This window comes from Pinus tabuliformis, chromosome 8, assembly GCF_031772625.1.
Source record: "Pinus tabuliformis cultivar Carrire ecotype Pingquan chromosome 8, CPIR1, whole genome shotgun sequence".
Classification (NCBI taxonomy): domain Eukaryota; kingdom Viridiplantae; phylum Streptophyta; class Pinopsida; order Pinales; family Pinaceae; genus Pinus; species Pinus tabuliformis.
The window spans coordinates 410,541,069-410,685,247 of record NC_142294.1 but is presented as its reverse complement, the minus strand read 5'-3'; positions in this window follow the sequence as shown (position 1 = coordinate 410,685,247).

Genomic DNA, 144,179 nt, shown 5'->3' with positions numbered 1-144,179 from the left:
GACCCTTGCCTAGTGTTTCAAAGATGTTGATAATATGACCTATGCTTAAACCCTCTCAAGTGTGTCTTCAACATTACCATGGGATGACTACTGGGATTCATTGGTATTAGATTCGACCCTCTAAAATTCCAAGCCATCAAGGAAATATCACCTACAAAATCTTTAAAGTAGCTCAAAAGCTTGCAGGGTAATGCCAACTTCTTATGCCACTTTATTCCCGACTACGCCACCTATGCACATGACTTCTTGTGCCTGCTTCATCAGGATATCGGGCCTTTCCATTGGGATCATGAGGTGAAAAACTCATTTGAAACCCTAAAAGACACATTATCTTAGGCACCTTTGATTAGCCTTCCTAGCCACAACAAGGACTATATCCTATAACTCTCAGCATCAGAACTAGCCATCATTACGGTATTAGTCCAAGAAGGACACTTATAGTAGGGAGCACGTAATTTATTACATCAGCGAGAACCTCTCTGGACTTTGTTGAAGTATGAGCCAGCCGGAAAGACAGCCTTGGCCCTCGTACACTCTGTATAGAAGCTTCAACATTACATAATCTTACGGACCACCAATATGGTAGCAAATATCAACCCTATGCGATAATTTCTCACTCGCCATATGATGAACAATAAATACGCTCGATGTGTCATTATTTTGCAAGAATTCAATATTTATTTTTCTTCCCCCAAGAGTAAGAAGGCCCTTATCCTCACCCAGTTCATCAACTATATTCCAATAGAGACCCAGGGATCCCCCTGTTAATGATGCATTCCCCGACGAACATATGTTCTTAGTATCAATGGATGACCCCTGGTACGGTAACATCCTCCTCTTTTTGTGAAATTAAAAGTTCAAACATTAGCTTACTCGTGACAACCGAAGGTGTATTCACCACCAACTCCCCCGTTACCTCCTTTTATGGGATTTCCTCGATCGACGAGGCATCGACACCATCCTCCATCAATGCCTCACTCACGAACAAACTGAGCAGTTCTTGAATGATTTTTACAGTAGGGCTTGTGGCAGTAAACTCTCGGGGATGGCCACCACTCAGAAATTCATTCATTCCAGTTATTTCTAGCCCACCCTTTTCCATTAATGTATTCAAGCAATCAAGAGATGTGAGTGGTGCCAAAGATACGCTCATAAGGTGCGAGCCACACTAGCTCCCCTACACCTAGTCATTGTCGTCATCCCCTTATGCAAATGGGACATAGACTTCAGGACCTACAACCTCCCGTCATCAGGCAACCATAAGTACGTTATGGTTTTCATTGAATACTTCACCAAATGGGAAAAGGCCATGCCCACATATAATAAGACCGTAGAAATCGTTGCACAATTTTTCTTTAACCATGTCACAACACAGTTCAATGTTCCCAAGGAGTTGGTATCCGATCACGACAAACATTTCGAGAACGAAATATTTCAGTAGTTATCCCAACACCTTATTTTCTCTCACAAGTTCACTTCCCCATACTACCCTCATTCCAATGGCTAGGTAGAATTTGTCAACAAATTCCTCAAAACAATGTTGCAGCATACAATGAACAACCACAAAACTAATTGGCACCACATGGCGTTTTCATCCCTATGGGCATACCACACAATGGTCAAAGATTCTATAGTATTCATACCCTTCCAATTATTCTATGGGATCGAATTTTTCCTCCCCATTGAGTGTGATGTCTCTATTCCTCACTCAGCCATCGAACTTCTCACTGACACTACACCTTTAAAACAAAGGTTCGTCCAGTTTGAACACATCGAAGAAAATTGGCAAGAATCTCTCCAACATAATGAAGTACACAAAAAGTGGATTAAAGCCTCTTTTGACCAAAGGTCACCCCCCATTCCTTTACCGAGGGGGAGGTAGTCCTTCGTTATGATGTTTCCAAAGAAGCATTAGGACCAAGGAAGTTTGAGACATTATGGAAGCACCCATACATTGTCAAACATTGCCTTCTCAAGGGGATATACATATTAGCAAAGCCCGATGGGAAATGCCTCAAATATCTCATCAATTGGCTCTATCTTAAAAAAATTCATCCATAGCATTGCAAGTATCCCTAGGATTTAAATGTATGCACCATGACTTATTTTTATGATGACCACTTCACCTTGGATACACTCTAAAACATTCCTATCATCATGTGTCACAGATGGATCATTCGCCTGCCTATCATCATGGGTTCGTTGATGGTGTTTCTTGATGTTCGTGAAACCTCATTGCAGAAGCCTAGGCCATATACTCTCCTAACCTCTCAGCATGTCTCACCAATGGAATATATATCGGTTCAACCACCAACAATCAAGTTGAATACGACGTCGTCATAGGCCTCTTGGTCGATGCCTCCCATCTCGGTATTAGTCACCCGCAAGTATTCCTTGATTCCCAAATTTTTGTATCGTAGTTAAAAAAGACCTTCAAAGTTCATGATCCATGTCTTTTTTGGAAATATTTGCATGCATAAAAGTTATCTTGTGGTTTTGATCATTTCACATTTACACATATACCAAGAAATCAAAATCATATAGCTGACCGCATAGCTAATAAAATCCTAGACTGGCATGTGTCACATATATATCACCATAAAGAAACATAAATCATGAACATAATATTCATCACATAAATGCAGAAATACATCACATGTATATAATCATACACATAAGGAAACACCATAAGCGCTGCAAAAAATCATCTCTCTCATATATATATATATATATATATATATATATATATATATATATATATATATATATATTATATATATATATATATATATATATATATATATATATATATATATATTATATATATATATATATTATATATATATATATATATATATATATATATATATATATATATATATATATATATATATATATATATATATATATATATATATATATATATATATAGATATAGATATATATCAAAAAAAAATATGAGTGCAAAAATATATATATATTGGCCCAAGGGCAGGAAAAAATAAGTCATAGAATAGGAAACCATCCTCATAATGGGTGCTTTCCCTACTACATACACAAGCAATATCTAGGATTATGGCCCTCCACCCCCAGCCCCCCTTGCTTGAGGTCCAACCACCTCATCTAGTACTATAATAGGATGCATGGTCGTTACTGCCATCACGAAGCGACGAAGGGTCAAAATTCACACTCTGTCACATGCCAGCATCGTCTCCACTATCTCCTCACCCAAATCCAACCCACCCCTCCATGGGCATCCCCTGCGCTAGGAGGAATACTCGACCCCATGCATCCTCTGAATCCCTCAATTGTGCCTCCACAGCCTCTGCTCAAGCCTTTGTCGCCTTGGCATGTTCCCACAACCTAGTCATCTTCGTTGAGGCTGAACAGATGCCTCCCTACCTGGAGGGACCAATGATCTCTAGCTAACGGTGCTACTTCCGTATCTCAAGCTCTTGTTGAGCTCTAGTGTCTCTCCGATGTTGCGACACCGCTACCGCACCCACAACGCCCTTCCACCAAGGATCGTTTCCTACTATATAGGCCAACGTTTGTCCACATAGACCAACATATGCAAGAAAACATACATTTTATGAGTATCATCATAAACATACAACATATATCACTACAAGAAAAAAGGTCATTGGTGAGGGTCATGCCTGTGACGGACCTTTAAGGTCCATCACCAATGATCCTTTTGGTTACTTTTGGTGACGGTCAATAAATGTTTATCATCATTGATCATTCCAATGAGTTTTTGATGATGCTTCATGCCTGTGATGGACCTTAATGGTTTGTCACCAATGTTGCATATGGTGATGGTCTTTAAAAAATTGTTGTTGTAAGTGTATATAGTGATGGTCCTTTAAGGTTTGTCACCAAAGCCATTTTCAATGACACTTTTTGTGAGGGTCATTAAAGGCCAGTCAGTATTTCTTGCTTTCGTGACACTTTTGGTGAAGGTTGTTAAAGACCCATCACTAATTCTCTCTTTGGTGACACTTCTAGTGATGATCTTTTATTGACCCTCACCAATGCTCTTTTTGGTCACTTTTGGTGACAGTCAAAAAATGTTCACCATCATTGATCATTCCAATGAGTTTTTGATGACGCTATGTACCTGTTACTATATTTTTTGTCAAAAGATAATGATTTAATACCATTGTTGTGGAGCCTTTTTCATGATGTGTCCAAGGTCATAGTGGTTATAATAGCTAGTCAATTTGTTAAGAAGTAATTAGTATGTATCATTTCCCTCAAGTCATAATAATGTAGTTTTCCTATGATTCAACACATGATTCATCTCTAATAGTTTTATTATCTAGCAAATTTCCTTTAAATGAAGTTCCACTAGTGTGTGTACGAACTATATTATTTAATACATAATCAAGCTTTGTCAATTCTATTAATGAGAGAGAACTCGCACTCCTTAACAATCATGGCACAATTTAACATGCTTTAGAACAATACACTAACATTCATTGGCACCTCGCATGTCTTGGAACATCTTTGTACCTAGAACATCTTTCCATGAGTAGGACGCCCAAGCACATGTTGGCATGCACTAACATAGCATAACACTCCTTTATCATGTGTTGGCATTCCCTGTAGTCCCTAGCATTCCCTGGAACACCTTGGCATAATATTGCATTGACAAACATTAGCACATGGCACACATTGGCACTTGGCATGTATTGGAACGTATTATTAGTGTGCCTAGCATGCCTCTTTTGAAAAAGATAAAGTCCTGACTTATTAACCCTTTTGTGTGTTAATTTCCTTCCATTTTAACTTGGTTATTCCTTTTGTTGCCTTGAAATTCCTTGACGCATATTGGCATACTCTGGCACCATGCACATCCTAGCATGTCTTAGCATCTAGCATGCCTTGGCACTATTTGGCACATGTTAGCACACCCTGGAACTACCTAGCACACTCTAGCACTTCTTGACATTCCCTGATATTCCTTGGTATGCCTTACCTATGCTTATCATACCTTGTCACTCCCTCCTTGGCATGACAGCTAACACTCATTGACACTCCCCAAAACACCCTCATATTCATTCACTTCCATGCATTTTTACCTAGTGCTCCATTGTATTGTCCTAGTACTCGCTAACACTCAGCATGCATTGGCACTCTTTAGCACACTTTAGCACTCTTCGATATGATATACCACTTCATAGCATGCATCACACTCCCCAAGGGACATTGGCACTTGGCACGTGTTGCCACTTGGCAAGTATTCGCATGTTTGGCATGCATTCAGATGACTTGGTATGCTTTGGCATGGTTTAATATTAAATTTATTTGAGATCAATTATTGGAAACTAGATGAGAAGAAACGGAAGAAGATTTTGCACTTAGAATGCATTGACACTTGGCACTTAGTGTTGGTGTGCCTAGCATGCCCCTAATGGAAAGGGTAAATTGATGACTTATTAACCCTATTATGTGCTCATTCCTTGTAGTTTAACTTGTTCCTCCATTTTTTTGCCTTGACATTCCCTAACATGTATTTTCACACCCTATACTTCTTGGCATGCCTTAGCACTTGGCACATCTTACCTTATTTGACATGTCTTCATACTATCTGGAACGTGTTAGCATTCCCTAACACACCTTGGCAGTCATGACCTCACAACTAGCATTACATTTTTCCATGACTTGGGAACCTTACATTCACTAGAACACCTTGCCACTCCCTAGTTGTCATGCCCTCTATTATCCTCCACAATGTCCCAGGCTGATGAGGAGCTCGACGGAGGTAACTACAGACCAAGCTTTTAGATTGGTAGCTAGCCCTACCAAACTAGAGAGGGCCCTCTCTATGAAATCACAGCCAAGATATGACTAGAATGTAAATGATTTTAGGCTAGATATCTAGGCTCAGATGGGTTTTGGAAAATTTAGGGTTTTGTTGTTGGATAAGGAAGAAAAACCAGGTAGCTAGGTGAGATGATCAAAGGGTTATAGTAGCAAATATATAAAGGAGCAAGGTAACATTACTTTTCTGATGAATCTTAGGGTTTTTTGGTGTAGTGTAGTGTTTAGAAGAAGCAAAAGGTCTTAATTAGCGTGAAACATGAATTCATTAAGCAAGAAAGAAAGTAACACATAATGATTTTTCCATCAAAATAGAGCTTTATGCAAAGAATTTTGCTTATAAACTGTAAAGAAAACCATTGAAGAATTGATGAATGGAAAGAGAAGATGAATATATTTCATATCAAGCTATTCTATAGAAAAAATAACATCACAAACTTAGTACATATGAATTCCTAGATAATAGTTGCAAACTGTGTCCTTTGATTTCCATAAAATGTCTAAGTACAAGCTACAATAGTTATCTCCTCTAGCCAACCCGTTCTATCACTTGTAGAGCTATAACAAGGGTCTCTTTCACCTCTAGTTATGCTACATTAATATGTCAATCCGGGAACGCTTTGTTATTGCAAAGAGTAACTCAATCCGAGGCTATTCGTCAGAGTAATGCTTAGTAGTACAGTGTCTAGAAAATACAAGAGTAAACGGCTGCTAAACCTATGACTAAATTGCTTTTAAAAAGAATAAAATCACACAACGCAGTTTATCAGTCAAGGGTACGGAAGCGATAACCCATCCCTCTAGAAACTGATGGAAAGGAAATTAGAGCATGGACCATAGGTCTGGGAGCTAGGCAGCGACTTGCTGAGGCTCACTACAGCCTTAGACCTTCTCTCACACCAAAACAATAAATGCAAGTAACTGGAACGGCAGAAAGTAAAATGGAACAGCAAACAGAAAATGGAACAGCAAATCTGAAATGGAACAGCAATAAATGGAACAGCAAGAAATGGAACAGCAATCCAATAAACTAAATCTCGCGAGTCAGACTACGCTTGCTCTATTGAATTAAACTCACATCCTGCAATCAAATAGAAATCTTCTCTCTAAAGCAACTTCAATGAATTATACTTTCTGGAACAATATTCACAAATGAAATATGGAACAGCAATCATCAAACGTATATACACAACACACTTACTATAGCAATCTGATGATTAAAGAGAATATGACTATGTTTCCAAATAGAATAATATTACTTCCGGATTCCAATAACTGAGATTTCAAATGAATCCAATACAGCAATATTCAATATGAAGGCTCTATAACAGAAACAGTTGGCTTAGACTGCAAACATGCAATCAACTCTGAAGAGATTCACTCACGCAATACAGAGTCACGACATAAATCTTCTCGAAAGAAACCATTAATGAATTAATTGTAACAGAGCATGGAATAGCATATGAAAAACATATCAGATTACCGAACTGTAAAGATAAACAAATCACACAGAAACCAAATTATAATGATACAAAAGCAAGTGTCCTTCGGAGCCGGGCCCTTAGCTTCCAACGGCACACTGCCTTAGGTTACTCCAGATGCAGAGATGAAATAAACACCAAGTCTTTTGTATTAAAACATCAACAAATGTACAGCAAAACAAGTCTTAGTGAGAGTCGATGATCAAAGTTGAATCTGGAATTCACAGTTACATATATGAACAAAAAGTCCTCTTGCTTAACACTGCTGTCCCTTTTTATAAGAGTAACGGCGGAGGTATCTAGGTAACAAAAATAAGCAAAACAGCGATCCCTCAGGATGGATTCGCCAAGCCGTTAATCCTTTACTTTTCTTCCCCTGCTCCGCCGAGTCGATAATCCTTCTTCCTTTCCAGGGTCGTCTTGCTTCGATCTGTTCGATCTTGTTCGCATCCGGTTCCCTCCTAAAGGGACAGCAATTATTGCTTCTTTTTCTTTTCCTTTCGAATGGCAATCCTTCGTTTCCACCCTTTCCTGCATGGAAAAATAACAATTATCAGTGATTAAGTTTTCCATGCTAATTCTCACACATTCTATTGAAATTCTTTATTTATTTAAGCTCATTATGCAGAAAGGGTTACAATTGTTACTGAAAAGTCACTAAATTGTTCGTCAAAAACATACCTTTCCAGTGCTCCACACACCCCCCTGCTTACCCTGTTTCATGCCCTCATGAAAACATTATAGTTGACATGCAAAGCGGTAAGAGAATAGGCTGGAGAGGGAACCTCGTGTGGAGGCCTACAGCCGTGATGAGCAACTAGATCATCAAAGAACTGATTTGTTTGACCTTCAGGCATTCCATACAAGGCCTGATATCTGGGTGCAGGGTGCCAAATAATTGGACTACAAAATCGATACCCTAACCAGGATGGCCCTGCTTGCAAAATACGCTCGCCATAAAGGTTCAATCAGCTGGCAGCTAGCTCAAAATTTTCATATCTGAATGGTTCTCTGAGATGGATGTTTGGGTTCGAAGTCTGGTATCGAAATTTTGCAGCATCGATGGCAAGGTCTTTAATAGTCAGAAAATATTCCAGATTTTGTCGGATTAGGTCCTCGTGCATGGGTCCTAATGTCTCCATAACACCCGGGGTTCTCATAAGGTTCCTATGTGCTCTCCATAACAGTACTGGGTCTCTAGGCTCGGCTCTTACCCACAAGTCTAGGCTATTTTCCTGTCTCTGAAAAGTGTTATAAGCCCTGAGCCATTTTAGCTGATTAACCCCAAAGGAAACGAAGGCTTGCAATTGGATGTCCCCAACAAAAGGGCCGGGATTTAAATCAGTTTCCTGGTCTAGCACGAGGTTATGCAAGTAAAATTCAAATAATAACCTTTGAACCTTAACTCCATAATGCTTGCAACAATTTATGAAATCATTAACAGTATTGATTTGTATAGGGGCACCTGCCCTGACAGCGTTTATCTTTAATCGTAAATATCGTTCAAGCAAAAATAAAGCATAGTTTTTAGCAGGGGCCCTACAGGCCAGAACGTCATTATACAAAGAACACACAGTGTCCATCTGCCTAACAACAATATCTAATCGACGAGTTACCTTTGCAACCTTTTCTTGCTCCTTTTGCCAGCCTTCGAAGGCCTGGCTCTCGGACTGACTAATATCCCGAAGTTGTTGTTGCAACTCTTCATATTTCTCCTGGGGGACTGTTTGTTCCTTCAACTGTTCAACTTCTTGCTGAGCTTGCTTCATCATCTTGTGCAAGGTTCGTGTTTTTGGATCCTTTTTCCATAGGGCCGTAGAGGCCGGGAGTTTTACCTGAACCTTTTTATTATGTTGTTTGGAGTTCAGAACCCGGATCACCCCTGAGGGCGGTGCCTCTGTTTGGATCTCCTTATTCTCCTTTTCTTTCTTAACCCGAATGAAAGGTTGTTGTGGTTCCTCTGTTAATGGAACATCATCCTGTCCCTCTGCCCCAAATGGAACGGCAGTCTGTTCTTCATTATCAATTGGAACAGCAGTCTGTTCCTCATCGTCAATTGGAATAGCAGTCTGTCCCTCAGCGTCATTTGGAACAGCAGTTTGTTCTTCTGTGACAATTGGAACAGCAGTTTGTTCCTCAGTGTCATTTGGAACAGCAGCAGATCTTCCAATCGGGTTTCGACCAACAGTGCGACTGTAAGTCCTTCGTCTTCTTGTTCTACGGGATTTTGCTGCAGTTGTCCTCTTTCTTTTCCTTGTAATCCTTTGTATCCTCAGACTGACTGTCAAAATCCGAATTTGCTGTCAGAGCCGGGCTATAGTGTTCAGCAACCTCTGTTGTTTAGTCCTTATTTTCTTGATTTCCCTTGCTTCAGCAGAGGGTTTGCGATTGGCCCTTAAATCTGCTCCTATTCTATCTAGAGTTTCTTCTGGTACCTTGGGAGCAGATTGTTCTCGGTTGGTGTCCCTTATTTCTTCCTCATGAATGGGCGGGTTTTCTTCTCCTTCCTTTTTTGCATGTGAACCCTCAGGTATGCCTTCCTCTGGAGGTTCATCGGGAGGACCTGCTGGGCTGGAGGGTTGGCCATATTCCCCCAAACTGGCCAGGATTGTGGCCAATTCTTCTTCGCCCACAGGGTCTCGCAGCGGGCTGCTTTCTGGCTGTATTACTTCCTCCTCCCGATTGTCCTATTCAGTGATTGCCTTAGGGCATTCAGCTTCTGTTTCTGTTTCAGAGTGCACTTCTCTCTCCTCACCTCCTCCTCTGGCTTGCTCAGCTTCGCCCCCAGATTGCCCAGCATTTTCTTCGGAAGGTACTCCTTCTGGTTCTGGAGGTTCGTCTATGATCTCAATTGGTTGGCTGGTGCTTTCTCGAATCTTTTCCAGCCTCCCTCGAATTCGAGCTAGCCGGACTGATTTTCTTGGTTTCTCTGGTTGTTCAGGTGTGCAAGCAACAGGTTTTTCTGCTATCACTTCTCTTCGTTTCTCTTATCGTTCTGGTGTGCTAGAGGAAGTTTTAGGTTTTGGGGATGGTGCAGCCAATTTCCCTTCAATCAATGCAACGAGCTCCTCCCAGCTGCTCTGCTGTTGAGTGAGACTATGGTTCACTATCAATCAAATCAGTCTATGGTGGCTAACAACTGCTTCTACGTGATGTGTCGTTTTCAGGCTTCGGGCCACATCATGCAATAGTGAATTTAAAAGTGCAGGCATATTTACAGAACATTTCTCTTTCAAAACAGCTAAAAGTTTAAGATGGCATGGTCTTACCACGTCCCTCCTTCCTTCGCACGTAATGTAGCTCTGTATTATCCTTGCTAGTTCGGTCCAGGGTTCTCCTAACGTTGCTGGCAGAACTCCCTTCCCCTTTACTGTCAAGCTTTGGCCTTCATCCTGAAAAATCTCCATAATCTTCTGCAGTCTTTCTTTCTTCAGCGTCCATACAGGTCTGGTGGCTGGTAGGCATGAGACTTCTGCAATTACATCGTCAGTGACCGCTATCCGCCTTTCTCTTACTATGGAGTGGTCCTCCTGCAAGTTTTGCAAAAATTCCAACGCCACTGTCTCGTTTGATTCTTGTAGACGATTGAAATAATTCAGCCATCCAGCCTTTTCCAGGATCTCCCGGGTAGCAGCAAAGACTGTCAATTCTTGAGGTTCGCTTCGGACTGCCTTTCCTCCCATGGTTCTACTAAGGATTTTCAATGGAACAGCAACTACCTGAGCTGTTTTGGGATGCAGAGAAGGTGATCGTCGGGGAAAAAAACAGAGTATGCAGCAAAAATTGATTGCGGATGGAAACTTTGCATAAAATAGAATTATCATACCGTTAAACCATGCCATACTTTCGTACACTGTCTACCCCGAATGGTGTGCTGACACGTAACTCATGGAGTAATGAGATTACCTTCCCCCCCGCGATGTGATAGGCTGCCCCAACCGTCAAATAGAGGAGCAGCAGCCATCGTGTAACCAGTCATAAAGGAACAGCATATAGAATTACGCCATGTTTTAGATGGACAACGAAATATCAAAATCAAGGCAAAAAGGTGGATCGCGTTTTACATAAGAGCCTGCGTAATATGATGCGAGGCCGGGGGATGGGACGTCTGTCAATCATACGAAATCCCCAGAAGTCATTGTCAGTTCCCTTGCCATGATTGGTAGTAATGAGTGTTCGTGCGATATGTTCATCGGGAAATAAAATATGAATTATTCATAGGATAGGAGAGACAAAGAGGTATTAATATCATCCCTGTTGGTGTAACTATTATGACTTCGATACCATTAACAGAGCTCTGCTGCCGACAGGTGTTCATAACCTTGGCAGAGTTATTTATTTCACCCGTGGAACCATGATCTTGTATGTGTATAAAAAGTGTTTTGTCAAAACGCAGGCCATTATGCTGGCTTGGTAACCAGGTAGCCATAATGCCATTCACAAGGAGGGTGCGAATCGTGGGCAGGCCGACTTGTGATGAGACCCCCTGTTCCAAGGTCTCTTTATTTAGTGTACCTTTTGAACCATATCCCTGGTGTGGTGGCCATGTTGGGAATGCCACTTCGCTTCCAACCTGATGATCATGGTAGGTTGGCTCTTGATGAGACCCCCTATCATGCATTTGACAATTAATAATCCATATTGATTATCATTTCTTTCTTTGCAAAGCACCTTTTTCTTATTTATTTACACATAAGGGTGGTTCAGCACTCTTTAAGAGTGGGAATGGTGGAAGAAGTCTTATCATCCCAACAAGAAGATATAAATCCTCTGTTCTTATTCCTGTGTAATAATCAGAGAAAGATTTTTAAGGAGATCGCCATGATAAAGATAACCAACCAGGACAATGGGAATAAGTCAATGAAAATGGTGACTAGAAGTAAAGTATGTCCCTCCTTTTGTCCTCTTATCAATACTAGGCTCTATAAAGATAGTGATTTTATGATCTGCTGACTTCGGCATGTTGTAATTGATGTTCATTGCATAAATATACAGTTGTATCTTAAAGACTGGAGAGATCATGGGCAAGAAGCATCCTTAATATGAATCATCACTGAGAGCAAAGATATGGCTATGGTATTCCTTTTGACAGAGAAGAATGCATGCAAACAAATAGTTGGGATGCCGTTCTTTGAGAAGAAACAGCCTAAGATCATGAGTGTTGTCTGCAAAAATTCTCAACTGTTGTTCCTTTTGAAAAGGACCAGCAATAACTCGCAAATGTTGTTCCTTTTGAAAAGGAACAGCAAAAACACGAAATGTTGTTCCTTTTGAAAAAGGAACAGCAAAAACACGAAATGTTGTTCCTTTTGAGAAAGGAACAGCAAAAACACGAAATGTTGTTCCTTTTGAGAAAGGAACAGCAAAATCATGAAAATAAGCAAATGTTGTTCCTTTTGGAAAAGGAACAGCAATAACTCTCAACTGCTGTTCCTTTTGAAAAGGAATAGCAAAACCCCAAAAATGTTGTTCCTTTGGAAAAGGAACAGCAAAAACTCACACCTGCTGTTCCTTTTTGAAAAAGGAACAGCAAAAACACGATGAAGCAACTGTTGTTCCTTTTGGAAAAGGAACAGCAAAAACCCAGAAATGTTGTTCCTTTTGAAAAAGGGACAGCAAAAACACAGAAATGTTGTTCCTTTTGAAAAAGGGACAGCAAAAACACAGAAATGTTGTTCCTTTTGAAAAAGGGACAGCAAAAACACAGAAATGTTGTTCCTTTTGAAAAAGGAACAACAAAAACACGGAAACAAGCAACTGTTGTTCCTTTTTGGAAAAGGAACAGCAAAAACACGCTGACTGTAAAAAGCAATCTTAAGAAAGAAAGATCAAAGAAATATTAAGAAAACGTATATACAAGAACTTATGTACAGGTCAAAAAAAATGCGTTCCTTACTGAACTATAGGTGAGGAAGGTTTTACTTCCTCTCCTAAAATTTCCATGTCAGTGTCTTGACGTAGCTGCTCACAGAAGGATTCCCTAGTGAGTGGCCTGCGATAGAGACGAACTCGGTGGCCATTTACCTTGAATGCATATCCAGAACCATCGATTGTGATGAGGGTAAGGGTCCCATTATCATGTACTTTCTGGATTTTGTATGGCCCCAACCAACGAGTCTGCAGTTTCCCCGGGAAATCCTGAAACCGAGAGTCATATAACAGAGCCCAGTCTCCTTCATGAAAGACTTTATTCTTGATAAGTGCATCATGCCATTTAGCTCGCTGCTGCTGAATAAGTGTTGTGTTTTGTAATGCAGAGAGCCTTATTTCGTCCAGTTCATTAATCTGCTGTAGTCGATTGATTTGTGCCTCACTTAAATCTAGGCCAACTTCCTGTGCAGTTCGTAGTGTTTGGATTTCGAATTCTATGGGGAAAATAGGTTGTTTCCCAAACACTAATTGATAGGGTGAATAACCAGTGGTGCTTCTCCAGGTGGTTCTATAGGCCCAGAGTGCTTCAGGTAGTCAGGCAGCCCAATCACGCCTATATGAAGCAATGGTTTTTGTTAAGATTGATTCTATTACCTTATTGCTACTTTCTACTTGCCCATTCGCCTGCGGGTGATATGGGGTAGTAATTTTGTGCTGGACGTGATAATTGTCAAGTGTTGCAGCTAATTTGTTTCCGACAAATTGTGGTCCTCCATCTGTGATTATTTCTCTCGGAAGGCCATATCGTACAAACAAATGGAACAGGAACTGTATTACCGAATCTTCTGTAGCTCTAGGCAACGCTTCGGCCTCAACCCATTTGGTAACATATTATGTGGCTACCAAAATATATGTTCTCTAATTTGATGATGGGTTGATGGGTCCAACGAAGTCAAGAGCCCATCGTTCAAATGGTTCAATAACTAATTGTGGCCTCAGAGGCATTTCGTCGGCTTGACCAGGTCGTCCTGCTCGCTGGCAGCTGTCACAGGCTTGAACAAATTTCTTTGAATCCTTAAAGATTGTAGGCCAGTAGTATCCCGTCTGCAATACTTTATGTGCTGTTCGTTTCTCGGCAAAGTGTCCCCCACATTGTCCATTATGACAAGCTTTTAAGATGTCGAAAATTTCATCTTCTCGGATACACCTTCTAATTTGCCTGTCTGCCCCTGTGTGGAACAAATAACCCCCAATCCACGAAAACCGAGTACTCTTCTGAACAATCTGCTTACGTTCATTAGGGGTTAAGTGTTTTGGTAGCTTACCTACTGCAAGGTAGTTGGCAACATCAGCATACCAAGGTGTTTGAACAGCAACAGTAAACAGGTGCTCATCGGGAAATTGGTCTTCCATTGCTGCTGCCTCAATTGATTTTGGTATTCGTGAGAGAAAATCAGCTACAGGGTTTTCCTTGCCGGGTCTATCTTTGATTGTGATATCGAACTCCCGCAATAAGATCAACCATCTCGTTATTCTAGCATTTGTAACAGGCTTATTTGCTAAATATTTGATAGCAGAATGATCTGTATATAAAACAACGGGATAGCCTGTAATATAATGTCTAAATTTATTGACGGCATGTATTACAGCGAGGAATTCCTTTTCGATGACAGTGTAATTTAATTCAGCAGGGGATAAATTTTTGCTGATATAATAAATAGCGTATGGTTTTTTATCCTCCTCCTGCCCTAGGACTGCACCGATTGCTGTGTCTGAGGCATCAGATGAGATTTGGAACGGTAAATTCCAGTTTGGTCCCCGAAGGACTGGAGCTGTTGATACAAGCTTCTTTAAATCCTGGAAAGCACGGTCGCATTTTTCTGTCCACATGAAATCAACATTACCAGTTAATGCATATAAAGGTGCAGCAATGTGTGAATAATGTTCTATAAATCGTCTGTAATACCCAGAAAATCCAAGAAAGCTGCGTACCTCTGTCTGAGTAGTGGGGGTGGGGATAAGCAACAGAATTTGAATTTTGGCCGGATCTACCTGAATTCCAGCTGCTGAGATGAAATGTCCGAGAATGAGTCCTTCAGTCATCATCATATAACATTTTTCGTGGCTTAGACAAAGCCTGGTATCAATGCAACGCTGTAGGACTTTTTCTAGGGTGTCCAGAGCTGGATCAAAATCATCTCCGTATGGTGTAAAGTCATCCATGTATACTTCAAGCCCATCATTTATTAAATCTGCAAAGATGCTAAGAATGGCCCTTTGGAATGTGGCAGGAGAATTACATAGGCCAAGGGGTAGAACTCTATAGGCGAACGTTCCCCAAGGACAAGTAAAGGTAGTTTTATCCTGGTCTTCAGGGGCAATCTGAATCTGATTGTATCCACTGAAGCCATCCAGGAAAGAAAAGAATTTCTTTCCTGCTAACGTGTCCAATACTTGGTCTATGAATGGGAGGGGAAAATGGTCTTTTTGTGTGGCTTTGTTTAACTCTCTATAATCCACGCAAATCCTCCATTTCCCATTCTTCTTGGGTACAACCACAAGTGGAGAGACCACTTACTATCAGAAATAGGATAGATAAAATTAACATCTAAAAGCTTCTGAAGTTCTACTTTTACAACATCTTTTAGGTGAGGGTTGAGTCTTCTTTGCGGTTGATGGACAGGTCTTGCATCTTTTTCTATATAAATATGGTGGGTGCACAATTGGGGGTCAATCCCTTTCATATCGGGGTAATCCCACGCAAATGCTTCTTGATGCTTCCGTAACAGGTGGATGAGTTTTATTTCTTGATCCAGTGTAAGGTTGGCATTGATGTTTAGCGTTTTTCCCGGTTCAATTTCCACTACTTTACTATTGGCAACAGAAGTTACAGGTATCGTTTGGTCATGTGTATCTTTCAAGGGATCTTCTTCTAGTTCGTTCTCGAATGCAGCTTCTATCATAAAACACTGTGCATGAGGTCTAGATTCAGTTTGACTAACAAAGTTATTGATGGCATCATCTTCTGTTTGGTCTTTAAAGTCTAGGGCCCTCTGTATAGTCAATGGTGATCTGATATTGTCAGTAAGGTATGATACAGGGTGCTGGTTAGTTTTTATCATTGTCAGACTTGGCTGTGCTGGAGGGTATAGGACTAGGTTTTTAATATCTGGTCCTTTGGTTATGGTCATATTCCCCTGCCGGCAACCAATGTAAGCATCGGCGGTAGCAAGCCAAGGTCTACCTAAAATTAGCGGGTGTTCATCCAGTCGGGTTTTTGGATTAATTACCAGGAAGTCAGTTGGGTATTCCCAAGAATCTATAGAGACCATAACATCATATAGAGTTCCTTCTGGTCAAACTACAAATCGGTTAGCCAATTCTAACAAAGTAGAGGTGGGTTCTACCGATGTAATACCGAGCTTTTGGCAAGTAGAAGTTGTCAAAATATTAATTGCAGCTCCTAAATCAACTAAAACATTAGTCAGGGTCTGGCCATATATTTGGACAGTTACGATTGGATTTCCTGGATCTTCATATTTAATGGGTGCTCCTGATAACAGGTCAGATAAAGTACCGAATACTTGGACTCTTGGGTTAGTGGTTACATTCCTCCTTGGTTTTTTTATGCACAATTCTTTTATAGTTTTTGCATATATAGGGATGTCTTGAATGGCTTGGAGGAAAGGAATTCGTATGTACAGGTTTTGTAGCTCTCCCAGAATGTCAAAGTCTGGATGTTGTACAGGTCGTGATATGACTAATCGTTCTGGGAAGGGAGGAGAGGGTGTATTTTCTTGATGATGAGTCTGCTCCTTATTTGCACCCTCTTGTTGTAACGGTTGTTCTATTGGTAACTAATCCTCAATGTGAACTATTTTATCTCCCTCTGTTTCTATTATACGTCCAGATCTTAACTGAAGATCATTGCACTCCCTCAGTTCGGGTCCGATTTCTGCTGATTCTATAATTTGGATGGATTGGACTGACCTGTTATTAGGATTAGGATTGGGTTGGGCTGGGAGTTGTGGCCTCAGATTAGACTGGGGATTTTGTTGCAAAGTTGGCAGAGTCGGTTAAGGGAGCGGAATAGTTCATGTTGGCTGATATGTCGATTTTGGCCAATTTGTCTGCCAGGGTGAACTTTTTGAAGTAGGGGGGGTCCATTGCGGAGGGTATGAGCTATTCTGCCAATATGGTGGGGCGTAAGGAAAATTCGGCCAACCAAATTGGCTTGGCTGATTCATCCATGGATTTGAAGAAGGAAATGGTTGTGATGACCAGTTCGGAAATGGAGGTTGAGATTGGTTTTGCCACATACTATATTGCTGAGCGTTATATTGTGGAGGCTGAAAAGAAGAAGTTGGATCTGAAAACATACCTGATTGCCTTGGTTGCCATTGGCGACGCTAGTTAACGAAGTATGCTGATTCTAGCTCTTCTTCTGCTTCCTTATATACTGCTTTCAATCCAGGAAGTGAGGGGCAACTTTCAGTAAGATGATCTTTTGTACAGATAGCACATGTTTGAACTGCATCCAGCGGACATTCCTTGTGGCTATGTTTTCTTCTACATCGGGGGCAGAAGATCGCCAAATTCTGTTCTGCCTCTATCTGCTTCTGTTTAGCCTGCACAATATCAAGTTGTGTAGTCAATGTCCCCAGGATATCAGTTTTAAAATTTTCTAATAAATTCCCAAGTTCTACACGTGTTACTCCTTCTGTTGGTATTTTGTTATCTCTGACAAACCGATCATATTCTGCTGGCTTTATCCTCATGCTACCTCTTGAGCTCTTGATACATAAATCAATGATGTCAGCAAAATTTTCTTGATAAATATCCCCTTTTCCCATGATATTTAATGTTTCAATCCATTGTTCCTTCATGCCTCTAATCAATGTTGTTTTTAACACATTATCAGGCAGAGGTAGTGATGCGTATGGAGATCTCTGCAAATTATACTGAAAACGTTCTACATATTCTTCTAGTGTTTCGTTTGGTCTAGCTGTCATCTGAAATATTTCATCTTTCAGTTCTCTAGACCTACAATAATATTGATATTTCTTTAGGAAAGATTCTTTCATCTGCTCCCAGTTATTTATAACCCCACCACCTAAACCCATAAACCATCTTAAAGCTGCTCCTTTCAAAGTGGAGGGGAACAACTTTAATTTCTGGGGGTCAGTGGTGTAATCATATCCCCTGCATAATACATCAAATTCAAATAAGAATGCATCGGGATCCTCTGATGTAAGTCCATGAAATGTAGGAATGTGTTGAAGGGGAATTGCTTTCATAGGAGCATTTGCTGCGGAATCCACTATAGGATATTGTAATGTAGAAGTTTGAGTGTTTGTCTGATTCTGTGCCATGGGGTCGAATATGTGCCAGTAACCTTCCGGGATTTCTAAGAAGGTATTCCTAGGCGGAGAAGGAACAGCCTTAACAGGGATTGTTTTAATAGTACTTCCTTTATCTGGAATAACGAGAGTCCTTGTTGCTTGAGGAGATTGAATCCCTTCAACAATGATTTTTACAGCGCTTCCTTTATCTGGGCTTTTTAATGGATGAATTATCCTAGGAGGAGATCTTGGCTCCTCAACTTCTCCTGTTTCCCCTTCTCCTTCACAAATATTGCTTAGATTCCCTTCCTGCAGTCGTTCTGGAATAGAATTTTCAATTTCTTGAAAGTCCTGTTCATCAGTCTGACTATGCACCTCAGCGAAGGCTACAGATGGTGATCCTGCGGCCTGAAGGGAGCTAGTAGGTTGTTTAGAATTGGTTTTCCTAAACCCTACTGATGGCTGAGATTCAGTTTTCTTATAGATTTCGTCTATGAAGGTTGTTCGGCCAAGGGTCACCGGCCCTTTGGCTTTTTCGGGTTTGAACGGAGGTTTGATAATTTTTTCTGGCTTTTTCTGCTTAGTCATGCACTCTATAAACTACCAAATTCTATTCAACCCACAATTCTGCCAGGAAAGCGGACGGTGGAGCAGGGCTTTTACATGCTCCGTACGCAGGTTCTTACCTTCCATTTTTAAAATCCAACTCTCCCCTAGCAGACTCGTACACTACTCTGTAAAAGACAAATGGTTGTACTCTTTCCCCGGCAACGGCGCCAAAATGTAGAGCTGTAACAAGGGTCTCTTTCACCTCTAGTTATGCTACATTAATAAGTCAATCCGGGAATGCTTTGTTATTGCAAAGAGTAACTCAATCCAAGGCTATTCGTAAGAGTAATGCTTAGTAGTAGAGTGTCTAGAAAATACAAGAGTAAACGGCTGTTAAACCTATGACTAAATTGCTTTTAAAAAGAATAAAATCACACAACGCAGTTTATCAGTCAAGGGTACGGAAGCAATAACCCATCCCTCTAGAAACTGATGGAAAGGAAATTAGAGCATGGACCATAGGTCTGGGAGCTAGGCAGCGACTTGCTAAGGCTCACTACAGCCTTAGACCTTCTCTCACACCAAAACAATAAATGCAAGTAACTGGAACGGTAGAAAGTAAAATGGAACAGCAAACAGAAAATGGAACAGCAAATCTGAAATGGAACAGCAATAAATGGAACAGCAATCCAATAAACTAAATCTCGCGAGTCAGACTACGCTTGCTCTATTGAATTAAACTCACATCCTGCAATCAAATAGCAATCTTCTCTCTAAAGCAACTTCAATGAATTATACTTTATGGAACAATATTCACAAATGAATTATGGAACAGCAATCATCAAACGTATATACACAACACACTTACTATAGCAATCTGATGATTAAAGAGAATATGACTATGTTTCCAAATAGAATAATATTACTTCCGGATTCCAATAACTGAGATTTCAAATGAATCCAATACAGCAATATTCAATATGAAGGCTCTGTAACAGAAACAGTTGGCTTAGACTGCAAACATGCAATCAACTCTGAAGAGATTCACTCACGCAATACAGAGTCACGACATAAATCTTCTCGAAAGAAACCATTAATGAATTAATTGTAACAGAGCATGGAATAGCATATGAAAAACATATCAGATTACCGAACTGTAAAGATAAACAAATCACACAGAAACCAAATTATAATGATACAAAAGCAAGTGTCCTTCGGAGCCGGGCCCTTAGCTTCCAACGGCACACTGCCTTAGGTTACTCCAGACGCAGAGATGAAATAAACACCAAGTCTTTTGTATTAAAACATCAACAAATGTACAGCAAAACAAGTCTTAGTGAGAGTTGATGATCAAAGTTGAATCTGGAATTCACAGTTACATATATGAACAAAAAGTCCTCTTGCTTAACACTGTTGTCCCTTTTTATAAGAGTAACGGCGGAGGTATCTAGGTAACAAAAATAAGCAAAACAGCGATCCCTTAGGATCAAAGATCCTGAGGGATTCGCCAAGCCGTTAATCCTTTACTTTTCTTACCCTGCTCCGCTGAGTCGATAATCCTCCTTCCTTTCCAGGGTCGTCTTGCTTCGATCTGTTCGATCTTGTTCGCATTCGGTTCCCTCCTAAAGGGACAACAGTTATTGCTTCTTTGTCTTTTCCTTTTGAATGGCAATCCTTCGTTTCCACCCTTTCCTGCATGGAAAAATAACAATTATCAGCGATTAAGTTTTCCATGCTAATTCTCACACATTCTATTGAAATTCCTTATTTCTTTAAGCTCATTATGCAGAAAGGGTTACAATTGTTACTGAAAAGTCACTAAATTGTTCGTCAAAAACATACCTTTCCAGTGCTCCACATCACTGAGAAACTATTACATAAAGACCAAACCAACACCTCTCCACTCGCAGGGGTCGAATCCATGACTCTAGGAACTATTCCATGAGGTGTTCTAACCAAACCCTAATGTCTAGGGAAGTTAAAAACAACTTCTACAATTAACTTTAACTCCAACCTCTCTCATAAATGAGGTCAAATTTACATCAAAACATATTAGAAAGAATAACCACCCATTATTTGTATTTAATTTTACCCCTCACATTCATCTACTTCACCCTTTTGACTTTTACCAAAGTCAAACTAGGAATTACAAAAAATTACACAGTGAAAATTTTACAAAAATCTATGAAATTTCCAGGTGTGTAGCGAGCTATTGGAAGCATTTTTGAGTGCCTTTATGATGTCCAAATCCAGATCTGAAGCCTTTTCGGGAAATATGGGAGAGTGTGTATGTATTTAGAGTAATTTTTCACTCAAAATGACCCATTTTTGGTTGAGATATGGCCATTCTTCCAAGGTGTCTCCAGGTGCGCAGCGAAATGGAAAAAGAGGGGCAGAAAAGTAAATTTTGGCCTCTTTTTTGCAAATTTATCAAAAAATGAGCCTCAGACCTGGAAAGTGGGAAAATGGGTTTTGAGATGGTGTCATAATATTTCCAAAAATGTTGAGTTTCCATTATTTGGATACTTGAGGAAGAAGCGCAGTGTGAGCTTGTTGCGCTACTAGATAGAAAATTGCCAAAACATTGCAAGTCTACACAAGTCTGCACCAAAACGTAAAATTTTCTCCAAATCCTCCCAAAATTTGTCCAAATATTCCTGATGAGGTATTTTATGCAATCATAGATGCATAAGCAAGCAAATCTAACTTGCCCTTCTCCTCTTTGCTGGTTAGGGTTTCCTTGAGTTTTTCCTTCAACTGCTTGATTTTGACCTTGGCAACCTAATTCCTTGTGTAATAATGGATGTCCATTTTCTTTTGCAACTTGTTATCCTTGTTGGCCTTTTCAAGGAGATTCTCAAGGTGGAAATTTACTTTTTCAAGCCAAAACTCCCTGTCCTCATTTATTTCCATGGCAATCCTCTCTTCAAAGGTCAATTCTTCCATTGGTGGCTTTTGTTCTCTTTCCCTCTGAAGTGCCTTCCTAAGACCCATTATCCTTGGTCTCTTCCTTGCCACATGTACTTCATGTTGCTCAGTGTCCTCATGGTCCACCACTTCCTTTCCTTTCATCTCTTGTTTCTTGGCTTTGAATTGCTCTTTCTCCATGACTAGCTGTTTTGCCTTAAGTTGACTATTTTCTTGCTCAAGGAATGAAATGATGAATTTGGCCCTTTCCAAATTTTCCTTGAGCTCCATGATCTAAGAATCCTTCTATTTGATTACTTGTTGTAGGTTTTTATGCTAATCATGTGCCTACAAGTCAACTAGGTCAAATTCATGCTCAATGGGCTCCTCATCCTGCAAAGAAGCCTCATGATGTGATGGTGATCCATGTTCTGCTGATGTAGTAGGCTTGGTGCCTTCCTCAATTTGAGGAGAAAATACAAGGATTCTGCTTCTCTGATATGTCTTGGTCACCTTAGGCCTAGGTGCCTTGGAAACCTCATCAAGTTTTCTTGATGACCCCACCTCCATGGGTTGTACTAACATGGTTTGGTGCTGGCTTGGTGAAGTGGTTATATGCGTTTTCAAGGTTGCCTCAATCAAGGTCTCCCATGTCATGTTCTTCTCTTTCAACTAATGTAGTACTATAACCTTTATCAGGCTATGGTGAAAGAGGTTGGGATAATTCATTTTTCCTTTCAATTGCATCCATTTAGACATTTTGGTTAGGTTCTTATACAAGTAGCTGGAGAAATTTAGAGACTTGGTAGCTGTAAAGTGCATGAGCAGTCTTATGTGGTATTTATATAGCCTAGAAAATTTTCCCTCACATGTGAATAACTTCATGATAGCCTTCATCAATGGTGCATATCTCTCCAACAAGTATCTAAATGGGAAAACATGTGAGTGAGCTCCTTTTTATTGTGATTTCAAGTAGGGTTTGTACTCTTCTATGTCTAGGTTCATGACTTTGAACCAGTTTTCACTATGGTTTGGTATGCATGTAGCTCGAGAGATGGAATCCACTGAAAACATGAAATAAGCCCCTGCAATGGTGATCTTATATTCCTTCAAGGTGAGGGAAAATATACTTGTGAGAAGCTCATGGTAACCTACTTCCTGCACTCTTTGACAAAACCCTAAACAATTGACATCTTTAAAGCATTTCATGAAAAATGTGGAGGAGGTGATTACATTACAATTAGAGGGCTCAAACATTAGTATCTTTCCCTCATTTTTGTACTTCCTCTTCTCTGATGGTGATGATTCATGCTCCATACTTCAAACCCTAAGTGAAAGGCAAGCAAAAACAATGAAATTTGTTACTGTGAGGGAATGAGGTGTATGATGGACTTAGGAGTTCCCTAAATTTGTAAGGAAATTTAAGAGGGTAGGGGATGATGTCAGTGAGTAGGGGAAAAAGGAATTATTGGAAATTGGTGAGGGGAGGGGGTGGAAAAGGCCAAAACACAGGCCTATCCTAGAAAGAGATAGGGTAGATTAGGGTTTAGAGGAAAATGATAGAAAACAAGGGGATAAGGTTTTGTCATGGATGGAAATAGTGTGTTATCTACAAACATAGGTGTAGGAACAAAGAATCTATGGTTTATGGCAGAAACTCATCATTTGAGGATCAAAACCATGAAAATCATGTAAACCCTAGAAGAAGAAGTATGTAATCTTTTTCTTGACATATGAGGCAAATGAGGGCATGAAAATGATTAAAATTACTTGTTATAGAGCCTGGAGGATGAAATGACTAAAGAGGAGCTTTGAAAAATGAATTTTGGTGGTCAAAAAACAATTTTGGACAACTCTTCCCCGTGCGCAGCAAAGGCTTCCTGTGTGTATCGTGTTGTCCAGGTGCGCAGCGAAGGCTCTCTGTGCATAGCGAGAGCCAATTTTTTCCAGTGAGGGCTATGGAATCACAATTTTTTCAAATGAGAGGGAAGATCTCGATGTTAGGATGGTAGAGAAGTGAAAATGAGTGTTTATGAACAAAAACATCCTCCCGTTTTCAAAAATAATTTCCCATTTGTTCAAAATCCAAGCTTGAAGTTGGTCACACAAAAACACAACAAATATTGGCAGAAGCATAGCAAATAGTTGACTTGAAATTTTGATGACTCGAATGAGGTTTGAGTGTTGTTGAAGACCTTTTAAGTAACTTGAATATGTCCACTACACCCTAGAGCCTTTAAACCATGCAGAAACATCATTTTAGCCTCTTCAAACATAATTCCAAAACTGATTGTCCAGAAGCGCAGCAAAAATAGCAGCAAGGAAGAAAAAATCATATATCTTTAACCATAACACCCGTGAAAAAACTGAAGGAGGTTATTGGGCTTGGTTCCATGGCTACCAAAACATCCTTTGTTTTTCTAAAATCCATCTCCATTTGGTCATAAATATCTTTTGAAAATGATGATAAAAACAAAGTCAAAACCGCAGCAACTCTCCTCGAGAAATTGTATTTTTGGAATATATCCCAAATGGTAAATACAAATGGGCTGAAATGTTTACATAAATTTATTATCATCACAATTCACCTCCACAAAAAATTTGAGCCCAATTAGAGTCACAAATCTCGAGAAAATCCCAAAATGGTTGTAGATGATGATGGCTCATTTCTCAAAAATTGTGCATAATTTTGAGATAAAATTGAGTGGGTGTTTTCATTTCATCCCCATTCATCTCCTATAAAAATTTCATGGAAAACGGGTGTGAGGTTTAAGAGATATGACAAGAACATGGTGACTAGGTAAAAGTGCAGCGCAAAAGAGCAACAACTTAGGGGAAGGGAATGAGAGGGAAGGGAGGTAGGAAAAATTATGGGAAAAATATGGGGGATAGGTATGGGTGTTAGGAAAATACTAGAAGTGGAATTTCTAAAAAATGTTTAGAAAAAATGTGGAGAAAGGTCAAAACACATACCTAGGGTAAAAGCGCAGCAAATTTCTAGGGTTTTTGGTCAAATAAGAAAATGAAAGGATTTTGATGAGGGGAGCAATGGAGAATGGTTAGTGAAGGATTATGAATGGGGTATAAGCTTAAAATGAAGGCCTTTTACTCCTGAATGAAGCTATGAACCATGGAAAAGGGAAAGCATAGCAAAAACCCTAATAGCAATATTTTGACTCAATATCTTAGGAAAGAAGGTGCAAGTATGATTGATAGAGTTTGAATGACCATGATTAATCAAAAGACTCATGAAATATGGAGATGACCTACTATGATGAAATGATATCTTCATTTTTGGAGTGGGAGTAGAAATGACACCTATACAGTGACTGATACTCTTTTCTTTATAGCTTGGCAATTTTTTCTAGTATAGACCAAAATTTGGCTTTTGATCTCGATTGACTTGAAAGATTAACAAATCTTGATTACTATGGAACATAGGACCCTAATAGATACCATATTGGATGTTGATCAATATCACCAGGTTTTATGCACAACCATCATGCTTCTATACATCGAGTACCCATATGGAAGACTCCGTATTTGATCTTGTATTTAACCAAGACATACCATGCACGTGATTTCAAATATATTTATGCATCTAACTCTTCCTACCATATCTTTGAATACATGAATTATACTTTCTAAAGAAGAGCTATTACCTAAATATGTGCATACATCTTTCCTTAATTTTTTCATCTAGTCAACTTCTTTCACGAACTACCTCTTTCTTTGAGAAAATGTCTATGATAAGGCTCGTTTCTCAAGATGATAAAATAATTCAATTATGCCTTCATGCTACAACTAAACTAGTAAACATCTTTGATGCTTGCTTCCATAATATGCCAGACTGCATCCACAAATTTCTAGTGGAAGATACTCTTTCTAAGATTCTTCCACATATTGAAGAACCTTCTCATCAAGGATCCTTGTGATCCTTTCGTACTAGAAGATTATTTCTATAACATGCCATGCCTGCTAGAGGACATATCTAAGGTAAAAAATCTTTGTCAATGTATCATCAGTGAGAAATTCGGCTTGTTGCAAACAAGGCAACGTCCTTGTCACTTCTACAGTGATATGAAACATAAATAAGGATCCTTTAAAAGGGAAAAATGGTGGTTGTTACCATCTCCCATGGATATGCATGAAATTTTCTTGTCAAGGAACTTGGATCATTGCTTTATAACTTGGCATCAATGGGACTGTTTACTCTTGGCTCCTTAAGCTTCAAAAAGAAGAAACATGCCTGGTAAAGACTTAGGAGTCAAGATCTCAGAATGTTGATCATTCATCACATGTTATGGGCATATCTCTTTTCTATTTGCTAGTGTAAAAGGCAGTAGCATGGCAGCACCATACCAATGTGTCTTCAGTGAACAGGTTTGCAGTATTTTCCAGACTAGCCACAATCCAAGTATGAATTAATTTGCAGCAAGCCTTTAGGCTGAAATACAGGTTGTTAAAGCAGCTAAAAAACCTTTTTCCAAATATGTAATTTTATTACCATTCTGAAAAATCCTTTACTCAAAAGAAAGGGAACAAGTTACATCTTTCATTGTCATAATACTAATAACCTTCAATCGCAATGGAATGACTTGGAGGCCAATGATCCATGTGTGGGGTACCTTCTAAGACTAATATGGTCTCTTTTCCATTATAAAAAGTTTCATTAATTATTTTAAACACCATATTAGCTACTTATACATCCACAATTAATTTTCTTTTATTTACCTTAGTGTGGGTTGTAACATACATCTACAATATAGCTACTGCTTCTATAAAGCATTTTCTTGATTTTGGTTTTGGATATAATTTATGTTAATTTAGTTGTAGGATGAATCCCATGATTCAAATTTTGATAAACATGCAACACTAGCTGCCTTAGAATATATAAAGTTAAGCCATTGTACTAGTCTATAATCATCTATAAGAGAATATAAGATGATAGTTATTGAGAGATTATCCAAAATGTGAAACATGCCTATTGTAGATAATTCTATAAGAATGATTGTTTACTAGCTTCATTAATATTTTTTCTTCCTACATCTTGTATTGGCATAGATAATATTTATTTCATTTTCCATGTAAAAGCTACAAGTTATAATGAAAAATTTTGGAGGTCAAGCTATTTTTTGGCTATTGTTTGTATATCCAACATACAAACAATAGCCAAAGAGTAGCTTGACCTCCAGAATTGTTCATTGTTCATATATCATCACGTTCCTATGTCACTCGAGGGCTTCCTCCAACAATATTTTGAAAGGATATCTTTCTCCCACATCTTTCTTTTCTTCTGCCATGGGAGCTCATAGAGGTTTGCGACGTTGGTTTGGCTAAGGTTCAACCAGTTCGAGCCCTAACTCCTTATACCCTGACCTCATTGGGGACATGCAAAGAGAAAAAATAGAGAAAGAGAAAACTGCTCTGATACCACTAATCCGGACTTATGCAGGAATGCGACAAAATATAGATAAAAACATAAACACAAAGATGTAGCAGAAATAAAGCTTCACTTCATTAATATTAAAGAATTTAAATATGCTTACATATAGAATATAAATAAAATAGCTCGGGCGATGGTTTCTTATATCTGAGAAGAGATGTGGTGGATACATGCCTTTGAACTATGTTACAATGAGGCTCAAGGGCCTTTTTATTATTGAACAACAAGAAAAAGCCCTAAACAACTAAAACCCTAACCCCAGGAGATGGAACACCAAGAGTTTGTGGGCCCCATTGGGGTTAGTTGGGCAGCCAACTTCCCAGGGTCATAATTTGGTCATATTATCTATGTTTGGTGCATACGATACCCTGTCATAAATATCTCTCCGAGTACTAAAGGATTTACGACCTATGAAGACGAGCTTGTTGTAGACGTAAAAAAAAATATGTTTAGGGGGTCAAAATTGCTCAGGAAGTTTAGGACCCAAAAAACTGCTAAAAATAGTAAATGCTGCTAGAAACAATGAAACTAGTGAAACTGACTGGAGGTCTAGGTGGAATAGGCAGTGTTGTCTTATTCAGGATAGACTAGTTTTCAAAGGACTAACATCAAGCCCTAGTTGTATTCCTTGTATCAATATGATTGTAAAGGGTCATTATCCCTGCTATGTGAGCTCTACTTGTTGTATTATAGTTTGTAATATAATGAAGAAGGGTCTGAAAAAGTTAAAAACTATCATGTGCAATAATTGATTCCCTGATGTGTGTGTATTTCATCGTGCATTAAAGTAGATGTGTTGTGGAACTTGAGTGTGTTTGCATCAAATATTCTAAGACAAACCCAAATTATCATTTTTCATGGAAATTCAACACATGCCTTGTTCACCTAAGAACTACATGTAACTAATCTTAGGCTACTCATGTCCAATATCAACTCATCCCACTTAACAAGTTACCAAGACAAGGCTCACATCCAACCGTGGCAGTAAAACAACTAAGCAACACAGTTTACATCTTGACATGCCATATCACCTGACACATCTTAGAATGTATTGGCACTATGTGGCACATGTTAGAATCCCCTGCATTCCTTGGCATGATTTGGCACTCCCTAGCACACACTACCACTCCTTGACATGCCCTGGCACTCTAACATGCCTTAACACTGCCTAGCATATAACCTTGTCACTCCCTCCTTAGCACACCTGAAACTCACTGACACTCCCTATCACACACTCTTTTTCATTCATTTCCATGCATTTTGAACTAGTTCTCCCTTGTGTTTCCATGACACTCCCTAACACTCCTTGGCACACATTGACACACCCTATCACTTGGCACATCTTGGCATGTCACCCTGGCACTCTAGCATTCCTTGTCACTCCCTCATTAGCACACCTTGAACTCGATGACACTCCCTGTTACACACTCTTATTCATTCATTTCCATGCCTTTTAAACTAGTGCTCCCTCATGTTTCCTTGGAACTCCAAACACTCCCTGGCATGCTTTGCCACACCTTGGCACTTGGCATAGCTTGGCATGTTGCCCTAGCCTCTAGCAATCCTTAGCATCACCTAACATACCTTGTGACTCCCTCCTTAGCACACCTAGAACTCAGTGACACTTCTTGTCACAAATTACTATTCATTCATTTACATGCATTAATTTGACCTAGTTCTCCCTTTTGTTTCCCTTACACCTAGCACGCATTGGCACACCCTGGCACCTAACTATTGGATGTATGTCTTACACTAACATGGAAACTCAATTTTGTGCCTTACCCCTTTGATTAGACTCCAATAGTAACCAAAGGATCATGTCTTAGGAGTATTCAATCCCTAAAAAAATGCTCTACACAATACTCAAAAATTTGTTGTTATTCACTAAAGAAGGAGGCTACTTGTGTTTGTGTCTCTTCCTTTAACAAATAGGTCCACTAAACATGTGACACGATCTATTATCACCACATTAAGAATAGTTTGACTAGTTCGATAAAGGGCCAAGGGGCTCCTTACTCATGTTGCAAAGGGAAACACCCTATAATTCTAGTAATTGCTAAAAAGACACCTCTTTTATCTAAATCCTTTGCACTTGCATTTTAATCTGCAAGTGTATTTTCATACAAATTAGTGTGCTATCATACCACAAGAAATTTTATGAAGGCTCTTTATCATAAAATAATATTTCATTGCATTTCTTTCACAAAAAGAAAAACACTTCAACATGAACAACAATCCAAGAAGAATGAAACTTTGTGGCCTCAGGAAGATGTTTTCCTAACAAGATTACATTCCATCTAATATTAGCAAGGGTCACTAATATTAGGCTAGATATTTGCTATGGAATTGTTGTGGCTTTTCATGGAGGAAAATGAAAGTAAAAAACTCAGCTAAGGGAGTTCTAGTGGGATGTGTTTAGCTAAATAATATCATTGAAAACCTTAGAACTTTCAGAAATATTAGAATGGTAGCAGAAGGGTGTTTATTGTAACCTGCTACCAATTTTTTGCTACGGAAATTCTCAAAATGATTGTTTTAGTACTCAACTTCAAGCTCACTTTTTGACCAAATGGAAAGGAATTTTGGAAATATTAAGGAGTTTTTTGTTCAACACAAGCTCATATACAAAAGCCTCTCTTAGTTTTTACACAGCTATCAAGGTTTGAAAGATAAACAATTATCTTTAAGGCCAATTTTACATAATATTTTCTAGCCAGATTTGTTGCAAAAATTTTGAAATTCGACTTGCTGGAGGTCTAGCTCAGCAAGGTTGACTTGAAATTGATTTGTATAATGAAGATTGATTAATACTCTCTCAAAACCCATAATTTAAACTTCAGTTTCCTCATTTTTAGTGGGTCAAAAAACAAATCCTAGATAATAGGATATGGACAAATTTTTCAAATATTTTATTCCTGAAGTATTGTAATAGGACTTTATCTTCAACAAAGGATGGATTTCGACTCCCCATTCTAGGATTTGATATTTTGGAAGTCAAGAGGTGGTGGCCTGAGATAACCAATAATTTGAAGACTTCTTTTTCAAATAGGATTTGTCAAGTATACTTAGCATTCTAGACTTTTATGAATGACAACTCAAAATCAGCTAGATTATGTGGAAGCATAATGTTAAGATATGTGTTAAGTATTGCTTAGTAGTTGATTTGTATTAGGAATTGGCTTTTAAACCTCTCATTCTATATATTCATAGGGATAGATTAGAATGGGGTGGATCGATAATAGGAGAAGTTGACTCCATGTAAACTTTTGATCCAGCTAATATATATTGCAGCAACTCTGTTTTTATACCTGAGATTCATGTTATGGATTTATGTGTTATTATCATGTTTTCCATGTTGTTATCAGTGTTCATACTATTTTGATTACTTGGAATTCATGTCAAGTGCTCCAACTTCCTTCATTTTCTATGTATCGCTGTGAATGTTTATTTGACATCAGTTTTAAATCCAGAAATGCCTCAGTTTCCATTAAACATCATTGTTTGCCAATGCTTTTCTTTTATTTGAATCCATGCCCAATGGTGGCAGCCATCACATTCTCCTTCACCTGTAAAACTACATAAAAAGAAATCAGAGTTAGCCATATGTAGTTTTGAGTTGATTAAAGTGAATTTGATAAGTGTTTTGAGAGAGCCCTCTCAGATTGGAAGGGATAACTTCCAGTCAAAGTGGTTTGAAATAGTTATGTTGGGTTGAAGGTTGACACAACCCAACCCTTTTTAGCTTAGTGATAACATTTTGGTGCATTTGTCGGGAGTCAAAAAGCTCCATTTCCCTGATTTTCTTTGAGTCTCTTCATTCTAATTCCTGAGGGTAACAGGAAATCAAAGTTTTCTAGAGGTTGTGATATTACCCTGGCGACTCATGTTGTAACATTATTTGGTTTTGATAAGTTAGTATATTTGTCAAAAATAAATTCAAAATGTTAAGTTAGGATATGGATGAAAAAGAAAAAGATCAAAAAATGTTAGGACAGTTGTACATCTTATATATATCCATATCAAATAAATGTTAGGAGTTAGTTTCCCTAAAGAATGGAGGCGAAAGAAAAAAAAAATAAATGAACCATTGCTGCTGGTTCGAAACGTCGATCAAAAATAAATTAAATTCGATGGATCCAGAAGAAAATCTACATAAAAATGAGACTCGCAGAAACCTCAAAGACAAAATGTTCTGGAAGTAAAAAGAAAATAAAATCTTCGGTTTCAAAAAGAATAAATTCAAAGGCTGCTTGTTTAAATGCGCCACACTAGAAATGTTAGATTTTTACTAATTGATGATTAATTTCCCTTAAAATGTATTAATATTTGTTATAAATCTTTGACATTAAACTTTATGTATATGGCGCATATATTTGTTTAGGCCAAAGTCACTAGTCGACAAAACATCTTGTCAGCTTTAAATAAAAGGCATGCATCATCGAACGGTGGATTTACTCCCCACCTGGATCAACGACGGGGGGAGACTTTACACCCCCCTCGACCATTTCCCGTTAAAATAGTGGGGGAGGTCCAGAAAGTAGTTTTAATGGCAGATGCCCCAACCTTACATGTCACAACCTCAAGACTCCACACCCCCTCCCCCCCCGGATCAAAACCACAAACCATTTGCTACCCTCTCCGAAAATCCGCCAATGGTTTTCTTCAACCAACGGTTCTCCATTCCATGCCTGGAATGTTATCCCTTGACCAATCCAACACCACCAACTCACATACCTGTTTCCTTGTTGTCATACCCGTTCTTCCTACTCATATGTTGCAGCTCTGCTCCTAAAACATTAAATCTGCTATGGTCATAAAACAAACCATTAGCCAAACCCTGCATGCTATAAATAAACCTACACCCATCTCTTTTTCACTTTCGTCTGACTTCTTACTGTTGGTTGTAGGTGAAACAATTTCCTTGTGAAAAACCTCTTGCCATTTGATCAATTTGTCACTAGAGTCACTCATTTTTCTATTTGTCAACATGGCCCCAAAAGGGAAATCTAAAAAATAGAGTACAAAAGAAAGTATTGCTACCACCATCCTAGTCGATCTTGACCATGTTCCCCTCATTGACTCCCTTTTCAAGATTGCATATGCCAAGTGTGAGTTTGACTTCCATGAACTACACCTATGGCTCAAACAAAAATACCTTGACCAGCAAGACCCAATCAAATTATGGGAATCATTGTTGCCTTTCTTCAGCTTCCCAAAAACACATGATTTCCCTAACCTGATTACCTGCTGCCAAGACAAATATGGCCCCATAAAAAGAGCAGTGGTGGCTCATAATGGAGACATTCTGATCGCCATCTCTGCTAAAATCATATACCAGATGCTCCTAATTCCTCAACTAGACTCTCTCAGCCATTTTTCACAAGCAGCGCTCATGGATTTGTACCATAAGCTAACCTTTCCATAGAGAGCCCAAATCTTTGAAATATTTTTACCTGAGGATGCAAATTTACCAAAAAAGTATCCACCCTACACATCTTCCATGTTTTCTAAAGTCTCCAGACATTGTATTTCTCTACTTTCCTACTTGTTAGGATATCTAGATGACCTGTCTGTTGATGAATCCATCATTGGATTCCTTTCCATCTTCAACAAAGATCAGCAACCAGCATTCATGTATAATTATAGTCAATTCCTAGCTAATAATATATATGAACAATTTATGAATCTTACTATACAAGGAGTGTTAAGCTACAGCTCTGTAATTGTCCACATGTTTCTTTTTCAGCAGGGAGATCTTTTGCCCATCAAGCTCAAAAAATAAGATGAACATGGAGTGAATCAATCAGTGATTCATTGGACCAGAATAGTCAAGACCACTTCCACAAGCTCTTCATTTTAATATTTTATAGATACATTCATACATCCAGTGGCACAGCTTCTCAACAATCAAACAGAACCAAGGATTGGAAATGAAATAAAGAGGACTTTACACTTAAGTGAGTAGAATAAAACTGGTGACTGGTATTTATATCATAACTATACAGAGATAAGGGTATATGGTTGCGAGCTTGCACCATATAAGCTACCCAAGTATGTTCCTATGAGAATATTTTCTCTAGAATATATTAGGTGGATGATCAACATGGAAGGCTTGTACTTTGTGTCAGGCAAAAATAAATTTTAGTTTAAAATCAAGTCATATATTGGATCATTCATTTGCAACACTAGATCAGCTGGTGTTGAGGCAGATGCATTGTTAAAGAAAAACAATTTCCATCCTAGTTTTACCTGGTCTTATGATCAGAACATCTTCTCAAGGTTCCTTGAGATTAAATAGAAGAATAAGACTTTGAAGTCTAATGTAGACAACCAATTCTGGAAAAAAAAAACATCAACTTCCCAGCATAGGCTTCTTTTTTATTTTTACGGTGAGAAAGGCAGAATGCATATGGCTTTCTTGCAAGCCCAAATCCCATTTCCTAAGTCTCCATCAAATTATAAAAAAAAAATTGTTTTCATTTGTTTCCAGTCAAATCCATCCAATTGACCAGATGGATGTCCATAGACAGACTGGTGAGATGTTGTTTTCCACCATGTCCACTACATCTATGTCTCTTTCTAAACTTAGGACTGCCCTATCCAACATTTAATCTCAACTCAAGATAGAAAATATTTCTTCATTAGCCAAAGATAACAAAGTAAAGGAATGGGAGGACTTAGTGATCAAAGTAGGTATGATACCAAAGATTTCAAATTTGCAGAGTTACTCCTCAAAAAGAAAGATGCAGACATTGTTGCATTAAAGAAACAGTTTAAGTTGACCTCTACAAAAGATCCTCTAACAAAGGACATCGAAGAAAATGAAAAGCAAAAGCAGGACATGCTCAAGCTTATCATTGAGAAAAATATACAGCTAAAGAAAATGGAAGAGCAGGTTAAAGAGTTACTAAAGGAGAAAGAAGTAGCACAACTTGCTATGGCACCAGTCACAGCAGTCCCAATAGTAGTTGTAAGTACATAACCTAATTCATCATCAACAACCATTGAGTCTACATCAACAGCAGTTGATCCAAAAAAATTATCACAATAATTGGCCATACAGAAACAGGAAAATGAGAAGTTACTACAAAAGTTCCAAAATTTAGAATTGCAGAAAGTCAAGAATGATACTTTGTATGTAGAGGAGATGCAGAAGTCCCACAGATTGGAACTTAAGATCCAGAAGTTAGAAAGTGAGTCCCTAATGATAGATACTTTCTCCCAAGCCAAGGAAAATATTTGGACACACATTAGCCAATCTATGATAGATGTATGTCCATCCATACAAATAATTTTTGAACAAGAACTCATTACCATATGCAAAGTAGTAATAGAAGAACAAAAAGCAGCTTTGAAGACCAAGCCAACAGAAGCCACAGACATGATAAAGGTACTAAATTCAAAAAGCAGAGAAAAACTGGAAGAAATAAATATTTATGATAGAACAGCTACCATCTTAGAGATTAAGAAGGTCTTACAAAAGAAGAATTTGATTAACTAGCTAGAAACAAAATTTCAAACCCTGGATATTGTTGTCCAAAGGTTTCATTCAAAATTTAATATTTTAAATCAGAAAGGACTACCAAGATTGGTAGTTCTAAATGATAAGTTGATAAAACTAGAAGATTGTTGCAATAAATTGTATACTATTGTAGTGGACAGAGCCAAATTTGCAGGAATCAAAGGACAGATAATAGGGAAGGCCTTTCTAGAAGCCTTGGACTTTGACTTGACCACCAAGCACAAAACTAGATATTTGTTCCTTAACAATCCAACTTTCAGGAGGTGCACAAAAGTGGATGAAATATTTAGAAAGATGGTGAATTTGGAAATCCCAAGTGAAGAAAGATGGGATCAGTTGTGTGAAACAATTGAGTAATTTATGATCCTAATAGTATGACAACTCATCATATTTTTTAGGCCAGATCATCAATAGATTCCCAAAAGATAGAACCACCACTTCAACAGTTTCTCAGTTCCTACAATATTGTCCTATTTTTGTAATTTTGTCCTATTTTGGTATGTTGTTCCAACATATCGTAGATCGTTTTTCAAATTTTGTATAAATAACTTCGCCTTTGAGTTATTATGGGTTGAACCCTTGAACAAGCTATCAATCATATTTGTACTAAGCTAGAGCATTCCTTTTGGAATAATAAAGGATTTTGGCTTTATCTCATATGATATGTTTCTCATTGAGTTCTATTTCATGTTATTCATTCATTATGTTTTATTCATATAAATTAAGTCTTTTACAGTAATCTGGGCAAAATGTAACTAAGTTTCAGTCTTATTTTGAATCCCCTATGAAATTGTGTTTATAAAAAGAGAATAATTTACAGAACTGTTTGTTATTGTAAGTTCCTCTTTAATTATAAATTACATCAAATATATGTAATATTTTAATTATATTTTGTTGATTAAGAAAACACCATTTTCTTAAATTATTATTATAGTTTGTTAAGTATTCGGTTTGAATATTCAATGAATTATACTTCTTATTGCTCTCCTTTCTACCCCACTAAAATAAAATTAACTATATGCAGTTAAAGAACAACCTTTTATTTGACTTGGAAGTCTATATGAGTTTAAAGCGCCTATTTATAAATTGTTCATTGGTCATCCAATAATTTAAAACAACAAAACATTATAGATGCTTTGGCATAACTAATTGACCTAGAGTTATCTCAAAGGACAACATCAGATTGGCATCATTGCTGGGGAGCGAAGGATTGAAAGATTTATTTTCCCTAGGAGCAACGATTTTTCTCTTTTCCTTTAAGGTGAATAAAGTATTAGATATAGGTCAAAAAATTTCACCTGGTGATTCCACTTTTTCAAGCTAGCTCCTTTTAAGCATACTAGATCACATTCTAATTATGAGATTGTTAACCCTCTACTAGATCCAGAGAGACTTATTAGGGGAGCCTCTTTAAGGAGAAGACTTCAAACCTCTTCTTCTTCTTCAGCATTACACCCTGAAGATATATCATCTGTAGATCCTTTTTCATTTGTTCCATCTAATCCTGATTGGACTGAACTACCTCCTAGGGTTTCTAAACTCCATTCAAAAGAAGTAGATCTTCCATCAACCTTTTTAATCCAATCACTTGAGTCATATCAAGTGCCATCCATTCCTATAAAATCACATTCATTTGAGGAAGAATTGGGTTTACATTTACTTGAATTCAAGCCTACAGATTTCATCTCTCCAACTACTTATTTTGTTCCATCAACTTCTACTAATCTTGAAGAGACATTCTCTGTGTATTCAAATCCTTTGTTTGAAAATAAGGAAGACTTTCCATCAGGAGTTCAGAAGTTGGTTATTAAAACCCCTTTGAAATCCTCAAGGAGGTCTCCTCCTTCTTTCTCTCCTCCACATACTAATACCCCTTCTGATTCTCCTTCACCTTCATCTTCATCCTCTTCTTCTTCATCATCTACTCAATCACCCCAGACTCCACCTTCCACTATGGATTTTCAACCCATTGTACAAGCAAGATATGTTGCTTTAGTCCTTCCTCAAAACTTGGCAAATTTTCTTGATGGATATCTAAATCATTTACCAAGATTCAATGGTGAAATTGGTCCTTTAGCAGAATATCATGTAGTAGCTTTCTTAGATTTTGCAGATAATATGAACATAGAACATGAAAATGTTTATATGAGATTATTTGTGCAATCCTTAGAAGGAAATGTTAGGATCTAGTTTAGACAACTTAGACCTGACTCTATTAGAACATGGAATGAGCTCATAACTATATTTAAAAATCAATGGGGGTTAAAGAAGGATCTTGTCTACTTTCTCACTGAATTTGAAGAATTGAAGAGAAACCCTAGTGAACCAGTGGCCGAATTTATCAAGATATTTAATAAACTCTATCATAAAATGCATGTTGATTGCAAGCCACTAGTAGCTGCAGCAAAAGTTAGATTTTCCAAAGCATTTTAAGATGAATTTACAGTCATGCTAAGAGAAAGAGTATCCAATACATTAGAAGATATGCAGAAAAATTCTATAAAGGTTGAAGCTAATAGGTTTGCTTCTAGCAAACTTAAAGCTAAAGTAGAGAAAGAAGAAAGAAAAATAAAATCTAGGATTGATGACTCATATTCTTCCAAATATAAACTTGAAAATCAAAAAATTGATGAAATCACATTTTACTTAGAAACCTTTCCAAAAGGATTTCTAAAATTGAATCACAACCTAGAACTACCTAGCAAACTATTGTTAGACCTCAAGCTCAAACCTAATTTTGAAGAGCTACTCAAATGCAGATCCTTCAGAGACCAAGTTCTGATCAAAAAATCCAACCACCATTGTTGGTTGATGATCAACAGCCTCAAGATGTAGGTCCTTTAATTACTGAAGACATCAATAATTAAACAAAGTCTTTTGGTACAAATCACATGAGAGAATTCTTTGGCCGACGTGTTTCGATGAACCACACTTGTTGGTTCGAAATGCATCGGCGAAAAAATTATCTCATGTGATTTTTACCAAAATACTTTGTTTAATTCATTATGGATCACAGAAGCTTGAATACATAGACATCAATAATTTTGATTCTTCAGCAGTACAAATGGAAATAGTGCCTACATCTTCCCCTCAGTTTTTTGAACAAGAGAAAGGAGATGCTCAGCTTTCCAAATATCAAGCATTTTCTAACTTTTTTATTGCAAAGTTAAATAAGGGATATGATCTAAGACCTAGATCAGGCCCAGGTAGACCTCCAAAATCTGACTCTATAATTGAACCTGCAATAAAATCTATCCAAACACAAACTCCAACACCTCAAACTGCAGATTCATCTATTAAAACCTTTTCATATGATAAAACCATTTTGAGAACTTTTAATATTGTGAAATAATTGGAAAGAGTTAAGATTCCTATCCCTATAGCTGAACTTTCCAAGAACCTTAGTTATAAAAATCAAGTGTCTAAATGGATACAATCCTTAAATGTAGATTCTGAGTGAAATATTATTATTTTACAAAGATGAAAAACCCTCAGTAGTTTTTGGCCCTAATTCTAACATGATTGATGAGATTTTTCCACCCTTTTATGTAACTTTAAAGGTCCATGATTTTCTCTTGTATAACTGCATGTTGGACTCTGGAGCTTCTCATAACCTTATGCCAAAGGTAATTATGGACCAGCTCTAGTTAGAAGTTACTCGTTCCTATCATGATCTCTACACCTTTGATTCAAAGAAAGTACCATGCCTAGGACTGATCAAAGACCTAGTTGTGACCTTAGCCCAAATACCTATTAAGAGTGTAGTCTTAGACATAGTTGTCACTGATATTCCTACCAAGTTTGGCATGCTTCTGTCTAGATCATGTTCTGTTAAACTTGGAGGATCACTTCAGATGGACATGTCTTTTGCTACTATTCTAGTCTATGGAGGTGAACATTTAAGGTTATATAGGGACGTTAGATTCCTCAATATTGTTTGCAAGTTTGATCAAGCAAAAAAAATCACCCCATCTATGCACTAGATCAGGGTTTTGGTTGCTTTCAGTTATCATTACAAAATTCATCAAACACTCAACTTGCCATCGAAAATACAATTTCCAAACCTAAAATTGTAAAATCAGATATCTGAAAACTCTATTTTGATGGCTCTTTCTCAAAGGAAGGAACAAGAGAATGGATTGTTTTAATCTCACCAAATAAAGAAAATATTACTCAATCATGTAAACTTGAATTTGAAGTCACCAATAATGTGGCTGAGTATGAGGCTTTTCTTCTTGGTCTTGAACTAGCTAAGAGTCTAAAGGTTCAAAACTTGAGTGTCTTTTCTGATTCTGAACTAATAGTCAAGCAAGTTAGAAACTTGTGTCAAACAAAGCACCCAAGACTTAGATCTTATAGAAATGAAGTTTGGGATACAATTGAAAATTTCTTTCAAGGATTTAACATAACTGCTATACCCAGGGATGAGAATATGCATGCTGATTCACTTGTTGTTTCAACAAGATCTTTCAAAATCCCTGAGCCAGTATTGTTGGAATATCATATTCAAGTCAAGTACAAACCATCAATTCCTGATAACCTTAAACACTGGCATATTTTTGAGGATGATGAGCAATTAAAATCTTTCCTTCAAGTCATTGATGAATTTTCAAATATGCAAATTGAAGAAGATCAAAAAGATGTCCAAGAATCAAATCAACAGAGCTCAGACACTTCATTTAGTCCTAAAATTCTTGATCATGATATCATTCAATTATCTAATAATTTTATTCCCAAAGGATTAGTTCCATTGGAAAAACTATTTGATAATTATAATGTCTCCAAAAACCCCCTATCTAATTCAGTTGAAGAAGAAATTGAAGAGTGCAATATTGGAACTTTAGATGAAGTTAGAAATGTTAAAATATCATCATCTTTGCCTTTGGATGTTAAAAGGAAATACTTGAATCTTCTTAAAAATTACAAAGATGTTTTTTCCTAGTCTTATAATGAATTAAAAACTTATGATACATCTTTGATTGAGCACAAAATTCCTTTAAAACCGTAGGCAAAATCCTTCCAACAAAAATTAAGAAGAATCGATCCAATACTTCTTGCAACCATTAAGAAAGAACTTAAAAGCTTCTTGATGCGCATATCATAGTACCTTTGAGGTATTCTAACTGGGTTGCTAACGTAGTCCCTATCAAGAAGAAAAATGGTGAAATTAGGTTATGTGTAGACTTATGAAATATGAACAAATCATCTTTAAAGGATAACTACCCATTGCCCAAAATGGATCATCTACTTCAGAAAGTTTCAGGTGCAAATAGGATTTCTATGCTAGATGGATTTTCTGGTTACAACTAGATTATGGTGAATCAAGCTGACCAAGACAAAACTACTTTTACTACTCCTTGGGGTACATTCATGTATGTCAGGATGCCATTTGGACTGACAAACGCTGGAGCCACTTTCCAGAGAGCCATGGATCTAGCATTTGTTGGTAAGACATTTGAATTCATTGTCATTTATCTAGATGATTTAATTGTTTTCTTTGATTCTGATGAAAATCATTTAAAACACTTAAGCAAGGTTTTTGACAGCTATAGAAAATATGGCATATCCATAAATCCAAAGAAGTATTTATTCATCATAAAGGAAGGGAAATTATTGGGTCATATTATCTCCAAGGAAGGAGTTGTCATTGATCCAAAGAGAGTCTCAGTTATTCAAACTCTGTCTTTGCCTAGAAACAAGGAAGAGATACAAGCCTTCCTTGGGAGAATTAATTTTCTCATAAGGTCTATCCATAATTATGCAGATATAGTAAAAGATATAACTGATATGTTAAAGAAGAACAATGAAGTGAAATGGACAGTTTATGCCATATATGCTTTTGATCATATCAAAAAGGCTATATCTGAAGCCCCTACATTAGCTAGTCCTGATTACTCTTCCCCTTTTAGCATATTTTCTTTTGCATCAGAGACAACCTTAGCAGTTGTACTTTTATAGAAGAATATAAATGGTGATGACCAACCCATAGCCTTCTTTAGTAAAGTCATGAGGGATGTCGAGCTTAAATATGACATTATTTAAAATCAAGGTTATTCTTTAATCCAAACCCTCAAAGCCTTTATAACTTATGTTTTGCATTCACACATTGTAGCCTATGTCCCTAATCATGTTGTCAAAATTGTTTTGAACCAACCTGATACTGATGGAAGAAGAGGGAGATGGATTGCCAAAATTCTTGAATTTGATCTTGATATCAAGACCACAAATCTAGTGAAAGGTCAAGGTTTGGCCAAATTGTTGGCTGAATCCAATTGCAAAGTATTGGGAATAAATCTTGTTTCTGAACTTTCATTTGAGAAGAATCCACAAGAACCTTCCTTAAATGCAGAAGGGGAGAATCCACAAGAACCTTCCTTAAATGCAGAAGGGGAGAATCCACAAGAACCTTCCTTAAATACAGAAGGGGAGAATCCACAAGAACCTTCTCAAAATTTAGAAGAGAATCCACAAGAACCTTCTTCTTCAGATCAAATGATTCTCATTCACATAGATCAGAAATATCTACTCTCTGATTGGTATTCTGATATTGTGAAGTTTCTTAGAGATTTCCAATGTCCAGCTGAACTTGACTTAAAGCAATGTAAAAACCTGAAGCTCAAAGCAATTAAATATTGTATTATCAATGCTAATCTATACTGGAAAGATCCTCTCAATATCCTTCTACTCTATTTGACTGAAAATGAAATAGAGGGAATTATAGATCATCTCCATGCGGGGTTTTGTGGTGGACACTATGCCTAGAGAGAAACATATTACAAAATTTTAAAAGCAGGTTTCTACTGGCCCACATTGTTTAAAGAAGTTGGAGCAAGAGTTAGAAGTTGCACCAAATGTCAGATATTTGCAGGGAAACAGAAGCTATCAACACTCCCTCTTGTTCTAGTATTGGTTCAGACACCTTTTCTACAATGGTGGTTGGACTTTATAGGAGAGATTCATCCACATTCAAGTAATCAAGATATATGGATTCTAACTGCTACATACTATTTTACCAAATAGGTAGAGGCTATCCCTGTTAAAAATGCAACTGGTATTGTTGTAATTAAATTCCTTGAGGAAAATATTTTATCAAGATTTGGAATTCCTCAACAAATTGTTAGAGACAATGAAGCAACTTTTAGCAGTGTTAAAATGATTGAGTTCTATCAAAACTATTCAATTTTGTTACATCATTCTACATCATATTATCCACAGGGTAATGGACTAGCAAAGTCCTCCAACAAAATCTTAGTTAAGGTCATTAAGAAGACTCTTGAAGACCATAAAAAGAGTTGGGACAGTCATCTGATCTATGCAATTTGGGCAAATAGAGTTTCTCCCAAGAGGTCCACAGGCAAGTCTCCTTTCCAATTAGTCTATGGTAAGGAAGCAGTTTTTCCCACTCATTTAGCTTTACCAGTTATGAGATTCCTTCAAGAATATTATGAATAAAAAGATGATTTTTCAAGAAGGATAAACCAAATCATTGAGTTAAATGAGAATAGGGATGAGATTCAATGCAAGCTAAAGAAATATCAAAACAAGATGAAAGAGTTGTTTGACAAAAAGGCCAAAGAAATAAATTTCAAGAAAGGAGATCTGGTGCTTAGATGGGATACAATAAGGGAAGAAAAAGGAAAGCATGCAAAATTTGAAAACCTCTGGTTTTATCCATTTAGCATCAGAGAAGTCAAAGGAAATAATACATTCATCCTACAGAATTTGGAAGGATAGTATTCATCATTTCTAGTCAATGGGAAATAATGGAAACATTATATTCAGTATTAAACTTTCATCCATTCATTCATCATTTGTGAATATCCAGAGAGTCCATTTTATTTTGAAATATTGCAAGTGTGTAATTGTTTCAGCAAAGACTCCATAGCCCGAGGAGAAGGCATATTGATCTTCTTGTTCTTTGCATCCCACAAGGGGAAGCAGCCCCCAACTGGAGCCGATGTTGTGACATTGTTTGATTTTGATAAGTTAGTATATTTGTCAAAAATAAATTCAAAATGTTAATTTAGGATATGGATGAAAAAGAAAAATATCAAAAAATGTTAGGAAAATTGTACATCTTATATATATCCATATCAAATAAAATGTTAGGAGGTAGTGCCCTAAAGAATGGAGGAAAAAGAAAAGAAAAAAAGTTAGGGAAGAAAAAAGAAAATAAAAGCTTCGGTTTCAAAAAGAATAAATCTAAAGGTTGCTTGTTTAAATGCACCACACCAGAAATGTTAGATCTTTACTAATTGATGATTAATTTCCCTTAAAAGTTATTAAAATTTGTTATAAATCTTTGGCATTAACCTTTATGTATATGGCGCATATATTTGTTTAGGCCAAATTCTCTAGTCGACAAAACATCCTGTTGGCTTTAAATAAAAGGTGTGCATCATTGGACGGTGGATTTACTCCCTACCCGGATCAACGACGGGGAGAGACTTCACACCCCCCTCGACCATTTCCCATTAACACAGTGGGGGGGGGGGGGGGGGGGGGGGTTTATGAAAGGTAGTTTTAATGACAAACACCCCAAACTTATGTGTCACGACCTCAAGGCTCCACACCCCCCCCCCACACTGAAAACCATATACCATTTTCTACCCCCTCCAAAATCCGCCAACAGTTCTCCATTCCATGCTTTGATCATTATCCCTTGACCAATGCAACATTACCACCTCACATACTCGTTGCCCTGCTATCATACCCATTCTTCCTATTCATCCATTAGATCTATGTTCCTAAAACATTAAAGCTACTATAGTCATAAAACAAACAGTTAGCCAAACCCTGCATGCTATAAGTAAACCTACACCCATCTATTTTTCACTTTCATATGACTTCTCACTGTTGGTTGCTAGTGAAACAATTTCTTTGTGAAAAAACTCTTGCCATTTGATCAATTTGTCACCAAAGTCACTCATTCTTCTATCTATCAGCATGGCCCCAAAAGGGAAATCTAAAAACCAGAGTACATATGCTACCACCATCCAAGTTGATCTTGACCATGTTCCCCTCGCTAACTCCCTTTTCAAGATTGCAGATGCCAAGTGTGAGTTCGACTTCCAAGAACTGCAGCTATGGCTCAAACAAAAATACCTTGACCAGCAAGACCCAGTCAAATTCTGGGAATCATTGTTGCCTTTCTTTAGCTTCCCAAAAAAATATGATTTCCCTGACTTGAATACCTAGTGCCAAGCCAAATATGACCCCATAAAAAAAGCAGTGGTGGCCTAGAATGGAGGAATTCTGGTCACCATCTCTACTAAAATCATAAACCAGATGCTCCTAATTCCTCAACTATACTCTCTCAACCATTTTTCACAAGCAGCACTTATGGATTTGTACCATAATCTAACCTTTCCATAAAGAGACCAAACCATTGAAATCTTTTTACTTGAGGATGTAGAATTACCAAGAAAGAATCCACTCTACCCATCTTCCATGTTTCATGAAGCCTTGAGGCATTGTATTTCTCTGCTTTCCTACTTGTTAGGATATCCATATGACTAGTCTGTTGATGAACCCATCCTTGGATTCCTTTCCATATTCAACAAAGATCAGCAACTAGAATTCATGTATAATTACAGTCAATTCCTGGCTGATAATATACATGAACAATTTATGAATCTTACAGCTTTGTAATTGTCAACATGTTTCTTTTTTAGCAGGGAGATATTTTTCCCATCAAGCTCAGAAAATAGGATGAACAAGAAGTGAATCAATCAGTGATTCATTGGACCAAAATAGTCAGGACCACCTCCACAAGCTCTTCACTTTCAAATTTTATAGATACATTCATATATCCAGTGGCACAACTTCTCAACAGTCAGACAAAGCCAAGGATTGGAGATGAAATAAAAAGGACTTTACACTTAAGTGTGTAGACTAAAATTGTTGACTGGTATTTATATCAGAACTATACAGAGATATGGGTATATGGTTGTGAGCTTGCATCATATAAGCTACCAAGGTATGTTCGTATGAGAGTCTTTTCTCTAGAATATATTAGGAAAATGATCAACATGGATGACCTATACTTTGTGTCAAGAAAAAAGAAATATTATTTTAAAATCAAGTCAAATATTGGATCATTCATTTGCAACACCAGATCAACTGGTGTTGAGGTAGATGCATTGTTAGAGAAAATGAATTTCTAGCCTAGCTTTACCTAGTCTTATGACCCTTTTGGTATAATTTCTGCCTTGAGAGTTGAATTAAAAATGACTCCCTATAATCATACTCCAAGACCAAAATTAGAAAATCTCATGAATCAAGAGCAGTGGGTTGATGGAACACTTCAAGAGGCAAATGAATAGGTTATATCCACCCCCGATGAACAGACTCCAATTTCTCAGAGTAAGCAACGGAAAAGGGTGAGAGAGGAGACTTTGTCTACTGAAAACATTATGAAAGGATTCATTATACAACAGAAGAAGCCAAAGGTTGGCTCAAAACCATCAACAGAAGAAAATAAACCAGTAATAATTGATCTCAAAGATTCAGAAGATTCTACATCAGCGGGAGTTAGTGTTCCAAGAACTCCTCCTACAGCTTCACCTTCTAGGGAACCTCTAGAAATAATTCAATCCATAGGAACTAGTTCCTCAGATGATCAAAACATCTTCTTAAGGTTCCTTGAGATTAAACAGAAGAATGAGACTTTGAAGTCCAATGTGTACAGCCAATTCTGGAAACAAACATCAACTTCCCAGCACAGGCTTCTTTCTGCTTTTGACAGTGAGAAAGGCAAAATGCAGATGTATTTATTGCAAGCCTCCCATTTCCTAAGTCTCCATCAAATTATAAAAAGACAGTGTTTTCATTTGATGTCAGTCAAAGCCATCCAATTGACTAGATGGATATCCATAGACAGACTGGTGAGATGTTGTTTTCCACCATGGCCACTATAACTATGTCTCTTTCTAACTTTAGGACTGCCCTATCCAACGTTCAATCTCAGCTCAATATAGAAAAGATTTCTTCATTAGCCAAAGATAACAGAGTAAAGGCACTAGAGAACTTAATGATTAAACTAGGATATGATCCCAAAGATGTCAAAGCTGCAGTGTTACTCCTCAAAAAGAAATATGCAGACACTAATGCATTAAAGAAACAGTTGAAGTTGCCCTCTACAGAAGATCCTCTAACAAAGGACATAGCAGAAAATGAACAGCAAAAGGAGGACATGCTCAAGCTTATCATTGAGCAAAATATACAGCTAAATAAAATGGAAGAGCAAGTTTAAGAGTTAATAAAAGAGAAAGAAGAAGCACAGCTTGCTATGGTTCGAGTCACAGCAGTCCCAATAGCAGTTGTAGGTATAGAACCTAGTTCTTCATCAACAGCCATTGAGTCTACATCAATAGCAGCTGGTCCAGCAAAATTATCACAAGAATTGGCCATACAGAAATAGGAAAATGAGAAGTTACTGCAAAAGTTCCAAAATTTAGAATTGCATAAAGTGAAGAATGATACTTTGTATGTAGAGGAGATGCAGAAGTCCCACAGATTGGAACTTAATATCCAAAAGTTAGAAAGTGGGTCCCTAATGATAGGTACTTTTTCCCAAGCCAAATAAAATATTTTGACACACATCAGCTAATCTATGACAGATGTATGGCCTTCCATACAAATAATTTTTGAACAACAAGAACGCATTACCAGATGCATAGCAGTAATAGAAGAAGAGAAAGTAGCTTTGAAGACCAAGCCAACAGAAGCCACAAACATGATAAAGGTGATAAATTCAAAAAACAGAGAATAATTAGAAGAAATAAATAATTCTGATAGAACAGCTACCATCTTAGAGATTAAGAAGGTCTTACAAAAGAAGAATTTGATTAAACAGCTAGAAACAAAATGTCAAACCCTGTATATTATTGTCCAAAGGCTTCATTCAAAATTTAATATTTTAAATAAGAAAGGACTAACAAGATTGGTAGTTCTAAATGATAAGTTGATCAAATTAGAAGATTATTACAAGAAATTGTATACTATTGCAGTGGACAGAGCCAAGTTTGCAGGAATCGAAGTACAAATAACAGGGAAGTACTTTCTAGAAGCCTTGGAGTTTGATTTGACCATCAAGCACGAAATTAGGCATTTGTTCTTTAACAAGCCAACTTTCTAGAGGTACACAGAAGTGGATGAAATATCTAGAAAGATGGTGAATTTGAAAATCCCAAGTGAAGAAATATGGGATCAATTGTGTGAAACAATTGAGTAATTTCTGATCCTAACAGTGTGACAACTCATCAGCTTTTTTAGGCCATATCATCAACAGATTCCCAAAAGATAGAGCCACCTATTTAGCAGTTCCTACAATATTGTCCTATTTTTGTAATTTTGTCCTATTTTGGTATGATGTTCCAACAAATCATAGATCTTTTTCAAATTTTGTATAAATAACTCCTTCTTTGAGTTATTATGGGTTGAACCCTTGAACAAGCTATCAAGCAGATTTGTACTAAGTTGGAGCATTTTTTTTGGAATAATAAAGGATTCTGGATTTATCTCATATGGTATGTTTCTCAGTGAGTTCTATTTCATGTTATTCATTCATTATGTTTTCTTCATATAAATTAAGTCTTTTACAGTAATCTGGGCAAAATCTGACTGAGTTTCAGTCTTATTTTGAATCCCCTGTGAAATTGTGTTTATAAAAAGAGAATAATTTACAGAACTATTTGTTATTGTAAGTTCCTCTTTAATTATAAATTACATCAGATATCTGTAACAATTTAATTATATTTTGTTGATTAAGAAAACACCATTTTCTTAAATTCTTCTTATAGTTTGTTAAGTATTCAGTTTGAATATTCAATGAATTATACTTCTTATTGCTCTCCTTTTCCACCCCACTAAAATCAAATTAACTATATGCAGTTAACGAACAGCCTTTTATTTTACTTGGAAATCTATTTGAGTTTAAAGCACCCATTTATAAATTGGTCATTGGTCATCCAATAATTTAAAACAATAAAACATTATAGATGCTTTGGCATAACTAATTGACCTAGAGTTATCTCAAAGGACAACAAATTCAATCTCAAAAGATACAAAAGATGAAATCTTCATGGTGACTCCACTTCTTGAATATTAGTAGCTTGAAGAAGTTCAAAGATGACTTCTACTGCAAGAAGAAATGCCAAGTATCCTCATGTGGATAGGTCTCACATCTATGGTTTTCCAAATCCTATGCCTTGTGTTGATTTGTCAACCCATCTTCCCATGTTCAAAGATGAAAAGAAAGATGATGTTGGTCTGCATTTGGTTAAATTCCATATACATGTATGTAGACTGAGGGTTGATTTTCCTGAGGATTGTCTCATGAAGATGTTTATGGCTACCCTAGAAGACAAAGCTAGAGTATGGTATGAAGGGTTGCCATCAGGAAGCTTGTGTTCTCTTAAAGATTTCCATAGAATTTTTTTGGACATTATGGGAATTCTCATCCTTCATCACCACAGTTTCAAGATTGTTGTAATTTTTGGAAAGGTTTAATTCAATATCTCAAAATTATTAATGATGATGTAGAATGTATGGATGATGATGAGATATTAGAGGAACTTTATGAATATTCTTCACAACCTAGTTTTCATGATGATCAAGATGTTTTCCAACAAGCATATGTCTCTTCTTTAGTTGAAGATGAAATAGATCATCAATTTGACATTCACGTCATAGTACATGAAATCCATGAGGATTTGTAGCCTTGTCAATCTATATGAAATCAAAGGTATGAGCCAAATCATTCCAAAAAAAAATCAGCCCATTCCTTTTTTGAGATTTTATGTCAAGAAGAAACTCCTCAAGATCAGGCTATTGGAAATACATGCATGAAAATTTTGAACAGTGAGGTAACATGTGATGAAAGTTGTCTACCTAGACAAGAACATTTTTCTATTGAAAATCATAATGATGTTGTCCCGATTAAAGTGCATGAAAGTTCACTTTTAGGTAAACCCAAGATACATGAAGAGTTGAATATACAAGTTTTACCTATTCTATTTGTGGATCATAAAAATGACATGAATGATATGTGTAAAGTTGTTTTTATAGGATTTGTTAGTGTTCAGAATCAAGATGACATTCCTCAAGCAAAACTACCAAAGGCTATATCTAATTTGTTTGATAAGCAAAAGATTAGTTTTGATAGACACAATATGGATGTCATGTTTGAAGATGTTCAAGGATGTGTGTATTGTTTTGTCAATTTTTTCACAGCTATCAAGGTTTGAAATATACACATTTATCTTTGAGACCTATTTTACAGAATTTTTCCTAGACAGATTTGTTGCAGAAAATTTGAAATTCGACTTGGTGGAGGTCCATCTCAGCGAGGTTGGCTCCAAAATGATTTGGATAATGAAGATTGATTAATATTATCTCAAATCCCATAATTTACTCTTCATTTTCCTCATTTTTAGTGGGTCAAAAATCAAATCCTATATAATAGGATATGGACATATTTTTCAAATATTTTATTCCTGAAGTATTGTAATAGGACTCTATCTTCAACAAAGGATGGATTTCGACTCCCCATACTAGGATTTGATATTTTGGAAGTCAAGAGGTGGAAGCATGAGACAACCAATAATTTGAAGACTTCTTTTTCAAATAGGATTTGTCAAGTATACTCATCATTCCAAACTTTTATTAATGACAACTCAACTCAGCTAGATTATGTGGAAGCATAGAAGATATGTGTCAAGTATTGCTCAGTAGTTTATTTGTATTAGGAATTGGGTTTTCAATCTCTCATTGTATATATTCATAGGGACATATGAGAAAGAGGTGGATCGATAATGTGAGAAGTTGACTCCATGTAAACCTTTGATTCAGCTAATATATATTGCAGCAACTCTGTTTTAATACCTGAGATTCATGTTATGGCTTTATGTGTTCTTATCATGTTTTCTATGTTGCTATCAATGTTCATAGTATTTTGATTACTTGGAATTCATGTCAAGTGCTCCAACTTCCTTCATTTTCTATGTATGACTGTGAATGTTTATTTGACATCAGTTTTAAAGCCAGAAATGCCTCAGTTTCCATTAAACATTGTTGTTTGCCAATGATTTTCTTTTATTTGACTCCATGCCCAATGGTGGCAGCCATCACATTCTCCTTCACCTATAAAACTACATAAAAAGAAATCAGAGTTAGCCATCTGTAGTTTTGAGTTGATTAAAGTGAATTTGATAAGTGTTTTGAGAGAGCCCTCTCAAATTGGAAGGGCTAACTTCCAGTCAAAGTGGTTTGAAATAGTTATGTTGGGTTGAAGGTTGACACAACCCAACCCTTTTTAGCTCATTCATAACACAAACTGTCTGAAAATGTCTCACTGTGATATGCCACTAGATGCCCTCATTGAGTAAGAACTACACCAATAGTATAGTCGGAAGCATTTCTCTCAATATCAAATGGTTGTTGCGGGTATAGTAACATGAGCACTGGTGCAAAGCAGAGGTGATTATTCAACTCGACAAATGCCTTATGTTAGGATTCACACCAAAATAATTTTTCTTTCTCTCCTCCCTTGGTGACTTGACTCAAAGGCCAAGTGATATGAGACAACCCAACACAAATATGTGGTAGAAATGGGCAAGACCCAGAAAGTTACAAAGCTCGGTTAGAGTGGTTAGTGTTGATCAATCCTGAATAACTTGTATCTTGGTTGGGTCCACATGCACACACTTCTCATCAACGATTTACCCCAGATATTGAACCTAGGTCATACCAAAAGTGCATTTCTCTAGATTGGCACACAATTTGTGTTGTCGTAGGGTTTCAATGACCTATTGAATATGGTGGAGGTGCTCTTCCCAACTTTTGTTGAATATTAGGATGTCGTCCAAATATATGATGAGCCCCAATTTTGGTACAATTTGGGCTCATTTTTGGCCTATTTTGCTTGCTCAAACCATTCATTTTTATTGTTTATGCATACACTTCTTAGTTTATTCATGTTGTTTGTAGGAGAAAGGATAGGCACTTTATCCACGTAGCTAATGCATTGTGATTCCAGGTTTTGGCATTAAAAGGGAGCAAAAGACAACGAAAAGGTGGCAAGGAGACAACGAGTTGGCATTGCTGACATAAGGAGAGGTTGTCCACGGTTTTGGGGGACATTCCTCGTGATCCTCACCAAGAACTCCGAGCCCACTTCAGCCTCCCTCCGAGCTTAATACACGGCCAGCTGTTCTACAGGAACAGCAGTTCAAAACTGCTCTACAGGAAACAGCATTTATGACCATCCTACAGGATCAGCAGTTAAACTATAGATTGAACAGCCGAGCTCCTAGAATCATGGATATCTGTTGGAGCATCGTTTTGTATAAGTATAGAAGCCTTAGCCTTGGTTAGGTTGTTGAAACTCTCGTATTACTATTGTAATTTTGGAGCACAGCTCAAGTTTCGTTCTCTTTTGTAAGCCAATTTGGCATGTTATCAGATTATGAATAAAGAAGGCCACTTTTGAGTTAGTTCTGAGTTTTCTCAAGGAGCTATAGCTCTCAGGTGAGGGCCCAACCTGAGAGCCATAGTCTTCCTCCGTGTTGTAATGCATTTACCATTAGTTCCAGCACTTGAGTTTGTTTAGTTTCCTATGCAATTCGGATTTCCAACTTGTTGGTTTAGTTGTTTCCATTAGCATAGATAGGACTGGTATGATGCTTTTCTTTCAGTATTCGAGTTTGATAGGTTGGTAGAATAAATCTCTTGGAGCTCCATCAAAAACAGGTTGCAAAAGGCTCACTGCCATCTCACCGTTGGGATTGGGGTGTAGACCATGATCAGCCACCAAAAAGAACAGCAGTCGTTTCATCTCCACGCAAGTTGCCACATGAACGTTTTTATTGAAAATCCATTCATATATTCTCGACATTGATCCATACTGCACTCTCACGCATTAGTTTCATTTCTTGTTTTCCATTTCGGATTTGTAGGTTTCATGGCATAATAGGTTAATGAATCTCTTGTTTTGATGCACAGGTCATTTGTTTCATTTACGCTGCTCTTTCTCAAGCCACTTCCTTCGTCGTTTTCTCCATCCACCTGCAAGTTCTATTCATCCTCTACCTCACTCACTTGCCCTCCAACTCTCTCATTCCACGTACCGCTCCATTTCCTTCACTCTCGTTGATTTCACCCTTCCAAAACATCAACCCATTGCATGCACCCTTCCTTCGTCTGACTTGCCATTTCCTAAGACATCATTAGGTCCATCTCCATCTCCCTTAGCCTCCCACACCACTCCAACACTCCATCCACTCCTAAAATCTCCACGACCAACCATCCTGTAGACGTGCACAACCATCCTGTAGAAAACAGAGTATCCTGTAGAATTCCCAGCAGCCTTCCTGTAGGAGGCCATTCACTTCGTTGCCGAGCTTCTGAACGTGAGGGACCTATGTGGATGGGTGCTGAGGATCCTTAGGAACCTCTCCAAGCCTCCCCAACTTGTCCCACACTTTCCTTCTATCTCCATCCCACCTGCACAATCAAACCCTAGTTAGGCCAAGGTCACAATCATTCCACACACTTAAAGGAAAAACACAAAAACACATTTCTCATGATGCCAGTAGCTTAGACCCATGCATTCATACTTGTTAGAGGCAATGACAGCATTCATAAGAGTTGCACCCACATTCTTTGCATTATAGAGGATAGACTAGTTAAATTAGGGTTTCATAGATTTACATGCTTTAAGTTGCTTTTGATTCAGTTTGTCAAGTAGAGTAGCCTTTCTTTGAAGTTAACTTTTGTCCATCATTGATAAAGCTTCTTCTGTGAGCCTATAGAAGTTGGCTTAAGCCCTAGCAGACTTGTGCCAGCTGACCAAGTGACAGCTGCGACAAGGGCTAGTACTTGTGCATACAGCACCGTCGCTTCCAAGTTTGTACGAACTACCGGGTTGATAAAATTAAGAGACAGGAAGCCCCAGGAATTGTAGCATTATTGCTACAATACTGGAGCTCACCATCTTTTTGGCGCCGTTGCCGGGGAAGCGTCAGAGTATTAGCACCTGTTTCTTTTCCTCTACTTTCCTACTCTTACCTTCTGCTAAGTAGTTTGCTTCATTTCCATTCTGCAAAAGTAGCATAGACTTTCCTGCTTTCTTAGACTAGTATTTCCTGCTTTCTTAGATTAGTATTTCCTGCTTTCCTAGATTAGTATTTCCTGCTTTCCTAGATTAATATTTCCTGCTTTCCTAGATTAATATTTCCAATTCCGCAAATTTCATTTGAGCAATCTAGTTAGTTGTAGATCACTTTGTTTCAGTTTTGCAGGTACAAGAAAAAAAAGCAAAAGCACTAAAAACAGAGAAGAGTCCTTTCCCTTTCATGCCTCGTAGGAACCGAGATAGATCAGGCAAATTCCTACCAAACACCCCCACCACATCACTAAGTCACCCTTCTCTCTTCTTTGGTGACAGTGACCCAGAGGAACCTATAGGTGAACATCCCGAGATATACCAAGACCCTATAGACGAAGAAGAGTTAGAAACCACTCCATCTGAAGCCATGGCTGATAATGGGAGAGAAGATGAGAGAATAGAAGGAGCTTTCCCCATCCGAGAAACCAATGGGGATATGAAAATGAAAAACATTAGCCCCTCTGCCTTGCCTCACTTCCATGGACTGACCACTGAGGATCCGGATACCTTCTTGTTTGAGTTTGCTGTCCTTTGTCGAACCTATGACTATACTGAGGATGAGCAAAAGTTGAAGCTTTTCCCTTCCACTCTCAAGGATGCAGCACTACGTTGGTTCATGGGATTACCTGGGAATAGCATCACCACTTGGGCTCAGATGCAACAAGCCTTCAATACCAAGTATAGGGATTATTGTAGGTCCAAGGAAACCAAGGGAGAAATCTTTCGAATGACCATGGGGAATGATGAGTCTTTAGAGGACTATGAGGAGAGGTTCCAACTTAGCTATAAACGGGCCAGGTGCACACTTGACCCTGAATCCCTCAAGTTGGTTCTACTCCGAGGAGTCCCTGAAGATCTCCTAAACACCCTTCACATGTTAGCTGGGGGGGACATTTACCAACTGCCTTATGAGGACATCAAAACTGTGTTTCGAAATCATTCCAGGGCAGCTAGAAAACGAGGTAGAGGAAACCTCCTCTCCACCAGTGTCCCTTTCTCCAAACATGAGCTTACAAACCAATTAGAAGATCTTAAGAGTGAGGTGAGACATACCATTGCCATGCAGCTGGACACATTCAGGATCCAGCAAAAGAAAGAGGAAGCTGAGAGAGCCTTGGCTGTCTTCTGCCCTAGGTGCACCAGAAGACACCCTAAGAACGAATGTCCATTGCATTCGGTTGAAGTGTGTTTCGTTTGTGAGGAGGACCACCCAACAAATCAGTGTCCAACCTTGCCTGGGTTTAAAGCCATGTACCAGGGAACTGAAGCCCCCACTGAACCTCTCTACTTCATCAACCAAAGGAGGCCTCAAGGATCTAGACCTTATCAGCAGGGGATGCAAGGGGCATCTCAAGCTTATTACAACCCCAACCACTTGACTCCCATGCCTTCCTGGGGTCCCCCTGCTCATCCTTCCTGGTCAATGCCTCCTCCATGGTCTTATCCACCTCAGTACCCTACTCAACCTACTTCTCATCCATATCACTCACATACCCAGTCGCAACCTCAATGGAGTGCTCCTCAGTCGGGGTGGAGGCCCCAATACAACACTCCTCCCGCCATTTTGCCTCCACCACCAGTTCAACCTCAGCCTTTACCTCCTGCTCCTCCAAGGCAACCTCAGATGCCTGCTCAACCAAACCCGAACCCCAACAATAGACAGGCTCAGCAGGTATATACTGGGGAGACCTCGTGCCCTACCTATGTTATGGAGATCCAGGAAATCAATCTTAGATCTAGAAAGATTCTTCTAGATCGCCAACCTCCTCCCCCAGAGGATGGGGAAAACCATCAGGAGAGTGAACCAAAGCCTACTCCACCCTTTCCTGAGAGATTAACCGCCACCACACAACCGAACCCAGAAGAAGATGAGCTTTTGGGTGAGCTCAAACAGTTGTGTGTTAAAATCCCACTTCTCCAAGCCATCAAGGATGTGCCAATATATAACAAGCTGATTAAGGAGAAGTGTTTCAAACACCCAGGCAGACGGAAGAAAGATGCCTCAACTATCAACGTCATAGGACAACTGTCTGACCTTATGCTAGGACAAGTCATCTGCCCAAAATACCTAGATCCTGGAAGTCCTGTAGTAGATGTACACATCAATGGCACCATTATCCCCCACACCTTGATTGATCTGGGGGCAGCCATCAATGTGATGACCAGGGATACCATGCTTAAACTCAATCTTCAGGGTTCCTTGAGAAAGACTTCGACAGTATTGCAGTTAGCAGATCGCTCCACCGTGACTCCCGAAGGGATTGTGGAGGATGTCTTGGTCTCAATTGATTCTTGGGAATACCCTGCAGATTTCCTGGTCCTGCAACCAAAGGCCAAGCTTACTGGATATCCTCTCATCTTGGGGAGGCCTTGGTTAGCTACTGCAGATGCTTACATAAGTTGTCGGGCAGGGAACATGACCATCAAAAATGGTCCCATGTCCAAGCAGCTAGTCCTATACCCTCCTGCCCAACCTTCTTTAGAGCATGATTTACCACTCTGGTTGGAGGACGGAGAGGAAGACGAGGTGTACTCTGCACCTCTGTGCACCCTAGATACCGCTAGAAGAAATTCTCCTACCGAGGATGATTTAATTGAGACCCTGATCCAGAATCCACCTTCCAGTGCACTATCTTTAGAGAAGTTGGTAGAGGATGCCCAAGCTAGCCCCTTAGTGGACCTTTGTACAACCAGCCCTGTAACTCCCAGAGTCAAAAGTGTGGAGTTCGGCCCTGAGAGAGCGTTAAAGATCAGTTCCTCTCTGTCTCCTTCCCAGGAGAAGGAGTTGTGTAGCCTGTTGGCCAGCCACTTAGATGCTTTTTCTTGGAGCTATAAGGAGATGAAAGGAGTCCACCCCTCAGTCTGTACCCATCATATATACATCAAAGAGGATTGTAAACTAGTTAGGCAACCCCAGAGGAGAATGAATCCAGCCCTTAAGGACATTGTCAAGGAAGAATTGCAAAAACTGTTGGACGCCGGATTCATTTACCCCATCTCAGATAGTGAATGGGTGTCCCCTCTGGTGTTGGTTCCCAAGAAGAATGGGAAGTGGAGGATCTGTGTAGATTACCGGGAGCTGAACAAAGCTACCAAGAAGGACCATTTCCCTCTACCCTTCATAGATCAAGTGTTGGATGGACTGGCAGGAAAGAAGTTCTTCTCTTTCCTGGATGGGTTCAGCGGGTACAATCAAATCCAAATCAGCCCGGAAGACCAAGATAAGACCACCTTCACTTGTCCTTGGGGTACCTTTGCCTACCGAGTCCTTCCCTTTGGGCTATGCAATGCTCCTGCTACTTTTCAGAGAGCTGTCTTGAGCATCTTCTCGGAGTTGGTCCATGATGCAGTGGAAATCTACATGGATGACTTTACCCCTTATGGGGCCAACTTCCAGGAAGCATTGTCCAACTTGGGAAAGGTCCTAACCAAGTGCATCGAGATGAACTTGTCCCTTAGCCCTGAGAAATGTGAATTCCTAATGACTGAAGGGACAGTGCTAGGCCATACCATTTCTTCTCAAGGATTGCAGGTGGATCCTAACAAAATTGCTCTCATCAAGAGGGTTCCACCTCCTCAAAAAGTAAGGGATGTCCGGAGTTTCTTGGGATTAGCAGGATACTACCGGAGGTTCATTAAAGACTTCAGCAAGTTAGCCTCACCGTTGTTTGGTTTGTTGGCAAAAGATGTGGAGTTTAATTGGACTGACGATTGTCAGAAGAGTTTGAATGAATTAAAAGACAAGTTAGTGTCAGCTCCAATCCTAAGAGGTCCAAACTGGGCCCTACCTTTCCACATCCACACTGATGCCTCGAACAAAGCCATAGGTGCAGCCTTAGGACAAGTTGAGCAAAAACTTCCATATGCCATTTACTTCGTTAGCAAAAACTTGTCCAAAGCAGAGCTGAATTACACTGTAACCGAGAAGGAATTCTTAGCTGTGGTTCATGCACTGAACAAGTTCCGACATTACATTACTGGTTACCAGGCTTTTGTACATACTGACCATGCTGCTATTAGATACTTGATGAATAAACCAGATGTGAATGCTCGTATTATTAGATGGTTACTTTTATTGCAGCAGTTTGATCTAACCATTGTTGATAAACCAGGAAAAGAAAATGTTGTTGCTGACTTCTTGTCTAGATTGGATTTGTCTGCAGATGAAGATGGGACGGTGGATGACCAGATGCCTGATGAGCATCTGTTTGCTATCTCAGTACTCTCTCCATGGTTTGCTGACATAGCAAACTACCTTGTTTCAACTCAGTTTCCTCCGCACCTCTCTTCAAAAGAGAAGAGCAAAATCATCAGAAAGAGTGCCTCATTTACATGGATTGGGGGCAACCTGTTCAAGCTTGGCCCCGATCAGATCTTAAGGCATTGTGTAAGGGAGGAGGAAGTCTTTGACATTCTCCTCACCTGTCATGATGGGCCTTGTGGAGGACATTTTGCGGCAAAGAGAACTGCCTTCAAGATCCTGCAGGCAGGCTACTATTGGCCCACACTTCATCAAGATGTCAGAAGATATGTTAGCCAGTGTGACCAATGCCAAAGAATGGGGAAACCGACCCAAAGGGATGAGATGCCTCTCCAACCTCAAGTGACTCTCGAGCCATTTGAGAAGTGGGGCATGGACTTTGTGGGCCCAATCAATCCCTCTTCGAGGCAAAGATCCTACATCATAGTGTGTACTGACTACTTGACAAAGTGGGCAGAGACTAAAGCAATCAAAGCAGCAACTGAAGAAAAGGTGGTTGAGTTCTTAAGAGAGAACATCTTCTACAAGTTTGGCTACCCAAGAGAGCTGGTGACCGATCAAGGGAGCCAGTTCACCTCTAACTTGGTTGAAGATCTATTGGCTCATCACAAGATCAAGCATAGGACTTCCACCCCTTATCATCCTCAAGCCAATGGGCAGGTGGAAGTCACCAATAGAGCTCTAGAAGGGATCTTGACCAAAGTGGTAGACAACAGCAGAAAAGACTGGGCAGATCGCCTAGTTGAAGCCACATGGGCTTACAACACCACTTGGAAGACCACCACCGGTTTCACACCTTATGAGCTGGTCTATGGGAAGAAAGCTTTGCTGTCCATTGAATTTGAGTATAACACTTTGAGGTTGGCAGCTCAGCTGGACCTAGATCTCAGCCATGCACAGCAAGAAAGGCTATTGCAGCTGAATGGACTGGATGAACACCGCATGCAGGCCCTCCTTCACTCAGAGGTGGTTCAACTTCAGAGGAAGGTGTGGCATGACCAACATCTCCATGACAAGCAATTTCAGCCGGGAGATTGGGATTTGTTGTATGATTCCAGATTCAAAGATTTCAAGGGGAAGTTGAGAACCAGATGGCTAGGACTATATGTGGTGGAACAGTGCCATGACAATGGATCTGTCCTCATTCGAACCATTGATGAGGAATCCATTCCCATGCTTGTAAATGGGCACCGATTGAAGATCTATAGAAGACCTCTCTCAAGACAAGAGTTTATCAGCACTATGGAGAAATCTGTTTTGGTCATAGAGAAGGGTTCTGCATCCACTTTGGGCATACCCTGAAGGATCTAAAACACAAAAAAAAAAAAAAAAAAAAGGGAAAAAATAAAGATCCTTGGGTGAAAACCTCTCTGAGGCACCCAAGGCAGGCAGTAGGGGTGAAAACCTCATTGAGGCGCTCCTATTGTCTTTCAAGAAAAAAGAGGAAAATAAAGATCCTTGGGTGAAAACCTCTCTGGGGCACCCAAGGCAGGCAGTGGAGGTGAAAACCTCATCGAGGCGCTCCTATTGTCTTTCTAAAAAAAAAAAAAAAAAAAAAGAGAAAAAAACAATCAGCACAATAAAAAGGTTTTGCATGCAGATGTTCTATGGAGGAGAAGAAGCCTCTCCACTCCAAGCCAGGGGCCTTCATCATGCTAGCAAAGGATGTCATCAGCACCTCCTCCAAGAACAGCAATGTTTTTAAGGTATGTGCAGTTATTATCATGCTTTGGATCTTCTACAGGAGGATACAGTTTTTCTACAGGAACAGACAGTCTTCCTACAGGAAGACGTGGATCTTCTACAGGAAAGTGCCAAATTTCTACAGGAAGCTCTGTGTTCTACAGGAAACTTCCTGTAGAAGGTTACGATGGCTGAAATGTGTTTCAAATGAAGATCTAGCGACTGAGGAGTGGATTGAATGCATGCATGTCAATGATGGCACCCCTGAACATTGCCATTATCGTCCTCCACCACCCTCGTCGCCATGCAACCCAGATCCCTGCAGCAGCACACCAAAGTAATCAGTTCTCGTGAGAAAGCACCTGTCAAAGAGAAACTAAGCACCGAGAACCATACCACATCCATGTTGATACATCAGAAGCGCTGGGATCATGATCGAGAAGCCAGAACCGCCAGCATGCAGCATACACCCGAGAAGAAAGAATGGTGACAAGACCCCTCGCGGGGATCCTGTAACAGTTCGACCTGCTCAAGTGAAGACCGTTCACAGCACCGCCATCTGAGATCAAACACGGGCGCATGAACGCAGATCCATCCACTCCATCGCCAGCATCCTGTAACCACGAGCCTACAGGAATGTGCAGCCACATGCGGCAGGTGGATCCATCGCTAAAAAAATCTGGAAATCATGTGCAGCCGCGCGCAGGTAAGTGTTCTAATCCTTCTCTCCATCAAACTGCATGATTATTACTTCGATTTGTTTTGCATGGCATAAAGGTGAATGGTTGAGCGGCCTAAAGGCTAGTGATGGGCCACGTCGGTTAGTAAAGGGATAGTCAGAGGACGAGGTGGCAGCCACGACGAGAGACACACGCAGCAAGCACATGAAGATCAGTCCCGTCAACCGAGAAGTGAAGTTTAACCGAAAAGGGCGGCGGCAGATCTGTGGGAATGAATGCGGCAACAAACGAATGTGCAGGCGGATGAGGGGTGACGTCACCCAACGGTCCGGCGGGGACAGCTCACCCCCGCGCCACGAGCTGCGCCGATTCAAAATCTAATCGGCTTGATTAAGCGTGTATCTCCATCAACCTCACTTCAAAACTCGAGTAGATCCTCTGCTTACCTCTGCATGTTGACACGCCGAGCTCTCGGCTACCTGAACGCTAGTAAAGCACCTCTCGACCGCCAGCCAACTAAAAGCTCTTCCCGAAGCCTGCACACTGCTCCTACAGGAACAGTTTCTACAGGAACGCCGTCCTACAGGAAGCAGTTTCTACAGGCACGCGGCTCTACAGGAAGGTGAAGTCTTCACGTAAAAAAAAGGTGGCAGAAAAGAGGTAACCCTGCAACTCCTTCCGCAATTGGTTTTTTAAAAGGTGGCAAGGCAATTAGTCACAGTGTGGTCATAAAAAATTTTGGTTTGCCGTGCCTATACTATCACTCCTACAGGATAGCTGTATAATCACACTGTGGTCTGAAAATTCATTGCATGTTCTGTCTTTAAGACCGAATTTCCTGTGTATCCACCACCTCGGGTACAAACACTGTGTTCATCATGCCTGGCGGGTTTATCAGGCGAGAGCCCACTAATTCAAATGCATTAAGGAGAAACCCGGCAGTGGTTGAGCTCTTCACTAGAGCACAATGGATGCCTTTCTGTGATAAACTACAGGGCTACGATGAGGAAGTAGCCGAGGAATTTTTGCAGGCTCTGCATCCTAAATCACAGACGTTGGCCACGGTAACCTTCAGAGGTCTCAGCCTCAAACTCACCCCCGAGCATATCAGTCGGATTACAGAGTTGCCCATGGGTCTGCCGTGGGACAAAGAAGAGCGGAAGCAGAGCCAGCAAGCAAAGAAGGAGTTCTTCCCACCGGAAGAGTCATTCACCGAAGACAAAAATGGAGTCAAAAGGGCAAGCCTGTTGCCGCCATGGAACGAAGTCAGTCTACAAATTATGAAATATATCACCTGTGAGGGCCGATATAGCATTGTATATGCATATCACTTCAGGCTGCTTAACGAACTAAGACACCAGATTGACCTCCCTGCAGCACAGAGGTTGAGCATTCCTTACTTTCTACTACAATCCTTAATGGAGTGTTCCACCAAGCTCAAGGACGGAATTCCGGACCAGATAGCCCACCATGGGCTAGTCAAGCTCCTCGTGGAGGATGCTCTCCGCTCATATAAAGTTCCCCTCACTTGGGAATCATTTAGGAACTTATCAAGAACGGGGAATATAAAAATGTTGCTTGAAGAAGCGGAATCCTCTAACGGAGAAGAAGACGAGCCGGCAGCCGGGAGTAAGAAAGGAAAAAGCCAAAAAGTTCCAGCTCCAGCACAGAAAAAGGAACGAAAGAAGAAGGAGGAGGGAGAAGATGACAAAGTCAAAGAGGACACCCTCATCCTATCAGCAAGAGAACAGAGGTTGAAGAGCAGGGCAGTCAAAGCTGAGGTGGCCCCTGCCAGCCCAAGCACCTCGTCAGCTTCTGCAGTCAAAGCCAAACGCAAAAGCCACGCAACAAGGCAAGAGAAGGTGGTGAGAATTGCATCTGCAGGAACGCAATCACAGGCTTCTACAGGAAGCCCGAAAACGCAAACTCAGGCTTCTACAGGAAACCCGAAAACAAAGGCAAAGGTTTCTACAAGAAGCCCGAAGATCAGTAAGGAGCAGGCTTCTACAGGAAGCCCAAGAGCAACGACCAAGGCTTCTACAGGAAGCCCGGAAATTGCTGGGAAACAGGCTTCTACAGGAGGCCCAAAGATGGAGATAAAGGCTTCTACAGGAAGCCCAACAGTACAACCACAGGCTTCTACAGGAAGCCCGAAGACAGAGACAGGGGCTCCTACAAGAATCACTAGGCTGGAAAGAGGGGTTCCTACAAGAGGCCCGAAGGTCATTGAAAAACAGCCTCCTCTAGAGAGCCGAAGACAAAGAAGGAATCTTCTACAGGAGGCCCGAAAGCGGGCAAAGCAGGGTCTTCCACAGGAAGGCTGAAATTTAAAAAGGAGGGACCCTCTACAAGGAGCTCCGAGAAAGCAAAACACAAGAAAGAGAAGGCTGACATCCTCGATAAGGAGGCAGCAGCGGCACCGGCTGTCCTCAGCACTCCTCCAAAACCGAAAGAGAAAAGGGAGAGGGAGACCCCTCTGCCACCTAAAGCCACGAGAAGCAAGAGGATGTCCCCAAGCAAGCCACAGCCTTCACCCAGTGGCCATACCACTTCAGGGGATGTACCTACTTCACCCATTGCAAGAACCCCCTCTAAACAATCAGCTACCCCCAAAAAAGGGAGCCCAAAAATAACTTCCTGGACACGAAAGATAGGCCAGTCGCCTTCTGAAGCCCGACTCAAGGAAATAGAAAAAGGGAAGGAAGCATCACCCTCATCACCATCAGGGGCAAAAAAGGCAGGACCATCAAAAGCAGAAAAGAAACAGCCTGTTCCGGTCCCGAGTCCTCGGCCAAGGACAAGGAGCAGGGGCAAGGTTGCTCAAGGATGAGCAAATGGTTCAGCTGGGGGGTGATGATGAGCCCCAATTTTGGTACAATTTGGGCTCATTTTTGGCCTATTTTGCTTGCTCAAACCATTCATTTTTATTGTTTATGCATACACTTCTTAGTTTATTCATGTTGTTTGTAGGAGAAAGGATAGGCACTTTATCCACGTAGCTAATGCATTGTGATTCCAGGTTTTGGCATTAAAAGGGAGCAAAAGACAACGAAAAGGTGGCAAGGAGACAACGAGTTGGCATTGCTGACATAAGGAGAGGTTGTCCACGGTTTTGGGGGACATTCCTCATGATCCTCACCAAGAACTCCGAGCCCACTTCAGCCTCCCTCCGAGCTTAATACACAGCCAGCTGTTCTACAGGAACAGCAGTTCAAAACTGCTCTACAGGAAACAGCATTTATGGCCATCCTACAGGATCAGCAGTTAAACTATAGATTGAACAGCCGAGCTCCTAGAATCATGGATATCTGTTGGAGCATCGTTTTGTATAAGTATAGAAGCCTTAGCCTTGGTTAGGTTGTTGAAACTCTCGTATTACTATTGTAATTTTGGAGCACAGCTCAAGTTTCGTTCTCTTTTGTAAGCCAATTTGGCATGTTATCAGATTATGAATAAAGAAGGCCACTTTTGAGTTAGTTCTGAGTTTTCTCAAGGAGCTATAGCTCTCAGGTGAGGGCCCAACCTGAGAGCCATAGTCCTCCTCCGTGTTGTAATGCATTTACCATTAGTTCCAGCACTTGAGTTTGTTTAGTTTCCTATGCAATTCGGATTTCCAGCTTGTTGGTTTAGTTGTTTTCATTAGCATAGATAGGACTGGTATGATGCTTTGCTTTCAGTATTCGAGTTTGATAGGTTGGTAGAATAAATCTCTTGGAGCTCCATCAAAAACAGGTTGCAAAAGGCTCACTGCCATCTCACCGTTGGGATTGGGGTGTAGACCATGATCAGCCACCAAAAAGAACAGCAGTCGTTTCATCTCCACGCAAGTTGCCACATGAACGTTTTTATTGAAAATCCATTCATATATTCTCGACATTGATCCATACTGCACTCTCACGCATTAGTTTCATTTCTTGTTTTCCATTTCGGATTTGTAGGTTTCATGGCATAATAGGTTAATGAATCTCTTGTTTTGATGCACAGGTCATTTGTTTCATTTACGCTGCTCTTTCTCAAGCCACTTCCTTTGTCGTTTTCTCCATCCACCTGCAAGTTCTATTCATCCTCTACCTCACTCACTTGCCCTCCAACTCTCTCATTCCACGTACCGCTCCATTTCCTTCACTCTCGTTGATTTCACCCTTCCAAAACATCAACCCATTGCATGCACCCTTCCTTCGTCTGACTTGCCATTTCCTAAGACATCATTAGGTCCATCTCCATCTCCCTTAGCCTCCCACACCACTCCAACACTCCATCCACTCCTAAAATCTCCACGACCAACCATCCTGTAGACGTGCACAGCCATCCTGTAGAAAACAGAGTATCCTGTAGAATTCCCAACAGCCTTCCTGTAGGAGGCCATTCACTTCGTTGCCGAGCTTCTGAACGTGAGGGACCTCTATGGATGGGTGCTGAGGATCCTTAGGAACCTCTCCAAGCCTCCCCAACCTGTCCCACACTTTCCTTCTATCTCCATCCCACCTGCACAATCAAACCCTAGTTAGGCCAAGGTCACAATCATTCCACACACTTAAAGGAAAAACACAAAAACACATTTCTCATGATGCCAGTAGCTTAGACCCATGCATTCATACTTGTTAGAGGCAATGACAGCATTCATAAGAGTTGCACCCACATTCTTTGCATTATAGAGGATAGACTAGTTAAATTAGGGTTTCATAGATTTACATGCTTTAAGTTGCTTTTGATTCAGTTTGTCAAGTAGAGTAGCCTTTCTTTGAAGTTAACTTTCGTCCATCATTGATAAAGCTTCTTCTGTGAGCCTATAGAAGTTGGCTTAAGCCCTAGCAGACTTGTGCCAGCTGACCAAGTGACAGCTGCGACAAGGGCTAGTACTTGTGCATACAGCACCGTCGCTTCCAAGTTTGTACGAACTACCGGGTTGATAAAATTAAGAGACAGGAAGCCCCAGGAATTGTAGCATTATTGCTACAATACTGGAGCTCACCAATATACTACCACGAATGAGTTGGTGAAGGGCCACAAGATGTCATCCATCAACCTCATGAAGGTTGTGGGGGAATTCGTCAACCCGAAAGGCATGACCAGCCATTCGAAAAGGCCCTCCTTGGATTTGAAGGCAGTCTTCCACATATCGGAGGGTTCGATTGGTACCTAGTGATAACCAAACTTCAAGTCAATCTTGCTGAAATATTTAGCCCCCTTGATCTGGTCCAAAATGTCATCAATCTGTGGGATTGGATACCTATTCCAGGCAGTGATCTTATTTAGTGCTCAAGAGTCAATACAAAGTCTATCAGCCCTGTCCTTCTTATGTACCAACCCGTTCGGGGTCCCACAGGGTGATGAACTTGGCCTGATGTGCCCTTTTCTCAACAACTTTCCTCTTAATTTCGTCTTTCTTCATAATAGAGTGTCAATAGATTAGCCTGTTGGGTAGTGGCACACCCGTGGTCAGATCGATGGAGCACTTGACCTAACAGTGTCGAGGTACCCCTACGGGTGAGATGAAGATATCCTTGTATTCCTCCACGACCTTGTCCATATATTGTTGTTGTGCATAGGAGCCCTATCTGGATGCCAGGATGTAGCCACAACCTTCTTCTTGTCCTAAGGGTGAATCATAAGGAAGAAAAATTTCTCAGTGTGAAGTGATCTTACAGCATTGCTTCGCAGAGATCAAAGAGATGGTGGTAGGTAGTGCTACCTCTGGTATCTTGTATAACTTATTTCCCAAAGAAATAATAATAGTGTGAGGCCTAGACTCATACATGTTGGATTTAGGGGGCTTGGACCTAGGTTCGGAGTTAGCTGCGCTAACCAAAAAAACCCTACACTACCGGCCCTTTCAGAAACAACCGCGTAGCACAGGCTGCAGTCTCACCTGAGGAAGTATTGGGGGATGCTAGAACCAAGTTTCTACATCCAGAGGGCTATGTGATGTGTTTCTGCAAAATTTAGGGCTTTATCTGCGAACCCTAACCCTTGAAACCCAGAATTTACAGTAAATAATAGTTAGCATATTTATGTCCTTCGTCGGTTGCACTAAATATGCATAACATCATATAAATAAGAAAATATACGTCTTCAGGAATCTATTAAGTATTTTTCCTAATTAAATGCATTTAATAGTTCATAAGGACAGTAACTTCAGAAATAAACAGTAATCACAGATACACAGATATCACTTCAAAATATGTCTTTTTTATGCTTCAGATTCTCAGATACAAACTCTTTCCAGCCCTGCGCACACAGCTGCAGGGGCCCGCACACTTAGTTGTTGACTTACCAAGGTCTCCGCGCACACAACTATAGGAGAAATCCCCTTCGCCCAAGTACATAATAGATAATATCATACTCAACTCATGCACTTCTCTATATTTTTATTACTCTTCTATGACTTCCTTGTATATTCTTCCTTCATTACAATACCATGGTCTACGAACCATAGGCGGGTTTCAAAATAACTTGACTTTAACAAACTAAGGGGATTTGACCTTCCTCAAGCCCCTTTGACTCATATTGACTTGCGCTACTCGCACTCTGCTCCTCAAAATGAGGAGACTTTACAATATCTTAACAAAATTTTAACAAAATCTGACCCAGCGGACCCCGTCCCAACAAGACCCCAACACAAAGTCGTGACTCATCAAAGTCACTCTGCTAGTGTTGCTTCAACCTTTACTTGTGGGCTACTGAATTCAGTCTTCAACAATTAAAGATCTGATGTTCCCTGCATGGCAGCCTGACGAACTTATTCAACCAACTTCTCTGTCGTTAGACCTTCGACTACAAGGCCCATGGTTTTATGTGTCTGCTGAAGAGCTTTTAACTTTCATTGGATGCACTGTGGCAGTTGGATTGCTTCATCAGCCCATGGCTATGTCCTTGAGGAAATGATAAAGGCCTTATGACGCAGCTCATCAATCTAAGTTTGTATGAATTTCCCTTCTTGGAGTCTGGTGAATCTCTGCATAGGTCATAAGGTCCACATTGTCACCCTAATCTCATCAAACTACAGTTCCTTTTGACGAATGTCAGCTTTGATCGTCTTCAAGTGTGGGGCCTCCTGCAGCGAGGTCCACATTTCCATTGTCTACTCAAATAATTGGTTGCAGTCCTTCACTACAGCGGCCAAAGTTGTCATAACTGCTTTAATGGCAGCTTTGTGCTGCTCTCTAACCTTCGGAGATGTGGTTGGCTGCATCTTCAGTTGAAGCATGAAAATCTACAATTGTAGCTCAAACTATACCTTTCCACTTTCCTCCTTAGATTCCTTCACTGCAACAGCTAACTTGTGAATTTTCTCCACAGGCCACCTTAGTTGGAATTTGGAGCTCAGGGAGCTCATTGCACACTTGGGTAAGGGTTGCGTCCAGCTGCTAATTTCGTTGCATCCCCTCGTCGTAGGCCAACAACACCTGTGCTTTTTCTGTAGACACCTGTTGATTATTAGTCTTGATTCCATCGATAATCAGCATAGCTCTTTTCTCCCAGATGTGGAGCTCATATGAAATTCCTTGGTGCAGCTTGTGCAAGATCTGGATAGGTAGTGCTGCAAGGTTGATACTCATGTTGGTCATATGCAGTAGCCTGGCCTGATCCTCAGTTGTTTCAACATGCAAGGAACCTTCCGACAACATCACTATGTGGATATCGTAAGTCAGTTCTACCTTTGATGTCCCACTCACCTAACTCGCGCCCGCTTGACCCATGCTTGCTTGTCCCACACTCCCCTGGGTCACTCCTGTCTAGACCTGCAATTCCTTTAGGCCCTACTACACTTTGTCCAGTACCTGGTGGTACTCGTCCTTGATGTGCCCCCAGATGTTTTTAGTGGCGGAGCGGACAACATCGCCTATCTCATGAAGGTCCCCCTCTGTAATGACCAATGGTGTAGTACTCGCAAACTTATCAGACTTCTGCTTCTTGTGAGGTCCCATCAAACTTCACTTCTGTCTCTTCCTGATCCTGAAGGGGGACTCTAAGTCCTCCAATCCGACATAGGGGTCTGTGCCCCCATCCTCTTCATTTGTGGTTTCTACTTCAATATATGTATGTTATATATCAGGCTCTTCGAGGTCAATGGTAACCTGCGATGTCACTTCTTGCGCATATTTTTCCTTATATGCTTCCTTCTCTTTCGTAGAAGCCTTTTGTGCTTCTTTCTCTTTCTTAAAAGCCTTTTGTGCTTCTTTTTCCTTGTCTTTCATGGTCGTTGTTGCAGCTACTATTTTCCCTATTTCTACTTATGCAGCCTTACTTGTTCCTGTAGCTTCTCCAGATGGAGTGAGCCAATTGCTCGGCCATCGGCTGATGAACCCCATAATATCATCCTCCACGACTAAATAAGGGAACTTGTGCCATGTTCTTGCGGCATACTTCTTCATGCGTATGGACAGATTTTGGAAATCTACTTTGAAGTCTGCTATATTTTTGTACTATGCATGTAGACTAGGTGACAATCGTGGTTGTTGGTTGATCACCATATGCAACTCTGATTCAAAACGGGCCCAAAATATCTTGGTTTCAATGATACAATCAGGGTCCTTCATTACCCACAATAGGGTGAATTTTTTAGCCTTGCACAAGTCTGGATACGGCATTAGGAACTCGAAATCCTCAGGCATCCTCCAAACCACCAGTGTGATCAATAACAATAACCAAGCATAGTGGAATACTTTTTCGTCCTCCTGGGCTTCTCGGCAATCATCCAAGAATTCCTGGAAAAGGTACTTTTCTAAATTAAATTGGACTCCCTGGCTGCACTATGCAACTAAGGATACCACTTATGTTGGTACTTTATCAGCACGACACTTCCGCATTATTTTTCCTACCAAAATTTATGCAGAAAACCACACAGCCCCATCTGAGATAGAGTTAATGGCATAGCCTCACGACATATTCACCAACCCAAAGTCACTCTTCATCTGATCCATGATCTTTTTCTCTTGTGGCTTCCCCACAAAGCATCTGCAGGGTTCATGCTTTAATAAGGTAGAACTCTGATTATGTGGACCAAGATAGCATCAATTGGGATGGGCCCTCCCAGCCAGAGGCACCCATCATGAACTAATGCCAACAATTGACACAACATATGGTATTAATGATGCTACAACTAAAATGTGGGACATACAGCATGTTGAGCAACCCTGCACGCTCAATACCGTCCACCCATTTCATTGGTTCAAGCCATGTAACGCCCACCTCCTCGTAGTAGACTGATTTCAAGAATTTACTAGGTTCTAATTGTGTAAACTTCGTATGATCACCCAAAATCCAATCCTCCATCTTAAGAAATGGTACCCGATCCAACAAGTCACCCTCAACAGGTACTTCCTCTGGTAGCAATGGTGTGAATACCTTGTATTTAACCAAGTCAGAGTCCTTAGTGACTTTGGCAGTTGATTTCCTAGATGGTATATATGACGGTAGCCGGGTAATTGGTTCTAGATCCTCCACACTGATATTTTGAATCCCCCTAGTCATCTCTTCTTCATCTAAGTCCTATGGTTCCATCGGCTGCTTATTTTTATCCATACGCCACTTCTTTCGAATTTCAGTTGGGTTTTTGCACGGTGATTGCCGAACCGAGGCTAGTTGTGGCTTCTTCTAATTTTTCTCTCCTACTGTAGAGGTAGTAGGTTTTGGCCTTGGCGACCTAGGCACTGTGGTAGGGGCTGATGGTGTTGCATTCATCTTGGCAAGGCTCTCCCAAAAGGGTTTCTTCTGCCACTTGGAAAACTTTGCCTCAAATCCAAGCCCCTTCTGGGAGTTCTCCCTCTCTATTGCTTTTCAATCTCGTCCAAACAACAGAAATCATCTATTCTCAAACTTAGGTGAAAAATATCAAGGCAATCTCTCTAGAAGCAAAGTGGTCAAATGTGGAGCAAGATGATGTATTTATAGCCCTTTTTGAATTCAAATCCATTGATTCCCTTCATATCTCCCTCACTAATTCTCTTTTGGTGGCATATTTCCAAATATATGCTCCTTAAATGCTTCCCCCCCACTCCCTTTAATGGAAAAATTTCCATCCAATAATCTATAGTGCTTCCAACGTCACTTTTTGGCTAGGTTGCGCCAGACCCACCTTGCTAGCACAGCTCCTACTTCACAACTCCAGTCTGCGCCTTTCTCTTAACCGTCGTGCATCCCAATATCTTGGCCAAACTTTTCTCCCAACAGAGTGGTTTATAGTCCTGTACTTCCTTCAAACTGCTTGAAGTCCTAAGATTGTTCTGCTTCCATGTGGTCATCATGCAAGGGTGGGATTGCCCCTGTACAACTTCAACTAGCTTCCATTGATTCTTCCAGGAAATAGCTCCTCATTCAGCTTTGTGAGCTAAACTGCACCTCCATCTATAATCTCCTTGACGATGTATGGTCCCATCCAATGCATCTAAAACTTACCTCGGAACTTAGTAAACTTACTTGTTGGGTGTGGAGCCTAATTATCTTCTTATTCAGAGGTATCACTGCATTGGACCCCATTTAATAATGTGGCGGCAACACTGCCCATTTATGCGCGTCACCAGGGAGGACTGGCGGGGTGATGATGATTATTTAGAGCCCCCCCATAATGGGGGATTGGGGCTAGCACCCCCGAAGCTAAAAATAGATGAAAATTTTCCCTATAAAATATTATAATTTCATAGTCAATATGGGCCATTTATCAGGTGGAAATCTGACTGGAGAAATTATGTTTAATTTAGGGTTTTTTTCCCTATAAGGCAACCCCTCGCTATATATGAGGGAATTATATTGTGGCTATGTAGATGTGTATTCTGAGTGAGCAAGAGAGAGGAGATTTTGTGAGAGAAAAGAGGGAATTACAACAGATCTGTTGTATGTTATATCTCTTGATTTTACTGGATAATATAAAAGGAAGGACTGGTTGTTTCTTCGTGGACATAGCCCAAATTGGGTGAACCACGTATATTTATGTCTCTCTTGTTTTATGCAATTTTTGTGTTTATATTTTTCAATATTTTTGTGTTCCATTGCTCTATAATATATAATTTTCTAACATTTCTATCATACATCAACATTAAATCTCCATTTTTAAAGGTGCACTACTTAATGTGGTGATCATGCCACACCTTTTCTCTAGTCTTCTGCACCTATTAATGAAAACCTGTCAAGAAGCAATATTCTTCTAACTCAAGCATCTACGTGAGGCGTTCTTCCATTATATCCTGATCTGCCATCTCTGTGATTGCAGTAATCCTCAAACTGAGCACTATGTACTCCATTGGCATCACCGCTTCTTGTCTATAAACCAATCAAAATGGTGGCTATCCAGTCAACTTCTTCTAGTTAGTTCTATATGCCCAAAGAACAGCTGATATGCACACATCCCAATCATTCCTATTTGAATTACAGATCTTCAAATCATTCTCCATGATATTATTGAAAGCTTCAACTGTTCCATTTGCTTGAGAATGGTATGGCGTGATTTTCTGATGATACATCTGAAATTCTTCTAGCAAAGCAGCAATCATTTCATTCATAAAATGTGAACCCCTATCAGTGATCAAAATAGTAGGATAGCCAAACCTAGACAGAATGTACTCAAATATAAACTTCACAGTTGTAGTTGCACTGCAATCCTTCATGAGATGTGCCTCAACCCACCTGGTCAAGTATTCTGTCACTGTGATAATGTAGCATGCTCCCGTTTTCTTTCCTGGTGGGTGAATAGGTCCCACAAAATCTATTGCCCATTTTTCAAATGCCTATAATGAAACTTGTGGGTACATAGGCAATTCATCCCTTCGCTCCCAGACCTTTGACAGACATCACATGCCCTACAATATTCCTTGGAATATTTGTGCACAATTGGCCACCAAAACCCAGCTTGTAGGATCTTTCACTCAATTGCTCTTCTTGCATAATGTCCTCTAGCAACTCCTCCATGTGCTTTGGTCAGGATAGTGTGTCATTAGTATTATGGTACATACCTGCGCAAGACTTCATCTGACCCCATTTTATACAAGTTCCCTGCAATTACAGAGAAATCCACAGCCCTGACCACCAATTCCTTCTTTTGCTACATCGTATATCCTTCAAGAGCTACACCCGTAGATAGGAATTGGATTTTATCCACAAAATATTCATATACAATGCGCATAGGAAAGAGTTATGCATCAAGAAATCCTTCTCAAGACTTGTAGGTTCTTCACCATTCTCAATCCATGAAAGGTGATCGGGTCTAGCATTCAATCTTTCGGGCTTCATAATTACTTCGAATTCATACTCCTGAAATAGCTTCGACAAGTATGGTTGGCCTAATAATACATCACAAACCTCAAGAGGAGCAACATCACACATCACCTCATCTATGAAGGGCTTGATGTTGTAGGGAAGGTGACAATGTTGGTTGTGCAAAGATCTCATCCTTGGTGAACCCACCCGATGGTGTACAACTGTGGGTGTGGTGTGGTTGGTAAGCCCAATCACTTAACGACCTCTATTAAAATGAATTTCTTTTAGCTTCCATTTTCACCAATGAACTGTAGTGGAGAAACATTCACCCACATCTGTGAGTGGAAGAGTTTCTCCCCCTCCTCTAGATCTTTGGGTTCAATTTTCTGGAGCTATGTGGTGGAAATGGTGGAACTGGGCTCTGCATCAATAATATGCTTCCCTTTTTCATTCCCTTTGTCAATTTCTAACTCAGAGTCGGAACATGCATCTAATTCGGATGCTTTCAGCTGGAGCACTAGTGATTTCTTGGCTCGACACTCACTTGTGTTGTGAGTGCGGCCCTTATGTAACTCACACCATTTCCATGTGTCCTTATTTGTCTTCGTGGTGTTGTTATTTGCTTACGGCTTCGATGGGTTGTCCTAGGTCACCCTACCTTGGTTTTTTCCTCTATTCTACAGTTTGGGGGGGCCTCCTTTCTCTTGCTTTCGATACACAAATCCAAAGTCTCGCTTCTTTTGTTTAAATTTCTACTCGATCTTAACAATGTATTAATAAGTGGCACCAAGCAAGGACATGTCTAGGATCTCCATCTCGTCTTGAATGTACTTATGTAGAAAGCCGTGGTACTTGAGTAACAAATTCTGCTCAAAATCCTATATTCCTAACTTCGTGCAAAGGGTATGAAAAATATTTGTGAATTCTGGCATGTCATGGTGCCTTCCCTACTGCAATGTGGTCCATTTTTTGTATTTATCTTCATAGCTCCCAATAGGGTAATATTGTTCCTTGATGGTGTCTTGGAAAGAATTCCAAGTGGTTGTGGCTAAAAACAGTGAGGATTCCCTCTCATCCTTCTATTCACTGTAGGTTTCCCACCAATCCTTAACATGGGGGTGGCGTTGAGGAGTGAAAAAGTAATATTTTCCTGATTGGAAAAGTCATGAGCTGAAAAATATCCTTCCAACGGATTTAACCATCTATCTAAGGCGTCTGCATCCATTTGACCTTCAAATATGGGAATGTTAAAGTTGAATTATACCTTAAAGGGAGTGACACCTCCAAAGTGGTTGTTGGATGAAGATGTGTTACCTGTGGGTAGCCACCGAAGGATCTCGGAAAATTTATCCATCATTGCTTTCCTCTGTCGCTCGAGGGCTTACTCGAGCAATATTTTGAAAGGATCTCATGCTCCCTCATATTCCTTTTCTTCCACCATGAGAGGTCATCGATTCAATGTTTGTAAGGCTGGTCTTGCATAGGTTCAACCAATTCGAGCCCTAAATCCTTATAACCTGACCTCGTTGGGGACATGCAAAGAAAAAGAAAGAGAATACCCCTCTGATACGATTGATCTGGACTTATATAAGAAGAGATGTGGTGGGTACATGCCTCTGAACTATGTTACAATGAGGGTCAGTAGCCTTTTTATCATTGAGAAACAATGAAAAACTCTAAACATCCAAAAACCTAACCCTAGGAGATGAAGCGCCAAAAGCTTGTGGACCCCGTTGGGGTAAGTTGGAACATCAACTTCTCGAGGTCGTAACTTTGGCATACGATCTTCGTTTGGCTATCATAATAACTCATTTCAAATATTTTGAAGAGGAGGCTGAAAAAAGCTAATAAATTGGTTTGGAATTTTTTTAGTCTCTCTGTTTTCCCTAAAAATGTCTTTTAGTCTCTCAAAACGGCTCCGGGAGTTTAAGCTCGAAAAACTGCCAAAAATAGTAAGTTGTGCTACAATCAAGGAAAATGAAAAGAAGCAACGGTGGGTGTCCAATTGGAATAGATGGGTGGCCACCAATATCCACATGGATCATCATAGGCTTGAGAGACTTGACAGGAAAATGGGTATTCCTCCTGATCCTGGTTGCTTCCGTGACAGCAACAAGGAGCTCATCCACATCAAAGCCATTGATTCAGATAAATATGCCTAAATATTTTCTTTTTTCTTTTTTTTTTGGTTCATCTATGGTATTGTTCCACAATATTTTACTTTCAAATGGCCCTAGTGGCCCAACAGTTAGAGTTTGTCTTTTGACTTTTAGAAATTGTTGTTTTTCCACAATCTTTGTGTTTGGTATAGAATCTTAAATATCTTACACTACCAAACCAAGAATAACAACAATACTACTTTTCGCAAAAGAATATAAACAACATTAAATCTACTAGTGCACAAAATATGGACAACTTTTTATAATTTTCAACCCAAATTCTTTATATTAATCAACATATAATACAATAGTCTAGGGCTCTCGTACTAGGGATAATGGCCCTCATACATCCACTAGTAAAAGATACAAAACAAGGGCTTGGTGTCAGTCCATCAACAACCAATCTACCCTCAGCAAGATTCTTTTGCCATCTGGATAATGTAGTCAACTTCACAACTCCCTCAACCATACCCTGTACCTACCCAATCCTTCAGCTCCCGATCTGCAGCTCCTGCCTCTATTAATGCTCCAAGTCCATTTGGACACTGAACCTCAATGATCAATCTGCCCACTAGTTGTAGGTTGTTGCTTCTAGTTAGGGCTTAAAAATCGATCCCTAATTCACTTCTCAAATAACCTATCTCAGCCACGGTGCCTTCCCTTCAACGCTACTAGTACCAAAGCTAGCATGTACCCAATTCTATACCTTTCGGCCTTCTCCAAAAGGCTAGGACAAAAATTTTCTTGGTTTGTACCTTTCCTCAAAGCTCTGGTCACCTAAACTAGAGACAAAACAGGTATTCCACACCATAAACTACCCAAGATTTCTTCAGTCTACACATGGAGAACTCGACTCTTCAAAAAAAGGATTATGTTGTCAATTCCATGCGCAAATAGTCCTCAACTTATCATAATCTAGGACTTCCAAGTGTGCCCTCCTTCTGCTATACAAGGTCCTTTAGTATATCATGTCTTGGGCACCTTGTCACCTTACTAACAGTTCTCAAATATGAAAAGAAAATTTGTCCATACTGGGACTCCATCCCTTAGCAAACAATGTCAACAAAAAGGAGACTAACATACATGTTCACTACTCCTCCTATCCTTGGAAAATTATGCATTGTTTTGGACTGATAACAAACCTGGTTAGGGCACTTGTCAACCCTAACATCCTACTGTAAATCCTTGCATTTACCCTCCACAATTGTCCCAAATACCTCACTCCTTCTTGCTGAGTGTGCGACCTAGTTTGGGCACTTTTCTAGGCTTCTCGACCTCCACAAAATAGAGGTCCAAACCCTGTAATTACCAAAAGGACCTGCGTCCTACAAATAGAGAGTAATGTTGCACCAAAATAGTATTTAACCAACACCTTCCTTCATAGATCTCCTCCCTACTAATTCGGTCTCCATCCTACGGTACTCAGCCCTCTAAACAGTCTTGGAAAGAACACAAACTTTCCCTTTTCCTCCTTCGCTGGATGCCCTCCTACCTACGGCCAAATCATAGAGATCAACCTTGACGTGTTGCACTTGTATGTGAGGAATGAGGCCTCTCCTCACTCCTTTATATATCCTTCTCTAGGGTGACATCCAACCTATCAAGAAGTTCTCCTTGTACTAAGGTTGACTTGAACTTGAGACAAATTCACCCACATAATACATTCAAAAATTCATTTCTCTTCAACCACAACTCGGAATCGGATGATTTTCGATGCATCATATTCATCTCGATGAGTACTATCATCCTCATCCATCACATGTAGAAATTTCTCCATAGTTTTTTCCCCAACATCAATGGGTGCAAAACCCCAAGCTTGGGTTTCAAGCCCACAAGGCCACTTATGGAGCTCCTTCATCCAAACCCTCAATCCTTAAGGCTTGGAGTACCTCCCAAGCTAAAAAAATAAACACTCCCTCTTAGAAAGGGAGGTACTTCCAAGAATAGGAAGTATGCTTCATCATCCGGCAACACTAGCCCATGTGTTGTCCATCATTGCAGCATACTCTGTAGAATGAACCTGGCAATCTCGATATTGCCTCTACCTCATCACATCTGAACCTAAAGATCCCAAACCTCCATAGGGATAGTCCCTCTGAGGCTAGACTCCATTTGATCCTACATGATCTCCATTGGCTCAGTCTTGCAAGCACTCATCCTCCTAGATCAAATACCACTTGTGAAAATACCTCTAATCTCAGATATGAAACATCATGATCTGATGAAGACTCTAGCCTACCAACCTGTATTCCATCACATGAAACCATCTTGATCAACCAAATATCTTCCATGCTAAAGAAATCCTCGAGTTGTCTCAACCATCCATGGAAATCAACAAAAGTACATGATAACCAATCTGCCCTACAACAAATTGTTGTTCACTAGGCTCACCACCAATCCACCAGAACTCCTAGCCAATCTCTCTAGCAAGCTATTCAAGACCATATCTCCACGTCTTCAGTTGAACCCTCTACTCCATGATCTAGACACTCACAACTCCCTTTGAGTTTCTTTGTTGTGCACACTTTGATTCATTGTCCCTCAAAGTAGCTCAAATATGCTCTAATACCATGTTTTTTTTCAACGACCTTGGTGTTTGGGATAGAATGTTAAATCTTTGATGCTACCAAACCAAGAATCACCATAATACTACTCTTCACAACGGAATATAAACAACAGTAAATCTACTAGTTCATAAATATGGACAACTTTTTACAATTTTCAACCCAACTTCATAATATTAATCAACATATAATACAACATTCTAGGGCTCTCGTTCCAGGGATAATGGCCCTCATACATCCTCTAGCACAAGATAAAAAATTGGGGCTTGGTGTCAGTCCATCGACAACCAATCTACCCTCAACAAGATACTCTGACTATCCAGTTGATGTAGTCAACTATCTAGCCATTGAACCTCGGCGATCAATCTACTCACTAGTTGTGCCTCAATCCATTAAGTGCACAACACATCAAGAATCCTGTCGATTTTTTCACAATTCCATTTGTGAACAAATCTCAATCTTCCCACTATTTCTCCTCAGCTACTCAGTGACTTCATCCCACTATGTTATTCCCATGTTTCTCTAATGAAGACCAACATATGGCACGGAGGGTTTCCACCTATCACTACAAGATGTCCATCTCCCACAATGAGCATAGGATAGAAGGACTACCCATCATCTATTGTAGAAGTCCTTCTCCACACACAACTCTATGATTGCTCAAATTCTCCTCTTGATCATCAACCCTTGAGCTAAGCAATTGCCTCTCTAGCAATCATCTAGGTCCATGAAGATGGTGCACACTAGGCTCCAACTTGGACATTATCATGCTGTCGTCCAGTAGTTTTGAGAATGGGTCCCCTAGGGTCAATTTTTGGGTTAAAAGACCAAGTTTTGGGGCTAAAAGCCCAAGTTTTGTGTAAATTCTCTGCATTTTGTGGTTGTAGAGCATGAAGATGTCAAGAGTCAATAAATGGTTTCTGCCCTTCTTTTGTGTAAAAGCATGTCAGCTTTAGAGATCTACCCATGGTCTGCAGACCATGGGATTGTATAAAAAGGAGGTCTTAGAGGAGTCTAAGATAGTTCAGTTCATAGTTGAGTCTTGTTATGTTTTATGAATGGGTCTGTGAGAGCTAAGAGAAAAGAGTCTTATCATAGGAAAAGGCTCTGCAGCTGAGTGCGCAAAGGCCTAGGGTAGAAGTCCGCAGCTGAGTGCGTGGACCCCTGCGGCTGTGTGTGTAGGGAAGTCAAATTTTATACTGGATATTTGAATTAATAATAAAGAGGAGTATTCTGAAATTACCTGTGCATTTTACTTTTGTTCATTTCATGCAATTTTGTGCATCCCCCCATACTACTTCGAGTAAGACTTTAGTCCGTGCTCCGCAGATTGATGCCGAAAGGGCCAGTACTGTAGGGATTTTCTTGGTTTCTTAATGTTGAACTTGGGTTGGGGCCCATGAAGCAGTCAAATTCATCTTTGAGTACGTGCTGACAAGGTTCAGTTGTCCAAAAATTCAAGTGAGCGATCACGATACACACTTTCTCAATGAGACGATCAGCGCGATGACGGAAGAGTTTCAAGTTTACCATCAAAAGAGCACACCCTATCATCCGCGGGCTAATGGGACAATGGAAGCATTTAATAAAATATTAGAGAGCGCGCTCACGAAGGTTTGCAATGCTCAAAGAAATGACTGGGATGTTCGTGTGCTCATGGTGCTATGGGCTTATAGAATGACTTACAAGAAGTTGACTAGACAATCGTCGTTCAAACTAGTTTATGGTGTGGAAACTGTGATGTCGATGGATTACATTGTACCTAGTATGTGCATAGTGGCACTCACATGAATGGCAAATTGCAGAGCCCTAGAGGAGAGGCTCGTGCAGCTAACAAAGCTTGAAGAAGATAGATTTCTAGCTAGATTCCATCAACAGGTTCAAAAGGAGCATGAAAAGGCATGGCACGATCGGCACATCAAACTGTGCACCTTCAAGGTAAATGATTTAGTTCTATTATATGACAGTAAGTTTGATAAATTTCCAAGAAAATTTCGGATGCATTGGATTGGGCCCTATTTCATTAAGGAGCTCATTGATGGTGGAGTAGTTCAGTTAGTAAAGTTGAATGGGGAACCATTCCCAGGGCGAGTGAATGGCAGCCGATTGAAGCCATACACCGATGATCTGGATAGATGACTACATGGTGGAAGCACAGCCTTAGCACTCCAAGCAGCTGAAAGGAGGTGCAGGACTATAAACTACACTACCTGGGTTGGAGAGCTACATGATTGGGGAACTGCGCAAAATGAAGGAATGTCACAGTGTCAGCAGAAACGCGCATAGAGCTACACTATTTAAGAACAAACTACAGAGGGCAGCCGGAAAGTGACCGTTATGGTCACTGTTCATGACTTGATAGTGGGAAAATGGCTAAATGGAGTGGGGGGGCTGGCATTTAAGTCAGAATTTAAGGGCAAGATCTATGAAAATATACCACCAATCTAGCATTTATGACTGAATTTTGGGGGGAACACTCGGATTTGAATTTCAAAATTCCTATAAGTTATGGGCGGCTAGCCGGCGAAAAACACTTGGCATTTTGAGAATTGAGGTGTTGAGCTCTCAAGCGCGCATGAACCGTGAGAGATTTGAAGCTTTGATAGCGAGTTCGGTGTTTGAGAGGTTGCCAAAAGAGACGCAGGAGTTGTTGTCCAGTATTATGTCGGTACTCGCAGAAATGTGAATGCAGGAGAAGCAATGACAATTAAGGGAGCTACCCCAAACGTAGCAATGGAAGATGAGGAAGTTGCGCCGGAGGTTAAGAGCATCAAAGTACAGACAGAAGTGCATAGATCATCGAGGAAACCCAGGACGAGGCCTACGCCGACCCAAGAGGGTCCAAAATCAAAGAAAGATAAGTAGAAAGTGCCACAGCCAGTGCGCGCATCACCTAGAAGGCACCCGTAGAAGGAAAATCCCACCGTGTAGGAGAAGGGAAAGCTAATTGACCTTGAACCTGAAGAGGATGTTGAGGAGATCCCTATGGATGAAGAAGACATTGACATGGGGGTGGAGGATGTTGATGTTGAGGGGTCTAACCCTATCTCTAAGTTGCCTGAGTACATTCCTCCGTGCAGAGGCAAGACAAAGGTTCCAAAGGACATTGATGAAAACAAGGTCGCACTACATACACCCTTGCTGCTAGACAAAATTTCCTTTGAAGGACCGCACCTGGGGCATGTCCCCCTGTTAAAATTGGAGGATTGGGATTTGGCTGATACAGAGCACTTTCCCCACTTAGCCACAGATCAACTCATGCACCGCGTCTTCTACAAAGACTCTGGTGTGACCACACTGGAGCCAAGAAAGTGGGTAAAAGGGGTGGATAAGGCTGGTATGTTAAACATGTTGTGGGTACTGCATTACAACCGCACACCCATAACCATGATAGTGATCAAGCAGTTGTTGTGCTTGGTGCACGATGGGTGCCTGTGGCTAGAGGAGCCAATACCGATCACTAACATGTTGATCCATAGGATCACTCAACTTCCGCATGCAAGAGAAAATCTGGCCATGGCGTTTGGAGGAAAGGCAGGTGAGAGCGACCTCGTCAAAGCAATGAAGGATAAATTTAAGCTCGTAAATAAGTTGTGCGGCTACTCCATCACTAGCATAACCAACCTCGCAGTCAAGGTAGCTGCTCAAATCCTAGCAGGCAAGATTATGCGGAAGTGTCGCGCAGATGAAGTGCCAGCACCAGTAGTGTCTTTAGTGGCCCAGTGCACAGAGGGCGTACAGTTCAACTGGGCATGCTACCTCTGCAGCAAGTTTCTTGCTAACTGCAGAGAGGCACAGGATCAAAGCAAGATGTTTCACTACGCATGGCTACTGCTATCCATAGTGTTGGTCGCGTGGGAGTTACCAGAGGATAGTCAGTTTCCTCCGGTCACACAGGACCTACTGGAAGCGGTGAAGTCTGCTTCACTCTAGGCCATGAAGGACACCTAAAGGGTCAAGGAGAGCAAGGAATTTTGGATATTGATGGAGATGAATATCCACATGGCCATCAACCGCAAACCGTGATTGTCACCGACCATTTATGATCCGCTGGCAGAGTATGTGGAATTCAAGGTAGACTTCCACCGGGTCTCCATGCACATGTGGAAGGATCTTGAACAGAAGTGGTGTGACCTTCCATACTTGGCCACAAATGATGCAATCATAGTGATCCTTGACCGTTGGGTGGAAGATTGGTGCACCGCTTCGGACTTGACATTTGGTTCTAGCAAGTCCGCAGCGCAGCAAAAGAAAGAAGAGGCCAAGCAGAATATGGAACAACTAGTAGAAAAGAGGAAGAAGGAGGTTGAGGACAAAGCCAGGGCAGAGCGCACTACCGAAAAACAAATAGAGGAAGAAGAGGAGCGCGAATCTGACAGGAGTCAGAAGTCACCTTCCCTAGAAACAGAAGAGGAGGAGGACTAGCAGACAGGACAGGGAGGAACAGACCCGGATACTACTCTGTTCTATATTAAGCGCAACAGGGAACTGGAGAAGGTAGGGTCGTAGAAGAATTCCAAGTCCAGCAAGACTTCCCTCAACCTGATCACCTTAATAGAAGGTGATCTGAATGACATTGGTGATAAGGTGAGGGATGCCACCGCGGAACTGCTACAGCAGTTTGAGAAGCAATAGAAGCAAGCCTTGGGCACCATTCAAACGGGTTTGCGCGAGCTGTAGATCCAAGTATTACAAGTGCAAACCAGTGTGGTTCTCAGTAGCACAGCATCAACCATCTTGGCACCTGGGACAGTTGAAGCAGCATAAATGGTTTACCCCTTGGACCCCTAGTTTATCACGTTGCTAGATGGAGCGCTGACCACGGAAGCAGAAGATGATCAAGCCACTGCTTGTGCCCTCTATAAGGTTGGGCTAGACTTGCACATGCTTCCAAGAGAAGCCCTTCACACCCTACATGATGGTGTGATCGCAGAACTTCGGGCTTGGAAATAGTGAGCATTGAACGTCATCAGTGAGCAGAAGGTGAACAATGACCAAATGTTTTCTGAGAAGACTTCTGCCATCAAGCACACTACCAAGGTAGTGGAGGAGGAATGCAGGTCTATCCCCAAGTTGGATATTCCTGAAGATGTGCCAGTGGACGAACAAACTCAGAAGCTCATTGTCAGAGTGCATGAAGTGAGATCAGAGCTAGCCAAGGTTCAATTGGAACTAAACCTTAAGATCACAGAACTAGAGTTGAGGGACCAACCCTCGACTTTGCAAGAGGTAAACGAGTAGCACAAGGCTGTTGTCAGAGATGTAGTAGCCACTATAGATAACGTAGTGAAGGAGTGCATAACACTCTTCGACTAGATGCTCGAAGTGGTTACCAATTTGTAGGAGGATATCACCTTGCAAAGGTTGGAAACGAAGGCCCAGAAGCTATAGCAGAGATATGATGAAGTCAAAGAGATGGTGCCCACCATCGCCCTTATGCAGAGGCTAGAAAAAGTGTAGGAGGCAAAGGTGCTAAAGGAATAGGTGGATGCAGCACAACGCAAAGAGAGCATCCTCAAGGCCAGAATAGGGCCTTGGCTTGATGAAACCTATGCGCTCACAGCCACCATTGAAGGAAAACTGGCTAGTCTACAGGGAACGCATCAGAAGGTATAGGCAGATGGTGCAGGGCCAGCGATGGAGCAGCTGGTCAAACAAATGAAGTAGGCGTTGTTAGCTACCTATACCAATAGGTTTCATTTTTCATGATTGGCAGGGGAAGTGCCAATATGATCTACTTTGGTGATGCAAAGATCTCATATTTTTGTGGAAAACACATATCTACAGTTGGTTGATGATGTCCTACTTTTGAATGGGTGATCCAACAGTCTAAGCTGGGTCATGCCATATTTCAATTTTTGTTGTAGACTAGAGAAAGAAATTTGTCCAAACTGTCCAATCTTGGCAGATAAGTAGTTAGGTAGAGAATGAAGGTGCCCAACTATTTAATCTGGGGCCTTGGAAGTAATAAGGCTAGCCTTAGATAGAAAATCAAAAGGAAATGCCAAAGGAAAAGAAAAGGCACATGAGGGTTTGCAAGTCTAAGTGCACCCTCCTTGAAGTAACAAAAAATGCTAGGCAATAGAATGGGTAGGTAGATGGGGTTGCAGAAGCATGATTTCTTTCATATCACTGGCCTAAGCAAAGGAAACACATGGTGTCCAGTGCAGATCTTCCCATTCAGCAGTTTTGTAGCAACAAAGTGAAGCATGTCTAACTTCCAAATCATCCCCCATCAAACTCCATGCTAACATCCCAATACCACCTTTCTTCATTGCAGAAGTCAAACTCATTGAATGGTCCTTGTTGCATAAATAGCCACATTTCCTGTGTAAAAATCTTTTCATTTTGATCTACTCTCCTAACTAAGTTTGTTTTCTAAAAACTTAGTCTTTGCCTCCTCTCTTCCATATTCCCCTCCAATACTAACTACTAACTCTATCTATACTTAACTCCCTATGTTCCCCTTTCCCTATTACTATAGCACTATTGTGTATAAAAACCCCAAAAATAGGTATATTCCCTTCCCCTAGGCAATATAGCCTAATAGTCCTAAAGGGTTGAAGTGCAAAGAAATCAAAGCGCTAAAGGCAAGACAGCGCTAATATAGTGTTTTGGGATTAAATCAAGATCCGCTTGATTTATAGCCCTAACCCCATTTTGCAAAAATGTCAAAAACCCCTTTCCGCCAACAAAACATTGAAAAACCCAAAAAACCCGCCGAAGACTAAAGTCCCGCCCTGGCGCGCATTTCCAGAAATATAATTGTTTATTCTCCGCTTCCCCGCCGTATTGTCCGATCATCTACACAACCCGTCGTCCGTCGGATCTGGGCCCTCCCATCCGACGGCTTATATCAATATCGGGCCGCCCCCGATGCCCGGACGATAGCACCCGAAATTTGTCAGAGGGTGACGTCAGGGCTCGGCCACGCGTCGCTCCCAAATTGTATCGGGAGGCCGCCTGCCAAAACCGCTCCCGTACTATAAGCGGTCCGATGGAACCACTTACCGCTTTGGTTTACCGCCTGCCCACGTCATGCCAAGTCGACCCCGCATCAGCGCCTAGCCCGCCATTGCTCCACTCTGTCCGCCACCTCATCAGTTCCCGTGGACCACTCACAGGCTGCCACGTCACCTTTCCGTACCCGACCCCACCCGATGACGTCATGCTGACGTCATCCAAAAAACGCGCCAAAGCCCAAAATGTCCATATTTGGCCAAAAATCACGGTTTTTCGCACTTTTTGACAAAAGAACTACTGTGCTCCCTGCATGCAATTTCACGACCATTTCGTCGCCAACCTGCTGAAATTCACTCCAGAGTCGTGGCCACTTGCAAGTCAACACGAACCGAGCCTTTGCCATTGCGCTGCTACCAGGTATTTACTGCATTCTTCCTGTGCCTGGTCTATTCCGTTCTGCACTGTCTAAACAACGTAAAACTGCCAATTTCACCGAGAATATAAGTTGCATTGCCCTACAACTAAGTCAATTGCCCTCATATTAGCCAATTGTGCCCAATTATACCTCAGTTACCCTGTCTTCACTGCAAATCCTCCAAGTTCATACCAACCTACTGCGCAAGTGTTGCATTTGCCCGCATTCCACTAAAATTCTGCCTAAAACACACAAAAACCATGGAAACTCCAGTTGCATTGAATGTCACACCTCTAAATGCCCCACAAAGAGAGCTAGAGTGGCTGCCCTTGGTTGACAGAGACTACCAAATGGCAGAGGGAATCCCAGATTACAGCAAATACCACATTCATGTACTCAATGATCTTAAAGCCAAACATCTCAGTGGAAATGATATACTAGGGATTTGGGACTCCAATTTGCCTATTTTCAATCTCCCTCAAGTCAATATCCTCCCAGATTTGATACACTGATGCAGTGCCAACTATGACCCATGTCAGAGAGCTGTCCTCAATCCCTCAGGCTCAGTTTTGTTCCATGTCACCCCTGAGGCCATAAATGAAATGCTACACTTTCATACTACAAAGCCATTGACTCCTCTCTCCATGATGGATTTGATAAAGAAAGGAGGCAAGCTGTCCAGTGCCCAGATTTTAAAGATCAATCAATTATTCATTCAATCAGGCTCTGAAACTGTGAGGACTCCTCCCATTGGAAATGTATATCTCAATGAGTTGGGCAAAATGCTTGTGGATATGATCAGTTATGTCCTGGGATACAGAACATCTGAGGATGTTGATGAAACCATTCTGGCCATGATGTCCATCTTCTCCCCTGGAAAGCCTCCTACTGTTCACTATGATTATGCTGCCTACATTGATAATAAGATTCATGAGCAATTGATGAATTTATAGAGGGAAAGGATATCTAGATACACTTCTTACATCTATCACTTGTTCCTATTCTATCAGCCTGATAGCTTCCCTATTACTCTCAAGAAGTTTGATGCCCAAGGGAACCAAAGGTCTGTAGTATTTTGGTCTTCAGTTTTCCATCACATATCTTTCTCACCATATAAGTACTGTGAATTCATAGACCTGTTTATCCATCCAGCCATGTCCTTGCTGTTGAGTGCCCCCTGTTGTGGGGAAAAATTCCTATTTAGGACGATCCTATCCACCTAAGGTGTGATAGCGCCTTAGCAACAAACGAATGCAGCTATCATGATTTCTTCCTTTATGAAATATGAAAGAGAGGAGATCGGCAGACTTACCGTTATCTTCCGGTTGTCCCTCGAACTAGATCCTCTTCTCTTTGTGTGTCCACAGCTACTTGCCTCCTCGCTTGATCAAGAGAACAGCTACTTGAATCCCACGAGATCACAAGAGAACAGCTACCTGTGACAAGAGAACAGCTACTTGCAACAAGAGAAGAACACAATACAAAGGCAAATATACATATTCATAAATGATTCAGGATTAGAAGTAAATCAAATATACTAATGCAATTACACAAAATACACCAGCATATAGGAAAGAATCAAGATAGCTTTATTGAAAGTAACAGTGTTCAGGAAGAGATACAACCCACAGGGCTCCAACCCAGCATCTCCTTCCCAGCAAAATGGACTTCCTTCTTCAGCTCCTTTCAAAGCATAACACACCCAATGTTTCTAGCCACAAACCAACAGCAATTCTTTGCAAATACTAAATTCCAGCCTCCCTAGACCTCATGAGAGAGATCTATATATAGGAGTTTTGGAGAAAGGATGAGTCAGCTTGATGCTGGCATGAAGCTGACTAGTGTCCTCTCCCACTTCAGTTCTTGAGTCCACTTGGAGGTTCTTGCTTCCACTTGGAGATTTGGAACCTCTTACTCATCACCAGTCGAATTCCCTGATCCAAGTGTCATTTTGGAAGCTTCTTGGGAATTGACACCTTGAGGAATGACTCTGCCACATGTCCAAACTCGCCCAGCGCAGGTAGCCTTCTTTGCAGTTGACATTCAACGCAGGTAGGCAGTGGAGCAGTTGACATTCAGCGCAGATGCTCAGTGGAGCAGTTGACATGATCCAGAATTGCCTTGTTTTTGAGTGTTTTCAGGTGGAGAACTTTTGTGAATTGCTGTGGTTACTTGGCCTTGTTCCTCTAGGGGTAGGAACAACATGTTTAGGGACTTTGGATCCCTTGATTATTGACATTTCATGCTTAGTGATGCAAGGCACAAAAATGTCTATAACAGTTGCCCCCTAAAGTATGAGGCCGTTTATCGGGTGAAATGCTTTATCCAGGAGGGTCTGAAGTTCATCCATCTGCTGGGAGGAGACCTGTAATAAAATACAATACAATACATTATGATTCATTCTGCTTTCATGATCTAGCTGAGGCGGGCATTCCCATGCTCAGCTTTATAAATTCATTTTTGTACATGGAACAGACGATCGTTTGATGGTAGACTGATAATTTTGGTGAAATTATCATCCTTTGAATAGGATGATCATCTGCTGCAATAATGTACATGTCAAATGTCTTTATTTTTCCTGAATATATATCGCAGCCCGGATGGATGAAACTAGATCCGGGGTCTTCAAACTCGTTCGATCTTCACTCTAAGTACAAGTTGATCCATGTGAGAATTGCGCTGAAGTCGAACATGGAAAGACATCGCTTGATTACCAGTCAATGATGTAAACTGTTAACAAGCGCGAGAGGAATCACCGATAATGATAATGACCCTCAAGGTACTGTAGTACAATTCACGTGGTGTGAATAAAGGACTTGACGTTGAACACCACGCAAAATCTTCTGGTCGAAGGTCATTGATGTATACCTATCGCCGGAAGTGAGAAACTTGCCATTGAGGCATGCAAGCTTCAAAGTACTGAAGGGGTTGTTCCTGGATCAACTCCTTGGATAATGAGCTGATGTCGACAAGGAGTGATCCGTCAAAGGAGGGCCTTAATGAATCCCATATCAGTGACACGGAACGGAGCTAATGATTTTAATGGAGGTGAAAACAATCTGTGACATATGATTCAGGGTGGCGGTCATGAATGGATGAAGGATAATGTATGGCAGTGGATGGGACCCGGTTGACTCTTTCTGAACGACTTCTCTTGAACATATGGCGACACTGATGCGATGGATCGGTAGCATTACCCCAAATATGGATGGTATGGCAAGACCATGGTGATGTGACTGGTGAATGAAACAACCCAACCCGAATGTGATACAGAGGAAAAGTGTCATGTTCAAGAGCGACCTGCTACCATCAAAGTTTTCTTGATCTTTCCCAATTTTTCCCTAGTCATTGTTGACCAGTACCTCTTTATTTTTGTCAAGCTTGAGAAGGATAACATATGCTTGTTCTATAACCTGCCCTTCGGGCAAGCCCATCGCTATGTTTTAATGAGCTTAGCGATAGGGAAACTCGTTCTCGTCTAAAGACAAGTTTGTCGCTATTTAATCATTTTAACGAGTCTAACGACAAGGATAACTCGGTCCTTTTCATTTTTAGAGAGTCTAAAAAGGTACGTAAAGTTAACTCCAAAATTCCTTTTTCGTTATCTAATCCCTTAAGTCTGAAAAAGTATAAAACAATACGAAAGGGATGAGTTTTCGATATCTTTAACGAGCCGAACAAAACAAGCGCTCGATCTTTTTGTGCAATAATCCCTCAGGTCCAAAAAGATTAAAATCTAGAGGAGGGATAGCTCTTCTGGTCCTTTTAACGAGCTGGAAGGCCAAAACTCGGCAATCTTTTCATATTTTACGATTCAGATGAAAAGAGCTTAAAGAAGACTCGTCTTTTGAGGAACGAGTGATAGACAGGGATAGCAACTGATTCCAGGTACAGGTTGGAATTTTCCAATCACGGCAGCGTCACAAGGATGGCTGGGTGAAATCACTCTTCGCAGTTGTTCCTCAAAATGGGTAAACAATCATATGGGGGTGAATGATCGGCCAAATGAAATATGGAGGTGGCAGGTGCAAACACGACCAAGGTTTTTATGGCTGATAAATTTATGATCACAATGGTTATTTACTGGGATAGGTTCATTTTTTAGTTAAAAATGAGCTTAAACTCTGGAGGAAACATTGCTCACTGCTTATATTTATTTTTTAACGAGCATGAAGACCACGTTAAAACTGCTCGGATCTTGCGTTTATTTTTTAACGAGCATGAACTTTATGCTAAAACTGCTCGATTACCCAGTCATAAGATAAGAGTGTCTCATGAAAGATCCCATTTTTTATAGAGCTTGCACCTTACCAAAGCTATGCTCACTCTCCTTTCTTTATGCAAGTTCGGAAACGGCTAATCCTACGAGTTTAAAGGGTTAGACCTACAGGTTTAAAGGGAGGACCTAAAAATTTAAAAAATAAATAGTCGCCCCTTGCTTGCACTCCAAAAGGTTTGCATGCCCCCAGGTATAAAGTACGATTTCAAGGTTACCTCTACTTCAATTCCATCGAAACTTTCGTTTCACCGGGAGAGGCTTACCTCTTTCAGGTTACCCAAAGATTGTCTCGTTAATCTTTCAAACAAAACACTTCCTCGGCAATGTCTACCGAAATAAACAAAGGTGAGTGACGACCCCCGCCCTCTCACATAACTTTGACAAAAGAATCTTATTCCAGAACAACCCCTCTTCCAACCACGGACGGGGTACGGACTAGTCATATTCTCCCGCGGAAACCTTACCCTATACCCAAAGTTTCCCTGCCGAAGCAGGCCAGGATGCATGCCCCCTGGGTTCCAGTCATATCCTCCCGGATTACTCGCGCTCATCAGGAGGACGGACTGTGGGTTGAGACACTTCTTGCATGAATAGACCATTTAGGGATGGCACCTGACTATTTGCGATGTGTGATCCGGGAAACGAAAGTTGGTCCACGAGCTTGACCATTCTTCCTTCATGCGGAAAACACATTACTCTAAAGAGTGAGGAGACTACAGCTCCCATGCAATATATATAGTCTCATCCAAGGAGTAGGTTATAATCCAAGGGTCCTTGGACGACCATCACGTTCATTTGAACATTCTTCCCTTTCAATGTTATAGGCACATTGGGGAGGATCCCTAAAGGTCGACTGGTTCCTTTATCAAAACCTGATAGATTTCTCATCTCAGGTAAAAGCGCCGGCGAACCAAGCGCTTTCCAAGCAATAGAGGAAAGGATACTCACAGATGCCCCCTCATCAATGATAGTGCCAGCCATTACCATTCTGTATATTTGACAAATAATTCTGAATGGCACACTGGCTGGCAACCGGGGTCTGCCTAGTTGGTTCCAATCAAAGGACACAACCAGGTTGCTTGGTGGTGGGACCGAATATACGGCCGGATAGCACTCTGATGAACTTCCTTCCTGCGACAAAGGAATGGTGGCATTGCCCCCTTGATCATCAGAGTCAATGCTGATGAAGAGAACCTGGACGGTGTCGTCTGTATTCTCCTCTGTGATGGTGTCATTCGAAGATGGAGCCTCTGAAGGCAAAACCGGGTCAACTGCCGTATCAACCTTTTGACTTTCGTCAGGCATGGATCCAGACGGTTCTTCTTCAATGACAGGTGTTTCGGCTGACCATCTAAGTGGCTCAGCCGGATTCTCAACTAGTGAGGGACTTGGCAGGAGTCTTTGATATCCAGGAGGAAGATTCGCTCGTAAAATCGGGCGATCTTCCAGAACTCTTTTTGCCTCGTCTAAGAAGGGACAATGGTGGATGGCGTGATCGCCTTCACACAGTCTGCAGGGAAATTTAACTTTCCCATTCTGTCCTGGAGCTTCACTCCCACTAGTTGACGGTGAACAATCGACATGGCTATCAGAGGTCGATGCTCCCGAATTGTGCAAACGGGGGGACCAGTCTCTTAGTATCCGTGGGATACAGGGACAATCTCTATGGAAGTGGTCTCCCCTGCATATGATGCATGGCGATTTAGGCCTTACAAGTGCGGTGTATGGATTTTTGTTAGATGACATATGTTTGCCCCCAGTCGCCTTAGGCTCCTTCTTCTTCTTTTCTTTCTTCTTCTTCTCCTTCTTCTCCTTAGGAACCCGATTTATTGATCGACCGGTTCCGTCAAGCGAAGAGGAAGGAGGGGAGGAAGATGAAGTGGAAGGCTGGGAGGCAACTTTTGTCTGATCTAACTGTTGACTCGACTGTTCAGGAGTGGTGGTATTCTGAACGACATTGGTCGAAAAGAGCCAAACTGGTAGGCCAATTGTCAGTCCTGGAAGCGACAATGTGGCCATGTGGGGCGCACCAACATCTCCCCAAGAGGAGAAGGGACTAAGATTTCCACCCAAGGGAACTCCTTGGTTGGTGTGCTCCATCTTTTCAACCTAAAGATCAACGCAGGATTAAAGGGTGATTGTTCCATTTAAAATAAATTGTTAACGACGCTTTTAGACACAACTTGCTTTTTCAGTTTTAAAGAGTCGAGAAAAAGCTAAAGATGACTCTAGTCTCCTTCGATGTTTTAACGAGCCCAAAGTGACAAATGCTTGGATGGACTTTTTCTGTTATAGAGTCTGAAAAAGGCCAAAAGAAACTGCTCTGGAGATCTAGGCAGAGGGTGTGCCAAACCTTTCGCAAAACCACAGAATACGTTTTACGGTACGGGTGGTCGATCTTCGTGAATGCTGTGTTCACTGCATTGCGATCAGTAGGGCGGCCGACACGGCTTCCTAAGGATAAAAGATATATGCCTATAGGGGTCTCCCAATATATACGTCACGGTACGTGGGAGCACAATCCGTATTAGTGCCACCGACTCTCAGGAGGAATCACCCACCTTCTTTGAGATCGACAGTCACTATGTTTAACGACGCCGGAACACGTCTCTAGCCTAGACCTCTATGTTGTGCGTTATGTTACAAAGCGTTGTTAGGTTCATTCAGTTTATTTTAGGTTGATCTTTTTAAAGTTTGCCTTTCAAGGTTCACCACGAGATGTATAATACAACTTCCTAAATGCAGTCTAAGATGATAAGCAAGCTTTACAATCTTTCAACTTTGAAAATCCTAGCTACTAAGGAAAAGAGAGCGACTATCTTTTCTCAAAGAGCAATCAGCACACTCTAATGCACTTTCCCTAAATCCAACATGCAAACTTATCAAATGCAAAATGCACAATGCAGGTGTTTGTTTTCACTTTCTTAGTATAAATGCCTACAAAGAAAGCTTTTTGCACAACTTTGAATTCGCTTTTTACAATGATCAAAATAAACAAGTTCTCTTTTCTTCGAAATCAACAAGGGTAGAAGAGATTACAATCACTTTGCGATTTTCGAAAGAAAGACTCGTTTTGATACTTTGAAAAGAACAAATTCAAACCAATAAGCAAAAGTAACATTATAATCAATCTGAACAAACAACCAATCAGCTCTCTTCTAAGATCACTTTCAATCAGATCTGAAACAAAGGCTACAGAAAGACTACTTTACTTATGCAAAGGAAGACTGTAAATGATGCCACAAACACATAAAAACATTTACAATCTTTTTGTACAAAAAATGGGGCGGAATTCAGGCAAAGAAAAGGGTTATCAGACCAGCACCTATACTTGGTTAAAGGCTGCAAAAACAGAGATCAAAACAGGGCAAGAAAGGACAAAGAACCCCAGCTGCACAAGGCCACACTGGTTCAGTGCAGGTCCAACACTGTCAGTTTGACATTCAGCGCAGGTAGCCCCTTCGGGACCTGCGTTGAAATGCAGACTGCCTTCACAGTGCCTGCGATGAAGAGAGAAACTCTCGTTTCTCTTGGTTTCTGGGTCACAAAATGCTCAAAAATCAACTGTTTCAGGCCAAATCAGAAACACAAGCAAGGTATAAACAGAGGGATGCTTTGATAGGGTACTAAAGACCATCACAAAGATCAATCAAATCATTTGTGGATCTAGTTTAAATCATAGACAAGTCCAACATATTGGATCAAAGCAGCAACTTTTACTTTGCATCCGGGAAAGATGCAGTTTAAGAGTTGTTGTCAAGTCTATGAAGTAAACAAATGATGGAAACACAAATGAAATGAATAATCAAGTTCTTCCCTAGCGGAGTCGCCAATTTGTTGTGGGGAAAAATTCCTATTTAGGACGATCCTATCCACCTAAGGTGTGATAGCGCCTTAGCAACAAACGAATGCAGCTACCATGATTTCTTCCTTTATGAAATATGAAAGAGAGGAGATCGGCAGACTTACCGTTATCTTCCGGTTGTCCCTCGAACTAGATCCTCTTCTCTTTGTGTGTCCGCAGCTACTTGCCTCCTCGCTTGATCAAGAGAACAGCTACTTGAATCCCACGAGATCACAAGAGAACAACTACCTGTGACAAGAGAACAGCTACTTGCAACAAGAGAAGAACACAATACAAAGGCAAATATACATATTCATAAATGATTCAGGATTAGAAGTAAATCAAATATACTAATGCAATTACACAAAATACACCAGCATATAGGAAAGAATCAAGATAGCTTTATTGAAAGTAACAGTGTTCAGGAAGAGATACAACCCATAGGGCTCCAACCCAGCATCTCCTTCCCAGCAGAATGGACTTCCTTCTTCAGCTCCTTTCAAAGCATAACACACCCAATGTTTCTAGCCACAAACCAACAGCAATTCTTTGCAAATACTAAATTCCAGCCTCCCTAGACCTCATGAGAGAGATCTATATATAGGAGTTTTGGAGAAAGGATGAGTCAGCTTGATGCTGGCATGAAGCTGACTAGTGTCCTCTCCCACTTCAGTTCTTGAGTCCACTTGGAGGTTCTTGCTTCCACTTGGAGATTTGGAACCTCTTACTCATCACCAGTCGAATTCCCTGATCCAAGTGTCATTTTGGAAGCTTCTTGGGCATTGACACCTTGAGGAATGACTCTGCCACATGTCCAAACTCGCCCAGCGTAGGTAGCCTTCTTTGCAGTTGACATTCAACGTAGGTAGACAGTGGAGCAGTTGACATTTAGCGCAGATGCTCAGTGGAGCAGTTGACATGATCCAGAATTGCCTTGTTTTTTAGTGTTTTCAAGTGGAGAACTTTTGTGAATTGTTGTGGTTACTTGGCCTTGTTCCTCTAGGGGTAGGAACAACATGTTTCAGGACTTTGGATCCCTTGATTATTGACATTTCATGCTCAGTGATGCAAGGCACAAAAATGTCTATAACACCCCCCTCCAAGACTAACAGATGAGATGCAAAGAATCCTCTAGCTCTCAAAGGCCTACAGCATTAGGGATTGGTACTTTTACCAACACCATACAGTGATCAGAATATATGGTTGTGAGTTAGCCCCATATAGGCTACCAAGATATGTCCCTATGAGACTCTTTTCCTTAGAGTATTTCAGACAGTTTGGAAATGCAGACATGGTCCATTTCCACAGCAAAAATAAGAAGGTACAACTAAAAGTCAGAAATCAGCTAGGCCCATTCATTTATAATAAAAGAGAAGAGGCATGGCAAGAAGCAGATAAGATCCTACAACGCCTCGGGTTGCAAACCAGTTCTGGATACCCTATGATCCCAATTAGTCTTATAAGGGTCAAGTATAAGTTGGCTAGCTATGATCATGTCAGGTTGCCTCATATTGAAAAATATGCAAACCTGTTAAGATGGAAAGAGGACACATTATAAGAGGCAAGTACTAAAGAGGAAATACTACAAAAAGAAGCAAAGAATCTTGAGAAGGAAGCTGACTTGGAAAATTGTGGGCAGGTTTCCTCTTCCTATCAAATTCAACTTGGAGCAGCTGCCTCATCCTCTACAGCCCCCCAGCAGGCAGCTCAAACTACTCCTCAGGCAGCCAGCACAGGTAAAGGAAAAGAGATGGAGCAGGAGCAGCCACTCCCAACAGCAGAACAGCAGAAAGAGCAGCCCAAACAGCAAGAAGAAATGGCTGAGGCCCCTATATCTACAGAGCAACAGGCTCAAGAAAGTGTGCCTCCAAGGCAGGAAATAGTAGTGGATGCCTCGGTGCTCCAAACTCCATTGAATGAAGAGAGAACCAGAAAGAGGGATAGACAGCAGGAAACTCCCCTCACTACATCAACAAGTCAACAAGGGGAGAAAAGGCAAAGATTAAATCCTCTTTCTGAAGAAGAGATGCCTATTGGGCCATCCATGGGTATGGGCCCCCCTAGCATGGAAGCATCAGCCAGTTCCTTCCAACAGGAACAAGAAAGAACACTTGGAGGAGAGGTCAGCTCCTCAAGCCAGCAAAGAAGGGCAGAATCCAACATAAAGCAACAATTCATTGACATTAAAAAGAGGAATGAGCCAGTTAGACTCCAGCTATACAATCACTTACTCAAAATGGCTCCCACGAACCAGCAGAGGCTTATGTCAGCATATGACATAACAGAGGGGAAGATGACTATGAGTCATTTCATGCCTACTATGTTGCAGCCACAGTCAGCTGCAGATTACATAAGAACCAACTTGGAAGTATTTGCAAAGGACATCCACCCAATGGACCAAATTGAGCGACATAAGCAAACGGGTGAGATGGTCTACTCCTCTCTTGCAGACAAAACTTTCCTTGCACACAAATTGCAAAATAGTCTCCATAATACAACTGCCCAATTAGAATTGGAGAAAGCATCCTCTCAAGCCAAAGACAACAGGATTAGGTCTTTGGAAGATATCATTATAGAGCTTGGGCATGACCCAAGTGATCCCAAAGCTGTACAGACATTACTAAAGGAAAAAGAGGCAGAGATAGCAGCTTTGAGGAAGATGGTCAAAATTCCAGCAACCCTTTACCCTCAAACAGAAGATGTTGCTCAGTAGAGGAAGGACCAAGATGTAGTAGCCATGCTGCTAACACTACACAAACAGTTGGTAGAAATAGAAGGGAGATTGGTAAAAACAGAGGGTGCATTACAGGCAGCCCTGAAGCAGAAAGAAGGAGGCCAAACATCTCAGCCCCCTCATCCAGTGATTAACCTTGAGGAACCTCCTCAAATTATTAGTCCTCCCACAGAACAAGCAGCTGGGACAGGCCCATCAACATCAGAACCAGCAACAACATCAGGACAGGCACCCAGCCTTGATATGCAGAAGATGATGAAAGAGATTGAAGCTTTAGAAGCACAGATGGCAGAGCTGAATCAGACTAAAGAAAAATTGGCCACAGTTAATGAAAAATATGATAAATCTAAGCAAAGTGTAGCTGAAAAAACCAGAGAGGTGAAGGCTCTTGAGAAAAGGATAAAAGAACTGGAGAAAGACCTCTCTCTTGACAAAGTGGTGGCTGAAATCAAGAAAGTCATGTGGGCCAATATTGGTTAATCCATAACAGATCAATGGCAATATATAGAAACCATCCATGAGCACATAGATCTCATAGGCAGGGCCCACAAGAAAAGTCAAAGAGCAAGGGCATCTCTAGGCACTATGCCTGAGATAGCCAATAGAATGATCAATGTCCTTAATAACCGTACAGGCCCTCAACTGGCAGCCATGGGTATCTCCAACAGAACTGACACCATCTTACTGGTGAAGAGGGTCCTCACTTTGAGAAATCTTGTGCAGACATTGGATAGAAGGTGCCAGGAAATGCAGACAGAGGTAAACAAGTTCATGGAGAAGTTCACAGCATTGCATAACAGAGGCCTTCCCAGCTTACTAAACAGTGCAGGAAGGTTATTATCCCATGAAAACTATGCCAAGAGGGTAAATACATTTGCTACCAATCAGATCATTGCAGCATCAAGTACCCCATAGGAAACAGGGCCTGCATCTGGGCAGAGCCTCTATGACAGAATAGAGAATTTGTTTTTTATCATGAATGAGATTAGACATCTGTTTGAAGTGCCTCCGAATTACTACAAATATACTGAGGCAAATGAAACATTAGGCACAATTTTGAGACATCAGTTGCCTACTCAGGAATGGTGGACCAGCATGATACAGACATTGCTGTGAACAAACAGATTTTTCACCAAATTTTGTACATCAAATTATAAGTCATCATGTTCAGAAAATTGATACATTCATTATGACTGGAGAAGAGTGGACAGAGCCAACTCAGCAGACAAATTTGGCCACCAAAGCAACACCGACAGATGCAGATGACAGGGCTGAGATAGTCGCACCTCGACCAAGCCATAAAGAGCATATCATTCAGAATTAATGCAAAGTGCTCAACCGACTCACTGGCCTCCAAAAGTCAAAAAGGTTTCTGACAGGACTGAAGGGTATTCATTGTATATTTAGAATAGCAATAACTTTTTTATCTGCTATTCTAAAATTTGGTAAACGCAGTTATTTGAGCAAATGACTCAGCATTCAGATATTTTGTAAAACTGATTGTATATATATCCCCTCGCATAAGCTTGTTGGGGTTGTTGATTTTCTCTTCTGGAGAACTTATGCTGTAAATTTCAGACTTTTAATACAGGGAGCTGATGGAATTTCTAAATTTCTGGGTTGTTTTGATGTGTTGTGGTGTGATTGCTTACTGCTACAGGATTCCTGCATATTTCATGGCACAATAAGTTTTCTGAACCTTCTTGTTATGTATTTCATTCTATCATAATCCGCCCATGCTCTATATTTCACAGTTTAATAGCACAGAAAAAGAATAGTTTAGGATTTATTCATTAAATACCCTGAACTCAACCTATGCTGTTATGAATGTTTCCTCCAGTATTAGCTATGAAAGTGTAATTCTTAGTTGCTTCACCTTCAGACTAAAACTTCACAGTGAGTATTATTCAGGAATTCAAATCCGCTCCTGAGTGATATATCCCTTTCTCACATTACCAGCTTAGTGAAAGACTCTTAGTTGCCTCTCACTGGCTAGGCATATTTCATTTTCACAATTTTAAGTTTGTTTCATGATATATCTATATGGCCCTGCAGTTTTAGCAATCTTACTCAATATCACAAACAACCCATAATCACAGACTCCATTGCCTAATGGACTGAACCTTCTGAAAATCTCATCTCAGCTACTGGAAGGCATCATTCAACCAAAACTTTAAACAAAACTCCCACCTCATAACTAGCCTGAAACCCTCAAAGAAAAAAGTTAAAACTAAAAGAGAGAGCCCTCTCTGATTACAGGTAGGCTAGAATCTGTAATCCAAAGCTTGGTTAGTGGTTACCCCGGCCGTTTTCCCTCAGGAGTCAAAGGGAACAACCTGGGTGTTAACATAAATGGCGACTCCACTGGGGACCTAAATGAAATTCATAAACCCCCTGCCTGATTCTTAATACTGTAGATAAAGCCTGAGTGACAGCCAGACAGCCTTAGAAACTGCCTCTGCTTTGCATTTGCAGGAGTACATAAAAGCTGCCTCAATCAATCTTTATGCAGTCTTAAGTTCCATACAGTTGTGCTATACTTTATCAGTCCTTGTCAAATATCACTATATTCTTAGAAAATTCTCCTAAAGAAAATCACAGAAACTGGCTCCTAAGAAGAAGACTCGCTATACAAGATCTAACCCAGATCCTGATCCATCACCTGAGTTCCAAAACCCAAACTTGATTCCAAGAATCCTTAAGAAACACAAATCAGAAGGGACTTTATCAGATTCAAGTTCTGAAGCAGGATTTCAAACTAATATTCCAACCCCTGCTAAGGTCTCTCTACATCCTCATACCACTGTTACAAACTTCCCTAGTTCTTCATCCACTCCACAAGGTATCCTCTCAACCCCTCCATCAACTACACATACCCTTCTCATCCCCTTTCCTCCACTTGTCCCATTAGTTCCTGTTATCCCTATTGTCCCACCAAACATGGCTAATAGATATGCTCCACTGCAGTTGCCTGCCAACCCAGGGCCTATGCCTCAAGACTACCAAAGCAAGATTTCATATTTTGATGGTACTGGCTCTTATCCAGCCCTTCAACATACTAAGAAAATGCAGGACTATTTTGAAAATTATGAGATAGATGATGATGGGGTTAGAATGAAAATTTTTGTGCAAAGCCTAACAGGAGATGTAAGATCATGGTTGAGGTCACTCCCAGCAAACTCCATAGCTGACCCTGAAGCCCTGTATCAAACCTTTATCAACAGATGGGAGAAGAAAAAGGATCCACTTCACATTTTATCTGAATACAATACTATCAAAAGAGGTCCCAAAGAAACTGTCTTGGACTATTGTGCTCGGTTCAACAATGTCTACAATGCTATTCCCCAAAATCTCAGACCCCCACCTGACCTATCTCTATACACCTTTCCTGATGGGTTTGATTCAGATATGGCATACCAATTAAGAGAAAGAGCTCCCCGAACTTTAGCTGAGATGCAGGATATAGCAGTCAGTGTAGAAGCCAACCTAATAGCTAAGAGAAATAGGACCAGAACTAAAAGAAAGACCACCTTCAAAGAGGAGCCTTCTGGCTGGGATCAGAAATTAGATGCCATAATCACTAGTATGCATAGGTTAGGTGACAGAGTAGAATCAGTTGAGAGGAAATCATCATGGGAAGCACCACAGAATAATCCTATCAGGAATCCCAATTTTAGAAGAAATCAAAATCCTAATGTTGGCAAGGCCAGCCCTAAACCAGAAATTAGACCTCCATTCCAAGAAAATTATGCTGAAGCATCCACTTCTAACGAGCAGATAGATGATACCCACATCAATTTGATGGGCCTCAACAATGATCAACAAGTTTTTCTGAGTCAAGAAGATCATGAAGATGAAGACATCAAGCAGTTCCAAACCAAGTCAGGTGAATCATTTGATTTCAAACAAGGCTATGACACAGCTGTTTTTGAAGTTCATAAGCAATACAAATTAAGAAGCAGAACTATAAATGTGACACAGCCTGAGAAAACAAAGGATAGCCTGCAGCCTAAGAAAGTTATTGTCATAGAGCCTATTAACAAAACTGATTCAATTACAAATGAAGTAACAGTTGAAGAGGTAACCGAACCATTTCCCTCAAATCAAGAACCAAGGGTTACACCTCCTTTACAGCACAATCCAAGCAGCACTTTCCAAAAGATGAGTAAAAAGGACAAACCTCAAGACCAAATTGAGAGTCAAGAAGAAACCTCTAAGAACTCAATTGAGAGAGAAAAGGTTGTTAACCAGAACACCAAGATCCAATCTGAAAAACCTTTTGACTTAGAAGCTGAAATTGGTAAATTGAAGATAGCCATTCCTCTTTCAGAGCTAGCCAAGCATGACCTTTACAAACAACAAATCAAGAAGTCCCTTCAACTGACTCATAATAAAGATGATGTCAATGTGTTGGATGACACCCCAGAACTACTCTTTGGTCCAGAGGTTGATGGAAAGACAGCAATTACTGGAATCCTACCTTTTTATGTCAGCTTGCATGTTCATGATAAGATATTACACAATGCAATTTTTGATTCAAGCGCCTCTCATAACCTGATGCCTAAGTCAGTAATGGAAAGATTGAATCTAGACATCACAAGACCATATAAGAACCTATTTTCATTTGACTCCAGCCAAGTTAAGTGTTTAGGCTTGATAAAAGATCTATGTGTGTCCCTTGTCCAGTACCCAAATAAAACAATCTTAATGGATGTGGTAGTTGCTGACATCCGAGCCAAGTATGGAATGTTGTTATCAAGATCATGGGGAGCTAAACCTCAAGGTTCCCTACAATTGGATATGTCATATGCCACTATCTCTGTCTTTGGGTAACCAAAGAGGCTATACAGAGAATCACTCATGAAATACATGTGAGCAGTGAAGAAAAACCTCAAAATTTCCCTATTTATGCAGTCCATTCTGATATGGATTCCTTCATTCTGTTCAATGATGATATAAGTCCAATGAGTGATAACAAATCTGTCATACTAGAACAAAATGTGCATGTGAATGAGCAATCAAGGTCCCAAGAAATCAAGGTTGTGCAATCAAGTGATGAGACCGTTCTAGAAGACAAACCAGATGATAGACAAGAACTCCAACTTATAATCCCAAGTCATAGAGAAGCCGCTAAATCTCCCCTAAATCAAGAAATCCTTTGGTTTTGGAGTTTGATGGATCAGTCAACAAATTAGGGGCAGGAGCTGGAGTGTGGATTCATAACAAACAGAGCAATCATGCACAAGGTCGAGCCTATAGGCTTAATTTCAGATGTACTAATAATATGGCAGAGTATGAGGCTCTTCTGCTAGGCCTCAAACTGATAAAATCCTTATAGGCCACAAAAGTTTCAATCATGGGAGATTCAGACCTCATTATTCAACAAGTGAAAGGCAATTTTGTCACCAATGACAAAAGACTAAGATCATACAAGTCTGCTACTGTTGAAATACTTAAGGCTTTCACTGAATTTCAAATGACCAAAATACCTAGGACCCACAACCTTCATGCACATAGTTTAGCTACATTTGCCAGTACATGCAAATTGCCTTTTGAACCCAACCACTGCTTTACAGCTGAGATTAAACACAGACCTTCTGTCCCAAACAATATTAAAGACTGGCAGGTATTTGAGGATGACACACAGATAAATAGTTTTTTAACCTTGCAGCATGAATTTTCAAGTTTGAACATTGATGTTGATTCTATGAAAGACACACAACCACTGAGTGAACAGGACCAAACAGCTATATCACTCAAAACAGCAAATCAAATACTCTGTCCAACAACCTTTGACAATGAAAATATACAAGAACTTAAACAATTGCATTTTGATGAAATAACTGGTGCAGAGGCTGAAGTCATACAGCTAAAAGACAATTTTCTACCAACAGGCCTAACTCCATCGGAGGACATTTTTGACTCAAATGATGTTCCTAGAAAACCAAAAATGCAACCCCTTAATGCTGCCATTGAAGAATGCAACATTCGAACTACTGAAAAACCCAAGATAATAAAATTGTCTGCTTCTTTACCTCCTGACCAGAAGCCTAAATACATTGACCTCTTTAAAGAGTTCCAAGATGTGTTTGCATGGAGTTATGAGGATTTGAAATCCTATGACACCTCTGTTATTCAACACACTATCCCTCTCAAGCCTAATCAAAAGCCATTCAAGCAAAAATTGAGAAGAATCAATCCTATGCTTCTCCCTTCAATTGAGAAAGAGGTGCAAAAAATGTTTAAAGTTGGTATCATAGCACCAATCAGGTTTTCAGACTGGATCTCAAACTTGGTCCCCACAAGAAAGAAAACTGGGGATATTAGGCTTTGTGTTGATCTAAGGAATTTGAATCAAGTATCCCTTAAAGACAATTACCCCTTACCAAAAATGGATCACATTCTCCAAAGAGTGGTGGGGGCTTCAAGAATCTCATTACTTGATGGATTTTCAGGTTTCAATCAGATCCTAGTCCACCCTGATGATCAAGATAAAACAGCATTCACAACCCCATGGGGAACTTTCAAGTACGTCAAAATGCCTTTTGGGTTAAAAAATGCAGGAGCTACATTTCAGAGAGCAATGGATATTGTTTTTGCTAAAGAGATTCGTGACTTCCTTGTTATTTACCTAGATGATCTCACACCTTTCTCAAAATCTGACCAAGAACATCTAAAACACTTGAGACAAATATTCATAACATGTAGGAAATATGGAATTTCCTTAAATCCCAAGAAGTCTCTATTTGGTTTGGAGGAAGGCGAGCTATTGGTTCATATTATTTCAAAGGATGGCATTAGAATTGACCCAGATAGAATACAGGCCATCTTGCAAATGCCCCATCCAAGAAATATTAAAGAATTACAAGCCTTCTTGGGAAAGATCAACTTTCTAAGAAGGTTTATCCCAAACTTAGCAGAATTGATCAGATTACTAAACAACATGCTAAAAAAGGATTCAAAAGTGAAGTGGACAGTAGAAGCAAATCAAGCTTTTGAAGGTATTAAATTGGCCCTTACCCAAACCCCAGTCTTAACAAATCCTCAATTTGACAGGGAATTTATCATTTTCTCTTTTGCTTCCCAGCATACCGTTGTTGTTGTCCTATTGCAGAAAGATGATCAAGGGAATGAAAAACCCATTGCTTTCTTTAGTAGAGCCCTTAGAGATGCACCTCTGAAATATCAGATCATGGAAAAGCAAGCTTATGCTTTGGTCAAAGCCATCAAAGACTTTAGGATTTACATCCTTTACTCCCATGTCATTGCTTATGTACCAAATCCCATTGTGAAAGACATACTGACTCAAGAAAACTTAGAGGGCAGAAGAGGAAAATGGATTGCTAACATTTTAGAATTTGACATGGAAATAAGACCTACAAAACTGATAAAGGGGCAAGGTTTGGCTAAATTGATGTCTGAAGCAAACTTCCAAGCCTTGGACATTAACCAACTGGACAATGAACCGGAGCTGGTGACTCCAAAGATCAATGTAGCCTTTGAACAATCCCTGTGGTATTCTGATATCTGTTATATATTGCAAAACCTGTGTGCTCCCCCAGGATTTTCCAGAACCAAATCTAGATTTTTAAAAATGAAAGCTTCAAGATTTTGTGTTATAGATGGTAATTTACTATGGAAAAAGCATGAAGGTATACTGCTGAATTGTTTGAATATGGATGAGACTAACAATGTTATAAAAGAATTCCATGCGGGTGATTGTGGTGGACATTTGTACTGGAAGTCCACTGTGGATAAGATATTAAGGGCAGGTTACTATTGGCCCACTCTCTTCTCTGATATTAAAAATTTTACCACTTCATGTCACAAGTGTCAAGTGTTTGAGGGAAAAAGAAAGTTGCTACCACTGCCCTTAAAGCCTATTGCAACAGAAAGGCCTTTTCAGCAATGGGGCTTGGACTTCATTGGGGAAATTCATCCTTCATATTCAAACCAACATAGATGGATTCTAACAGCCACAGATTACTTTACTAAATGGAATGAGGTTGTTCCATGCAGACAAGCAAATGATTCTACTATCATTCAGTTCCTTGAAACTAATATTCTCTCCAGATTTGGTTGTCCTGACAAGATAATAACAGACAATGCTGCTGCTTTCAGATCCAAGAAGATGGTGAACTTTTGCCACAAATTCCACATTACTTTGGGCCATTCTACTGCATATTACCCTCAAGGCAACGGTTTAGCTGAATCATCTAACAAAAGTCTTATTAACATCATTAAGAAGATACTGGAAGAGAATAAGAAAAATTGGCATAAGAAGCTTGTAAATGCCTTGTGGGCAGACAGGCTAACAACTAAGAGATCTATTGGGGTCAGCCCATATGAGTTGGTTTATGGAATGGAAGCCAAATTCCCTTCATCATTAGGGGTCCCTGTCATGAAGCTACTTCAAGAAAGTCAAGCTGAACCAAATGACATGCAAAGAAGAATCAATCAGATTATCTGTTTACAGCAAACTAGAGATCAAGTCTACAGCAGAGTTCAGGTCCTACAAGAGAAACTAAAAAAAGATTTTGATAGAAGAACCAAGGCTGAAGATTTCTTCATTGGTGATAAAGTGCTTAAATGGGATTCAAGAAGAGAAGACAAGGGAAAGCATGGCAAATTTGACTCCCTTTGGAGGGGGCCTTTTGTTATTCAAGCAGTACAAGGAAATAACACTTATTTCTTGAAGAATTTGGATGGCACTGAAGCTGAAGAGGGCCCTGTAAATGGCCGGATGTTAAAGCACTATTTTGATTACTTTCCATGTATATAGCATGGCTCGGCCCTGTACATTGTCAGTTGTATATACTATTTTCTTTCAGCATATAAATAGTTCAGTTTAAGAAGTTTTGTAAATAAGCAGGAAAAGGCTTTTATTTCAGAAGTTCCACAATGGTGACAGATTCCAGTTTTGAAGTCCAAAGAGAAAGCTTTCAAGTTTTGAGAAGAAGTCAAAAGCCAAGGCATTCTGACCTGCTGTTCTTGGTCTTTCAAGTAGAAAAACCATCCCCAAGTGGAGCCACTGTTAGCTACCTATACCAATAGGTTTCATTTTTCATGATTGGCAGGGGAAGTGCCAATATGATCTACTTTGGTGATGCAAAGATCTCATATTTTTGTGGAAAACACATATCTACAGTTTGTTGATGATGTCCTACTTTTGAATGGGTGATCCAACAGTCTAAGCTGGGTCATGCCATATTTCAATTTTTGTTGTAGACTAGAGAAAGAAATATGTCCAAACTGTCCAATCTTGGCAGATAAGTAGTTAGGCAGAGAATGAAGGTGCCCAACTATTTAATCTGGGGCCTTGGAAGTAATAAGGCTAGCCTTAGATAGAAAATCAAAAGGAAATGCCAAAGGAAAAGAAAAGGCACATGAGGGTTTGCAAGTCTAAGTGCACCCTCCTTGAAGTAATAAAAAATGCTAGGCAATAGAATGGGTAGGTAGATGGGGTTGCAGAAGCATGATTTCTTTCATATCACTGGCCTAAGCAAAGGAAACACATGGTGGCCAGTGCAGATCTTCCTATTCAGCAGTTTTGTAGCAACAAAGTGAAGCATGTCTAACTTCCAAATCATCCCCCATCAAACTCCTTGCTAACATCCCAATACCACCTTTGTTCATTGCAGAAGTCAAACTCATAGATTGATCCTTGTTGCATAAATAGCCACATTTCCTGTGTAAAAATCTTTTCATTTTGATCTACTCTCCTAACTAAGTTTGTTTTCTAAAAACTTAGTCTTTGCCTCCTCTCTTCCATATTCCCCTCCAATACTAACTACTAACTCTATCTATACTTAACTCCCTATGTTCCCCTTTCCCTATTACTATAGCACTATTGTGTATAAAAACCCCAAAAATAGGTATATTCCCTTCCCCTAGGCAATATAGCCTAATAGTCCTAACGGGTTGAAGTGAAAAGAAATCAAAGCACTAAAGGCAAGACAGCGCTAATATAGTGTTTTGGGATTAAATCAAGATCCACTTGATTTATAGCCCTAACCCCATTTTGCAAAAATGTCAAAAACCCCTTTCTGCCAACAAAACATTGAAAAACCCAAAAAACCCGCCGAAGACTAAAGTCCCGCCCTGGCGCGCATTTCCAGAAATATAATTGTTTATTCTCCGCTTCCCCGCCGTATTGTCTGATCATCTACACAACCCATCGTCCGTCGGATCTGGGCCCTCCCATCCGATGCCTTATATCAATATCGAGCCGCCCCTGAAGCCCGGACGATAGCACCCGAAATTTGTCAGAGGGTGACGTCAGGGCTCGGCCACGCGTCGCTCCCAAATTGTATCGGGAGGCCGCCTGCCAAAACCGCTCCCGTACTATAAGCAGTCCGATGGAACCACTTACCGCTCTGGTAGTACCGCCTGCCCACGTCATGCCCACGTCATGCCAAGTTGACCCTGCATCAGTGCCTATCCCGCCATTGCTCCACTTTGTCCGCCACCTCATCAGTTCCCGTGGACCACTCACAGGCTGCCACGTCACCTTTCCGTACCCGACCCCACTCGATGACGTCATGCTGACGTCATCCAAAAAACACGCCAAAGCCCAAAATGTCCATATTTGGCCAAAAATCACAGTTTTTCGCACTTTTTGACAAAAGAACTACTGTACTCCCTGCATGCAATTTCATGACCATTTCGCCGCCAACTTGCTGAAATTCACTCCAGAGCCGTGGCCGCCTGCAAGTCAACATGAACCGAGCCTCTGCCATTGCGCTGCTACCAGGTATTTACTGCATTCTTCTTGCGCCTGGTCTATTCCATTCTGCACTGTCAAAACAACGTAAAACTGCCAATTTCACCGAGAATATAAGTTGCATTTCCCTGCAACTAAGTCAATTTCCCTCATATTAGCCAATTGTGCCCAATTGTACCTCAGTTACCCTGTCTTCACTGCAAATCCTCCAAGTTCATACCAACCTACTGCGCAAGTGTTGCATTTGCCCGCATTTCACTAAAATTCTGCTTAAAACACACAAAAACCATGGAAACTCCAGTTGCATTGAATGTCACACCTCTAAATGCCCCACAAAGAGAGCTAGAGTGGCTGTCCTTGGCTGACAGAGACTACCAAATGGTAGAGGGAATCCCAGATTACAGCAAATACCACATTCATGTACTCAATGATCTTAAAGCCAAACATCTCAGTGGAAATGATATCCTAGGGATTTGGGACTCCAATTTGCCTATTTTCAATCTCCCTCAAGTCAATATCCTCCCAGATTTGATACACCGATGCAGTGCCAACTATGACCCATGTCAGAGAGCTGTCCTCAATCCCTCAGGCTCAATTTTGTTCCATGTCACCCCTGAGGCCATAAATGAAATGCTACACTTTCATACTACAAAGCCATTAACTCCTCTCTCCATGATGGATTTGATAAAGAAAGGAGGCAAGCTGTCCAGTGCCCAGATTTTAAAGATCAATCAATTATTCATTCAATTAGGCTCTGAAACTGTGAGGACTCCTCCCATTGGAAATGTATATCTCAATGAGTTGGGAAAAATGCTTGTGGATATGATCAGTTATGTCCTGGGATACAGAACATCTGAGGATGTTGATGAAACCATTCTGGCCATGATGTCCATCTTCTCCCCTGGAAAGCCTCCTGTTGTTCACTATGATTATGCTACCTACATTGCCAATAAGATTCATGAGCAATTGATGAATCTAGAGAGGGAAAGGATATTTAGATACACTTCTTACATCTATCACTTGTTCCTATTCTATCAGCCTGATAGCTTCCCTATTACTCTCAAGAAGTTTGATGCCCAAGGGAACCAAAGGTCTGTAGTATTTTGGTCTTCAGTTTTCCATCACATATCTTTTTCACCATATAACTACTGTGAATTCATAGACCTGTTTATCCATCCAGCCATGTCCTTGCTGTTGAGTGCCCCCCTCCAATACTAACAGATGAGATGCAAAGAATCCTCCAGCTCTCAAAGGCCTACAACATTGGGGATTGGTACTTTTACCAACACCATACAGTGATCAGAATATATGGTTGTGAGTTAGCCCCATATAGGCTACCAAGATATGTCCCTATGAGACTCTTTGCCTTAGAGTATTTCAGACAGTTTGGAAATGCAGACATGGTCCATTTCCACAGCAAAAATAAGAAGGTACAACTAAAAGTCAGAAATCAGCTAGGCCCATTCATTTATAATAAAAGAGAAGAGGCATGGCAAGAAGCAGATAAGATCCTACAACGCCTCGGGTTGCAAACCAGTTTCCTCTGGATACCCTATGATCCCAATCATTTCATTAGTCTTAGAAGGGTCAAGTATAAGTTGGCTAGCTATGATCATGTCAGGCTGCCTCATATTGAAAAATATGCAAACCTGTTAAGATGGAAAGAGGGCACATTAGAAGAGGCATGTACTAAAGAGGAAATACTACAAAAAGAAGCAAAGAATCTTGAGAAGGAAGCTGACTTGGAAAATTGTGGGCAGGTTTCCTCTTCCTATCAAATTCAACTTGGAACAGCTGCCTCATCCTCTACAGTCCCCCAGCAAGCAGATCAAACTACTCCTCAGGCAGCCAGCACAGGTAAAGGAAAAGAGATGGAGCAGGAGCAGCCACTCCCAACAGCAGAAAGAGCAGCTCAAACAGCAAGAAGAAATGGTTGAGGCTCCTATATCTACAGAGAAACAGGCTCAAGAAAGTGTGCCTCCAAGGCAGGAAATAGTAGTGGATGCCTCGGTGCTCCAAACTCCATTGAATGAAGAGAGAACCATAAAGAGGGATAGACAGCAGGAAACTCCCCTCACTACATCAACAAGTCAATAAGGGGAGAAAAGGCAAAGATTAAATCCTCTTTCTGAAAAAGAGATGCCTATTGGGCCATCCATGGGTATGGGCCCCCCTAGCATGGAAGCATCAGCCAGTTCCTTCCAACAGGAACAAGAAAGAACACTTGGAGGAGAGGTCAGCTCCTCAAGCCAGCAAAGAAGGGCAGAATCCAACATAAAGCAGCAATTCATTGACATTAAAAGGAGGAATGAGCCAGTTAGACTCCAGCTATACAATCACTTACTCAAAATGGCTCCCACGAACCAGCAGAGGCTTATGTCAGCATATGACATAACAGAGGGGAAGATGACAATGAGTCATTTCATGCCTACTATGCTGCAGTCGCAGTCAGCTGCAAATTACATAAGAACCAACTTGGAAGTATTTGCAAAGGACATCCACCCAATGGACCAAATTGAGCTACATAAGCAAACGGGTGAGATGGTCTACTCCTCTCTTGTAGACAAAACCTTCCTTGCACACAAATTGCAAAATAGTCTCCATAATACAACTGCCCAATTAGAATTGGAGAAAGCATCCTCTCAAGCCAAAGACAACAGGATTAGGTCTTTGGAAGATATCATTATAGAGCTTGGGCATGACCCAAGTGATCCCAAAGCTGTACAGGCATTACTAAAGGAAAAAGAGGCAGATATAGCAGCTTTGAGGAAGATGGTCAAAATTCCAGCAACCCTTCACCCTCAAACAGAAGATGTTGCTCAGCAGAGGAAGGACCAAGATGTAGCAGCCATGCTGCTAACACTACACAAACAGTTGGTAGAAACAGAAGGGAGATTGGTAAAAACAGAGGGTGCATTACAGGCAGCCCTGAAGCAGAAAGAAGGAGGCCAGACATCTCAGCCCCCTCAGCCAGTGATTAACCTTGAGGAACCTCCTCAAATTATTAGTCCTCCCACAGAACAAGCAGCTGGGACAGGCCCATCAACATCAGAACCAGCAACAACATCAGGACAGGCACCTAGCCTTGATATGCAGAAGATGATGAAAGAGATTGAAGCTTTAGAAGCACAGATGGCAGAGCTGAATCAGACTAAAGAAAAATTGGCCACAGTTAATGAAAAATATGATAAATCTAAGCAAAGTGTAGCTGAAAAAACCAGAGAGGTGAAGGCTCTTGAGAAAAGGATAAAAGAACTGGAGAAAGAGCTCTCTCTTGACAAAGTGGTGGCTGAAATCAAGAAAGTCCTGTGGGCCAATATTGGTCAATCCATAACAGATCAATGGCAATATATAGAAACCATTCATGAGCACATAGATCTCATAGGCAGGGCCCACAAGGAAAGTCAAAGAGCAAGGGCATCTCTAGGCACTATGCCTGAGATAGCCAATAGAATGATCAATGTCCTTAATAACCGTACAGGCCCTCAGCTGGCAGCCATGGGTATCTCCAACAGAACTGACACCATCTTACTGGTGAAGAGGGTCCTCACTTTGAGAAATCTTGTGCAGACATTGGATAGAAGGTGCCAGGAAATGCAGACAGAGGTAAACAAGTTCATGGAGAAGTTCACAGCATTGCATAACAGAGGCCTTCCCAGCTTACTAAACAGTGCAGGAAGGTTATTATCCCATGAAAACTATGCCAAGAGGGTAAATACATTTGCTACCAATCAGATCACTGCAGCATCAAGTACCCCAGAGGAAATAGGGCCTGCATCTGAGCAGAGCCTCTATGACGGAATAGAGAATTTGTTTTTTATCATGAATGAGATTAGACATCTGTTTGAAGTGCCTCTGAATTACTACAAATATACTGAGGCAGATGAAACATTAGGCACAATTTTGAGACATCAGCTGCCTACTCAGGAATGGTGGACCAGCATGATACAGACATTGCTGTGAACAAACATATTTTTCACCAAATTTTGTACATCAAATTATAAGTCATCATGTTCAGAAAATTGATACATTCGCTATGACTGGAGAAGAGTGGACAGAGCCAACTCAGCAGACAAATCTGGCCACTAAAGCAACACCGACAGATGCAGATGACAGGGCTGAGATAGTCGCACCTCGACCAAGCCATAAAGAGCATATCATTCAGAATTAATGCAAAGTGCTCAACCAACTCACTAGCCTCCAAAAGTCAAAAAGGTTTATGACAGGACTGAAGGGTATTCATTGTATATTTAGAATAGCAATAACTTTTTTATCTGCTATTCTGAAAGTTGGTAAACGCAGTTATTGAGCAAATGACTCAGCATTCAGATATTTTGTAAAACCGATTGTATATATATCCCCTCGCATAAGCTTGTTGGGGTTGTTGATTTTCTCTTCTGGAGAACTTATGCTGTAAATTTCAGACTTTTAATACAGGGAGCTAATGGAATTTCTAAAGTTCTAGGTTGTTTTGATGTGTTGTGGTGTGATTGCTTACTGCTACAGGATTCCTGCATATTTCATGGCACAATAAGTTTTCTGAACCTTCTTGTTATGTATTTCATTCTATCATAATCCGCCCATGCTCTATATTTCACGGTTTAATAGCACAGAAAAAGAATAGTTTAGGATTTATTCATTAAATACCCTTAACTCAATCTATGATGTTATGAATGTTTCCTCCAGTATTAGCTATGAAAGTGTAATTCTTAGTTGCTTCATCTTCAGACTAAAACTTCACAGTGAGTATTATTTGGTGGGCTCCAGTATTGTAGAAATAATGCTACAACTCCTGGAGCTTCCTATCTCTAATTTTATCAACCCGGTAGTTCGTACAAACTTGGAAGCGACGGTGTTGTATGCACAAGTACTAGCTGTTGTCGCAGCTGTCACTTGGTCAGCTGGCACAAGTCCGCTAGGGCTCAAGCCAACTTCTATATGTTCTCAGAAGAAGCTTTCTAAATGATGGACGAAGGCTATCTCAGAGGAAATTAATTTACTTTGCAAAAACGAACTGAAAGCCAACCAAAACATGGAAACCCTAGTAAACCCTAATCTGACTAGCTTAACCTCTATGATGCAATGGTGGGAGTGCAAGTGTCTGGAAATGATGCCATTACTTCTAATGATGTGAAATGCATGAACTTAAACTACTTCTATTGAAGAGAACATGTTTTTGTATTTTTGCTTAAATGGTTGGAGTGATGATGATTGTGTTTCTTATTAGGGTTTGGTTGTGCAGAGGTGGTGCGAAGGGAAGGAAAGCTTGGGAAAGGTCAGGGGGCTAGGAGAGGTTCCAGGGGATCTCTAACATCATCCCACAGAAGTTCCACACGTTCAGATGCTCGGCAACCGAGTTTGCAGGCTTCTACAGGATGTCTGCAGGGGATCCTACAGGAAACTCAGGGATTTCTACAGGATGTTCTGAAAAGAGGATTTTGGAGAATGGATGGAGGGAAAAAGATGGAGGAATGAGTATGGAGGTGAAATAGGGGTGTGAAGAAGTCTAGGGCTTGGTGGATGAGGCTGAGGAGCGATTGAATTTGTTCAAGGATGGATGAAGCGATGTTGCACAAGAAGATGAGAATCATGGCAAAGTAAGCGGATGAGGCAAATGTAAGGTAAGGGTTACAAGTGAAGGGCGAAGCAGGTAGGTCGGATGGAGTATGGGCAGGTAAGGAAGGATAACAGGTACTCTGCAAGTGGTTTTTCAAACTGACCAAACAAAGACATGCAAGAAAACAAAGATCTAGTTATAAAACCTATGACCTAGTTACTTCACTCTAATCTGACCTAACAGCAAAAGGAAATGAACAGCAGTTTATTCGAAATGAAATGCATGAACTAACTTATGCCACTAAGAAATCATCAACTGAAGCATTTAAACACTACTAATATCAGCATCTACAAAAGAGGGTTCCAACACTAAGAATTGCATGGAAAAGCAAAACAACGTTTTTGTTGGCAGCAAAGTCACGTTGGTCCCAGCTCATGATTCCACTGAGGGGGAGGTGAGATCCAAGGTGTTTGGTAGCCTTTTTCTTGTTATTATCCTACCAATCTATTCTAACCATGATAAGCTACTTTAACCATCAAAAGAAATCCAAATAACAATGCAAGATTTAAATACAAATAGCAGATTTTATTCTAAGAATGCAGCAAAGACACATAAAGATAATCAAAGGAGGTATTGGGCGCTTGAGATGGGCCCAACCCCAAGAGCTACAGCCTCCTAAGAGAGATTTATAGCTGTTGCAAAGCTAGATTCATCTTTATTGATCAAGAAATGAAGAGTTACATCAAAACTGTCCACAAGAAGAACTTGAACATGAGCTGAAAGCAAAGCTAATCCATGGCCTACAAATCGAATTACAAAATGACTAACTACTGGCTAACTACTAGCTACAAAATGACTACCAACTAGCTAACAAAAATGACTAACCACTAGCTAACCAAAATGAGGCCCCAAGCCTTCTTATTTATACAATTTGAGGACCCAACAGTCCTCCTAAAAGTTAGGGACTTGGCTGCCCAAGACTTGTAGTTAACAGCAGTCCTACTTGACTTGCTTGGCTGCCCTTGTGCTGATTGATTCGGTGGCCCTTGAACTCTGAGCTGATGGTGGAGAATTCGAGGTAAGGGCCCATAAATGAGGGGGACACCTTCCTACAAATCCTCTAGCTTGTTCTCCCACGAATTTGGCTGCCAAGTGCTCATTAAGACCTTCAATTTTGTCTCCAAGTTGACCAAAAAGGCTACACAAAGCACCCATTAGACTTGTTGGCATAATGACTAACCAAATTCACTCTATTAACATAAAAATAATCAAAAACATGCAATAAACAAATGATAATGGTGGACTAAGCCAAATTAGGAGGTTGAATGAGCCCAAATAATTGTACATTTTTGGGGCTCATCATTATTCATGAATTCAAATCCGCTCCTGAGTGATATATCCCTTTCTCACATTACCAGCTTAGTGAAAGACTCTTAGTTGCCTCTCACTGGCTAGGCATATTTCATTTTCACAATTTTAAGTTTGTTTCATGATATATCTATATGGCCCTGCAGTTTTAGCAATCTTACTCAATATCACAAACAACCCATAATCACAGACTCCATTGCCCAATGGACTGAACCTTCTGAAAATCTCATCTTAGCTACTTGAAGGCATCATTCAACCAAAACTTTAAACAAAACTCCCACCTCATAACTAGCCTGAAACCCTCAAAGAACAAAGTTAAAACTAAAAGAGAGAGCCCTCTCTGATTACAGGTAGGCTAGAATCTGTAATCCAAAGCTTGGTTAGTGGTTACCCCGGCCGTATTCCCTCAGGAGTCAAAGGGAACAACCTGGGTGTTAACCAGCGGCAACACATTGCACTACCGAAGTTGCAGTCATGCAGGTGGAGCTGGGAGGTCTTTGCGACAAGATATCCATGCCAGCAAATTGACTCAAGGGCGAGTCACTAGATTTTTGTTGGGGGCCTATTTGGAACAGGTCCCCTAAGGTCAATTTTGAGGTTAAAAGCCCATGTTTTGGGGCTAAAATAACAAGTTTTGTGTAAATTATCCACATTTTTTGGTCTCGGAGCATGAATATGTCAAGAGTCATTAAAGGGTTTCCACCCTTATTTTTTGTAAAAGCATGTCGGCTTTAGAGATCGGCCCATGGTCTGCGGACCATGGGATTGTCTAAAAAGGAGGTCTTAGAGGAGTCTAAGATATTTCAGTTCATAGTTGAGTCTTGTTGTGTTTTATGAATGGGTCTGTGAGAGCTAAGAGTGAAGAGTGCGCAGAGGCTTAAACTAGAAGTCCGCAGTTGAGTACATGGGACCCTGCATCTATTTGCATAGGGAAGTTAGAGTTTATAGTGGATATTTGAATCAATAATAAAGAGGAGTATTCTGAAATTACCTGTGTATTTTTCTTTTGTTCATTTCATGCGATTATGTTATGTTGACTACTGGGTTTGTGTTTTAATCCTACTCTGATGCGTGAATCTATATGTTTCTCTGTTTTATATGACCGCAAGTAGAGATATATGTTTATGTGAAGATAACCATAAATGCATGTTAAAGTAACCAATACTTAAGCGAATTTGGGTAGATACAGAAGTAAGAGTAATTATAGGGGCGCGTAAGTGCCTGATCTATCTATTTAGGGCCTGCGAAGGACGATCAGAGACTTTCATGAAGGCTTCAAGGATGAATAAGAAAAGTACTTTGATAAGCCCTAAAGGGCTTATTGATCTGCGTGAAGGAAGGTTAGGGAAAATAACCGACATCACAACCATATCAGGGTGCGGAAACCTGGTTCTTGCATCCCCCCATACTTCTTCAGGTGAGACTTCAATCTGTGCTCTGTGGATTGATGCCAAAAGGGCCAGTGGTGTAGGCATTTGCTTGGCTGCTTAACATTGAACCTGGGTCAGGGCCCATCAAGCCAACAAGTAGACCGTAAATTCCCAATCCACATCCACACTTGGTCTACTCTCAAGCTACCCTCCAACAATCCACGAGTGACCAATACTTTCTGTAGCATCTGCTCCTAGTTAGGTCATCCAACACCTAGGAAACCCTTCCTCTTGGATGCTAACAGACTCCATCAATCATTCCTCTCCTAGGATACCCATCAATCCATCATCTAAGAGGCCATCTACAACTCCTTCTGTTGTTGTCCTCTTGCCTAGGGATTTGTGTTTCCTACTGTAGCATCTTCCCAGTAAGAAACCCTTTCTTCTTGTTGCCATAGTCATCCAACAAGTGTCCAACATAGACACTACATCCCTAGCATCAAACTCATCATCAATACATACCTCTAGGGTTGGTGTGATACTGTTGTAGGTTGTTGCTTCTTGTTAGGGCTTATGCCATCCCTAATTCACTTTTCAAACAACCTATCTCAGTCACGGATTGTCTTCCCTTCAACATTGCTAGTACCCAAGCTAGCCTATACCCAATTATAGACCTTTCGGCCATCTCCAAAAGGCTAGGACAAAAATTTGCTTGGTGAGTACCTTTCCTCATAGTTGTGGTAACTTGAAGTAGAGACAAACCATGCTTTCCACACCATAAAATTCCTAGAATTTCTTCAGTATACACATGGAGAACTTGGCTCTTTAAAACAATTATTTTTCCCTCAATTCCATGCACAAATATTCCTCAACTTGTCCTAATATAGGACTACCAATTGTGCCCTTCATCTACTATAAAAGATCCTTTATGAAAGCATCTCTAGGGAACCATGTCACCTTACTACTGTCCTTACTAATAGTTCTCAAAGATTACAAGCAAATATGTCCATACTAGGACCCCATCCCTTAGTGTTTCGGGAATATTTAGTGTTCTTGGACAAACACCTAACCCTTTAGATCTAGTAGCGGATCTAGAAACAACAAACAAAGTAATCTTAACCTTTTCTATAATCAACAGATAAAACAAGAGAGAAGAGAAACCTACTTGTAGTTTTCGCTAGCTCCTTGTCACCCTTGACCGATTTTACTGCTCCTTTCCATATTTAAATTGTTTGGAAAGTACCTGCACAAATACAGAAACAAAAAACCATCAAGGAAAATGATATTTATATATTGCTTATAAATAACATGCAATCGAAAACATGATATACATATGAAAGCATTAGCATGTAACACAAGCATAAGGAAAAAGTCTTGAAAACTTTATTGATAAGAGGAAAGATTACAACCCATATGAGCTCGATCAAAAGTCATCCTTCCAATTCAATCCTTCATCATCTCATGACAAACAAGACACTCCAACACTATGACAATACTTGCACTCAATTCTAATCTCATATCACCAGCATCTCCTTACAACTCAATATTTTTCAGCCTTGATCTCGTAGATGAGTGATCTATTTATAGGTGAGTGAAGGAGTTTATACCATCAATGGAGATAATGAATGCCTTTCTAAATTTAGAAATCAGTTCCATGGAAGAAGGGATAGGGGATTGATGTTTCCTAATTCCCTTTCTCATCCAAATGCAAACTCAAAGGAGCAGGTGGCATTGATAAACCTCTAGAGGCTTCAAATGGATAAGGAATCTTCAAACCCTCACGGAAATTTGCTCAAATTCGTTTAGCGCGGGCCAAAGAGGGACCAAGTGTGCTGCATAGCACCCTGTCAGTGTATGATTTGCATTGCAGTGCACCCTAATGAAGGCCTACCTACATTGATCTTCTTAGAGGTAGTTTTTGGATGTTTTCAATGATGGAACTTCTTGGGAGGTGAGGGATTCTGATGACTAACTTCTTTATGGCATGTAACAATTGCATTAGGGGTTGATGGGCCCTAATAATATCGATCTGTAATTTAGGGTTGATGTGCCCAAATGGATCTGTAACAGTTGCCCCCTAAAGCATGAAGTCGTAAATATATATGTCGGGTGAAATGCTTTATCATGAGGAGAGGAGGTTTCAAAATGAAAGATGACTTGCATCAATTACAATACATATATCATGATAATTTGATTTTTCTCATGAACTAGCTGAGGGAGGCATACCCATGCTCAGCTTATAAACTTTCATTACATGTACAAATATAGTCGTCTACAGATATAGACCCATGAATGGTTGACCATGAATGTAATGCCATTATACATTTGATTTAGTACTCCTAAATATATCACATCCCAGATAAATGAAACTAGATCTAGGGTCTTCAATCTCATTCAATGTTCACTCAAGTACAAGTCTAACCATGTGAATAGATTTTCTAAAGTTGAACATGGAAAGACATCGTCTGATTACCAGCCAATGATGTAAGTTGTTAACAGATGCGAGAGGAATCACTGAAAATGATAATGACCCTCAAGGTACTACAGTACATTTCGCATGGTTTGAATAAATGATTTGATGTCGAACACCATAGAAATTCTTTCGGTTGAAGGCCATTGATGTCAACCTATTGCCAGAAGCAAGAAACCTACCATTGATGTATGCAAGCTTCAAGGTACTGAAGGGGTGTTTCTAAGTCAACTTCTTGGATGATGTGTTGATGTCAACAAAAAGCAACTCATCCCAGGAGGGCCTTGATGTATCCCACATCTATGACAAGAAACGAGGTAAATGATTTTAGATATGAGAATCGACTAACGACACAAGGTTCAGGAATTGCAGTCATGAAAATGAAGGTTTACAATATTGCAAAGGATGAATTTTGAACTGAATGACTTCTCTTGAACATATCAGCGACACTAGGATGAATTTGTAGCATTGACCCAAAACAAAGTAATGGATGGTGTAATAGACCAACGGTGTGATAACCATCAAGCTGAATGACCCAACCCACATAGTCATGGTGATGAGGTGAAAGTTTCATGTTCAAGAGCAACCTGCTACCATAAAGTTTTCTCGACTTTTTCCATTTTTCCCCAGTCATTGTTGACTAGTACCTCTTTATTTTTTATCAAGCTTGAGGAGGATAACATATTCTTGTTGTATAATTCACCCTTCAAGCAAACCCATCGCTATTTGATGCTTTAATGAGTCTAGCGAAGGTGAAACTCGACCTTGTCTAGATGGACAAGTTTGTCGCTATTTGATGTTTTTAACGAGTTTAATGACAAAGACAACTCGGTCCTTTTCATGTTTAAAGAGTTTGAAAAGGGATGAAAAGGAAACTCCACAAGTTCTTTTTCGTAAAATAATCTCTCAAGTTCAAAAAAGCATAAAATAATACAAGAGAGATGTCGTTTCCAATCCTTTAACGAGTTGGAATAGACAAGCGCTCGACGATCTTTTCATATTTAAAGAGTCTAAAAAGAGTTTAAAGAGGACCCCATTTTGAGGAACAAGTGGTGTTTAGGGTAGCAACTAGTTCTGGTGATGTTGGAACTTCTCAAAACATGTTGATTGATGTGAAGAGGCTAGCTAATAAGACCACTCATTGCAAATATCCCTCAAAAAAGGGTAAAACAACCAAGTGAAAGCATATGATTGGCCAAAGGGATGGTGGCAATGGGATGAAAACAACCAAGGCTCATCTGATGAAAGAGGCAAATAAAATGGCAATCATGAGGGTTAAACTAGAAATGGGTTCATTTTTAGACAAGCTTTAACCATAGGGAACTATGCTTGGATTCAGTTTCATGTTTGCACAAGCTTGAAATGAAAAACTATGCTTGAGATTGGTTTACATGCCCCCAGCATGATGAAAGGGAGAGTCTCTTGTAACCAGATGGAATTCGTTGCAATGAAGCAAGACGGTTATCCAACACCTTTTTGGCTTCATCCAGATAGACACAAAGGTGAATGGGGTGATTCCCTTTGCATAACCTACAAGGAAACTTAACTTTGCCATTAGGTGCATGCCCCCCAACCTTCATTACATTCACCTAAGTAGACTACTCATGGCTATCAGGTGGATGGAATGAAGGTTCTTTTACGAGATCAAGTGAAAGACTCAACTAGGATTTTACGAGATCTAATCAAAGACTCGACTTGGAACTTTTCTCCAGGGGACCTTGTTTCATTTTTTAATGAGCTTGACACAAGACAAGGAACTCTGCTCAGATTCCTTGTTTCATTTTTTAATGAGCTTGACACAAGACAAGGAACTATGCTCATATTCCTTGTTTCATTTTTTAACGAGGTTGACACAAGACCAAGTACTGCCCTCATGGGAGCTGTTTCATTTTTTGATGAGGTTGACACAATAAAAGAACTATCCTCATAGAACCTTGTTTCATTTTTTAGCGAGGTTAACACAAGACCAAGTACTGCCCTCATAGGGCATGTTTCATTTTTTAACGAGGTTGACACAGTAAAAGAACTATCCTCAGACTTTCAATCACAACTCATTAGAGATCATGAAGGAGAGATCTGGTTCCAATGCCCCCAGTACATGATGTACAACATCACTGAATTGATCATCAATTGATGTAGGTATGGAACAGGTTGCCACATAATTAACACGTGGCGGGGATGACACCATTGGTACAAAAGGACCAATTAGGGAAGATGGTTGACAAGGAACCATATTTGGACCGGGAAATGAAAGCTGGTCAATGGTGACAATTCTGCCTTCATGCGGGAAACAAATCACTCGAAAGAGTGTTGAAACAATAACTCCAATTTCATAAACATAGTCGTGCCCTAGTAGTAAGTTATAATCTAAAGGGCCTCAGACTACCATCACGTTTAGATAAATGATTTTTCCTCCCAAAGTAATAGGTACTGAGGGAGGATCCCTAATGGTTTACTGGTTCCTCTGTTAAAAGCCAACAAATTCTGTGTAATAGGCACAAGCAGTGGTGAACCAAGCGCATGCCAAGAAGTTGAGGAAAGGATACTCAGTGATGCACCTTCATCTACAATAGTGCTAGATACGATCATATTACAAATTTTTACTATGATCTAGAAACGCACATAAGGACGGAATCCAGCCAGTCGATTCCAATCAAAGGAAGTGACCATACTGCTTGGAGGGGGTACCGTAGAAACGAGAGGATTAAACCCTTGAGTTACAAGAATTGGAGGATTTTCCTCCTGTCTTGACGGAATAGGTGAATTGGCCCCAAGCTCATTAGAATCTGAAGAAACAAAAAGAACTTGAGTGGTATCATATTCACTCTCTTTGGGAAAGGTATGATTAACAGAAGGTGAAATCAGGTCAACGGTTACCTCAACCTATTGATTTGGGTCAGGTATAGACTCATAGGATTCACTTTCAAAGAGAGTGGGTTTGGTTGATGGTAGATTTTGGTCATTCAATTCATCAACTAGTGAAGGATTTAGGGAAATTTTCCTGTAACTAGATGCAAATCGTTGCAGTGAAGCAGGATGGTTATCCAACACTCTTTTGGCTTCATCCAAATAGGGACAAAGGTGAATGGGGTGATTCCCTTCACATAAACTACATGGAAACTTAACTTTACCCTTATTTCCTTGGACTATACTACCACTAGCTGATGGTGTGTCACCAACATGATCTCCAAAAGTTGATGACGCAAGATGATATGAATGACAAGACCATTCTTCTAAGATCTGCGGAATATCAGGACAATTTCGAAGATGATGGTCTCCCGCACAAAGTTTTCATGGATATCAAACTTTGTGAGGCTTTATGGATGGTTTCTCATCAGATGTTGTGTTCAAAGCGATGGTTGCTTGGTTGCCCATCTCCTGAATTTGCTTCTTCTTCTTCTTCTTCTCTTTCTTCTTCTTCTTTTCTTTCTTCTTCTTCTTCTCTTTCTTCTTCTTCTTCTCTTTCTTCTTCTTCTTCTCTTTCTTCTTCTTCTTAGCCATCTAGTTACTAGTACCAATACTTTCACCAGGCGAAGAGGAAGAAGGGGAGGAAGAGACAAATGAGGAAGAAAGAAAAGGGTCAAATTTAGGATCAATTGGAGGTTGATTTTGTCCAGTTGGAGGTCTACTCAATTGCAGAGGAATCACGACATTTTGAACCAAGGAGGTTGAAAACAACCATACTGGCAAGCCAATGGTAAATTCCGAAAGGGACAATGTAACCATATAAGGAGCACCAATATTTCCGAAAGGAGGAAAAAGACTAGGATTCCCATCAAAAGGAATTCCTTGATCGGTGGACTCCAGTTTGGTCACCATATGTTTCAATCTAAGATCAACTAAGGGTGAGCGAGGAGAATGTTATCCATGGTCAATTAATTTTTTATGACACTGGAACACAACTTCGTGTTTTCATTTTTAAAGAGTCGAGAAAAAACAAAAGATGACTCTAGTCGCCTTCGATGTTTAATGAGCCTGAAAGGACAAGTGCTCAGATGATCCTTTTACTTTTAAAGAGTCAAAAAGGAACAAAAGTGACTGCTATGGAGATTCTAAACAAGAGGGTTTACCAGACAAATCACAAAACTGCAATATACACCTTGGTGATAAATGAAAGAGAAATGACCAAGGACTTTACGTACGACAGTCAATCTTCCTGAATGTTGTGTTCGGTGCATTGCGATCGGTAAGGTGGCAGACTCAGCTTCCTAGGGATAAAGGATTTAAACCTATTGGGGTCTCCCACCATATACTCAATGGTACAGGGAGCACAAGTCCGTACTAGCACTTATCAAATTGGAGAGGAGGAATCACCCAACCTCAATGAAAACGACAGCCACTAGGTTTAAAGACACCGGAACACGTCTCTAGCCTAGACCTCTAGATATTTTTCGTTAAGTTCCAATGCGTTATTAGATTAATTCAGATATTCATCACATGATGTTTTTTGAAATTCCTGAGAATGCAACTAGAATGAGAAGCACTCTTTCCATTTAATTTCAGCAATGAAAATCTTAGCTGTGAGGGATAGAGCATACAAGTACCTTTTGAACAAGTAACAAAGAGCACAAACTAATGCAATTCCCTACACTATTCCTTTCAAGCATTCACAAACTACAAAATGCAAAGTGCATGTATTTATTTTTAGTTTCTCTTAATGTGAATGATGCAATTAGAAAAACTAATGCACAAACGATTCAGACCTCTTTTCATAAAAAATAACGATTTGCGACAATTTCTTTTAAAGGGAAAGGAAGACTTTACGACACTTCATTTTTTCGAAGAAAAGGATGATTTTACAACACTTTTCTATCGACAAAACAATCGATTAACTACATTCTAGCTTTGACTATGGACTGATAATGACAAAGAAAACATTAAAGAAATATTAATCAATCCAATCAAAGTAGGGCTAAATTAAGGAGATGAAAAGCTATTTTTAGAGACAAAACATCATTGACATTCAGCAACTCTTTTAAACAAGAGAAAATTGGCAAAAACTTTCAGTTCCTAGATGGGAAACTGACCCTCAAGGGATCAATGCAGCCAGTAGTTAGAGACAGTGCGATGAATCACATTGAACCTATGCGGGAAGTGCACTACAATGCACTGCGTCAGTCACAAAAGTGCATTGATTATAGTAAGCCATTCTGAAGGAGATTTTTGTAGAAATTTTGAATAATTTAACACATATTCACAGAGATTATCCTGATCATACAATTATAAGCGGAACATGTATAATACATAATCTCCTCTACGTTGATCATCAATTTACAGAAGCAGAAACATTCACAGGCGCACATAGAAGCATCAATCACACTCATAAACATAGTATGTATCCCGGGGAAAGCATCTCGCTAAAAACCCCACACTATCTGTATATTATATTGATTGAATCATGTAACATTACAAAGTACAATGCTTATCACAAGCAATCCAGTACCAGCTCCACCTGTTACACACAATACAGCTCAGATCTGATCTCAAAATCTATTCCACTACTTGCCTGCCTCTCCAGCTCAATACCTGCTCAAGAATTGATGAGAATGACTTCCCAAACTCGTATTTCACCTCAAAATAATCACTCACACTTTGTTGGACGTGAGCAAAGGCTACAATACTGGGCAAATATGTGAGCAAACTCATTGGCATACTCAATCCCTTGATTGTGCAAGATCTGGTGCACAACTATAGTCACAACTGATAGCAATCTAATTCTCTACCACTTGTCCCTGTTGAACTAAACATGCACTGACATGCAACTGAGTTAACTGATGTATTCTATAGTTGCATTATGAGTTAATAACTTGTGAATTAATTAATAACTAATTCACCCAACTCATCTCTAGTCTATTGATCAGTTAGACTAAATACAACCAGTTTAACAAAGCTAAACTGAACACAACTCCATCAACTGCACCTCCAGTCCACTAAACTCAACTCACTTGAGTTCTAACTGAAGTCTTGCATGCAAATATTAGTCATCCCATAGGTAACCACGTATTTCCCTCTAGGATCTGCATGTACCACATCCGTAGCTCATCCTGAAGTGCTCCAAGAGAATAAGATCAAGTTTATAGTCCAAATATTATTATGAGACAATAATATTTGACTTTTCTATTTTTGACAGCCAGTCTAAAAATAGAATTTGATCACTCACACTGTGATCACTCACACTTTGATCAAAAATAGAAGTCCATATATTTTTCCCAACTTTACCAATCATCCATAAACAGCAACCTGTAATCCATAGACATGATCCATATGTCTAAAAATAGACATAGTCTAAAAATAGACTTGCGCCAAAAATAGCCTGCGGGCCCACTTAGTGAAGGCGACTCTTTTCACTAAGCTCCATCATCTTATTGCACTCTCAACAAGCATTTCTTGTTGCACAATTTTCAACACTCCCTCTCAACAAGAAAGGCTTCCTCTCAAACCCGATCCTGTAACTCTAGAATGTTCTCCATGCAACACATCTGGCCGGTCCACTTGCTCTGTCATCAAAGTCTCTGACTGTTATTGCCTCTGTCGACTGAAACTCTGCATCTCTGTGCTCTTCAATATCTGACTGCTCTGGCCTCTGTCACTTTGATCTCTGACTGCATCCGTGCTGCTGCTGGTTCTATCTCCCAGCATTGCATCCGCACTGCACCTCCCAACTGACCTCCCTGTTGGGATAGAAACACCCTCTGATGCTGAAGCTCTACCTGCTGCTGACAAGTGCTCCCTCTCTGACATCTGCGCTACTGCAACATCTCCATGCATCTTGCACCATTGCACACCTCTCTGTTCCACCTAGCACTGTGCAAAAGACTTGTGCCTCTCGTATTGCTACAGCCTGCTAGCTATGTGTTGTCCTGGGATTCCCTGCACTGTCGCTCTCTCTGCCGCTCCATCCACATCTGTCTCTACCCAATCAGTCAGTTCCTGCTACTACACATCGGGGCTCCCGTAGCAAGGTCTCATCCAAGAGGTTGGGTACCTCAAGGATCCTGGCCCTCCTCCTTGGGACAATCAATCCACATCACCCCACCTCCTACCTGGAGGTATGCCTGCATGCGATCCTTCAGCCCATCTGGCTTGAAGTTTCCCCCTACTGGAGGTCTCTGGATGAGTAGATGTCTCTACTCTATCTCCTCTCAGCTTCCCCTGTTGTGGCTCCTCCACAACCTCCTGAAGCTGTTGCACCAATCGTGGCTCCTCCACAATCGTCTGAGACTTCTTCTGGCTCTGCATGTTGAGAGGTAATATACGCTCCATCTCAACCACCAAGTCTCCATCATGACAACGAAATCATCACACTTTCGATTTTTCAACCTTCTTCCCATCATTGGAAGAACAAGATTCGGAAAGAGAAACCTTCTTCTTTCCCTTCTTTTCCTTACTCACTAAGGCACAGTTCTCCTCATCCTGCATGGATGAAGAACCGTCTCTGGTGCTCCGTCTAATCTCCTCCTGCATCAAATCTGACCATAGTCATTCACAATTTGGCAGTTTCTCCCTTCCATTCACCGAGTCCTGGTAGTTATGCCAACTCTTAGGAAGGTCAAGGAGTGCTAGACTCACCATCTCCTCATCCGACAGTCACCCCCACACTTCCCAGCTCATCCCGGCATTGGGTGAATGTTTCTGAGTTTCGCTCTTGCTTTGGAATTAAATTCGAATTCCACCAGCACAAAAACTCAACCGCTTCCGATCTAAAATTCGTGAGAACACAATATTTCTCGTGCAGAGATTGACTGTATGGGCATTCACCGGATATCTCACCTTCCAAAGGAAGGATGAAACCAGAGGCTACCTGGCCCGATTATAGACTCTGCCTAAATAAATAGAATGTAAACACTTCTTGAATAGTAGATCTAATGATCAATCCTCGCTTGATATCCTGTAAAAATCTCTTCTACAAATCAAGCAGCTCTGATACCATGTAGAAACTTTTTCTACAAATCATCTAGCTCTGATACCATGTAGAAATTTTGAATAATTTAACACATATTCACAGAGATTATCCTGATCATACAATTATAAGTGGAACATGTATAATACATAATCTCCTCTACGTTGATCATCAATTTACAGAAGCAGAAACATTCACAGGCGCACATAGAAGCATCAATCACACTCATAAACACAGTATGTATCCCGGGGAAAGCATCTCGCTAAAAACCCCACACTATCTGTATATTATATTGATTGAATCATGTAACATTACAAAGTACAATGCTTATCACAAGCAATCCAGTACCAGCTCCACCTGTTACACACAATACAGCTCAGATCTGATCTCCAAATCTATTCCACTGCTTGCCTGCCTCTCCAGCTCAATACCTGCTCAAGAACTGATGAGAATGACTTCCCAAACTCGTATTTCACCTCAAAATAATCACTCACACTTTTTTGGACGTGAGCAAAGGCTACAATAAAACTCATTGGCATACTCAATCCCTTGATTGTGCAAGATCTGGTGCACAACTATAGTCACAACTGATAGCAATCTGATTCTCTACCACTTGTCCCTGTTGAACTGAACATGCACTGACATGCAACTGAGTTAACTGATGTATTCTATAGTTGCATTATGAGTTAATAACTTGTGAATTAATTAATAACTAATTCACCCAACTCATCTCTAGTCTATTGATCAGTTAGACTAAATACAACCAGTTTAACAAAGCTAAACTGAACACAACTCCATCAACTGCACCTTCAGTCCACTAAACTCAACTCACTTGAGTTCTAACTGAAGTCTTGCATGCAAATATTAGTCATCCCATAGGTAACCACGTATTTCCCTCTAGGATCTGCATGTACCACATCCGTAGCTCATCCTGAAGTTCTCCAAGAGAATAAGATCAAGTTTATAGTCCAAATATTATTATGAGACAATAATATTTGACTTTTCTATTTTTGACAGCCAGTCTAAAAATAGACTTTGATCACTCACACTTTGATCAAAAATAGAAGTCCATCTATTTTTCCCAACTTGACCAATCATCCATAAACAGAAACCTGTAATCCATAGACATGATCCATATGTCTAAAAATAGACTTGCGCCAAAAATAGCCTGCGGGCCCACTTAGTGAAGGCGACTCTTTTCACTAAGCTCCATCATCTTGTTGCACTCTCAACAAGCATTTCTTGTTGCACACTTTTCAACAATTTTATGCTTAAATTTGATTCAATTTTCAGTGAATTTAGACTTGAATTCAATAAATGACAGGAAGTACAATATGTCAAAATGCTTTAAGAAGACAAATAAGCTACTAAAACGGTTAATCAGTTTTCCCTAGTGGAGTCACTAGTTTTTTTCGGGAATATTTAGTGTTCTTGGACAAACGCCTAACCCTCTAGATCTAGTAGTGGATCTAGAAACAATAGATAAAGTAATCTTAACCTTTTCTATAATCAACAGATAAAACAAGAGAGAAGAGAAACCTACTTGTAGTTTTCGCTAGCTCCTTGTCTCCCTTGACTGATCTTGCTGCTCATTTCCATACTTAAATCGCTTGGAAAGTTCCTGCACAACTACAGAAACAAAAAACCATGAAGGCAAATGATATTGATCTATTGCTTATAAATAACATGGAATCGAAAACATGATATACATATGAAAGCATTAGCATGTAACACAAGCATAAGGAAAAAGTCTTGAAAACTTTATTGATAAGAGGAAAGATTACAACCCATATGAGCTCGATCCAGTGTCATCCTTCCAGTTCAATCCTTCATCACCTCATGACAAAAAATACACTCCAACACTATTACAATACTTGCACTCATTCTAATCTCATATCACCAGCATCTCCTTACAACTCAATATTTTTCAGCCCTGATCTCTTAGATGAGTGATCTATTTACAAGTGATTAAAGGAGTTTATGCCATCAATGGAGATAATGAATTCCTTTCTAAATTTACAAATCAGTTCTATGGAAGAAGGGATAAGGGATTGATGTTTCCTAATTCCCTTTCTCATCCAAATGCGAACTCAAAGGAGCAGGTGGCATTGAGAAACTTCTAGAGGCTTCCAATGGATAAGGAATCTTCAAACCCTCATGGAAATTTGCTCAAATTCGCTGAGCGCAAGCCAAAGAGGGACCAAGTGCACTATATAGCACCCTGTCAGTGTATGATTTGCATTACAGCGCACCCTAATGAAGGCCTACTTGCGTTGGTCTTCCTAGAGGTAGTTTTTGGATGTTTTCAATGATAGAACTTCTTGGGAGGTGAGGCATTCTGATGACTAAATTCTTTAGGGCATGTAACAACTGCACTAGGGGTTGATGGGCACCAATAATATCAATCTGTAATTTGTGGTTGATGTGCCCAAATGGATCTATAACACTTAGCAAAAAATGTCAAAAAAAAGGAGACTAACATACATGTTCACTACTCCTCCTGTCCTTGGAAAATTGTGCATTGTTTTTGGTTGATAACAAACCTGTTTAGGGCACATGTCAGCCCTAGCCTCCTGTTGTAAATCCTTGTGTTTACCCTCCACAACTATCCCAACTACCTCACTCCTTCTTGTTGAGTTGTTGGATGCGTGGAGCCTGACCCAGGTTCAACATTAGTTAGCCAAACAAATCCCTACACTACTGGCCCTTTCAGCATCTTCCTGTGGAGCGCGGACCGAAGTCTCACTCGAAATTGTATGGGGGGATGTTGGAACCAAGTTTCCACACCTTGAGATGGTCGTGATGTCAGTTTATTCCTTCTGTTCCTGCTTTCGCGCAGGTTGTTAAGTTCTAGGGCTTTGTCAGTCTAGCCCTTTATTCTGCCCTTCAGTACCTCCGCGAAGGAGTACGATTGACCTTTGCATAGCCCTAACCTACAGTTCAGGTACTTTCACGCTGTTGTGATGGCGTATTGAACAGGTTTCCAAGTTATCTTTAAGTGTTTTACTTATCTTACTAAACAATCACAGTTAGCGTCACGTAGTCTGATATTCTTACTTGCGTTCAATTAACCAACATAATTACATACATTTGCGCACCACATAAGCATTGTAAATGAAATACACACAATATAACCATATGCATTAACAGGAAATAGGGACACAAAATTTGTAGAATGCTTCTCTTTATTGATATCTCCATATTATTACAGACTCTTTCCGCCTTGTACACACAGTTGTAGGGGTCCGCGCACTTAGCTGCGGACTTCTACACTAGGCCTCTACTCAGCTGCAGAGCCTCTACCTACGCTAAGATCTGAAACACTTAGACTCGCTATCAAGATCCTTCACTCCATTATTTGCTAAAAACTTCTTAACTACTTAGAGCTTACTTACTTAGCTCTTTTTATACAATCCCATGGTCTGTGGACCATGGGTGGATCTTTACAACCGAATTTTCACTTTACAAAATAAGGGCGGACAACCCTTTATGACTCATGACACCTTCGCGCTCTGCGACCACAAAATGCGGAGACTTTACAACTTTATTACAAAACTTGACCCAAAACATGGGCTTTTAGCCCCAAAACTATCCTTGGGGGATCTTGTTCCCAACAGGCCCCCAACACAAACATTGTGACTCGCCCTCGAGTCACTCGGCGGGCACGGATATCTTAGTGCGAAGACCTCCCAGCTCAACCAGTATGACCACAACCTCGGCAATGCACTGTGCAGCTGCTTTCTTTGCTTCTTCAACCATCTGCTCAATCATTACTCCTGAATTGTCAGCCTGAAGATTTTGTTGAGCTGCCTACAGAGTCGCAAGATTTCCTTCAATAGAGGTCGTAACTACATAAGCCTCATCCAGTCAGGGCTTCAGTCACGCCTTCAGCACTTCCTCCTTGTGTTGCGCTGCACCACCTATTCATTCAACTACTTGGCCTCCTTCAGCTTTGCAAGTCTCTGTGTGAGCGTGATGGTTCACGTTGTGCTTTTGAACTCATCATAGCACTGCTACAGTTATCACACTTCTATCTCTAGTTGTTGTACATTAGGGTCCTCCTGCAAGCTCGTCAATACCTCGAACGATTGCTCAAAAAGTTGTGTGTAGTCTTCTACTTCACTGTTGATCGCCGCTATCACTTATGTGACAACGGTTGTACATTGCTCCTTTACTTCTAGCAGGGTTGAAGGCTGGGCCTTCAACTGCAATTCGGTAATCTGAAGGTTCAACTCCAGCTGAACCCGAGCCATCTTTGTGCGAGCGTCACACACCCCTGTAGCCAGCTTGTTGACGTGCACCTTGACTGGTTATTCTTTAGGAATGGCCAACTTCGGGACCATTTGGCATGCCTCCCTATGACCTAAATTATTTGTTTGTTTTGCGCGGTTACGTTGGCGATGGCAGAGTATCGCTATAGTGCCATCCACTCATTGTTAATCCACAGCTCGCTAATCACCTGTAGGGCATGGTGCTCATGGGCCCTTAACTCTGCAATCACTCCATCCTGCAATAGGTGGAGTACCTCACTAGGGAGCGCTGCTATATTCAACCCTGCTCCCTTGGGGGCACTGACAGTGGGCCTGTCAGCTTCATTCTTCATGGTCAGTGCTCCATCAGGAAGCACTATCACGATGAAGAACTTTGCGCACAACATCTCAGTAGCTTTTGAAGTGCCAATAGCAAGGCTGGTGGACATTGTGCTAGCCTGTGACGCGTGGGCCTACAGCTCTTGCAGACCTATCTGGATAGCCCCCAATATTAATTGTTGTTGCTGCTCAAACTATTGTAGGGCTTCCCCGATGATATGTTGCACCATGTCGTCGATGTCATGCAAATCGCCCTCCGTGAGGGTGATTGGGTCCAGCGATGTCTTAGTGGCCTTGGATTTCTTCCTGGACCCTCCTTTCTCCTGCTCCCTTGGACGCTTGATGCGGGCGGACATCACCTATGGTTCCACGTCGTGCTGCTCTGTTTGCTCATCTGTCTCTTCCTCTATCTTAGGTGAAGGTGACCTCGCGCCTTTGTCAGAGCCCTACTCTGTTCCACCTATTTGCTTCTCCATCTACTGAGTAGCATCACGCTCTGCCTGGGCCTTGTCAACAGCCTCCTTCTTTCTCTTTTTGGCCAGCTACATCATCTTGAGCTTGGCCTCCTCCTTCTTGCACTACGCGGTGGACTTGCTCCCTCCCACCGCTAAGTCTATTGTAGTGCACCATTCTGCCAACCAAAGATCAAGTACTGCATCAATGGTGTCATCTGTTGCCAGGTAAGGAAAGTCATACCATGTCTGCATAGGGTCCTTCCATGCCTTGATAGACACATGGTGAAAATCTACCTTAAACTCTGTGTAGCCCTGCAGGTTGGAAAACACCATAGGCGACAACTGCAGTTTGCGATTGATGGCCATGTGGATGTTCATCTCCATCAAGATCCAAAAGATCTTGTTGTCCTTGATGTGTTGCACATCCTTGGTCACCCACAACGAAGCGTACTTCGCTGCTTCTGGTAGGTCCGTCACGACCGAGGGGAATTGACTGTCCTCTGGCAGCTCCCATGCTACCAACACAATAGACAGCAAGACCCATGCTTAGTGGAATTTCTTGCTAAGCTCCTATGCCTCGCGGCAGTTCACAAGGAACTCACCGCACAAATAGTATGCCCAATTGAACTAAAATCCTTCGAAGCACTGGACTGCTAGCGCGACGACAGGCACTGGCACCTCATCAGCGTGACACTTCCTCATCACCTTCCCTGCCAAAATTTGAGTGGCCATCTTTACGGCAGGGTCATTGATACTGGATATGGCATATCCACGCGGCTTCTTCACAAGCTTAAACTTCTCCTTCATGGCCTCCGCAAGGGCCTTCTCACCACCTTTTCCGCCAAACATCATGGCCAAATTTTCTCCTGTGTAGGGAAACTGTGTGATCCTATGGATCAATCTATCAGTGATGGGTATTGGCTCCTCTAGCCACAGACACCCATCATGCACCAAGAATAGCAGCTGCTTGATGACCAAGACTGTAATCGGGGTGCAGTTGTAGTGTGGCACCCATAACAGGTTGAGCAGACCTGCCTTGTCTACTCCTCTGAGCCACTTTCGTGGCTCCAATGCGGTCATCCTAGTGGTTGTGTCAATAATGCGGTGCATCAGTTGCTCGGTCACCAAGTGCGGGAACTTCTCATGGTTAGCCAAGTCCCAATCTTCAAGTTTTAATAGAGGAACCCACCCCAAGCGCGGTCCTTCAAAGACAATCTCATCCGGCAACAGAGGGGTTTGCAAGGGGACCTTGCTCTCATCGATATCTTTTGGCACCTTAGTCTTGCCCTTGCACGAAGGGATGTACTCAGGTAACCGAGTGATAGGGTCAGCACCCTGGGCTTCCACTTCCTCCACATATATCCCCAAGTCGTCATCATCCATCAGGATGTCTTCGATTTCCTCCTCCTCCGGCTCCAGATAGCTTGTCCTTCAGTGGATTTCTTCTCGACGATGCATGCACTGGTATTGGAGGTTGCTTGCCCTTTTTATCCTTCACGCTCTCCTTGGTTTGGGTCAGCTTTGGTCTCGACGTCCATGGTGATTTGGGGACTTCCACTAATACTTCGGCAACCTCTGGAACAACTTCTTTTGCCTCTCGAACCACTTCCGGCATATCCTCCTTGGTTGTCACTTCTTCGGTGTCCATAGCTATTGCAAGTGTCAACATAATGCTATTCAACAGTGCTCGTGTTGTCTCTGGTAATTGCTAAATCGTTGGACTCGCTATCAGAGCCTCGAAGATTTCTTGGTTCATGTGCACCTGAAAGCTCAACAACTCAATTCTCAAAATGCCAAGTGTTTTTTGTTGGGCAACCACCTGTAATTTATAGGGCATTTTGAATTCAAATCCAACCATTCCCCCCACATTCGCTTCATTAATGCCGGATTGGCAGTAGATTTTCAAGGATTTGATCCATAAATTCCATCTTAAATGTCGGCCGCCCGCTCCATTTGGCTGCATTCCTATCGTCAAATCATGAACAGTGACTTTAACGGTCACTTTCCAGCTGACCTGCATGATTTCTCCTTGGGTAGTGCAGCTCCCTTCACATTGTCGCGAACCTTGTGACACTTCCTTGCTTCGCACAATCCTCCAATCGCACAACTCCCCAACCCAGGTAGTGTAGTTTATATTACCGCACCTCCTTTCAGCTACCTCGAGCGCTAAGACTGTGTTGCCTTCATATAGTCACATGGACGAACCACCAATGTATGGCTTCAATCGGCTGCCATTCACCTTTCCTGGGAAGGGATCTCCATTCAGTTTAACCAACTGAACCGCTCCACTGTCGATAATCTCCTTAATGACATAGGGCCCTAACCAGTGCATTCTGAATTTCCTTAGAAATTTATCAAACTTACCATCATATAACAAAACCAGGTCATTTACCATAAAGGTGTGCTGCTTAATGTGTCGATCATGCCATGCTTTTCCGCTCTGCTTTTGGACTTGTTGGTGAAATCCAGCTAGAAATGTTTCTTCCTCTAGCTCAGCCAGTTGCACAAGCCTTTCTTCCAGTGCTCCATGATCCGTCATACCATGAGTTTTGTTATGCGCAGACTAGGCACAATGTATTCCATGGGCATCACTACTTCAACACCATATACAAGCCTAAAGGTTGTTTGTCCAGTCGACTTCTTGCATGTCATCTGATAGGCTCATAGTATTGCGGGTATGTGTAGGTCCCAATCCCTTTGTTGAGTGTTGCAAACCTTCGTTAGCACGTTCTCCAACACTTTATTTAATGCTTCCACCGTCCTGTTAGCCTGCGGGTGATAAGGAGTGCTCTTCTAGTGATATACCTGAAATTACTCTGTCAGCGCGATGATCGTCTCGTTTAGAAAGTGCGTACCATGATCACTCATCAAAATCTTTGGACACCCAAATCGCGTCAGTACATACTCAAAGAGGAACTTTGCAGCAGTCATGCCTGTGCAATCCTTCATAGGTTGTGCCTCCACCCATCAAGTCAAATACTCCATCATGGTGATAATGTACCACGCTCCCATCTTCTTCCCTTGGGGCTGAATGGGTCCCAAAAAATCTATTGCCCATTTCTCAAAGGGTTGTAACATCATCTGTGGATTTAGAGGTGACTCATCCCTCTACAATGGCCTGCCCATCCTTTGACATACATCACACGCCTTGCAGTAAGCTTTTGAATCCTGATGGAGGGTTGGCCACCACAACCCTATGCTTAGAATCTTCTACGTGTTCACTCTTCTTGCATAATGACCTCTCGTGGCGCCCCCATGAGTGTCTGCAAGGATACTGCTCCTTTCAAACTCTGTTACACCTCGTCACAATATTTCATCAGACCCCATTTTGTACAGGTGTCGAGCAATGACAGAAAAGTCTATCGCATGTACCACTAACTCCTTCTTTTGTTGGATATTGTAACCTTCCGGGGCAGTTCCTGTCATTAGGAAGTGTATGATGTCTTCAAAGTGACCATCCACAACATGCACAACAAATAGCTGCACGTCAGGCAGTCCCTCCTCCAAACTAGTGGGTTCTTCCCTTGTTTCGATGCGTGACAGATGTTATGGTCTCACATTCAGTCGTCTAGGTTTCATAATAACTTCAAAATGATACTCCTAGAACAATAACAACCACCTGCATATTCTCCCCCCCAACACAAGCTTATTGACCAGGTATTTCAATGCAAAATGATCTATATACATCTTAAAATGGCCACCTAGCAAATAGTGTCTAAACTTTTGGAGCATGTATACCATGGCTAACCCTTCGCACTCAGTGGTGGAATAGTTCTTCTCTGCCTTGGATAACCTTCTATTTGTGAACGTTATAGGATGGTGAAGTTCTCCTCCACCGGCCTGTGTCAATATTGCTCCAAGTGCTATACATGACGCGTTGACATGTACATGAAACTCCTTCTTCTAATTCGAGAAGACTAAAATTGGAACGGTGACCATATTTTCTTACAGTCGTCGTTCCAGCAAAACGTGACATCCTTTTTCAACAAATTTTCCTTAGGCATGGTGACATGGGCATAGCCCTATTGGGTTGTGTTATATTCTTTCCATGACTAGCCCACCTAGTTAATAGGGGGGTTAGAAGGGGGCAGAGCCCCCCCTTCTTTGCACCGATTACATAACAAGGGGAGTCACAGGGGGTTTGAGGGGTATAGTTAGCCCCACTCTATGGGGTCTGGGACAGCGCCGTGGAAAATTTTGGTTTTGGACCCTATGTTAGGTTGAGCGGACCTACCTATGGTTTTGTGCATGATTTTTCGCACATGGTTTTTGGACGCGATGGTTTTCGGTCCATGGTTTTGGACGCGATGGTTTTTTGGTCCATGGTATTGGATGCTTCATCATGTAAAAATATGTATTGTAACATTGAAAGGAATGTAATGAAAAATCAAGTTGGTAGTCCCTGTTTTGAGATCCAGGGGAAAATCTCCATGTATGTGTGTTTTAAGTGTTATGCTCTCGCATTATTTATTTTTTGTGTTTTAGAATTTGTATGCAGGTTATTTCTGTACAAGGTTAAAACCTATATTTGGTATCATAGTTGTTTTGGCTTCAAGGGGGTGCCTTTGTTGTTGATGGGTTTCGCTTGGGCTTGTGGTAGACCCTATTCAATGGGCCTGTGGTAGACCCTATTCAATGGGAGATATGCGGGATCGATTCTGGTAGTGAAAGAAGATGGCGAGTAGTGGAAAGATAGAGATCGAGAAATTTAATGGTCAGAGTTTTGAGTTGTGGAAACTCAAGATGGAGGATCTGTTGGTGGATAAAGGTCAGTGGATCGCAGTAGATCCAGGTACTAAACCAATGGGAGTGTCTCATGAAGAATGGAAGAAGTTGGATCGGAAGACAAAGAGCACAATACGATTGTGTGTCTCAGATTCAGTGTTGCTGAATGTATCAGGGGAAGCTACGGCGAAGTCTTTGTGGGACAAGTTAGGGACTTTGTACCAATCTAAGTATCTGGTGAATAAACTATTCCTACGAAAAAAGCTGTATAACCTGAGGATGAAAGATGGAGACTTGGTGACAGAGCATCTAAATGCATTTAATACTATGGTAAGTCAATCAACGTCTATTGATATTAAAATTTCATATGAAGATAAGTGCATCAGTTTGTTGTGTTCTATACCAAATTTGTGGGATAGTCTGGTTATTGCAATAGGTAGTAATACAACTGCATTACAGTTTGATGAAATAGTCTCATCCTTGTTGACGGAGGAGATGAGATGGAAAAATATGGAGAGCTAGAATGGTGATTCCTTGTCTATACGAGGATGGTTTGAGAACAAAAACAAAAATAAGTCATCGATTGGGAGATCTAAATCTCCAGGAAAACCTGTAAAGGTGGTGTGTTGGAAATGTGGAAAGGAAGGGCGCTACAAAAGGGACTGTAAATCTAAAGCTCCTGATAAAGGAAAGGGATCTGATGATGCTCCTTCTGCAGAGGTGAAAACCACCTCAGATGAAGGTGGGGATGTGTACTTGGCTTCTTCAAGTACATATGTAGATCATGAGGCAAGGTTGATTAACTAAGGTGCATCCTTTCACTTCACTCCCCATAGAGAGTGGTTCTGCAAGTATGAGAAATACGATGGTGGTGATGTCTTCTTAGGGGAGTATAGGAAGGCTAGAATCATTGGTCGCGGAAAAGTAAAGTTGAAGTTGCAAGGTGGAAGGGTTAGAACACTTCCAGGTGTTCTACATATTCCTACATTGGCCAGAAATCTGATTTTTGTAAGTAGGTTGTATGATGCAGGTGTAAAAATAGTGTTCAAGAAGGATACCTATAAGATGGTTTGGGGAGCATTGGTATTGATGCGGGGAGTTTAGATTGGAACTTTGTACAAGCTACAAGGTAGCACTGTTGTTGATGGGTGCAACAATTTTGTGGTTCCTGAAAGTGGAGTAGAAAATTTAGTGATCTCTGGAGAGAAGACCATGTTGTGGCATCAAAGGCTTGGACATATTGGAGAGAAGGGCCTTTGAATACTTCATGGTAAAGGTATGGTAGAAGGTATGAGTAATAGCTCTCTCAATTTTGATTTCTATGAAAATTGTGTATATGGGAAGTAGAATCGAGTTTCCCCTCTAGTGGTAAGAGGGCGAAACAGATATTAGACCTTGTGCACAGTGATGTGTTTGGACCTGTGAAGGTTCCATTACTGGGTAAGTCTATGTACTATGTATCATTTATAGATGTCTTCTCAAGGAATACATGGATATATTTCCTTGAGAAGAAATATGAAGTCTTTAATAGGTTTAAAGAATGTAAGGCTCTGGTGGAAAACCAAACAGAGAAGAATATAAAGGTGTTGAGGACAAATAATGTGGAGAGTTTTGTAGTAAGGAATTTGAAGAATTCTGTAAGAAGTGTGGCATAGCACGGCAGAAGACTACTCCATATACACCTCAGCAAAATGGAATTGTAGAAAGAATGAACAAGACGTTGATGGAAAGGGCAAGAAGCATGCTCAGTGGTGTCAGGTTAGGACAGGAATTCTGGGCAAAGGCGGTGGAGACAGCATGTTACCTGGTCAATAGGTCACCTTCACCAATGTTGGAGAATAAGACTCCACAAGAGGTATGGATTGGTAAGAAACCCTCTCTTTCCCATCTAAGGGTATTTGGATGTGATGCATATGTACATGTTCCAAAGGAGAAACGAACCAAGTTGGGTAGTAAATCTGAAAAGTGCATCATTATTGGGTATAAGAATGGTTTAAAGGGTTATAAGCTTTGGAACCCAATAACAAGGAAGGTTGTGTACAGCCAATATGTGGTGTTAAGAGAGGTGAAAGATGTTATTGAACATGAAGTCCAACCAAAGGAACTTGAGAAGATAGAGTTTGAGCTAAAGGAGGAGGAATCAGAATCTACAGCAGAGGAGGAATCAGAAGATGAAGAGCCACAAACTTCGAGTGTGAGAAGATCAATTCGAGAAAGAAGGCAGCCAGATAGGTATAGTCCATATGCTTTCTATTCAAATTTTGATTTATCTATTACTGATGATGATCCCAAAATTGTGAAGGAAGCAATAGATTCAAAGGATGGAAAACTCTTGAAAGAGGCCATGGTTGATGAAATGGCATCTTTGCACAAAAATGAGGCTTGAGATCTGGTGGAGTTGCTGGTTGGAAGGAAACCCATTGGCAGCAAATGGGTATTCAAGAAGAATATGAATGAAGAAGGAAAGGTGGATAAATACAAATCTTGGTTGGTAGCAAAAGGTTATTCCCAAGTGCCAGGAATTGATTTTGGTGATATTTTTTCTCCTGTTGCCAAGGTAAATTCTATTAGATTACTTTTATTTGTTTCTGCTTCTTTTGATTTTGAAGTAGAACAGATGGATGTGAAGACAACATTTCTTCATGGGGATCTCGAAGAGGAAATCTACATGAAGCAACCTAAAGGCTTTGCAGTGAAGGGTAAGAAATAATTGGTATGCAAGTTAAAGAAGTCTCTGTATGGGTTAAAACAATCACCAATGATGTGGTATCAGATATTTGATACATTTATATGGGGATTTGGCTTCACTAGAAGCAAAGCAGATCATTGTGTGTATTTTAAATTAATTGGTGACCGTGTTATTTATCTGGTCTTGTATGTGGATGATATGTTGCTGGTTGGAAATGACAAAGAAATTATCCAGGATTTGAAGCCCATTTGTCCTCTAAATTCGACATGAAAGATCTTGGTGTTGCAAACTATATTTTGGGCATGGAAATTAAAAGAGATCAGACAAAGAGGAAGCTCTGGTTAAACTAAAGGAAGTATGTCAAGACAATATTGCAGAGGTTTAATATGCAGGATAGTAAACCAGTGAAGGTTCCTATTCCTATAGGTGTAAAGTTATCTGTTGAACAGTGTCCCAAGACACAAGAAGAGGAAGAGGACATGTCTCGTGTTCCATATGCAGTGCAGTCAGTAGCCTGATGTATGCGATGGTCTGTTCTAGACCAGACATTGCACATGCAATGGGAGTATTGAGCAGGTTTATGTCAAAACCAGGGAAGGAGCACTAGATAGAAATGAAGCAGTTTTTCAGGTATTTTTGTGGCACTAATGATTATGGTTTGTGCTACCAAGGAAGAATAGGATTGGATAGAGTGTTGGATATTTGTGGCTTTTTTGATGCAGACTAGGTTGGAGATCTGGATCAGAGAATATCTACAAGTGGGTATGTGTTTAACCTATTTGGAGGTGCAGTCAATTGGATGAGTAAGAAACAATCTGTAGTGGCACTATCAACTACAGAGGCAAAATACATGGTAGTCACTCATGCAAGCAAGGAAGCAATTTTGGTTGCAGAGATTGTGTTCAAGTATGGGGTTAGTACAGGGAGCTATAAGAATAGACTGTGATAGCCAAAGTGCAATTTTCTTCACAAATAACCCTGCATATCATTCAAAGACAAAGCACATTGATGTTCAGTATCACTTTGTGAGGGATATGATAGAAGACAAAAAGATGTTGCTAGTAAAGATGAGGGATATGATAGAAGACAAAAAGATGTTGCTAGTAAAGATGGACACTTTGAATAATACTGCAGATGCATTGAAAAAATTTCTGAGCTCTGAGAAGTTCTCTTGGTGTAGAGAAACAATGGGCGATGTAGGGTTGGATAAATGACTAAGCTCTCTTGTGGCCCCTTGTGGAAAGAAAACAACAAGTGGGAGAATGTTGGGTTGTGTTATATTCTTTCCACAACTAACCCACGTAGTTAACCAGGGGGTTAGAAGGGGGGTGGAGCCCCCCCTTCGTTGCGCCGATCGCGTAACGGGGGGAGTCACAGGGGGTTTGAGGGGTGTAGGTAACCCCACTGTATGGGGTTCAGGGCAGTGCCCCGGAAAATTTTTGTTTTGGATCCTATGTTAGCTTGGGTGGACCTACCTATGGTTTTGTGCATGATTTTTCGCACATGGTTTTTGGATGCGATGGTTTTCGGTCCATGGTTTTGGACACGATGATTTTTTGGTCCATGGTATTGGATGCTTTGGCATGTATAAATATGCATTGTAATGTTGAAAGGAATATAATGAAAAATCAAGCTAGTAGTCCCGGTTTTGATATCCAGGGGAAAATCTCTGTGTATATGTGTTTTATGTGTTATGCTCTCGAATTTTTATTTTTTGTGTTTTAGAATTTGTATGCAGGTAATTTCTGTAAGGGGTTAAAACCTATAAGGCCTTGATAAACTTTCTATAATATCTAGTATTTCATAGGGTGGCGCGTAGCTGCTTCACACTCCTCGCCGCTTCCAAGTTAATTATCACCACGATCTTCGTAGGATCTGTTAGCTACCTATACCAATAGGTTTCATATTTCATGATTGGCTATAGAAGTTCCAAATATGCTCTGCTTTGATCATGCAAAGATCACATATTTCCAAGAAAGTACAAGGTCTGTAAATAGATTAATGCATCCCAATTTTGATGGATGGTCCAACAGCCTAATCTGGACCATGTCATGTTTTAAATTTTCAGTTGTAGAATAGAGAAAGAAGTTTGTCCAAACAGTTTAATCTTGGCAGGCAACTAGCTTAGGTAGAGAAGAAAAGGTTCCCAACAGCTTAATCTGGGACCTTGGAAGAAATAAGGGCAGAAGTAGATAGAGAAACAAAAGAAAAAGCCAAGGAAAAGAAAAGGCAAGCAAGGGTCTGCAAGTCCAAGTGCACCCTCCAAGAAGAAATAAAAAATGCTAGGCAAGTAGCTGGGTAAGTAGTTGGGGTTGCAGAAAGGTTATCTTTACCATTACAGATGTGTGAATTATGTTTTCCAAGGCAAAATCTATCAATGGACAAGGTGTTCATCTTCATCAAGTTACAGCAAGGAGCATGACTAACCTCCCTCTCCCCCTTCATTTCATTGCTAACATCCCCTCTTCAGCTAAGATCCATGGAAGAAGATCATGGTTTCATGGTGGTTCTTGTTCCTTTATAAACCACATTTCCTGTGTAAACTTCTTTTCATTTTGATCTACTCTCTAAACTAAGTGAGTTTCAAACAAACTTAGTGATATCCCCCTCATTTGCCCCCTTCATCCACATTAACCTCTAATTCTACTATATAACTCCCCTATTCTACCCTTCCCCTAATAGTATTAACACCATGGTGTATAAACCCCCAAATTTTTATAAATACCCCTCCCCTTGGCATTATAGCCATATGTTCTCTGAAAAGGGATCAAAATGACATCTGGTCACTTTGATGAACCTATGCCATCTCTCTCTCCCTTGCTACAGGTCAATCTACTCATTATACCCCTCATTTGCAGAAAAAACCATGTAAAAACCCATTTTACCCATAAAACCCTGTGAAAATGTGAAAAATGCCCAAAAACCCACTTTTTCCGCCTTAACCAAAGGCGGGCGCGTATATTTGATTTTTCAAAAAATACGTTTAAAAAACATTACAAACGCCTAGACCGTGACCTTTTCCCGCCTGGCGCGTTTTTTCAAGAAAAGTATTATATTTTATTAAACCCGCCTGTCCGTATCTACCGGTCAACTCACTCACCCATCCGCCGTTGGATCGAGCCCATCAGATCTGACGGCCCACAGCGATATCGGGTTGGGCCCGACGTCCCCCCGTTACCACCCGAGAAGATGACGAAGGGGTACGTCAGGCCTGTGCCACGCGTCCCCTTCTCGCTCTCTCGGGTCAGAGTCTGACACTAACCGTGCCGTATTTAAGCCGCCCCGAGAGACCGTGACGGTTACAGCACTTAACCGTAACCGCCACGGCTCTAGCCGCCTGATAGTTGGCCCACCTCAGCGCCACGTCAACTCCACGTCACCTCGCCTATGCCATTTCTTCCGTCCTTTGTCCACCCCTCCGCCAACGTGGCTGCCACCTCATCGTCCCCCATGGATCAATGAGAACCCGCCACGTCACCCGATGACGTCAGCTGACGTCATCCGACCCTGACCCACCAATGACGTCATGCTGACGTCATCACAAAAGGGCGCCAAATTTGGGAAAAAGTCTATATTATGGCCAAAATTTGCGCTTTTACGTTCTTTTCGCTCTATTTTTTCTTGCTCTGTTGCATGCCGTTCGCGTCCGATTCCTCGCCAACCTGCTAAAATCAACCAGGCGACCTCAAGAGTACCATTCCTGCCTGCTCATACAACCTCTGTTCGCTGTTCTACCAGGTATTTTTCGTCATTTTCCTCCGTACGCCTGCAGTTGTCTATAAAATCTCACAGGAAGCTTAAAAGGACGTTAAACTCATAATTCACCGGTGAATTCCTCTACAGAACCTCTGTTTTCAACCACCACCTCGAAAAACACTAGCTGAGCCTTAAAATTCCCAAGTTTTGTCAAAACAATTGAGAAATGCTCGCGCAATCGTGAGGCAGTAGTTTTATCCTTTAAAAACTTGCTACAAGTGACAGAGGGAGGCCTGACAGTATTGCAGCCCCAATTCAAACAAAATTTCACTTGCTCTTGGATTAATTCCCCTCTTATACCCGTAACTCACCTGCATTGTGATAAATCACCCCTGAACTGGTTTGCCTACTTCAAACAGTTCAATTACAGCTTAGAAGACTTAAAAACACCATGGAGACACCAATTGCACTCAATATCAAACCACTGAATGCCCCTCAAAGAGAATTGGAGTGGAAAGCATTAGGAGATGTGGATTACCAGATGATGGAGTGGTTTAGAATGGGTTCTAAATATAACATTCATATGCTCAATGAACTAAAAGCCCAGCACCTCAGTGGAGCTGACATCCTGGGAATTTGGGACTCCAATCTACCCATATATAACCTTCCTCAGGCTATCCCTTTGCCTGAATTCATTTACAGATGTCAGGAGTGCTATGACCCCTGTCAAAGAGCTGTTTTGAGCCCCACTGGCTCAATCCTATTTCAAATTACCCCTGAGAGCATCAATGAGATGCTACACTTCCACACAACAAAGTCATTGGCTCCTCTCTCCATGGAGCACCTAATAAGGAAGGGAACTAAGCTGGCAGATGATCAGATCATCAAAATCAATCAGCTGTTTGTCACACCAACCTCTGAAACCATCAGAACTCCTCCCATTGGATATGAATACTTAAATGATTTGGGCAAAATGATGGTGGATTTGATCAGTTATGTCCTGGGGTTCAGGGGAGTGGAGGATGTGGATGACAGTATAATGGCAATGCTGTCCATATTTTCACCTGGAAGGGCTCCTGCCATTCACTATGACTATGCCACATATATTGCAGATAGGATCCATGAGCAGCTAATAAATCTGCCAAGGGAAAGATTATTTAGGTATGCCTCATACATCTACCATTTGTTTCTGTTCTACCAATCAGATAGCTTCCCACTCCTCTTGAAGAAAGTGAATGCCCAGGGGAGTCCAAGATCAGTTGTCTTCTGGACATCAGTTTTCCACTGCAGCTCAGTGTCACCATATACATATAATGAGTTTGTAGATTTATTCATTCACCCAGCTTTGACACTATTGTATGGTGTCCCTCCTCCAAGATTGACTGGTGATATGAGGAGAGTTCTCCATCTGTCTAAGAAATACAGCATTGGTGATTGGTACTTCTACCAACACCACACAGTGATCAGGATATATGGTTGTGTGTTAAAGCCATATAGATTGCCCAGGTATGTCCCAATGAGACTGTTTGCCTTGGAGTATTTCAGGCAATTCGGAAATGCTGACTGCCATCACTTTGAAAGCAAGAACAAGAAAGTACAGTTGAAGATAAGGAGCCAGCTGGGACCTTTCCTTTACAATAAGAGAGAGGAGGGATGGAAAGAGGCAGACAGAACCCTAGAGGGCCTCAGATTACAAACCAGTTTTTCTTGGGTACCCTATGACCCTAATCACTTCATTTCACTGAGAAGAATCAAATATAAACTAGGAACCTATGCACATGTGAGGCAGCCCGAGATTGAGCAGTATGCTAACACACTGAGATGGGCAGAGGGCACCTTAGAAGAGGAATTTAGTGAAGAAGAGTTGTTAGAAAAGGAAGCCAGAAATATTCAAAAGAATGCTGATCTGGAAAATTGTGTACAGGTTCCCCTCACATACAGAAGGCAACTTGGGACAGCAACTTCCTCATCAACAACACAGCAGGCTGCCGAGGATATTACACACAGCAAGGGCAAAGAAAAGCAGGTGGAACAGCCACCTCCTTTAACAGAAGAACAGGTAGAAACATTGCTGCAAGAACAGCAAGAAGAGATGGAAAAGCAAGCAGAAGGGCTGCAGCAAGAACAGCCAGGGCAGCAAGAGCAGCAGCATCAAGAGCAACAAAGGCAGGAGCAACCTGCCCAGCAAGAAAGGACAGTGGAAAATCCTAAAACCACTGAGCAAATAGTGCCTCCAAGGCAAGATATTACAGCTGAGGCATCAATCCTCCAGACCCCTCAGAGGGAGGATACATTCATCTTTAGGAAAAGAGACAGGGAGACTCCCCCCACAGCATCAACAACTCATGGGGAGAAAAGGCAAAGAATAAACCCCTTCTCTGAAGAAGAAATGCCAATGGGGCAGTCATTTGGCATAGTTCCACCTAGCAGGGAAACATCAGCTAGTTCCTTCCAACAGGAACAAGATAGGACATTGGGAGGAGAGGTCAGCTCCTCAAGGCAGCAAAAGGAAGGTGGACTTGGCATTAAGCAACAGTTCATCGAAATCAAAAGGAGAAATGAGCCTATCAGGATACAGCTGTACAATCATCTGCTGAACATGGCTCCTACAAATCAACAAAGGCTCATGTCTGCCTTTGATCTACAAGAAGGCAAAATGATCATGAGTCATTTTATGCCAACAGCACTTCAGCCACAATCTGCTTCAGATTATCTCAGGACTAACCTGGAAGTCCTTGCTAAAGACATCCACCCGATGGACAAGATTGAACTACACAAACAAACGGGTGAGATGGTCTATGCTTCATTAGCAGACCAAACCTTAGACAATTACAGGCTACATAATAGCCTTAATAATACAGCTGCCCAGTTGGAATTGGAGAAGGCATCATCCCAGGCAAAGGACAACAGAATAAGGTCCTTAGAGGACATTATTATAGAGATTGGGCATGATCCCAAAGATATCAAAGGCATACAAGAGATCCTGAAATTGAGGGATGCAGATTTGGCAGCTTTAAGAAGGAAAATCAAACTCCCAGCCACTATTCACCCTCAAACTGATGATGTAGCCCAACAAAGACATGATGAACGGGCAAACACTCTGCTGGTAACCCTGTACAAGCAGCTGATGCAAACACAGGAAAAGCTAGGAGAGGCAGAAGCAGCACGGGCAGCATTACAGGCCACCTTGGCACAAAGAGAAGAAGGGCAGATTTCCCAACCTCCTCCTGAAACTATCAATCTGGAAGAAGATGCCACTACTACTGCTCCTCCTTCTCAACAAACAGAAGCAACAGCACCGACTACATCAACAGCTTCACCAACAACAAAGCAGACTCATAGTATGGATATGCAGAAGCTGCAAACTGAAATACAATTCCTGGAAGCTCAAATCAAAGAGCTCAATGAAGTCAAAGAATCCCTAGCCAGTGTGAATGACAAGTATGATAAAAGCAAAAGAAATGTGGCTGAGAAAGAAAGGGATGTCAAAACTTTAAAGAGAAGAATAACAGAGCTGGAAAAGGAGCTCACACTGGACAAGGTAACTGCTGAATTAAAAACTGTGCTGTGGGCCAATATTGGCCAATCTATTACTGACCAATGGCAGTATATAGAGACCATCCACAAGCAATTAGAGCTCATTCCAAGAGCACGAGCAGAAATTCACAAAGCAAGGGCTACTCTAGGCAGCACGGCTGAAGTAGCAACAAGGATGATCAAAGTGCTCAACCACAAAACAAGCAGTCAGTT